Genomic DNA, 144,179 nt, shown 5'->3' with positions numbered 1-144,179 from the left:
CAATGTTGATGCCGTTGAAATTCTGCAGCAGAGTGAAGACATCTCAGATCATTATCTAGTCTTATGTAAACTACAGTTGCTCCTTTCCACTTAAATAAGATTAAAAGAAAATTGTCCAATGCCGTGGTACAGTGAGCACACTCAGGCCCTTAAGAGAGCAGCCAGAAAAATGGAACGCAACTGGAAGAAAATAAAACTAGAGGTATTTCGCATTGCATGGAAAGAGAGCACGATTGCATACAGAGAGGCATTAACAGTTGCTAGATCTGCTTATTTTTCAACCCTATTAGAAGAAAATGAACATAATCCTAGGTATTTATTTGAAACAGTGGCAAAACTAACGAAAAATAAAGCTTCAAGCCCAGACGTTTCCAAGCAACACAGCAGTAATGACTTTATGAACTTCTTTACTTACAAGATTGATAATATCAGGGAGAAAATTATAACTATGCAACCGTCTACTACAGTATCGCATCAGGCAGTGCATTGTAGTCTCCTTGAAGAAAAATTTGATTCATTGCTATAGGAGAGGAATAATTTTCTAAACTCGTTAAATCATCTAAATCAACAACATGTATGTTAGACTCTATATCGACTAAGCTACTGAAAGAGATGCTTCCAGAGGTCATAGATCCTCTTCTTAATATCATTAATTCATCTTTGTCATTAGGATACGTACCAAAAGCTTTTAAGCTTGCTATGATTAAACCGCTTGTTAAAAAAACACAACTTGATCCTAGAGAATTAATCAATTACAGGCCGATCTCGAATCTACTTTTTCTGTCAGAGATACTAGAAAAGACAGTATCTTCACAACTATCAACTTGATACTGAGACAGCTCTCATTAGAGTCACAAATGATTTGCTCTTATCATCCGATCATGGTTGTATCTCTCTTTTAGTGTTACTTGATCTTAGTGCTGCATTTGACACTATTGACCACAACATTCTTTTAAATAGACTTGAAAATTATGTTGGCATTAGTGGAATTGCATTAGCATGGTTTAAATCATACTTATCGGACCGTTATCAGTTTGTAGCAGTAAATATCGATCACAAGTTCAGTATGGTGCACCACAAGGCTCAGTACTAGGACCGTTGCTGTTCACTCTCTACATGCTACCCTTAGGAGATATCATTAGGAAGCATGGCATTAGTTTTCACTGTTATGCTGATGATACTCAGCTCTATATTTCTTCACGCCCTGATGAAACTTACCAATTCACAAAATTAACGGAATGCATAGCAGATATAAAAAACTGAATGACTAGCAATTTCCTACTACTTAAAGGTACAATATGAAAGAATTTTGTAATAAAATATCCAAAAATCACTTGCACAGTGTGATATATTTCCTGCAGTTGTGTACTTACAATATTCCAAAAGTCTCCAAAGATTTTTTATTTCAGAGAAATTCCAATTTTAAATAATAGGCCGTCCCGGAAAAAAATGTCGCCTGTCAATGACGCAATATCCGCGCTATCCTTGGTTTCCGCTTCTACTGCCATAGCCATGGCATAACCATGGCGACAGATGTGGACAACTGCATAGTGCGTAACATTTAGCGGCACGCTGTTCTTGTTTCGTTCAAACATTATAGACCATGGCAAGCAGACTTTGGGACAAAAAAGAGAACTAAAATGAGGATCAATATCAGCGTGGCGTTTTCGAGATGCCGAGAGCTCTACGTCCGCGACTAACTTGGACTTGACAGAGCTTCAGGAGTCACGACTTGACAGGGACGCAGATCTTGCATGTACTTTATTAGACAGGTGAGCAAATGTACATCATCATCATCATCACTTTATTTATAAAGCGCTTTCACATCAGCAGCAGCTGAACAAAGTGCTGTACATAAGGGCAACAAAACATCAACCAAGACATAAATAACAGTCACAATATCATAAAAATAATAAACTAGGGGTGAAAAATCTAACCCAATAAAACTATATCAAAATAAGACAGTTAAGAGCAAATACTAGCAGATAGGATCAAGTCTCAGTTTGGGTTGAAGGCCAAAGTGTAGAAGTGAGTTTTAAGAAGAGTTTTAAAAATCGGTAATGAGGAAGCCTGACGAATGGTTAAAGGTAAGGCATTCCATAACTTAGGAGCACAAACAGAGAAGGCCCTGTCCCCTCTGAGCTTCCGCTTGGATCCGGGGACGACCAGGAGCAACTGGTCAGCCGACCGGAGTGACTGGGAGGGAGTGTAGCGGTTGAGTAGCTGAGTTAAATAAAGCGGGGCAAGACCATTTAAAACTTTAAAAGTAAACAAGAGGATTTTAAAATGGACTCTAAAATGCACAGGCAGCCAGTGGAGTGAAGCCAGGACGGGAGTGATGTGTTCTCTCTTCCGGGTTCCGGTTAAAACCCGTGCAGCAGCGTTCTGAACCAGCTGCAGAAGTGCGAGTAGGGATTGACTGAGTCCAAAATAAAGGGAGTTACAGTAATCCAGCCGTAAGGAAATAAAGGCATGGATTACGGTTTCTAACTGCTGCCTGGAAAGGAAAGGTTTCACCTTTGCCAGTTTCCTTAGGTGATAAAAACTTGATTTGACTGTGGCATTGATTTGGCTGTCCAGTTTAAAATCACTGTCCAGTCTAAAACCAAGATTTAAAACTGTGGGTTTAAGATACGAGGCTAGAGGACCCAGCTCAACAGGGGGGGTCTCACATGAGCCACCAGGTCCAAACATTATCACCTCTGTTTTCTTTTCGTTAAAATTTAAAAAGTTTAAGGCCATCCATGCTTTAATATCCTCCAGACATGCTAAAAGAGGTGTAATTGAACAGGTGTCATGTCGCTTTAAGGGTACATAAATCTGGCAGTCGTCTGCATAACAATGGAAAGAGATACCATGTTTTCTAAGAATAGACCCAAAAGGAAGCAGATACAATGAAAAAAGCAAGGGACCTAAAATTGAACCCTGGGGAACGCCACATGACAGCGGAGCAGCACGGGATTCAAACTCAGCCATTTTAACATGAAATGTTCTGTCAGACAGGTAGGATCTAAACCACTCCAGGACAGTGCCACAGAGGCCTACTTGGCGCTGTAACCGTGAGATTAAAATGCTGTGGTCTACAGTATCAAAGGCAGCGGTAAGGTCCAACAGGACCAGGATTACGTTGTTACTGGAGTCGCATGCCAAGAGGATGTCATTGCAAACCTTCAGCAGTGCTGACTCCGTGCTGTGTAGGGATTTAAATCCAGATTGAAAGATCTCTAATAAACCCTGCTCATCAAGAAAAGACTTTAGTTGTAAATACACAATTTTCTCCAAGATTTTAGATACAAATGGGAGCTTGGATATTGGCCTAAAATTATTCAGCACAGTAGGATCTAAACCAGGTTTCTTTATCAGGGGTGTCACTACAGCATGCTTAAAATCTGCAGGAACCACACCGGATGACAGGCTACCATTCACAATAGCAAGTACCCAGTACCAAATAGTGAGAAAAACTTCTCTGAACAACCGTGGTGGGAGAGCATCACAGGGAGAGCCAGAAGGCTTAATATGAGTAACCACATCCTTCAAGTGTGATAGCGTCACAGGCTCAAATTGATTAATAGCAACAGGGCAAGCAACACAAACAGAGGGATCAGAAACAGGATGAGAGGTGAGAGCCCTCGCAGAGGCGACCTTATCAATAAAAAACTGCATAAAATTGTTACACAGTTCAGTAGAGGATTCCAAACCAGCAGTTTGTGGAGCGTTAAAAAGAGAGTCAATGGTACTAAAAAGCATTCGTGGATTCTGGGCGTGAGATGAAATAATATTAGAGAAATACTCTTTTTTAGCCTCTTTAACAGCATTCTGGTAGTTTCGCCAGCAATCTTTAAAAATCTGAAAGGACACTTGCAGTTTATCTGTTTTCCACTTACGCTCAGCTCTGCGACATTCCTGTCTGACAGCTCGAGTCCTGGCATTAAACCAGAGTTCAGGTTTAGTTCTGGTTTGCATGACCTTTAATGGAGCCACAGAGTCCAGGACAGCTTTACAGGAAGAGTGGAGCCAGGTACTGAGCTCCTGGACATCAATCATGTCAGGAGGGCAGAGCTGGTCAAAAGCCATGGAGAACTGAGTGGCAGTGGAGGGGTTAATAATCCGATAGCTCCGTGCAGGCACAGGAGTTTTGATCACAGCACGGGCAAATACAGTCTCAAATGTCACAGGCATATGATCAGAAAATACAGCGTCGTGTGTCTCTAGGTTTAACACAGGCAAACCGTAAGACAGAACTAGATCTAAAGTGTGTCCTTTTTCATGTGTAATTGTACGTAGGGACTGTGTCAGATTAAAAGCATCAATCAAAGATAAAAACTCAGTTACCAATGGTTTACCAGGGCAACATACGTGTTGATCAAACATTGATCAAACACGTGTTGATAACATTGATCAAACAAATCAATGTTATATAGCTCAACATGATGAAATGTTAGAATATGATCAGTATGTTATTCTAATGTTGATCTAGCTTACTGCTAGTTTCATATAGCAAACAAACTAACACATAGAATAACATTATAATTTTCAACCCACTCAAATGCAGTTTAGTATGATAGTGTAACGTTAGACCAAGTGAAACAGCGCTGCTTTACCTCAGTTTAATTTGTCAAATAAACTGACCTGTGTGAGCACTAATTCAGCACTTGTGTGTAGTTTGGTAGAATTATATCCGCGGGACTCGCGTGTGGCGCGGATATCTGTGTCTCTTATTAGCAATCGCGACCTGCTTTATACCACAGTAATGTTAAAAACATGAATGTTTTCACTCATCCATAAACATTATTAGATCTATCAGCTTGACAGCAAGTCCCATCATTCAGCTTATCATTTGGACTCCATCATCAACCTACACCTTTGTTATTGTAAGAGGTTAGCGACCCCTAGCCGCGAAAAAAAAAAACATAATGTAACTTTAATTCTGAAAAAACAGAGATTCTAATTATTGGACAAAAAACTTCCTTACGTAATAACCTAGAATACTGTCTAACACTTGCTGGCTGCTCTGTCAAGTCCTCGTCGTCGGTTAGGAACCTGGGTGTGCTCTTTGCTACCAGTCTTTCATTTGAAAGTCACGTGTCTAGTATCTGTAAAACCGTATTTTTTCATTAAAAAAATATATTATATTATTATATGCTTTTCCTCCCTTTCCTCTGATTTTCCAGGTCCTCCAGAGGATCAGAGAGGGTCATTGCACAGTTCTACTAGTTGCTCCACGCTGGCCAGGAAGACCATGGTTCCTGGACCTAGTTCAGCTGATTCAGGGTCCTCCATGGCAACTTCCATCACGGGTGGATCTCCTATCCCAAATAGACAGGCAGATTTGGCATCCAAACCCGATGGCACTGCGATTGTCCCTCAACAGCTAGATGAAACGGTACGTGAGACACTGAATAACGCCAGAGCTCCATCTACTTGGGCTAATTACTCCATAAAGTGGAGAATTTTTTCAGAGTGGTGTTTAGGCTTGAATGTTGATCCAATAACCTGCTCTGTGCCACTTGTCCTTAGATTCCTGCAGGCTCAACTGGATCAGGGCAAAGCAGCCAGTACAATCAGGGTTTATGCTTCATCTATTTCAATATCTCATAGGGGAGTGGATGGCCAGCCATTAGGCCGACATCCCTTGGTAGGTCAGTTCCTGAAGGGAGCTCGTCGCTTATGTCCAAATCGCACTTTGCGGGTACCCAATTGGGATTTGCCTTTTGTACTAGACTCTTTCACTAAGCCCCTGTACGAGCCTATGACGGATGCAGATTTAAAAGCTTTGTGTCTCAAGACAGATTTTCTCTTGGCTTTATGCTCTGCTAAAAGGGTAGGAGAATTGTGTGCGCTATCTATTAGTGAGGATTGTTTACATTGGAGGCCGGATGGCACAGGGGTGACACTCTGGCCCAACCCTGCCTTTTTACCAAAAGTACTTAATCCTCAGTTCAGAAATCAAGTTCTGGAGGTAGTTCAATTTCAACCCCCTTCTTCACAGGCAGATCAGCAGAATTTGCTCACCCTTTGTCCAGTAAGGGCATTATTATGCACCTATGTAAACTTTACTCAGACCTTGAGGAAGTCTCATTCTCAGCTTTGCGTTTGCTATGGAAAGGCCAGACTAGGGTTGCCACTTTCTAAGTAATGTTTGTCACATTGGTTGTTTGAGGTTATTTCCCAGGCTTATACGGAAAGAGAGTTTCCAGTTCCTATGGGAATACGGGCCCACTCAACCAGAGGTGTAGCTACTTCATGGGCCGCACTAAAAGGAGTTCCGGTGGGGGAGATTTGTGCTGGCAGCATCATGGTCTACACCATGTACATTTGCTAATTTGGTAACACTTTATTTTGATGGTCCCTTTTGAACGTGCTGTTGACTATAAGTAATTTTGCAACTACATGTCAACTTAATCGAACCCTAACCCTACCAGTCTACTAATACTTAACTAACACTCTAATAAGAGTTAGTAGACATGTAGGTGCAGCGTTACTTATAGTCAACAGAACGTGTTAAAGGGACCATCAAAATAAAGTGAAACCGCTAATTTTTATAGAGTTGACGTAACTAGCACAATGCCTGTCAGCATGGCAGTTTTGATGTCTGTTGCCCAGCGAGGTTTGAATAGTTCGGAGTCTGTAGTTCCTCGCGACCCTGTTGACATGAGTCATCCTATTAGACCGTATTGACGGTCAGAGTGAGGTCGAAATTTTTAATGAATTTCTTTCGATAAAAAGCCGTTCTTTAAAGAAAAAAGAGCCTCAAAACGATGGTGAATTACATTAAAGTATCAGTTCAGGCACCAGGATCACGGTTCAGGGTGCTTCATCTGCTTCCCTGTTGTCTTTCTTCTTCTTCTTCTTCTTTAAATTTATTGGCGGTTGGCATACCAATTTGGTGCATTACCACCACCAACTGTTTGGGGTGTGGAGCTTCAATGCGGATTTATATGCTAACATATATATATATATATATATATATAAATAAATTGTGTATTCTTGGTTGTTCTTAAATTCGATCAAATAAACCTGTTTCTTTTAAGTATCTCATGAGAGCTGGCCATGCTGATGGTTTGGCTTCCCTGTTGTCTGTGTTGTCCTGTCATTTTCTGCAGCTCGTGACCTGGGCAATCAGCGCTGTTAAAGATTGCTGATTGCCCTCACCTGTCGCTTGTTCCCTTCCTCCCTTATGTTCTCTGCTGTGTCAGCCCCTTGTTATCAGTAGATTTCATGCTGTTGTTCATGTACGGTTGTATCTGTGCGTCTTTGTGTTTTACCTTCTTCCGCTGCTGTGCTTAGGACACCTAGACGAGGAGTCTTTCAGCTGGCCGTGTGCCCGCTATCCTCAGTCCCGTTTGGGCATTGCACCTGAGGTGGTCTCCATAGCCTGTGTCCGCAGGTGTCTGTACGGACGGCTCTGGAGTTGTTACACCAGCTTTCTGTTTGTGTGTGTGTCACTACACACGATGGATGTTTATTGGATTTTCTGTTGTGCCTAATAAACTGTTGCACGAATCCTCTGCCTTTGCGTTCTCACTTCACGTTCCTGACAACCAGTACTGTTTTAAAAGTATCGATTTGGCAACGGTATTAAAAAAAATAAAAAAACGATACCCAACCCTAATGTGGCGTCACTCAACAAAATGAGTGCTACTATTACACCACCATTTATATATAATTTTTTTTTTTTAAAAGCATCCCTGAATAATTGCTAGGAAACTTTTTGTTTTTGGAATCTTGTTTTTCAGGTCTTCTAAGTGCCCAAGATCCAGAAACACCTAATGATGATTATTTCTATTAATTATCTGAAAATAGTTGGTTTATTCTTTTTAATGATAATCACTCTGAACTATTAAAGGTTTCTGAAACCCCCTTTTTCTAAAATTATTAAATTAATTTTCAATAAAAGACACCTTTGAAATGTCAACAAACATTTATTATGTGAGAAATTAGTAAAAATGCAATGGTGTGTTCATGTATATTTTTGATGTTGAGTACAAATGCAAACATATGACTTATTTGAGCATTAAAATAAACAGATTTGATCTGTGTGTACTGTGTGATGTATTATGATTTTGTAAGTGTATAATATATTGATTCAACTTGTATTTCTCATTTTCAGCTGATGTGGCTGTAGATGTTCCTGCATCAGCCAGGGAAATCAATTGTCATGAACTGCTCCGAGAGTCGAAGGTGAGATCCAAATGCAGCTTTTATTACGGGCAATCCAAAGGCGTAATCCAAAGTACAGGCAATGGGTCAAAACACAGGTAGGCAGTCCAAACAAACAAACAAACAAACAAACAAACAAACAAACAAAACAAACAAATAAAACAAACAAATAAAACAAACAAATAAAACAAACAAATAAAACAAACAAATAAAACAAACAAATAAAACAAAACAGGCAGGGGTCAGAGGCAAGAGAGTAATCCACGGAACAGGCAAGAAATCCAGAAACCAGGAAAAATGCTCAGAGATGCAGTGTGACACAAACAAAACTTTGCAGAGAGTAAATGAGAGAACATGGAATAAATAGGCTGAAACTAACAAGATAATGAGACACAGGTGAATGTGATAATGAGTGCTGAGGAGTTCAGGCAGAGAATGATGGGAGATGTAGTTTGTGAGTGAAATATGATAGTCTGGTGTGGAGTGCCCTCTGGTGGCTCTCAAGGGCACTCCAGCTGGTGAGTACAAGTTTTTTTTCTTTCATTGAAAAGTTTGGTGGAAGAAATCTCTTCTGCTCACAAAGGTGGCATTTATTTGATAAAAAATACAGTGATATTGAAATAATATTACAACTTAAAATGTAAAAACTTAAAAAGTCTTTTCAATTTTAATATTTCAAATTGAATTTATTCCTGTGATCAAAGCAGAATTTTAATAATAATGTACTGTTATATGTTATATATTAAGTCATATTAAATTGTACAATGTACAAAAGAACTGTCATACTGTACAGTTTTATTCAATGTATAACAAAGGTCCCGCTGTTGTTTATCGCATTCTGTATCTGTGTGGTATATAAAAGGAACTCTATTTAAAGCTGCAGTCTGTAACTCAATATTTACAAAATTTGGTCCTACTTTATATTAAGTGGCGTTAAGTACTATGTACTTACAGCAAAAAATAAGTACAATGTACTTATTGTGTTCATGTTGTATTGTAAAACACTTATGCTGCTATTGAGGTGTGATACGGGTAAGGTTCGGGACAGGTGTGGTGGATTGGGTAGGTTTAAGGTGTAAGGGAAGGGTCAACTGTGTAATTACAAATGTAATTACATAAATTAATTACAGCTGTAATTACATGCAGGAATTTTTAAAATGTAAGTACAATGTAAAAACATGTAGTTACACAATAAGTACATTGTATCAAATTATTAATTTCAATGTAAGTACATAGTACTTAAAGCCACTTAATATAAAGTGGGACCCAAAATTGATATAATGAGCGAGTACACCATGAATGCATTTTCCATCTGTGTTTTGGTCTTATCCTGAATAACTACACTTAATACTACCTGTAATAAGTGTTTATATGGGGACTACTTTAGACTGGTCGGGTCGCTCAGCTGTGGAGTAGCCCAGTACCTGTGTGACTCGCCATAGACATAAACACAGACAAAGGAGCTCTGGCTATAATGTTCTTTTGCAAGACGCATTATTCTGTTAATAAACACGTTTATTAACCACTAGAGTGCCAAAAATTATGGACTGCAGCTTTAAATATAGAAATTATTTTACATCAATTGAATGTAGATACAGTTATTTCACCTTGCTTTCTTTTTGCATGTTAACATGTGAACTGCACATTTCAGACAACACAGAGTTGAAGAAACTTGAACGAGCCATGTTTATTCGACTTGACAAAATTGACCAAAAGCTGTCAGCCACTGAAAGTCATTTAAGAAGTATTGGCCAGCCAACAATTGACATCTCTGAGTATCTGCTCAATCCTTGCCGTAGCACACAAGAACGACAGACAGTGAATACAGGAAAAAAAAACTGTAAGTACATTTAACAGCAGACTATAATTGTGGGGGTTTTATGACCTGAAATGTGCTTTGACATATATAATGTAATTTACCTTGAAATCATGCAAAACTTTTGCAAAGTGTACATACATGTTGGGGCACGAGTTAATTTGAAGCCCCATTTACATACGGTAAATAATAGTTTAAAAACTAAATGTTGCAGCACAAAATTAATAGTTTAGAAACTAAAAGTTGCAGCACAAAGTTAAAAACAACTGGATTCATGCTGAAGGAGAGAGGTTTCCGGTTTCAGTTTTGCTTTAAATAAATATATTTACATTTGCCTTTTATAATAAATGTTGTTTATAAAAGAATGCCACAGTTTGCTTATTTTGTCTTGTTCTGTTCTGAATACCAATAGGAGGAATTAAAATACACATTTACAAACATTTATTTTTATGTTCTGGTATTTTGCATTATTTCTGACTATTATATATTTTAAATAATAAAAATACGATATAATTAAATTATACAATATTATATAATATAATAATAAAATGCAACTTATACACCATGGTGACCTTCTGCAAAACCCCTGGAGACGCCATCCGGAGGCTATTAAGAGCAATTGGGCTCAACTGTGTTTGGCTTCAGTACAGTATGAAGGGACGGCAGGGGAAATTAAGTTTCCAGGACCTTAATATTTGCAGTGTGATCATTCGTAAGTATTACATTTTGTAAGCCTCACTGCATTTACACCTGGTATTAAGATGAGTTTTCAGTGATCAGATCGGCCAAGACACAATACCATTTACACTTAGTATTAACATTAACGTATAACGTATGAGTGAGTTAGGAAGCAAATGAAAAGGATAAGTTGGGCAGCTACAATTTTCACTTTAATCCATGTGTTTTGGTACAACACAAAACCATTTAATGCACAGGTAGTTCCAAGTCAGCTGAATCACCGTTTTATATTAATGTGCTCTTTTAATTTAAAGGTGCTAGGGTGTAACAATATATCATGTCACAATATCTTGCAATACAAAAATGCAACAATATAATAAAATAGCTTTGCTACTGATTCGCTACATTATGTTTCTCAGCAACCAGGGGGTTACATCACTTTTTTTAAGTAATTAAACGCATAGCTTCATCGTTAATAGAGAGAGACACTAAACAGACACTGGTACAAATCTCTCTTTCTCTTTTGAAAATTTAAATAAATGCTATTCATTCGTTCATTCAAATAAATGTAATCTTATGCACTACTTTATCTCTGTGTCTGATTAAAAGCAGACAGAACATGCTAAACCTAACGAGCCGTAACTTGACAAAAATAACCATCAGTTTTAGTCTCCCAGTCAAATATTGTGCTGCAAACTTCAATAACAGCTTTAAACAGTCAATGCTTGCAAATGACCCTGATATAAGTGGGTTAATTCACAATTTGAATGCACAACACTAAGGCAAAGAACCACCCGATGTGAATCGGTATTCAGTAGTAGCAGTATTCATATCAGCAAGGATTATGTGACGATACAGCTTCATAGTGATATTTTGAACACAGCCCTACAATGCAATTTGCTCACATGCATTTCTGACTACTTTCATATGGTTTCAGTGAACTGATCACAAAAATGATACTAATGTTCGTTAAAGATGTCATGACATGAATATATATATTTCTGAGGTCCATGTTTTCCCAACATTTTTACTGAAGTTTTACTAAACCATGATGTAAACTTCTTTTTAGAGGCTTGCCGAAAGATGCATCCAAAGGTGCCCGTCAAGGTACTAGAAGAGTATATTTCAGACACCTTGAAGTACGCTCCTCATTGGGATTCAAGGGTGAGTAACATTTCCTGCATGTTTTCTTTTCATTTTCAGGTGTAATCCTTTACAGTGTGTAATTGAACCTTTCCATTGTATAACATTTGTAAATCTTTTTTGAATCTTGTGTGATTTAATATTTATAGTACACAAAGCACAGCCTAAATAACTTAATGTAGTGTTCCTGTAGAGTATGTTGGTCATTCTCAGGAAATGCATGAACGGATAAGACAATTACTTTGAATGCAATATAAGTGGCTTTAGACCATCTTTCACATGTACTAATGTAATGAACGATCTGATGTAAAGTGTTGTGCAAAACAATGTGAAACTATAAGGTTCTGTTTAGAAAGTCTTTAATGCTGATATTTGGCAACCGTTTCAGCAGAAGTTCAGGAGTCTTCAGAAGAATCACTAACCTACAAGAAAGAATAAAATAATTTCAACTCCAATAATAGGCGGGATGCAAATGTCCTGATCGTCCAATTAGGCTTTATTTTGTGATAATGACCGGCTGACTTTACAGAATTACATCGCAAATCTGTTGTATGACATGGTTTATGTTAGTTTATCATAGTATGATGATCAATATTTACAATATATTTGATCTTCTTGCTGTTCTTGTTGTCATCCTCTTAAACCTGAAAGAAAAATCAGATTTAGTAGATCTGCAGTCACTATTAGTAAGATCTGAGTTCACAGCTTAATCACCTTAATCACAGCAGAACATGCGCACGTCATTGAGAGCGGTGTCGTCTCCTATTCCCTGTGGCGCTTGTATCCGGGTCTGTAAGCCGCAGATTCCTTTTCCATGACACTTTGGACTCCAGTCGCCCCACTCGCCCCAGTTTGTGATGCTGTCACCCTCCAGCCCCTCACCTTCACTGCAGGCGAACCTGGAAAAAATTCAGATGTGACAATATTATGATAAAATATGATATTGTGCTGTTGGATTGAATGTCAGTCACATGATCACCTGCAGCCGACAGCTTTATCACTGCAATCTTGAACAGCAGCACGACTGCGAGTGTGATATTAACTAAACTATTGATGGGGGGAAACTGAGTCCTTAAATAGCTAAATAAACCCAGGATGGGTAAGAGATGGTGTAAGAGGTATACACTGGATAAGAGATGTTATATCTTATAGCACCACACACTCACCTAATGTTGTCTGCGGCCGTATCATCTCCAAATCCTTGGGGAGATTCAACTCTCAGCTGGAAAGCTGTCAAGTATCCAGAATAACACCATTTGATATCTGTCCACTGACCCCATCTGAAGAAAACACACACAGAGGTTGCCTGATCAAATAAATTATTATTGTCAAGAAAATCCTCAATTTACTTATCTAGTTTAAACACTTAATGCAAGAATTTTTGAATTATCTGAGTCCATTACTTTCCTACGCTGGACTCAATTGAGGTGTAGTCATGTGAGCCTGATGATTTTTTGGACCGATCGACACAGTGAAGGCGAATCCCATTGAGCGCTGTATCATCACCACCTGGTCTTTCCACCTTAAAACAACAACAACAACAACAACAACAACAACAACAACAACAACAACAACAACAACAACAACAACAACAACATTGAGACAATCTTCCATTTAAAAAAGAGAGTTAACTCTAACCCATCCCATAGTAACATTTATCTTCATACTCTTTAGTATTACACAGACACTTTAAAAATCTTAAGCAAGTGCAGTTCCCTGGAGAAACCTGGAACCTTAAATGACAAACAGCAACTCCACAGTTTTGAACCTTTGAAGCACTCTTCCACCCCCATATTAGCAAAATAGAGTCAATGCCAAACTTACCTTCAAACTAAACCCTGCGGCGTACGTTCCAATTGGACACATGCTCTTAAACCTCCACGTTCCCCACGTAAATCCATTCGTCACCTTCAGCTCAGATCTGTAATATCGGTGGACGGTCCGCTCAGAACGACTTTCTGTGACCTGACCACTCACATGCCCAATAATGGCTAGCAGTGAAAATATGGAAAGTAAGTAATGCATTTCTACAGCTCTGGCCTGCTTGATAAAAAATACTGATTGTTAGATTAATTTTCAGGTAGACTATCTGCAGCCTCAGCTATCAGTGATCCGGTGGAAACAGACGCCTCAACCCTTGTGATGTGAGAATGATCAAGCAGACACAGAGACTGTGTAGTACCATAACATTCTCAAGTTTATTAAGGAAAAAGGCTCATATTTATACACAAGATTAAGCAAAATCATCCACGATGTCCATTCCATCCAATCACAGTACTCAAAGATCAACCCCACCATATTTGGCATATTAAGAAATATAATACCAAGGAAGAGAGGTCACATGTTTAAATGTATGTGCGTGTCTTGAGTTCACGTTTGGGTGTGAGTGTATAAGTGTGTTCAACCCTAGTTCTTGTTTTGTCTAGGTGTGTCCATGATGTGCAGATAACAACGAAAAGAAGTTACACAAGGGCAGTCTTACACAAGAACAGTCAAAAGTGGAGCCTAAGAAATAAGAAAATAATAACAGTGGCCACTTTAAATGAATTCTGGTTGGTTTCTAAACTAAAACTGAGCCCGGGGTCAGTAAAACTGCTCTCAGGATTAGTTTTTGAGCTGATCAGAACTTCTTCAGACTGGTTAATCAATTTTGTGATGTCCTGGTTCTACCCAATGAGCAGCTAGGAGCACAGAGCGCACACCAATGACCTGTACGTCACGTGAATACACAAAAATACAAACATTGATCCAATTAAAATATACGTTTAACTGTCAAAAGTGTTTAAAAGTGTCCTTGAAAACTTTTTTTCTATGTAAAATGTCGATAAAATATTTTGTGACCCCATCTTGCAAGAGATGAGAACTCAAGACTGCAAACAACACAGTGGGCCCTATCTTGCACCCAGCGCAAATGACTTTGTACACCGACGCATGTTTCATTCCTATTTTGCACCCGCGCAAAGCGCGCTTTTCCCTCCACAGAAGCACGTTGCTAAACTAGGGAATGAACTTGCGCTCCCTGGGCGGTTCAGCACAAAAAAGGAGGCGTGTTCCGGCGCAAACAATCCCTGGTGCTATTTTACTGTTCCATAAAACAATTGCGCCACTGGCCAGAAAAAACCTAGTCTAAAGTCAGTGGCGCGTTGCGCGTTGTTCATTATGCTATTTTAAGGGCGCATGCTTGACCCTAATGTATAGCGTGCACAACGCGCATACACTTTGATTCTCTAATCTACACAAAAGCAGCAGTTTTCATTTTTGCAAATCATATTATTACAAACGATAGATAGATAGATAGATAGATAGATAGATAGATAGATAGATAGATAGACAATTTATTATAAAAGCATACATCTAGTTTACACATTTACCCACATTATTATATACCTGTTTAACCGAAGCTAATTTGGGTGTGTTTCTCCATCCCCAATGTCACTTCTCTCTCTTTTACGGCCGTGACGAGAGCGTTGCTCTCCTCGGCTGTGAACCGCTCCTGGCGCGCGCCTGGCAAATCCGCCGTTATAATAGCAATACGCCAAGGAAAAAGCGCGTCTGCTCTTAAAGGGAATGTGAGATGTCGCTCTGATTGGTTTATTTCACGTTACGCCCAAACCACACCTATGCAAAATGAAGCTACTTCAGACCAACCCATTTTAGATTTGCGCCTGGCGCAAGAGTCATTTATCCCGCCGGTATAATAGCAACAGCGCCGAGACCCGCCCACAAAGTTACTTGCGCTTTGCGCTTTGACACTTGCGTTTCAGATCGTTAAAATAGGGCCCAGTGTGTTTCTTTGCAAATATAACAAATTTATTAGACAACATTCAAAAAGTAGTAATCAGAAATGGCAAAGAAAAAAAAAGAAAAAACAAAAACAATTGTAACTTGTCAACAGGGTTTCCCAATCATATACAATGGCAATTGCTTTGCAAATAAATCAAACAAAATTTCACTCCAAACTCCAAAACAAAAGTAATCACCAAATAAAACCACTAGAAATTGTCAGATGCTGGCGTGCCAGTAGACCGGCATATTTTGTATTTTGGATGCTAGTATGATCCCAGCAAGACCACAAAAAAAAAACTTGCTTATGTTACATATTGCAACGGTCACCAGCGGGAGTGCCCTTGAGAGCCACCAGAGGGCACTCCACATCAGAATACCCTCACAAACTACATCTCCCATAACTCTCTGCCTGGACTCATCATCCCTGATTGCATCCACCTGTGTCTCATTATCCTGTTTAGCTCACAGTGGGTGCTTCTCGATATCCCTCCTCGCTCCTCCGTCCTCCATCCTATGACCCGGAAACTGATCGATCTCAGCCATCTTGAAGGATATCTCAATTCTCTAATTGCACCGTGAGGAGTCGAGGAACGAGGAGCGAGGAGGCTTCCAGAGGAGTTATGAGCGAGGATACACAGGTGTATCCTATGCGGAAGAGTTTTATCGACTAAACGTGACACACGTATAAAATCTCCTCCCCCTTCACATCGGTCACAATAATTTTAATTTATACTTTCTTTTTTTTTTTTTTTTATCCTTTATTTAACCAGGTGAAACTCATTGAGATTAAAATCTCTTTTACAAGAGAGACCTGGCCAAGATGCATCATAAAAAACATAAAAAACAATTTCCAACATATATAAAAAAACATCAAATACACATATATCACAAGACCCTGTGCTGAAAAATGCTTAATACAACTTTATGAACAGTTACACTGACCAATGTTTACCTGCTCTACATTCTTCAGAGTTGAAACAAACTGTCTATAAGAAATAAAGGTAGTCATTTTCAACGATTTCTGAAGAATGTTCCAGGCAGAAGGTGCTGCAAACATAAAGGCTTTTTTGCCTAATTCTGTTTTGACACGGGGGACCAACAAGTGTACATCATTTGAACGTAATCCATAATGGCCGTGATTTCTTGTTAAAAGGACACTCAAATAGGTAGGAGCTAGTCCAAGAAGTGCCTTGTAAATGAAACATAGCCAGTGAGTGTACCTTCTTGCATAAAGAGAGGGCCATTTAGCTGTATAATAAAGGATACAATGATGTGTCCTATAACCACAACCAGCGAAAAAACGTAATGCACAATGATACACAACATCCAGTTTCTTCAAACATTGGGCAGAAACATTCATATATATCAGATCACCATAATCTAATATGGGAAGAAAAGTGGCCATCACCAGGTATTTTCTAGTGCGAATGGATAAGCATGATTTTGATCTGTAAAGATAGCCAAGCTTTATCTTAAGCTTAGAAACCAGATTGCTAACATGAGTTCTAAAACAGTTTAGAATCAATGATTATACCCAAATATTTATGACTGTTAAGTAACTCAATGTCATTACCTTCAGAAGTTGAGATGCTTGAAGAAGAAACTGGAAGTTGTCTTGAGTTTGTGAATACCATTATTTTTTACTTTTGTACATTTAAGACCAGCTTAAGCTGTTTTAAACGGTTCTGAACAGTATTGAATGCAGACTGCAAAAGTTCAAGGGCTTGTGCAGTAGATGATGCAGTACAGTAAATAACAGTGTCATCAGCATAAAAGTGATACATAGTGTGGCAACCACAGGGACAAAGGACACTAGATATGTTATATGTTTTAATTTAGACTACGCCACCCTGGAAATTTCACCCAGAGAATATTATCCGCGCACAGGTTCCCCACTAAAGACAGAAAAGCATGGAGACACGGGTATTTATACAAAATTACAAAAAAGAAGTTTATTATAATTTATAATAAAAACCCATACACAGAAAAAAGGGACAAGCCTCAAACAGTCATACAATGTTCACAAAAAGGAAGCTGCGGCCTTGCAAGGGATATGCATGTTCCCCTCACACACACTACACACTCGCTCTCACAGCACAAAGAGCCCCAGTGAAATGATCAGTCACGGCACACGTTGTAGACACCACCACCAAAGATAGGAGGAAAACGATCAATCTCCTAGGCCAAAAGGCCGCAGCTCCTGAAAAAGAACTCTCCACACCACACACATACCACACAGAGAAGGAAAGATTAATACAAAGGTTTATACAAGCTAACAGGTGGATGGCAAATACTCATCCACCTACAGGCCTTAACGTTCAACCTTCATAGGCCCAATCAAATAAAGAAAACAATTAAAATAAACAAATTCAACAGTCTTTTTACCAAAATCAACAAACAAGAAGAAAGTATTTATGTTTTACACATAAATCAACACACTTCAAATGAATAAACAATATACAAAATAAATCAATTCACAAATATTACATTTACCAAGAAAGACAATTTAAGACATGGAAAATTATACAAAAGAAAGAAAACCCACAAAATGAAAACCACAAATTACTCCTTCTGCAAAACAAGATATCAAAACGAAAAAAAAAAACGATAATTTGAGATCTTAATATGGGCAAAATAGCCACTGAGGAAGGGTGTGTAAGCAGAAAATATAGAGATGTAATCAAGCACAGCAGTATCAAAATGGCCTATGACAAAACAGCGGTGACACTGCACGAACTGTAGTTCTCCTGAAATTCACACAAATAATTAAGACAATCTATATATGCACATATAAATTGTAAAAGGAGAAATTAGATGGTGACCTACCGTAGCTGCGAGGCCTCCGAAAGGACATCCCCTCAATAGTTTAATACAATCGTCATTCACACACCAAATCACGAACTAACAAAACAAATGCAGGAGAGTTGCCACTTAACCAGTTGCTACACTTTAATAAGGCAAAAACAATAAATTAAAACCTGTCATACCCGCACCTGAAATCCACAGACGCCCGCACAACAGCCATCCGAATGAAGCCAAAACCACGTTTGTAATAAAACGCAAATGGGAAATTGTCCGCCCGAAACGGTCACAGCCGCGTGCAGCAAGAAGCAAACAGGTCAGAGTTCACAAAAGACACGCTAAGAGCGGTCACAGCAGTGTACACCATGCAGCATTAAGCAAGCAGGCGAGAGTTCCCAAAATAACGCGCTGGGAGCGATCACAGCAGCGTACAGCATGAAGCAAACAGGCGAGCGTTCACAGAAGACGCGCAAGGAGCCTAAATACACACGCAGGTTAATGACGTCACCTAACTTAGAATGCGGACAAATGGGCTTTCAGCCCATTATGCCACAATAGCATTCGATAAATTTTCACAAAGTTTGTTTATATAAATTGAAAATAATATGGGCCCTAATACTGAGCCTTGAGGAACCCCCTTGGAAATAGGCAAAAATGAAGACACAGAACCAGCCACCCGAACACTTTGGGTTCTACCTGACAAATAATTTGCAAACCAATCTACCGAATGCTTAGACAAGCCAATGCTCACTAGACTATTCACAAGAATGCAGTGATCAACCGTATCAAACGCCTTCGAAAGATCTATAAACAGCGCAGCACATATTTTCCTATTATCCAAAGCCCCAGCAATATCATTTATCACCTTTACTGCTGCAGATATGGTGCTATGTTGTTTCCTAAACCCTGATTGAAAAGGTGATAAGATATCATTTATGTTTAAAAATTCCTTTAGCTGCTCACCAATCAGGCGCTCAAGGAGTTTAGCTAAAATACACAGCTTCAAAATAGGCCTTTAGTTATTTAATAGATGGATCACCCCCTTTTAGTAATGGTGTAACATGGGCTGACTTCCATACTTTAAGGATGTCGTTTTCGACAATTGTTAAGTTAAAAATATATGATAAAGGCTCCGCAATAAAGTCAGCTGCTAACTTTAGAAAGAAAGGATCTAAATTGTCAGGACCAGCAGACTTTTTTGTGTCTAATTCCTGAAGGGCTTTATGGACTTTGTTAATTGATAAAGGAGAAATATAAAATAGTTTTTCGGAAGTTAAACATGGGTCAGATGGGTTCTCCTGTATGCAGGAACCAGAAGAAGCAGGACATAAGGATTCAAATAGGGATCCTGAAGAAATAAAATGCTCATTAAAGCAAGCTAACATTTTTTGTTTATCAGTCACCTTGCCTGAATCAATCATAACATGAGGAGGTAGTTCACTACTGCTAATATTTCCAAAAGAGGCTTTAATAATTTTCCAGAACTTGCTTGGATTATTTAGATTTTTTGCAGTTTCATTAACGAAATACTCTGATTTTGACTTTTTAATGAGAGATGTAAGCCTATTTCTCAGTTGCCGAAAATAAACCCAGTCCGTATCACTCTTTGATTTCCTGGCCCTTGACCAGGCAGCATTCCTATCCTTGAGAAGGCATGAAATCTCAGGAGAAAACCAGGGATTATTTCGGCCTTTGACTCTGAATTTACGTACTATGATCCTAAGAAAACCATCATAAAAATAGTTCCAGGCCAATTCTACTTTATCTATAAGATAGATTTTGTTCCAATCAAAATGAAACAGATCATGTAGAAAGGCTTGTTCACAGAAATGCTTCATATCCCTTTTAAAAATAATCCGTGGCCTCTGTTTCGGGATTTTAGCATTCCTAACTGCCACAATTATACAATGATCACTCAGGTCATTTGCAAACACACCTATATCTGAGAATTTGTGTGGAGCATTAGTTAAAAACAAGTCAAGTTTTCAGGGCACTTGAGGTTTGGACGAGTTGGACTATCAATCAACTGAGTAAGATTAAAAGAGTCACAGACAGATTTAAAACTATCTGAAATAGAGGTCAACCAATCCAAGTTAAAATCCCCGGCTAAAAGTACCTCTCCAAATTCAAAACTCGATAGATGATGATTTAAAGAGCAAAGAGCCTCAGTACTTGCTGAGGGTGGTCTATAGCAACCTATGACCGTCAATGTTTGCCCCAATGTATACTCCATCTTTATGGCTAAAAGCTCTAGCTGCTTACTAGTGGATACTGAATACACAATGTTACAAAGAAAACGTCTCGGGTTACGACTGTAACCCTTGTTCCCCGAGAAGGGAATGAGACACTGCGTCGTCGTCGTGACGACACTTTGGGGAACGCCCTTAGCGTAGCGCGTCTGAAGCATGAATGAAATCTGTCCAATCCTGATTGGTGCTGCATCATGACGTAGTAGATGACGGCATAACCGGAAGATACAAAGGGACGCTGGCACAAACACACGTTAGCTCCTTTGCGATGAAGCAAGCGTTCTGCCCGTGATAGGTGTGGCGACGAGACGCAGTGTCTCGTTCCCTTCTCGGGGAACAAGGGTTACAGTCGTAACTCGCACTGCGTCGTCGTCGTGACGACACTTTGGGGAACGTAATGCCCACTATGCCACACCGTAATCACGCCCGCCCTAGTGTGAAGCTGGAAGACCAGGCACACTTAGGACGCGAGCACTCTGGCGCCAGGCATCACAGGGAGTTGCAGACTGTAGAAACATATGAAGGTGTGCGGGGTGGCCCACCCAGCCGCCTCGCAGATCTCCTGAAGCGAGACGCCAGAAAGGAGGGCCACCGAGGAGGCCATGCCCCTGGTGGAATGTGCCCTCACGGCCATAGGTGAAGGCAAATTGCGCACCTGATAAGCCGTGGCTATAGCCTGGACAATCCAATTACTGATTGTCTGTTTAGATGCAGGCAGCCCTTTCTTGGGTGAACCAAAGCACACCAACAACTGGTCTGACTTCCTCCACTGAGAAGACTTCTCCAAGTACACTCTTAGGGCTCTGACTGGGCAGAGCAGGTGAAGTCTCCCCTCTTCCGCCGTCACGTGAGGTGGAGGATAGAAGGCCTGAAGAACCACTGACCGTGCCACATTAGACGGCACCTTGGGCACATTGCCCGGTCTAGGATGTAAGATGGCCTTAACTCCGCCGGGGGCAAACTCCAGGCAAGTTGGCGTTATAGCCAAGGCCTGGAGATCCCCCACTCTCCTCAGAGAGGTGATAGCAAGGAGAAAGGCCACCTTGAAGGTCAGGTTCTTTGCATCAGCCGACTCCAGTGGCTCGAAGGGGGCCTCAGCCAACCCTTCAAGTACCACCGCCAGGTCCCAAGTTGGGACTCTGGAGTGAGCCGCAGGCCTCATCCTCCGAGCCCCACGGAGGAAACGTACAACCAGATGGTGCTTTCCCAAGGGCCCATCACCTACAGGCGAGTGGAAAGCCCCAATGGCAGCCACATACACCTTAAGTGTGGACGGGGTAAGACCGGTGGAGAAACGATCTTGGAGGAACTCCAGCACTGAAGCCACTGGGCTTTTAACTGGGTCCACCTCACGCTCTCTACACCAAGTGGAAAACACATTCCACTTCAGGCTGTACAGTCTCCTGGTTGAAGGAGCCCTGGAGCTGAGTAGGGTCTCGACAACACCTGCTGACAGGCCAGCCTCTAGGTACCGAGCCCCCTCAGGGGCCAGACCCAGAGGTTCCACAGCTCTGGCCGGGGGTGAAATATTGTGTCCCCTGCCTGCGACAGCAGATCCCTCCTCAGAGGGACCTGCCACGGGAGGCCGTCCAGCAGTGCTACAATGTCCGAGAACCATACCCGGGTCGGCCAGCGGGGTGCTACTAAAAGTAGGCTGATCCCCTCCCAGCGGACCCGCTCCAAGACTCCCGGGAGCAGAACGATCGGGGGAAATGCGTACAGACGCAGCCTCGGCCACGTCTGCATCATGGCGTCCAGCCCCAGCGGAGCTGGATACCTGAGAGAGAACAGCAGTGGGCAGTGGGACGTCTCTTGAGACGCGAACAGATACACTTCCACTGGGCCGAATCTCACGCACATGGCCTCCAACACCTCGGGGTGGAGTCGCCACTCCCCGGGCCTCAACCCCTGCCTCGACAGGACGTCTGCTCTTTGATTTTGGTCCCCGGGGACATACATCGCTCTGAGACGACAGTTTCCCCTGGGACCACAGAAGGATCTGGTGTGCCAGTCTGTATAGAGGGCGCGACCTCAGACCCCCCTGACTATTCAGACACGCGACTACATATGTGTTGTCCAAGCGTATCAGGACATGGTGGCCGCGGAGGTCCGGGAAAAAGCTCCTCAGAACTTTGTAGACCGCCAGCATTTCCAGGCAGTTGATGTGCCAGGAAGAAAGGAATTTAGCTTGGGCCAGAGCTAGAAAAACTGGCCAACAAAAGGACTGGGTGGCTTTTAGACCCCTGAGAAATAGATGCACAGCCCTGGTTCGCAGGGCAAAATCTGAGTTTTATCTTAATGAAACAACAATAAATCTAAATTATCTCTAAATTATCAGTGATAGCTAATCTATCGTCAGTGAATAATTAAAACAGTTCCTGGTTAGTAATAGTATTCTGTCTGTTGTTCAGTCTGGCTTTAGAAAAAATCATAGAACTACCACCGCTACTATGAAAGTACTTAATGACATAATCAGTGCTTTAGATGATCGTAAATCATGTGCTGTGTTATTTATTGATTTAACAAAAGTCTTTGAGACAGTAAATCATCTTATTATCACGGTTGGCTTACAGTGGCCTCTCTGATGTTGCTATAGGTTGGGTCAGTAGCTACTTAAATAACAGATGTCAACATGTACTTCTAAATGACTACATGTCTGAGAAACTTACTGTTAATTCTGGAGTACCACAGGGCTCTATATTGGGGCCCTTGCTGTTTTCAGTATATATTAATAACCTCAATGAAAATGTATTTAATGCAAAAATACACCTGTATGCTGATGATACCATTATCTATTGTTCTGCAAAATCACCTGCTGAGACAATTTTAAACATCTGACCTCTCTTCCTTGTTATTGTATTTCTTAATATGCCAAATATGGTAGGGGTTGATCTTTGACTATGATTTGATGGAATGGACATCATGGATGATTTTGCTTGTGTATAAATATGAGCCTTTTTCCTTAATAAACTTGAGAATGTTATGGTACTACACAGTCTCTGTGTCTGCTTGATCATTCTCACATCACAAGGGTTGAGGCGTCTGTTTCCACCTGATCACTGATAGCTGAGGCTGCAGATAGTCTACCTGAAAATTAATCTAACAGTCAGTATTTTTTATCAATCAGGCCAGAGCTGTAGAAATGCATCACTTCTTTTCCATATTTTCACTGCTGGCCATTATTGGGCATGTGAGCGTTCAGTCCACAGAAGGTCGTTCTGAGCGGAGCATCAACCGAGATTACGGATCTGAGCTGACGGTGTCGAACGGATCGTGGGGGCTTAAGAGCATGTGTCCAAGTGATACTGTATGTACGCCGCAGGGTTTAGTCTGAAGGTAAGTTTGGCCTTGACATCGGCTATATGGGTTTGTCTTATTGCTTCAAAGGTTCAAACCCCAGAGAGAAAATTGGTGTTTGTCATTTAATTCCAGGTTTCTCCAGGGAACTGCACCTGCTTAAGATTTTTAAAGTGTCTGTGTAATACTAAAGAGCATGAAGATAAATGTTACTATGGGCTGGGTTAGAGTTAACTCTCTTTTTTAAATGGAAGATTGTCTCAATGTTGTTGTTGTTGTTGTTGTTGTTTTAAGGTGGAAAGACCAGTTGGTGCTGGTGATGATACAGCGCTCAATGGGATTCGTCTTCACTGTGTCGATCGGTCCAAAGGATCATCAGGCTCACATGACTACACCTCAATTGAGTCCGACGTAGGACAGTAATGGACTCAGATTATTACGAATTCTTACATTAAGTGTTTCAGCTAGATATGTGAATTGAGGATGTTCTTGAAAATGATAATTGATTTGATCAGAAAACCTTTTTGTGTCTTCTTTAGCTGGGGTCAGTGGACAGATATCAAATGGTATCATTCTGGATTCTTGAAAGCTTTCCAGCTGAGAGTCGAATCTTCCCAAGGATTTGCATTTGATGATACGGCCGCAAACAACATCAGGCGAGTGTGTGATGCTATAAGTCATCCTGGTTTTGTTTTGCTATTAAAGGACTCCGTTTTCCCTCATCAAGCAGTTCAATTAATATCACACTCGCAGTCGTGCTGCTGTTCATATTAGGCCGTCAGCTGCAGGTGATCATGTGACTGACATTCAATCCAACAGCACAAATTAATAAAATATTTTATCATAATATTGTCACATTCAATTTTCTCCAGGTTCACCTGCAGTGATGTTTTTTTGCTGCAGGGTGATGGCACAGACTGGGGCGATTGGGGAAACTGGAGTCCAAAATGTAAAGGAACAGGAATCTGTGGCATCAAGACCCGGATAGAAGGGTCACAGGGAAGCGGAGACGACACCGCTCTCAATGACGTGCGCATGTACTGCTGTGATTAAGGTGATGTGATCACAATCAAAAACTCAGACTGACACACTGCAGATCAACTAAATCTGTTTATTCTTTCAGGTGTAAGAGGATGACAACAAGAACAGCAAGAAGATCGAATGGATGATCATCATACTATGATAAACTAACATGAACCTGTCAGGATTCAGATAGGGGAGTCCCAGACGCAGAATGAGCAGGGGAGTGATAGTTATTAACAGAAGACAGTACAAGACAGGGTGAGGCAGGAACAGTCCAAACAGAAGGGTCAACCGGAAACAGCTACAGGACAGATGAGGGTGACTGCTGGATCCAACTCCAGAGGACAACAGGTCGAAGAACTGCTGAGGACATGGCCAGGCTGGACAGATGGTTAAAGACAGGGCAAGGAAGCATGAAGCAGAGATCTGACACTTGTTGCACACAGACCTCAAACCAGTCTAACTGCCAGACAGAAGGAACCAGCAGGCAGGGAACCTCGGGGAGCAGACAGGAACCAACACAAGAGAACACACACACAAAACAACAAAAACAAGAGCAAAAATAAAAACTGGCGATAACTAGAACACCAGAAAACAATAAGAAACTAAATATAACTGGAGCTATAGCAAAGGAAAAATAAAATAATTTCTATGAATGAATAACTGGAACTAGTAAACAAAGAAATAAAACAAGACTGCCACCTTGAGGACAAGCTAAAGAGAAAATAAATAAAAGATCAGTTAACAAAAGGAAAAACAAGAGATGAACCAAAAATAAAGCTTGGGAGAACTAGAGCAAAATAAAGACTAGGACTTCACTAAAAATCAGGAACAAAAAAAAGACTGAAAAAAAGAAAGTAAATAAATACAAAGCTAGAACTGACAGAACCACTAACTCTAGCACTGACTGACAAGCTGAGAGATGTGAACACACACACACACACACACACACACACACACACACACACACACACACACACACACACACACACACGCCAACACAAACTAAGACAGAGCCATGTGTCTGGTCAGACACAAGACAAACAAAGAAACATTAAACAAGACGAGACAGACAAGGGACCCTGACAGAACCATGTCATACAACAGTTTTGTAAAGAATACTGCAAAGTCGTCTGGTCATTATGACAAAATAAAGCTTAACCGGATGATCGGGACATTTTCATCCCGCCTATTATTGGAGTTTATTTTATTTTAAATTATGTTATTCTTTCTTGTATGTTAGTGATTCTTCTGAAGACTCCTGAACTTCTGCTGTCAGTCAAATGGTTGTCAAATATCAGCAATAAAAACTTTCTAAACAGAACCTTATAGTTTCACATTCTTTTGCACTACACTTATTTGTTCATGCTTTCCCTAAAAAATGACTAACATTCTCTACAAGAACAATACATTAAATTAAAGTGTAATAATGTTTATCCTTTCACCCTAAACTTTTTTAGGAGGGCCGAAAGCCGGGCGCTAAAGGTCAGTAACCGGAATCAGTCCAGGAAACATCAACAAATCCAGAGGCACTAAATGAATGACACAACAAACAAATGACACTAAATAGCAGACAAATCAAAAGGAAAAAATAAACAGGTGTGAGAGCGGTTAAGAAAAAAAAAATTATCTGTGCATTTCCAAAAAACGAAAAAAAAAAAAAAACATTAACGTGCAACAAGTAGCTGTCTGTTCAAAGAGTGCAGAAATGTCAATTACTCATCATTAAAGTAATTTTGGATAGGCCTACTATGATATTAGAATTACATAAAAAAGTCCAGTAATTGCAACTGATAAGGTGAACATATTGTATTCTGTATGCACTGCGAATATATAATATTTTACTGAATATTGAATAGTAGGCCTATTGAATGTCTGTATATTCAGCACTTGTCACAAATCTCTTAGCATTTTTAAATCTTACCTTAAAACTCATTTTTAGGGTAGCTTTTAATTGAATATTTGCATAAATCTTTCATTGTGCATTATTTTATATGGTGTATTTTGTTGCTTTAATTTTAATTTATATTGTGGATTATTTTATATGGTGTATATTTGTTGTTTTATTTGTTTCTGTAAAGCGCTTTGAGATGTACAGTTGAAGGCACTATAGAAAATAAAGGTTATTATTATTATTACTTGCATACTGTAAAAATACTGCAGTTCAACTGCAAAAGTCAAAAAGGTCGAATAAAACTCTAAATGAAAAGCAATACTGTAAGTTGTGCAACTGCAAAATCAAGGACAATGAGAGATTATTCTGCTTCAACATCATGTCTTCTTGCTGGCTCTGGCCTGAGGACTTTGTCCACATCACAGACGAAGAGAAAAACCTTCGTCTGTCTGACACATCCAGCCTTGACAACACTGTCCCCTTGCTCTTTCTTGTCCTCTTACACATCCTCTTCCTCCTCTCCCTCTTAGATTATTTCCATATATTGTTCATATCATCAGTGCACTTGTGTCACCTGTAGGCCTACACTCTGAACTGGCTCATATTATACAGTTGGTTTGATCACATCATTAGAAATCAGTGTGAACAATTTTGAATCGTTGTGTGTGAAGTTTTGCCTCTTGTGTTTAGTGTTTTGCGACACAAATGTGTGTTTTAATAAGTGAGAATGTGTTTAGACTTTAGAGTTTTGAAAAAGGAGTGCAGGAGATTTGCAAACCGTGTCTAATTGCCTGAACTTGTTTAAAGTTTTGCAGAAATAGTGATTTATTCGACAAATTGGTTTAGGCTATTGATAATTTGGTTAAGAGAATGGAGTTTAGTGTTTTAGCAATTCAGAAAAACTGTAAAAGGCTTATTCAAGTAGGCTAGGCTACAGTAGGATGCAGTTAATATTTTAGTGTTGTTTTAGGTGTACAATATCTCTATGTATTGCCTTTAATGTCCATGTATAGTCTTTACACATCAGCTTGGATACTTGCATGGTTAAAAAACTGCTAATTTCAAGACGCTGACGTCACGTCAGGTCGTCACATGGGTCACGCGTTCAGAAGTAGCTTACAAGACGTTTGAATAGACATCGAATAGACGTTCGATCGGTCAGTCGTTCGGATATTTAATTTTGGCACGGGTCGCGTGCCATAATTGTGTAATACAAGCAATGCAGCCCGACTACGCCACCCAATTAAAGAGCTGGGACTCTATCAAAGTAACCTTATCTTTTACTTGCAAGTTCTTTTAGTTTGGTGGGAGCAACACAACAGAATTACCCAAACAACAGTTTCAATACAAAAATATATTTATTAGAATCTCTGATTACAATGATAAAGGGAAAAGAGCGCGCCGTGCACTCACGCACTCTCTCGCTCAAATTTAAAAGCTGGACATCGGAAAAAACACATTCAAAAATCCACTGGAAGTCCGTAGTTATAGGCACCCACAGTCCATAAGCGTTTCCTCTAACGCAAGTCCGTCTCGCACCAGGTAGCGGCGTCTACACAGCAGGCCACCTGTCAATCACTCGTGCGCATCAACACAACACTCACACAAACAGAAAAGAAAGAGCCGCCAGTATCTCCACAATAGATAAACAGCATAAACACAACACCACACTAGAAAAGCTATCAATCGTGCAATACTCAGTTAAATCACTGCAATTCGTGAATAGATAGTTATGAGAGTGGTATGACTACAGTAGACAGACTGGAACTCTTCAATTTAGGTGAGACAGATCTTAACTTCAGACGAGGCAAGGCACACAACTTAACACAAGGCGTCACTCACCAATAAACTGGGAACAGACGAATCTAATTCCCAGTATTGTTAGACAGTGCTCCACAACACCACCGGCCAGGACAGACGAAGCAAAGCTCCGGGCAGCACAGCGGAGAACAACAGCGATCTGTATCGCAGCAGAGGCGGCAGCAGTCCAGCACAGATGAGGACGGCAGCAATCCCAGCGCAGCAGAGAACGGCAGCAATCACGGCGCAGCAGAGGAAAGACGAAGATACCAGCAGCCAACGGATTATCAGCAGGACCATCAGTCAACAGAACTTCGGCTTCAACACGAGCAGACAATAATCCATGCAACAGTCGGGGCTGGGAAATAAAAACAATCACGGCTACCGTCCAACAATAAAAATGTGGAGAACAGAGCTGCACAACAGAGTTCACGGGATCACAGACACCCGTTTTCAGTTCCTTCGCCTTTTTGAACCGTCTGTGATTTGACATGGCAATTACCAACAGCTGTCCATCTGCTAATCAGCTGTGATCCGGACTTCCCGGGAAATACGGGGGCGTTACCCCACATTCTAAATCATGGTCAACAGTCACAAAATAATAATGTGAATAATAAAATGACACCACAACAAAAACACCAAATCAAATAAGAAAAGAAAAACAAACAGTGCCAAATCCACACGAAACACATAAAATGAAATGGACCATAATCTCTCCATATGACATCCCCCCACTCTTTAACGTTGGCAGTCCCTGACAACCCCAAATATGCTACACCCCCTCCCCTCAGTAGTCCTTGACAACATAGGTATCAAAGTGTCTAAGTGTCTCTATATCTCGCTGGGGGCTGTCCCATATTGAATCGGACAGACCTCCTAGGGGCCACATCATTACCTGGGTCATCTGGAACAGGAAGATCTACCCATGGTACATACATCAGAGGTTGGGGTTCACAAACAGGAGGTACTGGCAGCTCAGGATGCAGTGCGAGGGCACCTTGGGGTGGATTAATACAAGGTTTAAGAGAATTTCTATGCAGAACCCTCTCTTTCCCTGTGCGCTCAGATTTAACACGATAGGTTAAACCCTCTTCATTCAGCTGTCCTACCACTACATAAGGCTCTGGATCCCACTTGCCACAAAGCTTACCCTTTCCCCCATCTCGCCTATTCCTTCGCCACACCCGTTCCCCACAAGCTAGAGGAAGTGACTTGGCCTTGCGGTCATATTGTCTTTTATACTGCTCTGCAGCCTGGCCCATAGACTTAGCTGCTAAAGAGTATGCATACAACAGGTGTTGGTGGTGTTCCCCCACCCAACTGTCCCAGCTATATCGGGCATGCTGGTTCTCTACGCCCAGGGCTACATCCACGGGCAATCGGACATGGCGTCCAAACATCAGGTACGAAGGGGCGTACCCTGTTTAGCTATGTAAGGTGGCATTGTAAGCTTGGACAAGGGCAGGGAGATGTTCAGGCCAGCGCCCTTGCTTCTCATCCTCCAAGGTCCGCAGCATGCTCAGGAGGGTCTGGTTAAGTCGCTCACACATGCCATTTCCCTGGGGGTGGCACGGGGTTGTCCTGCTCTTAGAGATGCCATAAAGGCTGCATAGTTCGGCCACCAGCTGGGATTCAAAATTTGGGCCTTGGTCCGAATGGAATCTCATCGGGCACCCAAAGGTCTGTATAACCGCTTGCCACAGGACCCTAGCGGTAGTCCTCGCCGTCTGATCTCTTGTGGGGATAGCCCAGGCATAGCGGCTGAACATATCTGTCATTACTAAAATGTTTTGATATTGGTCATGGGGCCTCCCTAAAGAAAGGAAGTCTAGCTCAATGACCTCAAGGGGGAAGGACACAGTAATGGGCTTTAGGGGTGCTTTAGGCACAGCATCAATTTTTTTCACCTGGCAACGGGGACACAGGGAGTGGTATTGTTGGACCTGAGTCTGCATACCTGGCCAAAAGAAATGTCGACGTAGGCAGCCTATGGTTCTCTCCACGCCCAAATGTCCAACAGCATTATGATGTTTCTCCCACACCTCTTTGCGTTGTTGAGTAGGGCAGACAATCTGGAGGCGAACTTCATGAGTATTATAGTCAGTGACTCGACGACACAAAACCCCATCCCACATCACCAGCCTTACCCTCTGTTGCAGCAGCTGTTTCACCCCAAGCGGAGCAGCTCGCCACTCGTGCCCCATTGGAAACTTCCCACTTTCCACATACCTCCGCACTTGGTCCAAGTCCTTGTCCTCAAACTGTTTGGCTCGCCAGTCATTCATCGACAGCCCTTCTATTGATTGTACATCTGCCATAGCTGCCACGTTGGTCACATCAGTACCTAGAGGGGCTTCAACAGGTACTCTGGAAGGGCATCTGCATTAGCATTCTCCCTACCCGAACGATACTTCACATGGTAGTCAAAGGCAGCTAGTTGGGCTACCCACCTTTGTTCCGTGGCCCCCAGGCGGGCAGTCTGCAAGTGGGCTACAGGATTATTATCGGTGTAAACAATCACTTTGGCCCCCATCAGGTAGTCTTTAAATTTTTCTACTATGGCCCACTTTAAAGCTAGCAATTCCAATTTGAAGGAGCTGTAGTTGGCATCGTTCTTCTCACTAGGATGCAGGCTCCTGCTGGCATAGGCCACAACTCGCTCGCGCCCATCCTGTAACTGGGCTAAGACAGCCCCCAGACCAGCATGGCTCGCGTCAGTGTATAATACAAAAGGTTCTGCATAGTTAGCATAGGCTAAGATAGGGGCCTCGGTTAAAGTAGTTTTTAGACGGTCAAAGGCTTGTTGACACTCACCGGACCAAGAGATCTGACGAGATCCTGTTCTCTTATCTGCAGGGGCTCCAATTAAGAGGGCATTCAAGGGGCGTGCTATCTTTGCAAAGTTGGCAATAAAACGGCGATAATAGCCTGCTAGGCCCAAGAAAGCACGTACCTCTCTGATTGTCGTTGGAGCCGGCCATTCAGTCACAGCAGTAACCTTGGTAGGGTCTGGTTTCACTCCCTCTCCAGTGACCACATGGCCCAGGAATCTTACTTCCCTCCGTAGCAACTGGCACTTCTCTACCTTCAGCTTGAGCCCATGGTGTTGCAGTCGCTCAAAGACAGCTTCCAGGTGGCGTAAATGGGAGGAGAAATCTGGGGAGTAGACAATGATATCATCCAAGTAAACGAGTACAGAGTCAGTGATTTGGCCACTCAAGCATTGCTGCATAAGCCGCTGGAACGTCGCTGGAGCATTACAGAGGCCAAATGGCATCCTCTGAAACTCGTATAGACCTAGTGGGGTGGTGAAGGCAGTCTTGGGTCTGTCTTGTGGGTCGACTCCGACCTGCCAATAACCACTAGCTAAGTCAAGTGTGGTGAACCAGGAGGCTTGAGTCAGGGAGGTTAAGGTCTCCTCTATACGGGGGAGCGGAAAGGCATCTTTATGAGTCAGGGCGTTCAATTTACGATAGTCAACGCAAAAGCGCCAACTGCCGTCTTTCTTGCGGACCATCACGATGGGTGCAGCCCAAGGGCTGGAGCTTGGCTGAATAACCTTCTTCTCTAACATATCGGCTAACAGGGCACGCATTTCTTGGTACATCATAGGTGGTAGAGGGCGATATTTTTCTCTTACTGGGGGCGCATCACTAGTGTGGATTTGGTGCTGCACTGCATCAGTATGCCCAAAGTCCTCCTCATGGAGGGCAAACACCCCGACCCACCTTTGTAGGAGCGCTTTAAAATCTTGCTTCTGTTGTTCAGTCAAGTCATCTCTGCCTTGTAAATCTCCTAATACCTCGACAGGTGGTTCCACTGATCCTCCATCTCCAGCCTCCACAATATCCACTGCGACAGTTCCATCATCTTGCACAGTCAGGCTTAGATCTGTCTGGCCATGAACATCAGCACGGTCAACATGAAACACTTTCGCCAGCTTCTGGTAGCGGCCTATAAAGACAGGATAAGAGGTCACATTCTGGATACGAATAGGAAGTCGGCCATGTTTGACGAATGCAACAGTCTTTGCCACAGAAAAAGCCCCTAGCTCAGGCAGTGCTTCAATCAGGCCACAGTAGTCCTGCCCCCTCTGGCCCATCCGCGCACGCCCCCAGACCACCACCTCACTTCTGGCTGGAACAGTTAGACCCCTGCGGCTTGCTGGACGTACAAACCCCATGTATCCATCTTCCCCCTCAACGACAGCTGTCCGTTGGCACACAGCAAATGCACCCGTCCAGGCTTTCCTTGTCCCTTGATCCTGAAACATAGTCTTTAGGCCATCTGGTCGATTAAGTAAGTCATGCCAGCAGGTTGTAATAACATTCATACCAATCAGCAATGGGGCAGTTAGGCAATGATCGGCTACAATAACAACCCCCCTCCCTGAAATATTAGCACCTCCTATTTCAAAATCCATCACCACATAGCCTTGATAAGGGATGGATAACCCATTAGCCGCTCTGAGTGTCAATTTGTTGGGAGCCGCACCATATGATAGGGCATCTGCTGGGTAGTGTTGGTCGAATACACTCTGTCGCATTAACGTCACTTGTGAACCGGTGTCAATTAGTCCAATTAGGGGCGCACCATTTACTTTAACCTCAACCTTGGGGCAGTCACCTACAAATACAGCCCTTTGTCCTGCTTCCCCCAAATTCCCTGCTACTTGGGCCTCAGTAGCAGGACAAACTAGTTTAAATCAGCATTAGACTCGGATGGGGGTCTACAGAACCTGGCAATATGTCCAGTGCGGCCACACTGGCGACAAATAGGCTTACCGTCTGCAGCCCAGGTGTTAGATGTGTAAGACTGGAACCTCCTCCTGAGTGGCGGCTGATTAGGGTATTGTGAGTATCGTATAGACTCACCTGCAGCGGGTTGTAACTGCCGGGTCATTTCTTGTCTTAATACATTCATCTGCCCCCTCACCTCCTGGAGGAGCTCCCGCCGAAAAGTCTCAGCCCAGTCATCCTTCCCTGTTACTGATTTAACAACAGAGGACTCACCCACAGCTTGCGCTACAATTTCATGCCCAGCCCCAGGCCGCTGTTCACTTTCCAGCAACAAGATCTCTTCCAATACAGTGTTGAAAGTGGCATCTGGATTACGGCGTACATAGGTTCTGATGGTACTCCTCAGTTCTGCATTACGGAGTCCCATCAAAAGCTGGTCTAGCAGGTGACTTTCGTCAAGAGGGCCATCTGGGTCTCGTTTCCTTAATCTACAGAACAATTCCCTCAGCCTGAGAACATAAGCTCTTAAACTCTCACTGGCAGTTTGTGTGCAGCTAAAAAATTGTAATCTCAAATTTGCCACAGGGACCTGATCTCCATACAGAGTGTCTAAATATCTCAAAATTTTTGCTACAGTATCACGGTCTGTATCCCCCAAAACACAAACCTCCCGTTTAGCTTCATCTGTTAATGCCCCCAACACTATACTGACTTTTTGTTGTTCATTAAACTCCCGTGCTTGCAATAAACTCTGAATTTGTTCTTTCCATTCACTGAATTTTAAATCACCCCCCGCTCCTTTAAATTTAGGGATCCAAGGTGCACCCGCATAAATCGGCATCATCATCATGTTCAAAAAATAATAATAATAAAAAAAAATTATAAACAACTATGTAATTCAGATAACCTGTATGTGAAGCTCCAAACCAAACCCTGCCGACTACTGCCAAATGTAATACAAGCAATGCAGCCCGACTACGCCACCCAATTAAAGAGCTGGGACTCTATCAAAGTAACCTTATCTTTTACTTGCAAGTTCTTTTAGTTTGGTGGGAGCAACACAACAGAATTACCCAAACAACAGTTTCAATACAAAAATATATTTATTACAATCTCTGATTACAATGATAAAGGGAAAAGAGCGCGCCGTGCACTCACGCACTCGCTCGCTCAAATTTAAAAGCTGGACATCGGAAAAAACACATTCAAAAATCCACTGGAAGTCCGTAGTTATAGGCACCCACAGTCCATAAGCGTTTCCTCTAACGCAAGTCCGTCTCGCACCAGGTAGCGGCGTCTACACAGCAGGCCACCTGTCAATCACTCGTGCGCATCAACACAACACTCACACAAACAGAAAAGAAAGAGCCGCCAGTATCTCCACAATAGATAAACAGCATAAACACAACACCACACTAGAAAAGCTATCAATCGTGCAATACTCAGTTAAATCACTGCAATTCGTGAATAGATAGTTATGAGAGTGGTATGACTACAGTAGACAGACTGGAACTCTTCAATTTAGGTGAGACAGATCTTAACTTCAGACGAGGCAAGGCACACAACTTAACACAAGGCGTCACTCACCAATAAACTGGGAACAGACGAATCTAATTCCCAGTATTGTTAGACAGTGCTCCACAACACCACCGGCCAGGACAGACGAAGCAAAGCTCCGGGCAGCACAGCGGAGAACAACAGCGATCTGTATCGCAGCAGAGGCGGCAGCAGTCCAGCACAGATGAGGACGGCAGCAATCCCAGCGCAGCAGAGAACGGCAGCAATCACGGCGCAGCAGAGGAAAGACGAAGATACCAGCAGCCAACGGATTATCAGCAGGACCATCAGTCAACAGAACTTCGGCTTCAACACGAGCAGACAATAATCCATGCAACAGTCGGGGCTGGGAAATAAAAACAATCACGGCTACCGTCCAACAATAAAAATGTGGAGAACAGAGCTGCACAACAGAGTTCACGGGATCACAGACACCCGTTTTCAGTTCCTTCGCCTTTTTGAACCGTCTGTGATTTGACATGGCAATTACCAACAGCTGTCCATCTGCTAATCAGCTGTGATCCGGACTTCCCGGGAAATACGGGGGCGTTACCCCACATTCTAAATCATGGTCAACAGTCACAAAATAATAATGTGAATAATAAAATGACACCACAACAAAAACACCAAATCAAATAAGAAAAGAAAAACAAACAGTGCCAAATCCACACGAAACACATAAAATGAAATGGACCATAATCTCTCCATATGACAATTGCATCATGAAGCACTTGTAAAATCAGTCCATTGGCGTATAGGCGGTTGACGTCATGGCAGGAAGCTATAAAGCGCACCCAGACCAAACATTGTCAACTTTTGTGTCTTCAGCAAGCGCTCTCTGTGAAATCTGTATCTGTCTATTTATTGTTGTTTGTCCACAAGCATATTATATATCTAGACAGGAATAGAATGGCGAGCAAACAGCATTTTGGATCGTGTCTTCCTCCCCGCTCTCGCTTAGACATTACGAGTTTACACGCGATTTATGTGTTGTTTCATTTGGGAGTAGAGCATGCATGGTCAGATCTAGTAAAATGGGGCTGACAGTGTTCATTCATAAATTCCCGACGTGTAACATATGCACTATCGAGAGTTTTAGCTCTGCTCCTGTTGGCTTTCTTCTCGAGGGAAGAAAGTCAATAAAGATTCTTTATTTGGCTCGGATCTCGCGTTTGCCGAGGCTGTCAGAATGAGAGTCGTAGATCCAAATGCAAGCAAGCAGTTTATTGAAGACAGGTTGAAACAGGGATAATACTCAAAACACCACGTATAGCAGACGGGCGACCAGGATACAAATTCACAGGAGAGGATGAGTGATATGAATAAACCCAGCGGGGATGCCAAACTGGAACTGGATGAAGAGAACTCCAAACGATCTCCAGAAGTCTGGAAACACAGATGAGATCGAGGAAATAACTCAGGAAACTCAGGCACCGGAACTGGGTAAGAGAGCACAAACAAGAGTGACGAACAGACACCAAGCAATAATCACTCCCGCTAGATATAGGAAGCTAACAACAGAAGTAACTAGCTGCAGCTGCGGGCTGATTAAGTGATCAGCTGGTTACTAAGCAACAAACAAGCACTACACACTCAGACCCCACACCCACAACAACCAACAGATACACAAAATGAACACCCGGATCGATGAACTGTGACAGTACCCCCTCCCCTAACAGTGCCTCCTGGCACTCCCAGGAGAGCCTACCTGGCGATTGTAATCATCGATAAGGGAGTGATCCAGTATGTCCCTAGCAGGAACCCAACTTCTCTCCTCCGGACCGTAACCCTCCCAGTCCACCAAGTACTGAAATCCTGAAATCCCCTCCTTCTCGAGTCCAGAATACGATTGACCGAATAGGTGGGCTCCCCATCTACTAGTCGCGGCGGAGGGGGAACCGGGGCTGGCGGATTAATGTGTGAATGAAACACGGGCTTTAATTTGGAGACTGTACGCGGGAGGGAGTTTGAGGCGGACTGCCACCGGACTAAGAATCTTGGCGACAGTGAACGGGCCAATGAATTTGGGAGCTAATTTGTTACAAACGGAGCGGAGAGGAATATTCTTGGAAGAAAGCCACACTTTTTGATCCACGACGTAAACGGGAGGCTTCGACCGGTGGCGATCGGCCTGAGCCTTCGTGCGTGCTCCCACTTGGAGGAGAGTCTCGCGGGCTCTACTCCAAGTGTGGCGGCACCTCTGGATGAATGCGAAAAATAGGTGGCTAGTACCCTACACTACACTCAAAAGGAGATAGGCCCGTGGATGACACTGGTAAGGAGTTATGTGCGTACTCAACCCATGAGAGTTTCTGGCTCCAGGAGGAAGGATTCTGAGAAACCAAACATCGCAACACTCTCTCTATGTCTTGGTTGGCACGCTCGGTCTGGCCGTTGCTCTGAGGATGAAAACCAGAAGAAAGACTGACACTATTTCTGTGAGACGAGACTCATTATCATAAGAACCAATAACAACCATTCAACGGCTCTGGAACCAATCAGGACTAGCCACGTGTGTTATGCTATTGTTTGAAACTTTTTTAAACATCTTTGGAAAATGTATCTATGATGCAAATAATATGATGTTGAAATCCTTGTGGGAATTTCAGTAGTACAAACGTATCATGTAATGGACAACAGCCTTTTAAGAAGCCTTTTACAAGCAGCCTACAAATAAGTAAAAGTGAACAACATTAATTTTAGTTATACTTATTGCAATGCTAAATACTCGTTGACAAATGTTTCTAATACATTATAAGTTGGTACATTGTAAATGTATTTTTTTCCCACAATATTAAAATGATAAATATAAATATTTAAAATATATCATAGTAAGCATAAGTGTTTATAAAGTACATATATTTTAAACACGCTACAAGCTTAATCATTTTGCTATGTTATTATTTTAATTAAGAGCTACAAAAGTATGTTTTCTTTAAATACACCAAAACTTCACTAAAAGTATGCTTGTGTTTAGAATATTTCTTAAAAGTGTATCTGTGACACATTCTACGCCTGCTGTTTCCATTCTATCACCACTAGAGGTCACCTGTTCACTATTAAGACTTTTTCACTGCACACACAGTTACAGGTTACTTTGGACTACATTTCCCATACTCCATTGCTTTGATTTATTTCCACACCTGTAGTCAATATCGGGGACTATAAATCACTGATACATGAGCTCACTGATTGCGGAGTATTGGTTAACTATTGTGAACTTTATTGAGTGTTCATTTCTGTGTCTGCCTGCTCGTTTTGTGATCTTTTTGTTTTGGATATCTCCCTGTCTGCTGCCTGCCTCTGAGACCTCTGCTTTGTCCCCCGACTCCGTCTGTTTCTGCTGGTTCTGACCTCTGCCTGTTTGTTCATGATTAAGTCTCGGCCTGTTTTGAATGCATCTCGTTGATTAAAAGCTTTGCACATGGATCTGCACGCCTATTGCATCTGTCCCACCGTAACAGAATACTCCGCCAACCAAGGATCCAGCGGCTTTTCTGAGGAACACTGGTCAGGTTTGAACCTTGCAAAACAATTACTAGCCCTAAAACAGGGCATGAGACTGTTAGAGGAATATATTCAGGAGTTTTTGGATTTGGCATATTTTTCTGATCTGCCTGATTGTGTTCTCATTGACTTTTTTTGTGATGGCATAAATCAACCCTTAAGATCTCAATTAATCCATGAGGGTCCTCGAACATCGCTTTGTCATTTTTTAGATTATGCTCTACTGTTAACTGGCTCGTCGTTCACTGTGGGGGTCGCAGAGGAATGCACCGGTACTTCCGTGCCTATAATGGCAGCCGCACCAGGGCCCTGTTACATCTCAACAGATCTTCCAGAGCCAGCCGTCTGCCCAGTCGAGCAAGAGCTCGACTGGGCAGACGGTCATCTGCCCAGTTGAGCCAGAGTCTGTGAGTGTCGTTTCCCTCGAGCCTGAGTTCTCAAAGCCCTCTTCGCCGCTGGTCCTGCCCAGCTCAAGGCCCTCTTCGCCGCTGGTCCTGCCCAGCTCAAGGCCCTCTTCGCCGCTGGTCCTGCCCAGCTCAAGGCCCTCTTCGCCGCTGGTCCTGCCCAGCTCAAGGCCCTCATCGCCGATACAGTTCCCAGCACAGCCATGGCCGCCCGATGGACTGTCGTCTCCTCCCTGGCCGCCTGAAGGGCCGTCTCCTCCCTGGCCGCCTGAAGGGCCGTCTCCTCCCTGGCCGCCCGGGGAGTCGTCTCCGCCGTGGCCGCCCGAAGGGCCGTCTTCTCCCTGGCCGCCCGAAGGGCCGTCTTCTCCCTGGCCGCCCGAAGGGCCGTCTCCTCCCTGGCCGCCCGAAGGGCCGTCTCCTCCCTGGCCGCCCGAAGGGCCGTCTCCTCCCTGGCCGCCCGAAGGGCCGTCTCCTCCCTGGCCGCCCGAAGGGCCGTCTCCTCCCTGGCCGCCCGGGGAGTCGTCTCCGCCGTGGCCGCCCGAAGGGTCTTCGCCCTGGTCGCCTCCACAGCCTGCTCCGCCCTGGTCGCCTGCGCTGCCTGATCCGCCCTGGCCTCCGGTCCTGCTGCGGTCTCCGGGCCCTCTGCTGCTCCGCGGGCCTGGCCCTCCATCCCGCCCCCGAGACCGCCTCCGCTTCACCACCCTCCTGAACTTTTTGTTGTTGTTTTTATGGGCGTCAGGAGCCGCCCATAGGGGGGGGGCTATGTCACGATGTGGTTTTGTGTCCTGTCATGTTTAGTGGTTCCCTGTCTGTCTATTAGTCATCCCAGGTGTTTCCCATTAACCACGCCCCCTTGTTATCCTGTCTAGCTCGTTTACCCCTGTATTTAAGCCCTGTGTTTCAGCCCTGTCTTTGTGAGTTCTTGTTTGACTGTTTTGTGTCCACCGTTACGCTGTCGTTCGGTTGTTCTGTTCCTGAGTCCTGTGTTCTTGTCCTAGTCTGTCTGAGTTTATTATCTTTTGAGTTTGTTTAATAAAACCTGCTGCAATTGGATCCTGCTTCTGCATCTGCTTCAGCCGTCAGCGTAACAGTAATTAAGCATATATTTATTACCAATGTACTTATAGTGCACATTTTAGAAATATGTTAAAAGTATGCTTATTTTTAAATATATTTTTAGAAAATATACTAAGTACAATTATTTTACAGTGTGTTAAAAGTTGTATTGTAAAAATAGGTAAAAGCATGATGCTATATACTTTTAATATTTAAAGAGAGTACAATTTTTGTTAGTATATTTGCAATGTACTATTAAAAAGGGGAATATATTTCAAATACAATAGTGTACTTTTTTTCCACTAGGGAAATCTCCTACTTACAGTAACATTAATCTTGCACAAAAACAGAGCATTTTAGCATTTAGCTTTTAAGCAATTTAGCATTTACTCTCTCTTTCGAGTGCCATCGGCAAAGCATGCTGGGAAATAGACATCCCAGCTGTTTCAGTTCAAATTAAGTTTGTCTAAATTAAAAGAAATAATTTTAATTAAAAAAAACCCCACAAAACTTTGAAACAGTTCAGTTTACTTAAAATATATCAGTTCTGTGAACTTGAAAGAAATAGAAAGTGCTAAATGCTCAAAGTTAATTTGACTAAACTAATTAATTTAATTTAAGTTTGTCCTACTCAAACCAATTGATTATTTTGAGCGTTAGGGTTTACAGTGTTGTGATGTGAGAATGATCAAGCAGACACAGAGACTGTATAGTACCATAACATTTTCAAGTTTATTAAGGAAAAAGGCTCATTGTTATACACAAGATTAAGCAAAATCATCCAGCTCCTTCTTTGATTGGTCAGTTTGGTTTATGTTAGTTTATCATAATATGAGGATCAATAATTTCAATACATTTGATCTTCTTGCTGTTCTTGTTGTCATCCTCGAACACCTGAAAGAAAAATCAGATTTAGTAGACCTGCAGTCACTATTAGTAAGATCTGAGTTTTTGATTGTGATCACATCACCTTAATCACAGCAGAACATGCGCACGTTATTGAGAGCGGTGTCGTCTCCTCTTCCCTGTGGCGGTTCTACCTGGGTCTTGATGCCGCAGATTCCTTTTCCCATACAGGTTGGGCTCCAGTCGCCCCAGTTGCCCCAGTTTGTGCCGTCACCTTCCAGCACAAAACCTCCAGTGCAGGTGAACCTGGAAAAAATTCAGATGTGACAATATTATGATAAAATATGTTATTGCGCAGTCGGATTGAATGTCAGTCACATGATCACCTGCAGCCAATCACAATCACGAACAGCAGCACGACTGCGAGTGTGATATTAACTAAACTATTGATGGGGGAAAACGAAGTCCTTAAATAGCAAAATAAAACCAGGATGTGTAAGAGATGGTGTAAGAGGTTTACACTGGGTAAGAGATGTTATAACTTATAGCACCACACACTCACTTGATGTTGTTTGCGGCCGTATCATCTCCATCTCCTTGGCGAGATTCAACTCTCAGCTGGAAAGCTGTCAAGAATCCAGAATGACACCATTTGACATCTGTCCACTCACCCCAGCTGAAGAAAACACACACAGAGGTTGCCTGATCAAATCGATTATTATTTTCAAGAAAATCCTCAATTTACTTAAATAGCTTAAACACTTAATGCAAGAATTGTTAATAATCTGAGTCCATTACCTTCCGACGTTGGACTCAATTGAGTTGTAGTCACGTGAGCCTGGCCGATCAACACAGTAAAGACGAATCCCATTGAGCGCTGTATCATCACCACCACCAACTGATCCTTCCACCTTAAAACAACAACATTGAGACAATCTTCCACTTGAAAGAGTAAACTCTAACCCAACACTTAATAACATTTATCTTCATGCTATTTAGTATTAAAAACACTTTAAAAATCTTAAGCAGGTGCAGTTCCCTGGAGAATCCTGGAATTAAATGACAAACAGCAACTCCACAGTTTTGAGCCTTTGAAACACTCATTCACCCCCATATTAGCAAAATAGAGTCAACTTACCCTCAGACTAAACCCTGCGGCGTACCTTCCACTTGGACACATGCTCTTATATCCCCATGATCCCCAATTCATTCCGTTGGACACCGTCAGCTCAGATCTGTAAGGTCGGTCGACGCTCCGCTCATAACGGCGTTCTGCGGGCCGACCACTCACATGCCCAATAATGGCCAGCAGTGAAAACATCATGGAAAAGAAGTGATGCATTGCTACAGCACTGGCCTGATTGATAAATACTGATTGTTAGATTAATTTTCAGGTAGACTATCTGCAGTCTGTAGGAAACTCAGAAGCGAAGACCAGGAGACTTGGTTGTAATTTCAGCAGAATTCTTTACTGAGAACACAAGCTGTCGGTAGCTGAGGTCATCAAGTCTGACTAAAGGAATTTTACATGGTATCTTATAGGCATTCAGTGGGCAGTCCTTAAAGGTGTTGACCTTACCTACAGCTTTAGAGATGACTTGCCCCCCTCCCCCCTCTCTGTAGGAAGATCAAAGACTGACCAAACCCCTTCAATGGAAACTATATTCAATTCAATCAGTACATTGATGCCATCATGTTCACCTTGAATGCCCAATACAGTGTAGTTCACCTTAGTTTTTCATGTGATGTAATGTCAGGATGTAGGATCAGCAGATCTTAAACATATTCTTAAATTTGTAATATTTTAAGCCTCAGCTATCAGTGATCAGGTGGAAACAGAAACCTCAACCCTTGTTATGAGAGAATGATCAAGCACACACAGAGAATGTGTATAGTACCATAACATTTTCAAGTTTATTCAGGAAAACCCCTAGTGAAAAAAAGTATACTTTATTGTGTTTTAAATATATTCCCTTTTTCAATAGTAAATTGCAAATATACTAAGATTTTACTATCTTTAAATATATTAAGAGTATATTAGCATCATGCTTTTACCTATTTTAACAAAAAAACTTTTAACACACTTCAAAATAATTTTATTGTAGTATATTTTCTCAAAAAAAAATTTTTTTTATATAATATATATATATATATATACTTGAAGTGAAAATTCAATTTATTTTTTAAAAGTGTATCTATTTGCACTTTATTAAAAACATATTTTAGGTATATTTTAACTGTGTGCTGGAGATGATCATTGTAACAATGCATTGAAAGTATACTTTCAAAATACATTATAGTATACAATAGTATTTTGTGCAAAGTACACTGAAAAAAACAATAAGAAAAAATGTATACATTTTTCTTTGGCAAGTTTTTGCACAAATATTTTTTAAATAAATTTCATATATGGAGTTAAGTAAACTCTACCTAACCAAGTTAAGTTCAAATTAACAAATAAAATAAGTCATTTTAACTTAGCCAGTAATCACTAAAAGTTGTGTAATATCTATTTAGTTGAAGTAGCCGTTGCAATACATTTCATTCAAACAATATAACATTGAATTAAACCACACATTTAAAGTATATGCTTTACTTAGAAACATCTAAGTAATTAATAGATATAGTGTGAGACACCATATCTACATGTCGAAAGAGTGTTGTGAACGCAGAGACCTCAATATTTGGTAGGCAATACACAATGACCCGTTTTTGTGTTTGAATGTGTCATTTTTGGTAGAAAATGAACTCCAAATGTCATAAAATGGCAAGTTACTAATCAACATCAAAAGCAATGATAAAACAGTGTAAATACAGCTGGAAAACAGTGAAATTATTATTTGAGGCCCAGTGCATGATGGGAACACCAGTATCAGAAAAGGTGAGTAATTTGACTTAATTTTATAACATTGATATTTACGCTTTCATTTCGACACACTTGAATTGAGTACTAATATAGAATTTACTTAAGTTTTTTAAATTCTTGCCTGAACTAACTTTTTCAAGGAAATTACATTGTTTATTTCTGTAGTATTTACTTAACCACAAAATATTTGTATATCAGTGTATAGCTAAGTTTTGTTTATCTAATAATGAACATTTGCTATTAAAGACAAAGTATGCAATTTGTAGTATTTGCAATAAGCCAAAGGTATTAATCAGCCTATAGTTTTTAGTCAAATGTATCACACGATAGCATCATGGGCAAGTACACCGACATGTGATACGGAGACCCGTGTTCGAGTCCCGGCTCTTGTAAATAAACTCACAAAAATACAAACTTCTGTTTGTTTAACTGAGTGTCCTTGGAAAGTGTTTTACACACGGAAATGCCTATCAAATGCTGGGTTGATTTTGTAATTTTATTTCCTGTTGTAAATATCAAGGCTTGCAGCAGGAAAAGATCAGCTAAAAATGATCATTCTGTCATCATTTACTCACTCTCACGTCGTTCCAAACCTGTATGGCTTTCTTTATTTCAAGCAGAATTTAAGTGTCATGTATTTTCACACAACTTGACTTCTAAAGTCTTATGATAATTTGCATGAAGAAATGAAAACACATAAAAATCAGTGTTTATCCATATTGTTCCAGTCGGTGAAACTAAATGATTGTTGCAAGTCACGTAAACACACTTTAGACAAACACTGATCCGGTTGAATTGCCAGTAAAAGCATTAGCACCTTTATTTATACAGCGCTTTTAACAGTATAGATTGTTTCAAAGCAGCTTTACAGTGGCAATAGGAAATTACAGTAACAGAGATTGTTTTGGCTTTACAGCAGATCTAGAATAAAGTTATGGTCCAGCTAAAGTTAGTTTTGATTTATTCACTTCCGTCGCAATGATCATTAGTTATTAACTTAGGGGCCGCTGACATGACACCGTTCTAACAGAAAGCCCTTAAGTTCTCCCTGTGCAAACTTTTAAAACGCGAACCTGTGAGAACGTTGATGGCGTGCACATGCGTATTACATGTTTAGTGTATAGGTGTGTGCGTGTTTGAATATATATGTGTGCAGGCGTGTAGTCCTTCTTTACAAACCAACCCTCAACCAACTACTTGTCCGGCATTAAAATTTATAATACAGAATTTTAGTCATCCAATTTTTTAAATCAGCTTTGCATTTCGTTAATTTTCTGAATTTGTAAGTTTTGTTAGGGCGTGAAGAAATATAAAGCTGAGTATCATCAGCATAACAGTGAAAACTAATGCCATGCAATAAATGATATAATGATATCTCCCAAGGGTGGCATGTACAGGGTGAACAGCAACAGTCCTAGTACTGAGCCTTGTGGTACGCCATACTGAACTTATGATGGAACTGGGGCGACTGGAGCCCAACCTGTATGGGAAGAGGAATCTGCGGCATCAAGACCCGGATAGAAGCGCCACAGGGAAGAGGAGACGACACCGCTCCCAATAACGTGCGCATGTTCTGAGAGTAAAAAACATATGTGGAACTGATGTCGGCTACTTCATTCTTGGTGATTCTGCTTACCCATTGCAGAAATGGTTGCTAAAACCATATCCTGATACTGGCAGGCTTACAGAGGGCCAAGAACTTTACAACATGCGAACAAGTCGAGCCCGTTGTGTGGTTGAGCATGCGTTTGGGAGGTTGAAAGGAAGGTGGAACACTGTAAACCCTAACGCTCAAAATAATTAATTGGTTTGAGTAGGACAAACTTAAATTAAACTAATTAGTTCAGTCAAATTAACTTTTATGAGTATTTAGCACTTTCTTTTTCTTTCAAGTTCACAGAACTGATATATTTTAAGTAAACTGAACTGTTTCATTGTTTTGAGTTTTATGAAATTATTTATTTTAAATTTAGACAAACTTAAGTTTAACTGAAACGGCTGGGATGTCTATTTCCCAGCATGCTTTGCCGATGGCACTCGAAAGGGAGAGTAAATGCTAAAATTAAGTGTAATATAATGTTTTTTTTTTTTTTGTGTAAGATTAATGTTAAGTGTGAGATTTAGTAGTGATTAATGTTTTGTTATGCTAATTTAGACGAATTTCTGTTAATATTGGCTTTATAGTTACCATCATGGTGACAAGTGGTGCATGCAGCTTGATTTGAGAGCAAATAATCTCTTTATATTTTTGCGCTCATACAGAAAGTGCTTCTGTATAACATACTATTGTATAATTATGTTAGCAAATTATATAACATACTATTGTATAATATGTTAGCAAATTAGTATGTTAGCAGATTAGCTTTTAAAACCTAACTAAGTTTATACTAATAAAAGTGTTCACATTGAGGTTACATGAAAGTTTTAAGTTAATTGTATGAATTAATACTCATACATTTGAATTGTTCTTAACTTGAAATGTTTAAATACAAAATAAAAATCTGCTAGTACTGCTTACTTAAACTTTGAATTTCAGAACTTAAAAAAATTGAGGCAATTGATTGCCTTAAATGTTTTGAGTTCTGCCAACTTATTCGGGTTTACAGTGTACTTCATAGATTTGAGTTATATTAATTGAATGGACTTAGTACTATTAACTTTATTTACCCAAGTTATCTTAACAATAAGTTGTTGAGTTACTTGGACACAAATCAAAAAAAATGTTATGCTTAAATTGTTTGAGTTAATAAACTTAAATGATTTAAGGCAATCAGTTTCCTCAAACGGTTTGAGTTGAACTAACTCATCAGGTTTTACAGTGAAGTGTCTCAGTAAGCGAAATGACTGCAATGTAAATGTTGAAGAAATGTAAAAGACTTTGTGACTCAGATAAGCCATTAAGGCAGGTATTGGTATAGACAACTATGCATACTGATGGGCACATTATTTAAACGGCTGTCTGATGGGCACCTTTTGTATTCTGTAATGCAAATACGATCCTAGTCAGTAGAATGATAATTAGGCTATAAGACATTTATTGGTATAGACTACTATGCTTATTGATGGGCACATTATTTAAACGGCTGTCTGATGGGCACCTTTTGTATTCTGTAATACTGTAAACAGTGTAAGCAGTTTCACATTTAAAAGTACCATTAACAGAAGTGACCATATCTAAAAACATTTTAACAGACATATACTTATAACTGCAATAAATAAATAAAAATATACCTGTAGAGCTGAGTATTTTTGATTTTATTTAAAAATAGTGAGAACATTGTTTAATTGTATGTTATTTAAAAAAAATATTGCAGTATTCACTCTGTATGCTTAAATGGCCTATTGCTTATTGATCAAATAATGTCTGATGTAACCATGTACCGTTTAGGATAAAGAATTGTATTCAAGTCACAAAACAGGGTTACGCCAAATGTTTATTTCAAATATTTGATTTGTAACAAACACAATATAACAACAACTTACAATTATTGCTGCTGCATGAACAACTGTTGCAGAGCACTTCTTGCATCTGAACGCATCACGCCCTAAAACTTACAAATTCAGAAAATTAATGAAATGCAAAGCTGATTTAAAAAATTGGATGACTAAAATTCTGTATTATAAATTTTAATGCCGGACAAGTATTTGGTTGAGGGTTGGCTACACGCCTGCACACATATATATTCAAACACACACACACCTATAGACTAAACATGTAATACGCATGTGCACGCCATCAGCGTTCTCACAGGTTCGCGTTTTAAAAGTTTGCACAAGGAGAACTTAAGGGCTTTCTGTTAGAACGGTGTCATGTCAGCGGCCCCTAAGTTAATAACTAATGATCGTTGCGACGGAAGTGAATAAATCAAAACTAACTTTAGCTGGACCATAACTTTATTCTAGATCTGCTGTAAAGCCAAAACAATCTCTGTTACTGTAATTTCCTATTGCCACTGTAAAGCTGCTTTGAAACAATCTATATTGTTAAAAGCGCTGTATAAATAAAGGTGCTAATGCTTTTACTGGCAATTCAACCGGATCAGTGTTTGTCTAAAGTGTGTTTACGTGACTTGCAACAATCATTTAGTTTCACCGACTGGAACAATATGGATAAACACTGATTTTTATGTGTTTTCATTTCTTCATGCAAATTATCATAAGACTTTAGAAGTCAAGTTGTGTGAAAATACATGACACTTAAATTCTGCTTGAAATAAAGAAAGCCATACAGGTTTGGAACGACGTGAGAGTGAGTAAATGATGACAGAATGATAATTTTTAGCTGATCTTTTCCTGTTGCTTTACAAGCCTTGATATTTACAACAGGAAATAAAATTACAAAATCAACCCAGCATTTGATAGGCATTTCCGTGTGTAAAACATTTCCCAAGAACACTCAGTTAAACAAACAGAAGTTTGTATTTTTGTGAGTTTATTTACAAGAGCCGGGACTCGAACACGGGTCTCTGTAGCACATGTCGGTGTACTTGCCCATGATGCTATCGTGTGATATATTTGACTAAAAACTATAGGCTGATTAATATCTTTGGCTTATTCCAAATACTACAAATGGCATACTTTGTCTTCAATAAAAAAAAAATCATTATTAGATAAATAAAACTTGGCTATACACTGATATCAAACAAATATTTAGTGGTTAAGTAAATACTACAGAAATAAACAATGTAATTTACTTGAAAAAGTTAGTTCAGGCAAGAATTTTAAAAACTTAAGTAAATTCTATATTAGTACTCAATTCAAGTGTGTCGAAATGAAAGCGTAAATATCAATGTTATAAAATTAAGTCAAATTACTCAACTTTTCTGATACTGGTGTTCCCATCATGCACTGAGCCTCAAATAATACTTTCACTGTTTTCCAGCTGTATTTACACTGTTTTATCATTGCTTTTGATGTTGATTAGTAACTTGCCATTTTATGACATTTTGGAGTTCATTTTCTACCAAAAATGACACATTCAAACACAAAAACGGGTCATTGTGTATTGCCTACCAAATATTGAGGTCTCTGCGTTCACAACACTCTTTCGACATGTAGATATGGTGTCTCACACTATATCTATTAATTACTTAGATGTTTCTAAGTAAAGCATATACTTTAAATGTGTGGTTTAATTCAATGTTATATTGTTTGAATGAAATGTATTGCAACGGCTACTTCAACTAAATAGATATTACACAACTTTTAGTGATTACTGGCTAAGTTAAAATTACTTATTTTATTTGTTAATTTGAACTTAACTTGGTTAGGTACAGTTTACTTAATTCCATATGTGAAATTTACTTAAAAAATATTTGTGCAAAAACTTGCCAAAGAAAAATTGATACTTTTTTTTCTTATTGTTTTTTTCAGTGTACTTTGCACAAAATACTATTGTATACTATAATGTATTTTGAAAGTATACTTTCAATGAATTATTACAATGATCATTCCAGCACACAGTTAAAATATACCTAAAATATATTTTTAATAAAGTGCAAATAGATACACTTTTAAAAAATAAATTGAATTTTCACTTCAAGTATATATATATATATATTATATAAAAAATATATATTTTGAGAAAATATACTACAATAAAATTATTTTGAAGTGTGTTAAAAGTTTTTTGTTAAAATAGGTAAAAGCATGATGCTCATATACTCTTATTTAAAGATAGTGAAATCTTTGTTAGTATATTTGCAATTTACTATTGAAAAAGGGAATATATTTCAAATACAATAAAGTATACTTTTTTCACTAGGGGTTTTCCTTAATAAACATGAAAATGTTATGGTACTATACACATTCTCTGTGTCTGCTTGATCATTCTCTCATAACAAGGGTTGAGGTTTCTGTTTCCACCTGATCACTGATCACTGGGGGGCAAGTCATCTCTAAAGCTGTAGGTAAGGTCAACACCTTTAAGGACTGCCCACTGAATGCCTATAAGATACCATGTAAAGCTCCTTTAGTCAGACTTGATGACCTCAGCTACCGACAGCTCGTGTTCTCAGTAAAGAATTCTGCTGAAATTACAACCAAGTCTCCTGGTCTTCGCTTCTGAGTTTCCTACAGGCTGCAGATAGTCTACCTGAAAATTAATCTAACAATCAGTATTTATCAATCAGGCCAGTGCTGTAGAAATGCATCACTTCTTTTCCATGATGTTTTCACTGCTGGCCATTATTGGGCATGTGAGCGGTCGGCCCGCAGAACGTCGTTATGAGCGGAGCGTCGACCGACCTTACAGATCTGAGCTGACGGTGTCCAACGGAATGAATTGGGGATCATGGGGATATAAGAGCATGTGTCCAAGTGGAAGGTACGCCGCAGGGTTTAGTCTGAGGGTAAGTTGACTCTGTTTTGCTAATATGGGGGTGAATGAGTGTTTCAAAGGATCAAAACTGTGGAGTTGCTGTTTGTCATTTAATTCCAGGATTCTCCAGGGAACTGCACCTGCTTAAGATTTTTACAGTGTTTTTAATACTAAAGAGCATGAAGATAAATGTTACTAAGTTACTAAGATAGTAGATTGGGTTAGAGTTTACTCTTTCAAGTGGAAGATTGTCTCAATGATGTTGTTTTAAGGTGGAAGGATCAGTTGGTGGTGGTGATGATACAGCGCTCAATGGGATTCGTCTTTACTGTGTCGATCGGCCAGGCTCACGTGACTACAACTCAATTGAGTCCGACGTAGGAAGGTAATGGACTCAGATTATTAACAATTCTTTAATTAAGTGTTAATGTAAATTGAGGATTTTCTTGAAAATAATAATCGATTTGATCAGGCAACCTCTTTGTGTGTTTTCTTCAGCTGGGGTGGGTGGACAGATGTCAAATGGTGTCATTCTGGATACTTGACAGCTTTCCAGCTGAGAGTTGAATCTTCCCAAGGAGACGGAGATGATACGGCCGCAAACAACATCAAGTGAGTGTGTGGTGCTATAAGTTATAACATCTCTTACCCAGTGTAAACCTCTTACACCATCTCTTACCCATCCTGGTTTTATTTAGCTATTTAAGGACTTCGTTTTCCCCCATCAATAGTTTAGTTAATATCACACTTGCAGTCGTGCTGCTGTTCGTGATTGTGATTGGCTGCAGGTGATCATGTGACTGACATTCAATCCGACTGCGCAATAACATATTTTATCATAATATTGTCACATCTGAATTTTTTCCAGGTTCACCTGCACTGGAGGTTTTGTGCTGGAGGGTGACAGCACAAACTGGGGCAACTGGGGCAACTGGAGCCCAACCTGTATGGGAAAAGGAATCTGCGGCATCAAGACCCGGGTAGAAGCGCCACAGGGAAGAGGAGACGACACCGCTCTCAATAACGTGCGCATGTTCTGCTGTGATTAAGGTGATGTGATCACAATCAAAAACTCAGATCTTACTAATAGTGACTGCAGATTTAGAACTAAATCTGATTTTTCTTTCAGGTGTTCGAGGATGACAACAAGAACAGCAAGAAGATCAAATGTATTGTAATTACTGATCATCATTTTTTGAGAAACTAACATAAACCAGGTCATACAACAGTTTTGTAATTTAAGTCTGTAAAGTAAAAAAATACAAAAAGTACAAAAAATATAATATGATTGGCTGAATTTAAATACATATAAATGTAATGTTCTGATTGGCTCAAAAAAGAAGCAGGCATGTTCTACTGACCAACCAAAGTAGGAGCTGTTTGATTTTGCTTAATCTTGTGTATAATAATGAGATTTTTTCCTTAATAAACTTGAAAATGTTATGGTACTATACACATTCTCTGTGTCTGCTTGATCATTCTCACATAACAAGGGTTGAGGTTTCTGTTTCCACCTGATCACTGATAGCTGAGGCTTGCAATATAACAAATTTACTAATATCTTTAAGATCTGCTGATATATTCTGCATATTCAGAAAATGATTTGATGCAAATCAAATTCAAACCTTATTTTAATATTTGAGAAGATTGTAAACCCATCTCCAGCGATTATCACAAACGGTGCCAGAATCAAGAAGCAGTTCTGAATCAGAAAGATTGTTATTTTCCTAAACACACACAGACGCTTCATGGATCATATTTGCTTAAATGTGTGATTTCTGCTTCCCAGTGTCTAAAACCTCATGAAAGATAAACTTTTTTAACCCTCACTCAGAGCTTACATTTATCAGATATATGCTGTGCGTGTGTTACTTGAATGTGATTAGATTTTGAAATGTAAATTTAAACTGTTAAAAACATATAGAGCGATCGTGTCTCTTTAGAGGTCTAGGAGGAAACCACGCCAGTTTGAGTTGTGAGTTTAGCAATCTCCGGAAACTTTGAAAAGTAATCTACACACACCAAATATTCACCTCTGTCGAAGTGGAACAAGTCTACTCTTACTTTCGCCCATGCTCTGTCTGGAATGTCATGGCAGATGAGTGGCTCTTTGGTGTTACTCCGTCTGAAAGTATTACAGATAGCACACTTTAAATGTTGTCTAATACAGCGGTCCCCAACCTTTTTTGCACCACGGACCGGTTTAATATTAAATCAAATCAAATCAAGTATATTTGTATAGCGCTTTTCACAATACAGATTGTATCAAAGCAGCTTCACAGTATTAAAATAAAATAATACAACAAAGTTTGTTTCTAGTGGAATTTATTGATTGATAGAATAAAATTAAATATCCCCAAAATATCCCCAACTGAGCAAGCCAAAGGCAACAGTGGCAAGGAACCGAAAAAACTCCATCAAGCGGCCTAATGGTGTCCTAAAACTCCATCAGGTGACCTAATGGAGAAAAAAAAACCTTGGGAGAACCCAGGCTCAGTCGGGGGCCAGTTCTCCTCTGGCATTTATGAACTAGAGGCCGGATTGTAGTTTGAAACTGTGAGATTAACAATATTATATCAATGCCTGGCTGAAAAGATGCGTCTTTAATCTAGTTTTAAACTGGGAGAGTGAGTCCAAGCAACGAACAGTATCAGGAAGGCTATTCCAGAGTTTTGGAGCCAAATGTGAAAATGCTCTCCCTCCTTTGGTTGATCTGGATATCCTAGGTATGACCAAAAGCCTTGAATTTATTGATCTTAAAGAGCGCGATGGATTATAGGGTGATAGAAGATCCGCTAAATAGACTGGAGCTAAGCCGTTTAGGGCTTTATAAGTCAGTAGCAATACCTTGTAATTAATACGGAACTTTATAGGTAGCCAATGTAGTGATGATAAAATCGGTGTTATATGATCATATTTTCTTGATCTAGTAAGAACTCTAGCGGCTGCATTTTGGACTAACTGTAGCTTGTTTATTGAGGATGCAGGACAACCGGCTAATAAAGCATTACAGTAATCTAGTCTTGAGGTCATGAATGCATGAACTAACTTTTCTGCATCAGAAACTGATAGCATATTACGTAGCTTAGCAATGTTTCTAAGGTGGAAAAAGGCTGTTTTTGTAACATACGAAATGTGATTTTCAAAAGACAGGTTGCAGTCTAATATAACACCCAGGTCTTTTACTGTAGAGGATAAAGTAACAGGACATCCTACGATGTCAAAGTTGTATTGTGAGAGGTTCTGTGGGCGGTTTTTTGAACCGATGATTAGTACCTCTGTCTTGTCTGGATTTAATAATAGAAAATTACGCGTCATCCAATCTTTTATATCTTTAACACACTCTGTCAATTTGGATAATTTAGCGTTTTCATCCGGCCGTGATGAAATATATATTTGAGTGTCATCAGCATAACAATGGAAACTAATTCCATGTTTCCTTATAATATTTCCAAGTGGCAGCATATATATTGAGAATAACAGAGGGCCTAACACAGATCCCTGCGGCACTCCATAGTTTACTGGAGTTATGATCGATTTTTCTCCATTTAAATAGACAAAATGGTAGCGGTCAGATAAATATGATCTAAACCAGCTTAATGCTTGTCCTTGAACACCAGTATAATTTTGTAGTCGATCTAAGAGTATTGTGTGATCTATAGTATCGAACGCAGCACTTAGATCCAGTAAAACTAGTATTGAGATACAGCCTTGGTCAGAAGCTAAGAGTAAATCATTTGTGATTTTAACGAGCGCAGTTTCAGTGCTGTGATGCGGCCTGAAACCAGACTGAAACTTTTCATAGATATCATTTTCTTGCAAGAAAGAGCCCAGTTGAGTGGACACAACTTTTTCTAGTATTTTAGACATAAAAGGTAGATTTGAAATGGGTCTATAATTTGCTAGATTATGCGGGTCTAATTGTGGTTTCTTAATGAGAGGTTTTATCACTGCCAGTTTAAATGTTCTTGGAACATGACCTAAAGATAAAGATGAGCTAATAATATTGAGGAGAGGCTCTTCCACTACAGGTAACACTTTCAGTAGTTTAGTTGGTATAGGATCTAATAAACATGCTGTTGTTTTAGATGAAGTGATAAGTTTATTTAACTCTTTTTGTTCTATAGTTGTAAAGCACTGTAATTGTTCTTGCGGGGGGACAAATTGAGGCTGAATTATAAGGTGCGATTGAGGATTGAACGTTTACAATTGTGGTTCTGATGTTTTCTATTTTCTCAGTGAAGAAGTTGATGAAATCATTACTACTAAACTGTAACGGGATATTTTGTTCGGGTGACGTCTGTTTATTTGTTAGTCTAGCCACGGTGTTAAATAAAAACCTAGGATTGTTTTGGTTGTTTTCTATTAGTTTGCGGAGGTGCTCAGCCCTGGCCGCTTTTAGGGCCTTTTTATAACGTGACATACTGTCTTTCCACGCGATTCTAAAGACCTCTAAATTAGTTTGTTTCCATTTACGCTCTAAATTACGGGTTTCTCTCTTTAGAACATGCGTAGTATTATTGTACCATGGTGCTTTAATTTTCTCTGTGACCTTTTTTAATCTAACGGGTGCAACAACATCCAATGTTCTAGAGAGAATGGTGCTCATAGTGCTAGTTAGTTCTTCTAGTTCATCTGTTTGTTTGGGTTCAGGCAGCAGCTGAGACAGATCAGACAAGCAACTCGAGAAATTATCTATGGTGGATGGAAGGATTGTTCTGCCTGGTCGAAAACGCGGCGCCGCATGACATATTACAGCAGTACGTAATATGCAAGTTACCAAGTAATGGTCAGTGACATCATCACTTTGTGGAATGATATCTATATCGGTTGGATCGGTTCCATATGATATAATTAAATCGAGTGTGTGATTAAGACGATGAGTTGGTCCGGTGACGTTTTGTTTGACCCCAAATGAATTTAATAAATCTATAAACGCAGTCCCTAACGCATCATTTGGATTATCTACGTGTATGTTAAAATCTCCAACAATTAATGCTTTATCTACATTGACCAATAGATCTGAGAGAAAATCTGCAAACTCTTTTAGGAAATCAGCGTAAGGCCCAGGCGGTCTATATACGGTAGCCAAGGCTAGAGATAATATGGATTTTTTTCTAACATCTAAGAGCGTAACATTTAGTACAAGTATTTCAAACGAAATAAACTTATAACCCGTTTTCTGAGTAACATTGAGAATATCTCTATAGATTGCTGCAACACCGCCGCCACGACCAATCAGACGGGGTTCGTGCTTATAGGAGTATCCAGATGGAGTAGACTCATTTAGACCGAAATAATCATTAGGTTTAAGCCAAGTTTCAGTAAGGCAAAGCACATCGAAGCTATTATCCGTGACTATTTCATTTACAATAACTGCCTTAGGTGTGAGTGATCTAATGTTTAGAAGACCTAGCTTTAGAAATTGTTTTTGGTTACTAATAGCAACATTTTCTGGTTTAATAACAATTAGATTTTTTCTAGATCCTGCAGTAGAATTATTATTTGATCTCACTAAACGAGGAATAGACACAGTTTCTATGCAATGTTCTACACTATTTATATCAGTTAATTTGGTGCAGCAGAGACTATGATTTGAACTTTTGGTTACTAGCCAAAAGGTATTTAACATTTTGGAGATGTTATCTGACAGAAGATCCGATCCGAATCTGCTTGGGTGTAAGCCATCAGCACGGTAAAGCCTAGGACGCTCCCAAAACAGATTCCAATTATTTACAAAGAGCAGTTTCTGCTCATTGCACCATGACATTAACCATTCATTTAGCGCGAATAATCTACTAAACTTTTCATGACCTAGTCGGTAATATCAGACAATATTTTCACAGACCGGCCTTTAAGGTGTGGTGGATAAATACAACAAAATAAAATGATACGACCAGCATAAAAACTGGGGTATTTTTTAAATATTATAATAAACGTGAATCCAATGTGTAGGCCTACTCGCAACTTTATTAGCACCGTCCTCGTAACATCGCGCCAACAACATAACATGAGTAACATCCTCTCTGCCCCCTAACGCTCTCTGGTCGCTATGGTAACGTAAAACATGCCTTCAAAATAAGATACACCACAAAAACAAATATAAAGGGCATGAAAAATGTTTGGACATACAACCTCTAGTCCTGGATTTCCACAGGCAAATGGACAAAGTGAAAGAGCAATCCAGACAGTCAAGAACCTGTTAAAGAAAGCACAAGAGAGCCAAAGAGATCCTTATACTGCACTATCGGAGTACAGAAATGCTCCTATGGATGGCATCTCCTGTACAGATGCTTATGGTTTGAAGACTGAAAACAAAATTGCCTACATCAACACGGCTGTTGAGACCACAACTGTACAGAAATGTACATAAAGACATCAAGGACAGACAGCTGAAACAGAAAAGTTACTTTGTGGAGCAAAACAGGCACCATCTATAGCAGATGGAGAGAACGTGAGAGTGAAAGTCAAAAACAACAGGCAACCAGCAATTGTGTTGAGGAGTCATGAAAAACCGAGATCATGTGTGATTCAAAAGCCTACGGTGGCCGAGAGAGCTCAACGCGCTGCAAATGAAGAAAACGCATGCAAACAGAAAAAAACTCATGCAAATAGAAAAAAACACATGCAAATGGAAAAAAACCCACCAACGAATAAGAAAACATCTTCATCAGTTTTACAACTCACGTGCGTCCCAATGCTCACAACACAACCAAATACGGAAACGTGCTGCAAAAGTTCACAACACAACCAAATACAGAAACGCGCTGCAAATAGGACAGAACACAACGGAAATGTTTCCGGGGAACCCAATAAGTGACGGACGGACGGCTCGCGAGCTTTACCAGAGAGGCCCTGTCCCAAATGGCGCACTTCATGCGGACTTTCGGTCTCGTGGACTTGAATTGCGCGTGCTCGCTGAGTCTACGAGTCCGTAGGCCGTCCCATTCAGCATTTTACCGCTCTGAAGTGTGCTCAGCAGCGCCCCCTTTGTACCCTTGAAGCGGTCTTCCGCGAAGCCCGCATAGAAGCAGGCTCCACGCACTTTAACTACCCAGGAATCCTTGCGAAAGGCCAATCAGACAACAGATGCGAGGAGATTTCACTGACGGATAATTGTTGACATGGCTGAGAAGAAAATATTACGGTTTTTATGACCTAAATGTACCTTTTACCAGTTGTTACCTACAGTTTATACAAACATTATGGTCATCGACCAGTGGTTGATGTCTCAAACATAATAATAGCGTGTTTAATAATACGATCGTGTTATGATTCATTAAATAAATAGTACCGAATGTCAGGGCTTTACTGAGTCATATGTAAACATAGTATGAATATTGACACCTGTAAATTGAAAAAATTATGTTTAAATTATGTTTTAAAATTGTAATCTTAGTTCAAATGGAACATTATGTAGCCTATTATTATGTACAACTGTATACATCATTTAAATAAGCATGATATATCTATTGTTTAATGCCCAGTGATATGCACAATATCAAAATATAGAACTGTAAAATTAGGATGTGTAGTTGACATGGAGATAAGACATCGGAGCGCAAAAATGTGATTTCTCCTGTCCAACAACAACCAGGCCGTTATTTCCGGCGTGCCGATCGAGTCTGTCCCAAAAATACCTCTCAATGCGCCCTCGTGGACTCGCGCCAAGGGCCCTATAGGTCTGCACTACATGACGTCACCAAAGTGCGGACTCTGAGGAAGTCCACAAGTCCGGAGTGTGCCATTTGGGACAGGGCCAGAGACGCGGGCTCTGGCTTTACCTATGCCCTACTCTCTTAAAAGGGCAGACGGCAGAGCCCTTGAATTGGGCACTTTGGAGGGAGCGGGGCACTTGTGTGCCATTATGTTGATGAAGGGAGCAACGAAAGACAACGTAATTTCCTCATTATTTTCACCTGGGATGTTCCCATGACAACGCAGCGCGTGTCCATCAGCTGAATACCAGAGCCATAGAGAGAGAGAGTTGCGACAACTCCATTGACTACAATGGAACGCTTTTTTTACAGCAATGGCGGCTCGTGGAGCCTTTCAATAGTTCCCGGAAGTAGCAGCAGCGCGGTAGAACAGACCGTTAGTGATGGACTTTTATAAAAGGTAAGACGTTTAAAGAATACGATTGTATATTATCAGTGCATCTGAATCAAATGAACTTGTATTAAAGCATGCTAGTTGATTATTGCTCTCTAAATTAGTAGTTTTAGGGGACGTTATCAGATAAAGATAGGTCATTGGATAAAGTTAGTAGCGCATAAACCACGAACAGCCTATTAATGGTTAAAACCGTTCTTTTAATGCAGTTTTATCCTTTGTTGTGTAATAAGACTAAGAGGGAAAGGCTTCTAAACAGGGGTTAAATATAACATTGGGGAGTGTGATATGTGGAAGTGATAAAATGAGAATATCCGTTTCATTCCTCATTAAATGCGCAATAACAACAACAAAAAATCCTTATTTTAGATTGCATTTTTGAGTAACAAAAACGTATGGGCGGAGTTTTTTAGACATTGTGTTTCTGTTGACTATTAGGCTGTCTATATTATGTTTCAGCTCAGCTGATTTTTGGATTGAAAGGGAAATGGAAGTTTATTTGTGAGATTAAAAACAATGCTTAAAAGCAGCAAGCCATTTTAAAAAAACAAATCACACTAGATAAAATGGGGAATAATACTAAATACCACAACATGTAATATATACTACTGTATATAATTTGTCCCGTTTTTGTCTCCTTTATCTCTTTCAACACAAGAAGCTCAAAGGGATTCAGTGGATCATGAAGACTCCCTACACTGACGCTGTACCCTCACCAGTTTCAGCATATTTTCTCCTCTTTGTGTCAGACACCACAAGAACAACATAGAGGAAATGACAGACAACATGCTTGACGTGCAGTTTATTAGACATTTATAAATCCCATTGTGCTAAATCAATGCAAAAGTATATATATATATATATATATATATATATATATATATATATATATATATATATATATATTAAAACTGATGTAATGTATATTAAACATTTCTAGTGTTTAAATTCACCTGACATGGAAAGTGTACCAACTTACCCATACTCGAAAGCAGTTTTTACCAGTATTTGAGAGAGATCTACAACCCTTTTCACTCATCATTAAGGCTCCTCTGGACGATGCATTATTTATCATGTATAATGTAATTACTATAATAAAATAACCAAATAAATTAGATTTTATAGATTAAAGAAATGTAGGTCATGAATTTATCAAATTATGTTAAAAGTAAATAATGCACATGGACACTAATGAAATAATGTGTGTGTGTGTGTATAATCATGTTTTGTTTGAAAATGTAATATTATACATGAATATATTATGTATTAATTTATACAGAAATAAGTGCATGGGGTGCATAAGCATTGTAAACATTAAGATTAATGAAATTTAATTGAATAAATTCTACATTTTACTTGTTTGCAATGGATTTAAGACAATCACCTGTTACCTGCAAGTCTCTGTCCTTGTGAAACCATAGTGAACATTACGTGATACCTTTAAATAACATTCAAGTTTAAGAACAAAAAATAGTCAAGTCAAGTCATCTTCATTTTTATAGGCTACGTTAGCGCTTTTAACAATGTAGATTGTTTCAAAGCAGCTTAGAGATACACTGTATAATTTATGGTAACAGATATTGTTTTGGCTTTATAGCGGTTCTTTAATAAAGTTATTTTCCAGCTAAAGTTAATGTTCATTGATTCGCTTCCGTCGGAATGATCATTTGTTATTAAATTAGGGGCCGCTAAGACGACACCATTCTCTCTACACAGACTTTAAACCTATTTTTTACAGTCTATGCTTTAAACGCGAACCTAAATGAAATACTTGAAATACTTCAAAACAACTGCAACACGGTCTTTAACCAAGGTAACGTTAGCCAGAAATATGTTAACACACGGCAGGCAACGCTGGTTGACCACAATAAACATTAAATACTAGCAGATTTTTATCTTTTAAAAATAACATTACTATAACTACAAACACATACTACATTCACATGTCAGTGTATTATATACATATTGTAAATCAGTTAATTTATTGACTACAAACTACCAAAAATCAAAGTTCTGCTCTCTAACTCCATCGATTTGAATTGGCGCTGAAGCACTTCCTGGAACTATCTGAGATCTACGCGAATCACGTGACAAGTAAGCATTTCGAACTTCCGTTGTCGCAACTCTCTCTCTCTACGGCTCTGCTGAATACATACAACCGGCGTAGCGTCATAGAACGTCTCTGAAAAGGCTCACGCCCACTTTTAGGGGAAAACAATCCGGCGAGCGCCATACACAGTAACGGATTGAGGACTAACCCTTACAAACATGTAATTTGTATTTAAACTTTTTTTTTTTCACACAGTAGGCTACCCCTATTATGTATTTGTATTTAATTATTTTTTTCCGCACAGTATTTTGTATTTTTTATTTTATTTTAAATACATTTCCATGTATTTATGCCCATCTCTGCCTGCCATCATCATCAATATCTTGCTGTTATGGAAATATCATGAATTACGGATGATGCTATCGAAAGCTAAATCAGGCTAGTTGTATAGCTGGACAGAAAAGTGCACTCAGTAGCTACTCTAAATATAAAGACACAATATTATACATTTAAAGATGTTTACTTCTTAAAACCGAAGTAAAATCATTCACTGGCTACCTGGTGACTCGATGAGGTACGAGTAAATGTCCGGGTAAACCACTGGGTGGGGTTGTTAGACCAATTTGACGCTGGTAGAATGAAACGGGATATGTTTTTAAGTTGCCCAAATTAAGTTTATAAATGTATCGTTTACGCTCTATGGAAGGCAGGGTGGACATATAATTACTCGACATATTTCATCTAAGTGATTTCTGAAGTTATACACGTCTGCCGGCTGTGTACGGACGTTGTTTTGTGCCGCTATTTTGTATTGAAGTCTATGGGAAGTCTGGCTTGTTTTCCCCTAAAAAGGGGCGGTTACGAAATTGACAGTTAAGTTCCCGGATGTGCCGGTTGTATGTATAGCTGTTCTTACCAGAAATATAGTATTAATGCTGTTAACATAACTGTTGCAAATAAATATACATTTTATACAACAAAGTTTTTAAAATATGTGTTATATCTTTGTGTGAGTGTCTCAACTTTAAAACTTGCCATCTCATATTTGGACCTATAGCTACATTCTAACATTTCTTACGAAACTTATTTTAACATAACATGACAAAATGTGTTCAATGTAACTGATGTATAGATTAATGTCTTTTCCTCGTTCTTTTTCTCTATCTTTTTATTTATTTATTTATTTTAGTCTTCAGCTCATTGTTCTTTTTAGTATTCTTATGACATTGAACATATCGCAAATACATTTTGTATATTGTATACAAAGTTGTATGTCATAAACGTGTCATCTTTGTATGTTTTGCAAAAAAAAAAAAAAAAAAAATAATAATAATAAAAGTAGACAGCTGTAAGCACGTCCTAGCCGTCCGTCCGTCACTTATTGGGTTCCCCGGAAACATTTCCGTTGTGTTCTGTTCTATTTGCAGCGTGTTTCTGTATCTGGTTGTGTTGTGAACTTTTGCAGCGCGTTTCTGTAATTGCAGCGCGTTTCCGTATTTGGTTGTGTTGTGAGTATTGGGACGCACGTGAGTTGTAAAACTGATGAAGATGTTTTCTTATTCGCTGGTGGTTTTTTTTCTATTTGCATGTGTTTTTTTCTATTTGCATGTGTTTTTTTCTGTTTGCATGCGTTTTTTTCTGTTTGCATGTGTTTTCTTCATTTGCAGCGCGTTGAGCTCTCTCGGCCACCGTAAAAGCCTGACAGAAACACCTTCAGAAGAAATCGACGACACCTACTGAAAGCCAGATAAATGACTTTTCCACAACCAAGCTCTATAGAGTTGGAGGAATGTTCTTCAGCAAACAGAGAGTTTGCAGAGAGTAATACTCCAGTGCATTTACCTGCACTGTCACCAGTGAAAAAACCTATAACACCAATTAGGGACAAGGAAGAACAGGTCAAAAGGTCAAGATGGGGTAGACTGATTAGACCACCAAAACTCTATTCTACATGAAAGCATTAAAGAGGAGTTAAAGAGTAAAGAGATGTTTATAGTTAATGGGTTATGGCAACAACACTGATTTAAGTTATACTGCTTTGAAACAATCTACAGTGTTAAAACCGCTGTCTGTATGCCGCAGATTCCTCTTCCTTCACAGGTTGGGCTCCATCTGCCCCAGTTGCCCCAGGGTGTGCTGTCACCCTCCAGCACATCACCTCCACTGCAGGTGAACCTGAAAAAAAAAAAAAAATCAGATGTGACAATATGATAAAATATGATATTGTGCTCTTGGATTGAATGTCAGTCACATGATCCCCTGCAGCCGACAGCCTAATCACTGCAATCTTGAACAGCAGCACGACTGCGAGTGTGAGATTAACTAAACTATTGGTTTAGTTAACGGACGGTGAGTTAATACATGCTATCTTCCTAAATACTAAGTTTTCTAACTTCCTAAGAAAAGAAATAAAACATTGCATAAGTGGCTCATATGCGTGTTTATGTTTTGTGTGCTAGAATCGTCATCCCAGAGTGCTATATTTGACTCAGAAGTGGAGCAGGTCGCATATTGCTAACGTCGACACCCGGTATGCAAAACAATATACAAAATACACCACAGAAGTATTAAACATTTTGTTAGTTTCTTGTCAGTATGTAATTATTCTAAATATATGTTTATTACAGAGAGACATGACGGCCCTGAAGATCTAACCATAATAAGAGGAGGATCACATCACATTCCACAAAGGACTAGACCAGGTATTTTTCTGTTTAATGTACCTGCTAAATATATGTAACAAACTTTACAGTTTGGTATACTGTATGTGCTATACCACAATCTATAATCTATCAGAAGACATCCCAAATATCCTGCTTATTTTTGTGTCTGCTTTTTTACAGAGAGTCGCAAACGCAAAGCTGCAGATTTGGCATCAAGGGAGTTTTTGCAGTGTATGCGGGACATAACACAGCAACAGATGGAAGAAGAGCGGGAGCTGAGAAGAGAAGAAATGAAGAGAGAAATGATGATGAGACGAGAGGAACTGGACTATGATGCACAACTCAGACGGGAGGAGATGTCACAAAGACAGAAAGAATCTGAGTCTTTTGCATCAGTCTTCAGTAATTTGACCGCAGCCCTTCTCCAGCGGAAGTAGATGGACAAAACATCTATCTTTCTGTTTGCCTTAATGCCTTAAAAGTTTTTTGTGTAAATAGTAGGCGGCTACTTAAAATCACCTGCCGTTTCGTTTGTGTGCACATTTGTAATAGTACTTCTCAAAAGCACCTGTTTTGTTTCATTTGTATGTGTATGTATGCACATTTGTATGCACATTTTATAAGCACCTTTGTATTTTTGCACTCTGATGTGAACTTACTATATAAATAAAGTAATAGCTGTGCTATTATAACTGAGGCAAATGGAAATCATGCTTATTAAGGGGCACATTATCAAAAGCAAAATACACATTATTATAGTCAAATATTATACACATATTATAAGTCATATATGTAAAATGAATGTTACTTAAATACATTCTTTATTAGTAATTCATTGTTGGTTCATGTTAGTTCACACTGCATATATGTGTCACATGTCTGTCCTGTCTTGTGCTGCACATGGGTGTTTGTTGTGAGAACATTGTTTAATTGTATGTTATTTAAAAAAAATATTGCAGTATTCACTCTGTATGCTTAAATGGCCTATTGCTTATTGATCAAATAATGTCTGATGTAACCATGTACCGTTTAGGATAAAGAATTGTATTCAAGTCACAAAACAGGTTACGCCAAATGTTCATTTCAAATATTTGATTTGTAACAAACACAATATAACAACAACTTACAATTATTGCTGCTGCATGAACAACTGTTGCAGAGCACTTCTTGCATCTGAACGCTCATCACCAACATTGCAAGATGAACGTTCAGCATCTTTATCACGATCACACCACTCTGGTATAAATCTGTCCATGTACAATTCACACAAGTTGTGCAGTGTACAGCATGTCTCCACCATATCAACAACAACTTATATTGCAGTCATTTCGCTTACTGAGACACTTCCACCTTCCTTTCAACCTCCCAAACGCATGCTCAACCACACATCGGGCTCGACTTGTTTGCATGTTGTAAAGTTCTTGGCCCTCTGTAAGCCTGCCAGTATCAGGATATGGTTTTAGCAACCATTTCTGCAATGGGTAAGCAGAATCACCAAGAATGAAGTAGGCAACATCAGTTCCACATATGTTTTTTACTCTCAGAACATGCGCACGTTATTGGGAGCGGTGTCGTCTCCTCTTCCCTGTGGCGCTTCTGTCCGGGTCTTGATGCCGCAGATTCCTCTTCCCATACAGGTTGGGCTCCAGTCGCCCCAGTTCCATGATCCATCATAAGTTCAGTATGGCGTACCACAAGGCTCAGTACTAGGACTGTTGCTGTTCACCCTGTACATGCCACCCTTGGGAGATATCATTATATCATTTATTGCATGGCATTAGTTTTCACTGTTATGTTGATGATACTCAGCTTTATATTTCTTCACGCCCTAACGAAACTTACAAATTCAGAAAATTAACGAAATGCAAAGCTGATTTAAAAAATTGGATGACTAAAATTCTGTATTATAAATTTTAATGCCGGACAAGTAGTTGGTTGAGGGTTGGCTACACGCCTGCACACATATATATTCAAACACACACACACCTATAGACTAAACATGTAATACGCATGTGCACACCATCAGCGTTCTCACAGGTTCGCGTTTTAAAAGTTTGCACAAGGAGAACTTAAGGGCTTTCTGTTAGAACGGTGTCATGTCAGCGGCCCCTAAGTTAATAACTAATGATCGTTGCGACGGAAGTGAATAAATCAAAACTAACTTTAGCTGGACCATAACTTTATTCTAGATCTGCTGTAAAGCCAAAAAGCGCTGTATAAATAAAGGTGCTAATGCTTTTACTGGCAATTCAACCGGATCAGTGTTTGTCTAAAGTGTGTTTACGTGACTTGCAACAATTATTTAGTTTCACCGACTGGAAGAATATGGATAAACACTGATTTTTATGTGTTTTCATTTCTTCATGCAAATTATCATAAGACTTTAGAAGTCAAGTTGTGTGAAAATACATGACACTTAAATTCTGCTTGAAATAAAGAAAGCCATACAGGTTTGGAACGACGAGAGAGTGAGTAAATGATGACAGAATGATCATTTTTAGCTGATCTTTTCCTGTTGCTTTGCAAGCCTTGATATTTACAACAGGAAATAAAATTACAAAATCAACCCAGCATTTGATAGGCATTTCCGTGAGTAAAACACTTTCCAAGAACACTCAGTTAAACAAACAGATGTTTGTATTTTTGTGAGTTTATTTACAAGAGCCGGGACTCGAACACGGGTCTCCGTATCACATGTCGGTGTACTTGCCCATGATGCTATCGTGTGATATATTTGATTAAAAACTATAGGCTGATTAATACCTTTGGCTTATTCCAAATACTACAAATTGCATACTTTGTCTTCAATAAAAAAAAAATCATTATTAGATAAATAAAACTTAGCTATACACTGATATCAAACAAATATTTAGTGGTTAAGTAAATACTACAGAAATAAACAATGTAATTTACTTGAAAAAGTTAGTTCAGGCAAGAATTTAAAAAACTTAAGTAAATTCTATATTAGTATTCAATTCAAGTGTGTCGAAATGAAAGCGTAAATATCAATGTTATAAAATTAAGTCAAATTACTCAACTTTTCTGATACTGGTGTTCCCATCATGCACTGAGCCTCAAATAATAATTTCACTGTTTTCCAGCTGTATTTACACTGTTTTATCATTGCTTTTGATGTTGATTAGTAACTTGCCATTTTATGACATTTTGGAGTTCATTTTCTACCAAAAATGACACATTCAAACACAAAAACGGGTCATTGTGTATTGCCTACCAAATATTGAGGTCTCTGCGTTCACAACACTCTTTCGACATGTAGATATGGTGTCTCACACTATATCTATTAATTACTTAGATGTTTCTAAGTAAAGCATATACTTTAAATGTGTGGTTTAATTCAATGTTATATTGTTTGAATGAAATGTATTGCAACGGCTACTTCAACTAAATAGATATTACACAACTTTTAGTGATTACTGGCTAAGGTAAAATCTCTAAAGTTTAGTCATCTCTAAAGCTGTAGGTAAGGTCAACACCTTTAAGGACTGCCCACTGAATGCCTATAAGATACCATGTAAAGTTCCTTTAGTCAGACTTGATGACCTCAGCTACCGACAGCTTGTGTTCTCAGTAAAGAATTCTGCTGAAATTACAACCAAGTCTCCTGGTCTTCGCTTCTGAGTTTCCTACAGGCTGCAGATAGTCTACCTGAAAGGCCAGTGCTGTAGAAATGCATCACTTCTTTTCCATGATGTTTTCACTGCTGGCCATTATTGGGCATGTGAGTGGTCGGCCCGCAGAACGCCGTTATGAGCGGAGCGTCGACCGACCTTACAGATCTGAGCTGACGGTGTCCAACGGAATGAATTGGGGATCATGGGGATATAAGAGCATGTGTCCAAGTGGAAGGTACGCCGCAGGGTTTAGTCTGAGGGTAAGTTTTTTTGCTAATATGGGGGTGAATGAGTGTTTCAAAAGTTCAAAACTGTGGAGTTGCTGTTTGTCATTTAATTCCAGGATTCTCCAGGGAACTGCAGCTGCTTACTAAGTGTTGGGTTAGAGTTTACTCTTTCAAGTGGAAGATTGTCTCAATGATGTTGTTTTAAGGTGGAAGGATCAGTTGGTGGTGGTGATGATACAGCGCTCAATGGGATTCGTCTTTACTGTGTCGATCGGCCAGGCTCACGTGACTACAACTCAATTGAGTCCAACGTCGGAAGGTAATGGACTCAGATTAATAACAATTCTTTAATTAAGTGTTTAAGCTATTTAAGTAAATTGAGGATTTTCTTGAACATAATAATTGATTTGATCAGGCAACCTCTGTGTGTGTTTTCTTCAGCTGGGGTGAGTGGACAGATGTCAAATGGTGTCCTTCTGGATACTTGACAGCTTTCCAGCTGAGAGTTGAATCTTCCCAAGGAGACGGAGATGATACGGCCGCAAACAACATCAAGTGAGTGTGTGGTGCTATAAGTTATAACATCTCTTACCCAGTGTAAACCTCTTACACCATCTCTTACCCATCCTGGTTTTATTTAGCTATTTAAGGACTCAGTTTTCCCCATCAATAGTTTAGTTAATATCACACTTGCAGTCGTGCTGCTGTTCGTGATTGTGATTGCTGCAGGTGATCATGTGACTGACATTCAATCCGACTGCGCAATAACATATTTTATCATAATATTGTCACATCTGAATTTTTTCCAGGTTCACCTGCACTGGAGGTTTTGTGCTGGAGGGTGACGGCACAAACTGGGGCAACTGGAGCCCAACCTGTATGGGGAAAGGAATCTGCGGCATCAAGACCCGGATAGAACCGCCACAGGGAAGAGGAGACGACACCGCTCTCAATAACGTGCGCATGTTCTGCTGTGATTAAGGTGATGTGATCACAATCAAAAACTCAGATCTTACTAATAGTGACTGAAGATTTAGAACTAAATCTGATTTTTCTTTCAGGTGTTCGAGGATGACAACAAGAACAGCAAGAAGATCAAATGTATTGTAATTACTGATCATCATTTTTTGAGAAACTAACATAAACCATGTCATACAACAGTTTTGTAATTTAAGTCTGTAAAGTAAAAAAATACAAAAAATATAATATGATTGGCTGAATTTAAATACATATAAATGTAATGTTCTGATTGGCTCAAAAAAGAAGCAGGCATGTTCTACTGACCAACCAAAGAAGGAGCTGGATGATTTTGCTTAATCTTGTATATAATAATGAGATTTTTTCCTTATTAAACTTGAAAATGTTATGGTACTATACACATTCTCTGTGTCTGCTTGATCATTCTCACATAACAAGGGTTGAGGTTTCTGTTTCCACCTGATCACTGATAGCTGAGGCTTACAATATAACAAATTTAAGAATATGTTTAAGATCTGCTGATCCTACATCCTTACATTACATCACATAAAAAATTGTGTTGAGGAGTCATGAAAAACCGAGATCATGTGTGATTCAAAGGCCTGACAGAAACACCTTCAGAAGAAATCGACGACACCTACTGAAAACCAGATAAATGACTTTTCCACAACAATGCATTGTAACAATGTGTGGCAGCTTTGACTAGAGGTACGCTAAAGATTTAAGAAAGTTACCGACTACGCCACCCGGGGGCCTCTTTCCGGGGAAATGCCCTTTAATTAAATAAGGCTCAGAGGTTCGTTGATCAGAGTCAGATATCAGACATGGAGTAGAAAATAGTACAAAACTTTCTCAATAAAAACACCTCAAATTGTATTTAAGACAACACCAATAAATCGAAAATAATCTGAACACAACATGACACGGACGCTCACTTCAGAATGGGGAGCTGGCTCTCTTTAGCAGAACGGATATAGCGATCATACGTGCACACTCACTGCACACTCACTTCACACCTCACTGTGAACACAGCATTCAGGCAAAAGAACCCACCACCACAATCGGGAAGAGACGCTTATTTCCTGCTACTGGCTGCCCCAATTCTGAAGAGAGAACAAAAAAAAAATAGTAACACAAAACACACACAATATCAAAACATTAAACAGAGCAGCTGGCAATTTAAGACACAATGTTAAAAGAGTTCACCACATCAGTTTGGCTCATCGAATCGAGGTGCCGCATCCGGTCACCCCTACAATGCTGGGTGGACAGATATGGGCACAACAGCCAACAATGTTAAAATAGAGAAACACCTCTTTTGGGCTGCCCTCAAGGTATCCACACAAGAAACATACACATACACATACATAAACTTGGTCGCACACCAAATAGGTCACACAGAATATATACATATATATCTATGGATAATATATCCAGCAACTCAAATCAATGAAAAAGAAAATATATATAAAATTAATCCATAAAACAAGAAACTCAGGAAAATGATATGATATTTAAAGAAAACAAAATATAGAAGAGCTAGTGACAATGAAGTGGTTGATCTGATACCTGGGCGCCACTGGAGGTTTATGACTCAATGTATTTGCTCACAGCACAGTTGATGAGGTACCATGCCAACGACCCACAGTCCTCGGACCAGCTGATGGAGCACGCGCTGGACGTAAACAATGGATGTGGCGAGGGATCGAGCAGCAGCGCGTTAACACGCGAACTGAAAGAGTCAATGAGTCTTGTTAACCAGTTCAATAGAACAGACACACTCGGGACAGCCCGTCTCACTTTGAGCTAGAGTTGTAGTCACGGTAACGAGTCGGATAAAGTCGGAAAAGACAGCAAACAATGCAGACAGCAAAAGGGAACATCCACACAGCGGTTTAGCTGCTATAACGTTATGAACCCAGAGAAAGCCCACTGTAACGTCTTGCGCACGTTGGCCCGCACCTTAAACATAAAATACAAAATATTAATTTACCCGGCTACTAGCAATCATGTGTTTGTCAGCTGTTAAAACATACCTGTAGTGCGATTCACACGGTACCCAAACAGCTTTATATTAAGCACTCATTAAAATCACGACATCCCACAGAGTTCCTCTGTCCAACTGTTACGTCCCTGAAATGGCCCAGGGCATGATAAGGGAACACAACATAAAATAATTTAATTCCCGGATTAGTCGGCCGGATAATGTTTCTACAGTGCTGGAGCAAAAGGACACAAAGACAAAAAAATAAGATTCAAATCATGAAAATACATATTTATTCATAGCACCCACGTGCACAAATGAGAGCGAGACAAATACCGTACCCAGGGAGTAGGAACTTGAGCGGGGCTAAATTAAAGAAATAAACAAAACAAAACCCACAATAACTACTTTCCCCGTCCCCACTAAACTACTACCACAAGAAAATAAAACAAAACAAAACAAAATCAACGGCGCTCAGCACGCCCTACTTAATCTACACTACGTAAAACAAAAACATACAATATAGCACCCGCTCCTTACCTGATGTACTAACACGGATTTCCCCTAGGTGTAACATGAATGGAAGTCACGTGACATGCTTTCCTATTCACTACTCCCTGGCCGGTTACAAAGCAATATACAAAAAAAACGTAAGGACTCAAGTCCAACGTAAACCAAAAATAACAATACTGCGGAAAAAATAAACGGTTAATCCAAAAATATAAACAGTGAGTAACAAACAAAAGAAAACAAGGCACGCCACGCGTGAACCCAAAACGAAAACCAAGCAAAGCTTCTCTCTCTCCCGCTTCCGGTCTACGTCACTCTTTTATAGTAAGGACGCCCATTCAAATGTATCCTACGTCGTAATGATGATGGACAGCCAGCAGCACCGCCCTGAGAGGTGATAGCGGAGAGAGAAAAACAGCAAAACAGGAAACACAACAAAACAACAAAAACAACAAAAACACCATATCCTCTGAGTCCGTAACATCCCCACCCTAAAAAGAACAAACATACAACATGTTTGTCACAATTTCCACAAGAGGGGGGGGGGAAAGAGAGAGAGGAAAAAAAAAAAAAAAAAACACAAACCATTCACAATAAACACATTGACTTATACTCAAACCCTGGAAAGCGCATCGGCTACTACGTTCTCAGAGCCTCGTTTATGCCGAATTTCGATGTTATAATTTTGGACAATCAAAGCCCACCTCATTAACCTCTGGTTCTGGTTATACATTCGGCACAAAAAGGTTAGGGGATTATGGTCAGTGTAAACGATTACTGGACATGCCGTAGATCCCACGTAAACTTCAAAATTCTGGAGTGCCAATAGCAAGGCTAATGCCTCCTTTTTAATGGTTGAGTAGTTGACTTGGTGCTTATTAAATTTCTTGGAAAAGTAGCAAATTGGATGGTCAACTCCGTCTGCATTCTCCTGGAGAAGCACTGCACCCGTAACAGACGCACTCGCGTCAACTTCAAGCTTAAACGGCACCGCGAAATTGGGCGCAGATAACACCGGAGTACTACATAATAGTGCCTTAATATTCTCAAACGCTTGCTGACTTTCTGAAGACCAGTCAAAAGATTTTGAGGGACTAAGCAGATCCGTTAAAGGACGAGCCACGGTGGAGAAATTTCTACAGAAATTTCTGTAATATCCTGCCATCCCAATAAAACGCCGCAATTCACGCCTGGTTAACGGCGCTGGGAACTCAAGGATGGCTGCAATTTTAGCTTCCACTGGTCGAACTTGACCCTGGCCTACCCGCTTCCCCAAGTAGGTGACCGTAGCTTTGCCAATTTCGCATTTGGCTAGATTCAATGTTAACGAAGCTGCTTCAAGGCGTTGAAATACTGTTCCCAACAAGGATAGATGTTCAGACCAGCTCGTTGAATACACCACCACATCGTCTAAATAAGCATTGCAGTTCGAAACTCCAGCGAGTACAGTATTTACTAGTCTTTGGAAGGTGGCCGGTGCATTGCGTAGTCCGAATGCCATAACCCGGTATTGCATGAATGAGTCAGGTGTAACGAAGGCAGAGATCTCTGAAGCGCGAGGGGTTAAGGGCACCTGCCAATATCCCTTCAGCAGATCTAATTTACTAACGAACTGGGCTGAGCCTAAATTGTCAATGCAATCCTCCATGCGAGGCAAAGGGAAACAGTCTGGCACTGTGACAGCATTGATCTTACGATAATCCGTGCAAAATCGGTAGTTTCCCTCAGACTTCGGCACAAGTAGACATGGTGAGCTCCACGGGCTACTACTAGGTCCAGCAAAACCTTCTCTTACTAAATAATCAACTTCTTCTCTCATGAAGGATCTTTTAGTAGCATTTACTCTGTATGGACGCTGCTTAATAGGTTGCGCATCCTTTACGTTAATGTCATGGTACAGCACCCGAGTTTGTGTAGGAACGTCACCACAAATTGCAGGAAAACCACGAATAAGTGCAATCACGTCCTGTTTTTGTGACTCAGTCAACCCGACAAGAAAATTTGAAAGATCGCTCAATACCTCGGAGTTTGACAAGCGCGCACACGACAATGGGTCGCTGCGTAACGTCAAACCATCCTCATCGATCAATACACCAGCAGATGACGCTCCTACGTGACAATTCACAGCCACCGGAGAGATAGCGGGCCCTGCAATCTCATCCGTAGGAGATTTTACCCGCACGTCATCTCTGGAATGATACGTTTTCAGCATGTTAACATGACAGACTCTTTGTTGTCGCTTCCTGTCAGGCGTTCTAATCACATAGTCGGTTTCACTCTTTTTACCCACGATCTCATACGGTCCTGCAAAGCGTGCTGACAATGCAGACCCAGGTATAGGCAACAACACTAATACTCGGTCTCCAACGGAAAATGAACGAAGAACTGTTTTCTTATCAAATCGTTTCTTCATATTACTCTGAGCCTGAGATAAAAAATCTTTAGCCAAGTCACAGGCGCTCTGCACCCGTTCACGGAGTCTACAGACATAATCCAGCACGTTAACCTTTGGACTCAAATCACAACCGATGCCTAGTATTTGTTCCTTAAGCACTTTTAACGGTCCTCTAACAGAATGTCCGAAGACTAGATCAGCTGGGCTAAACCGTAATGACTCCTGCACAGTTTCCCGAATAGCGAATAAAACAAAGGGAATTCCCTCGTCCCATTCGTTACCCGTCTCCACACAATACTTCTTCAGCATTGATTTCAGAGTTTGGTGGAATCTCTCCAGGGCTCCCTGGCTCTCAGGATGATATGGACTTGACACCCGATGTTTTATATTGAGCGAACTCAATACTTGCTTAAACAAGTTCGAAAGGAAATTCGTGCCCTGGTCAGTTTGGACGAATCTCGGCAATCCAAAAGTAGAAAAAAATTTAATAAGGGACTTAATTACAGCCTTCGCAGTGATCGTACGTAAAGGTATGGCCTCTGGATAACGAGTAGCAGAACACATAATAGTAAGAACGAATTGGTTACCCGATTTTGTTTTAGGGAGCGGACCCACACAATCCACAATTACACTCTCAAACGGCTCACCCAAGGCGGGGATGGGCACAAGCGGAGCCGGGGGAATGACTTGATTCGGTTTTCCCATATATTGGCAAGTGTGACATGTGCGACAAAAAATTACTACATCCTTCTTAAGTCCAGGCCAGAAAAAGTGTCGCAAAATACGGCCATATGTCTTAGTAACCCCCAAATGTCCGGATAAAACGTGATCATGAGCCAGGGAAAGTACGTGAGGGCGGTAGACAGAGGGAATCACCACCTGGTATACTGACGCACCCTCGTCACTCGCAGAGGTGGTCGGCTGCCATTTACGCACTAGCAGACCATCATCTATAATATATGAAGCACCTTTATCTTTACCTTCTCTTGCTGCAATGAAACACTTAGACAAAGTTTCATCCGTCTTCTGAGCCTCCACAACTTCCTCACGCGTAACTGACAAGGGCAAAAGAACATTGACCTTAGCAACTTCTGAGTCTTTACTAACAAGATCATTCGGAGCAGTAACTTCACCAGACTCATCAGCTACACACAAAAAGGTATCATTCAATACAACCTCATCACCTTTTTTCTTAACCTGCGCACGAGTGAGGACGCATGCGGAAAACAGCTCAGGGTACGTCTGGGCTAACTCGTCTGATTCCGGAGTCAACATAGGCTTATCAACTACTTCCAGTGCAGGCAAAACTCTCCCTCCAGCCAGGTCGTTTCCTAAGATAAATGACACCCCTGGAACTGGAAGCGCAGAACGCACCCCCACATTGACAAATCCAGTGACCAAATCAGACTTCACATGTATACGATGTAAAGGCACCTTCACCACTTCCATACAAAATCCCTGAACTAAAATGCTAGATCCCAAATGTGACTGATCAGAAAAGGGCAGCGCATCAGCACATATAAATGAGTAAGCAGCTCCGGTATCACGCAAAATCTGTATTTCCACCTGCTCCTCAAGCTTACCACTAAATGATACAAATCCTTTCAGTAAGAAAGGTTTGTATATACCATCAGGTAACCCTTCTGTCAGACCTTCAGAAACCGCGGTGTTCACAAAAGCAACAGGCTTCTGCTGTGGCGAACTCTGCTGTTTGCGTTTCAGCACTAAGCAATCTGCAATCACGTGACCGGCTTTATGACAATAATAGCACTCACGTCTCTCTTTCGATTGTTCATTCGCCATCCTCGCCTGTTCATTAGCAGGTTTCCCCTGAAATAACTGAGGCTGAGCAACAACAGTCGTGTTTCTCTCTGTGCGCGCACTAAAAAACACATTCTTATGTGTGAGCGCAAACTCATCAGCGCGCACAGCTGCCGTGGCAAGATCAGCGACTTTTTGCTCATTCAAATACAGAACAATGCGTTCCGGCAAGCCTTTCTTAAAATCCTCAAGTAACATCAATTCTCGGAGAGAGGAAAAATCTGTTACCTTACTTGATACACACCATTTATCGAATAACACCCCTTTCTCGCGAGCGAATTCAACAAATGTTTGATGCACACCTTTCCTGTGGTTTCTAAATTTTTGCCGGTAAGCCTCTGGTACCAATTCAAACGAACGAAGGATAGCTGTCTTAACGGTCTCATACTGTAAACTATCCGCTAACGAAAGTGCAGAAAAAACTTCCAAAGCCTTTCCTGACAGCCGGCACTGCAACAATAATGCCCATACATCTTTAGGCCATCCTAACGAGACCGCTATCCGTTCGAAAGCTCCAAAATAGCTATCCACCTCCGACTCTCTGAACAAAGGCACCAAGGGAAGATTTTTACTTACATCGAATGCAGCCGAGCCTATAGAAGCTCGAAATGGACTATCTTTACTCACCAAGTTAGAAGTGACCGGACCAGCAGTGACAGGTGCGAGCTGCCTCCCCTCCATCTCTAACCGGCGCAAGTTCACTTCTTTCTCAGCTTCTATTTCCAACCTACGGATTTTGAGCCGCAGATCAATTTCGCCCTGGCGTACTTGCGCTCTCTCCTCCGCTTCCATACGGAGTCGGGCGAGACGAACTTTCAGTTTCGACTCCCCTATTGATCCCGGCGTGGCCGGGGAAAACGGCTCAAAGGGTGGCAAACCTGCTCGGGCTTCGACCTCGGTCTCCGTCCCAGCGAGTTTCACAACTTCCTCCCCAGCCTTTGCACTTTGCGCATCATCGGCGATTTGAACTGCTTCTCCCTCCGTCTCCGATAAAACTAAAACATCCATTTCCACTAATCGATGCAATAAAAAATCTTTAATCTCCCTTTTTAACAATTGTTGCCTAACAGAAATTCGGAAGTGGTCAGCTATAGCAATCAATTCATCTTTCCGACATCTCTCAAATACCTCAAACGAAGGGTTCTCAATGAAATTTTGTGCGTACGATGTCATAATGAAACTTACAAACGAACCATAGGCCAGTAACTAATTCCACAAGAAAACATGCACACAATCCCTAACTCATTCTCTAATGCACTCGACAAATGTACTAAATCCTTCCCTAAAGTACAACTCAACAACTTGAACCAGCACCTCAACAACGTCCAGGCTTTAAGGAACGGACGAGCCCCCACATTTATGTTACGTCCCTGAAATGGCCCAGGGCATGATAAGGGAACACAACATAAAATAATTTAATTCCCGGATTAGTCGGCCGGATAATGTTTCTACAGTGCTGGAGCAAAAGGACACAAAGACAAAAAAATAAGATTCAAATCATGAAAATACATATTTATTCATAGCACCCACGTGCACAAATGAGAGCGAGACAAATACCGTACCCAGGGAGTAGGAACTTGAGCGGGGCTAAATTAAAGAAATAAACAAAACAAAACCCACAATAACTACTTTCCCCGTCCCCACTAAACTACTACCACAAGAAAATAAAACAAAACAAAACAAAATCAACGGCGCTCAGCACGCCCTACTTAATCTACACTACGTAAAACAAAAACATACAATATAGCACCCGCTCCTTACCTGATGTACTAACACGGATTTCCCCTAGGTGTAACATGAATGGAAGTCACGTGACATGCTTTCCTATTCACTACTCCCTGGCCGGTTACAAAGCAATATACAAAAAAAACGTAAGGACTCAAGTCCAACGTAAACCAAAAATAACAATACTGCGGAAAAAATAAACGGTTAATCCAAAAATATAAACAGTGAGTAACAAACAAAAGAAAACAAGGCACGCCACGCGTGAACCCAAAACGAAAACCAAGCAAAGCTTCTCTCTCTCCCGCTTCCGGTCTACGTCACTCTTTTATAGTAAGGACGCCCATTCAAATGTATCCTACGTCGTAATGATGATGGACAGCCAGCAGCACCGCCCTGAGAGGTGATAGCGGAGAGAGAAAAACAGCAAAACAGGAAACACAACAAAACAACAAAAACAACAAAAACACCATATCCTCTGAGTCCGTAACACCAACCTTTAACAGATAAAAATCAGGTAATCCCTGTGAGACAACCCCACAAACAAGCCATACTAGTATAGTCAATGCCACCAGCTCTTACCGTACAAACATTCACGCGTCCCGCCGGAAACCCGGTGTCTCGCTCAAATGACGCAGAGAGAGAACGCACTCCCATAGCGACACCCCTTTATACGGAAGGAACGCAATTAAAGGGCACTCCCCCTTGATATTAAATAACCTGACAGAAATAAACAGTACTGCTACAAATGCATTGAAAGTATACTTTCAAAATACATTATAGTATACAATAGTATTTTGTGCAAAGTACACTGAAAAAAACAATGAGAAAAAATGTATACATTTTTCTTTGGCAAGTTTTTGCACAAATATTTTTTAAGTAAATTTCACATATGGAATTAAGTAAACTCTACCTAACCAAGTTAAGTTCAAATTAACAAACAAAATAAGTCATTTTAACTTAGCCAGTAATCACTAAAAGTTGTGTAATATCTATTTAGTTGAAGTAGCCGTTGCAATACATTTCATTCAAACAATATAACATTGAATTAAACCACACATTTAAAGTATATGCTTTACTTTACCAATAAATGTCTTATAGCCTAATTATCATTCTACTGACTAGGATCGTATTTGCATTACAGAATACAAAAGGTGCCCATCAGACAGCCGTTTAAATAATGTGCCCATCAGTATGCATAGTTGTCTATACCAATACCTGCCTTAATGGCTTATCTGAGACACAAAGTCTTTATATTTTAGTTTATTATCATGTAGGTAACTTTTACAATAGGTTTTCATAAGAAAAACATTTTTTTGTATGCAGTGTGAACTAACATGAACCAACAATGAATTACTAATAAAGAATGTATTTAAGTAACATTCATTTTACATATATGCCTTATAATATGTGTATAATATTTTACTATAATAATGTGTATTTTGCTTTTGATAATGTGCCCCTTAATAAGCATGATTTCCACTTGCCTCAGTTATAATAGCACAGCTATTACTTTATTTATATATTAAGTTCACATCAGAGTGCAAAAATACAAAGGTGCTTATAAAATGTGCATACAAATGTGCATACATACACATACAAATGAAACAAAACAGGTGCTTTTGAGAAGTACTATTACAAATGTGCACACAAACGAAACGGCAGGTGATTTTAAGTAGCCGCCTACTATTTACACAAAAAACTTTTAAGGCATTAAGGCAAACAGAAAGATAGATGTTTTGTCCATCTACTTCCGCTGGAGAAGGGCTGCGGTCAAATTACTGAAGACTGATGCAAAAGACTCAGATTCTTTCTGTCTTTGTGACATCTCCTCCCGTCTGAGTTGTGCATCATAGTCCAGTTCCTCTCGTCTCATCATCATTTCTTTCTTCATTTCTTCTCTTCTCAGCTCCCGCTCTTCTTCCATCTATTGCTGTGTTATGTCCCGCATACACTGCAAAAACTCCCTTGATGCCAAATCTGCAGCTTTGCGTTTGCGACTCTCTGTAAAAAAGCAGACACAAAAATAAGCAGGATATTTGGGATGTCTTCTGATAGATTATAGATTGTGGCATAGCACATACAGTATACCAAACTGTAAAGTTTGTTACATATATTTAGCAGGTACATTAAACGCAAAAATACCTGGTCTAGTCCTTTGTGGAATGTGATGTGATCCTCCTCTTATTATGGTTAGATCTTCAGGGCCGTCATGTCTCTCTGTAATAAACATATATTTAGAATAATTACATACTGACAAGAAACTAACAAAATGTTTAATACTTCTGGTGTATTTTGTATATTGTTTTGCATACCGGGTGTCGACGTTAGCAATATGCGACCTGCTCCACTTCTGAGTCAAATAAAGCACTCTGGGATGACGATTCTAGCACACAAAACATAAACACGCATATGAGCCACTTATGCAATGTTTTATTTCTTTTCTTAGGAAGTTAGAAAACTTAGAATTTAGGAAGATAGCATGTATTAACTCACCGTCCGTTAACTAAACCAATAGTTTAGTTAATCTCACACTCGCAGTCGTGCTGCTGTTCAAGATTGCAGTGATTAGGCTGTCGGCTGCAGGGGATCATGTGACTGACATTCAATCCAAGAGCACAATATCATATTTTATCATAATATTGTCACATCTGATTTGTTTTATTTTTTTTCAGGTTCACCTGCAGTGGAGGTGATGTGCTGGAGGGTGACAGCACACCCTGGGGCAACTGGGGCAGATGGAGCCCAACCTGTGAAGGAAGAGGAATCTGCGGCATACAGACAGCGGTTTTAACACTGTAGATTGTTTCAAAGCAGTATAACTTAAATCAGTGTTGTTGCCATAACCCATTAACTATAAACATCTCTTTACTCTTTAACTCCTCTTTAATGCTTTCATGTAGAATAGAGTTTTGGTGGTCTAATCAGTCTACCCCATCTTGACCTTTTGACCTGTTCTTCCTTGTCCCTAATTGGTGTTACAGGTTTTTTCACTGGTGACAGTGCAGGTAAATGCACTGGAGTATTACTCTCTGCAAACTCTCTGTTTGCTGAAGAACATTCCTCCAACTCTATAGAGCTTGGTTGTGGAAAAGTCATTTATCTGGCTTTCAGTAGGTGTCGTCGATTTCTTCTGAAGGTGTTTCTGTCAGGCTTTTGAATCACACATGATCTCGGTTTTTCATGACTCCTCAACACAATTGCTGGTTGCCTGCTGTTTTTGACTTTCACTCTCACGTTCTCTCCATCTGCTATAGATGGTGCCTGTTTTGCTCCACAAAGTAACTTTTCTGTTTCAGCTGTCTGTCCTTGATGTCTTTATGTACATTTCTGTACAGTTGTGGTCTCAACAGCCGTGTTGATGTAGGCAATTTTGTTTTCAGTCTTCAAACCATAAGCATCTGTACAGGAGATGCCATCCATAGGAGCATTTCTGTACTCCGATAGTGCAGTATAAGGATCTCTTTGGCTCTCTTGTGCTTTCTTTAACAGGTTCTTGACTGTCTGGATTGCTCTTTCACTTTGTCCATTTGCCTGTGGAAATCCAGGACTAGAGGTTGTATGTCCAAACATTTTTCATGCCCTTTATATTTGTTTTTGTGGTGTATCTTATTTTGAAGGTGTAATGGAATATTTTGATTTTCATTGATTTGCAGTATTGATTTTCATTTACTTTCAGTAAAACATTGAAATGACCCTTGCTGGACAGTACGTGGTCTGGCAACTGCTGACTAATGTGTGCGTTTCTCTTAACACTGTAACAGGTGAAACGTCAGGAGGAGGCAGATTGAAAAGGTCGTCCAGTTTAGAACTTGTGAGTTTGTAAGAATAAACTCAGAAGGATTAGGTCACTAGCAGAGAAACCTCTCCTTGTTTAGATAAGGGCCTGTAAGCAGAAGACCTTGAAAGCAGTATAAAGGCTCCTCTGCCCTCCCTCCCGTCGTCGCACTTGTTTCACAGACTGTACTGGTGACTTCTGTGTGGCAACTGGGCCTTCTTGCAAGAATAAACTACTTTTTAATGATCATTTGAATTTCAGAGTGTCTCTTACACAGTTGATGATTGTTTAATGAATTTTTGCCACAACAATTGGTGTCAGAACAGTGGGATTCCTTGGATGTGCCCTTCGGACCCGAGAGCGGACGGTGAATTGGCCTCCTGGACTCAGAGTCACAGCCCTACCCCGAACAGTTTTGAGGGACGAGGGGCCGTTCCGCCGGGGTCCGGAGGAAGCAACCACTGGAATTAAGAAAACGAATCCGAGTGGCAACAGAATATCTCTGGTAAGAGACAGTAAAATATTTTCTTTTGGGGATTTTAAGAAAATGTATGGGTGAACCATGATGGCTGTATTTGGGAACTGAAACTAGAGCTGTGGTACGGGGAAGAGCGGCTTTTAAAAAGGGCACGGAAATTGAGACCTCAGGGGTCAAGAAATTGTCCGGACCGAAGCTGAGTACTCGTTGTGATACGAGGAAGAGGGGCTTTTAAAAAGGGCATGGAAATTGAGATCTCAGGGGTCAAGAAATTGTCCGGACCGAAGCCGAGTACTCGTTGTTAGGAAATTAATTCAAGGAGCTGAAATAATTGATCACTGGAACAAAGTTTTTAAAAAGGGCAGGAAATAAAGAGATTTCCAGGCCGAAACAGAGTAACATCCAGAGAAAGACATTGTGAGTAAGCGGAAATTAATTTTCAACCTTCTGAGCTTGGGTGAACAGTCAGTTAGTGCACGCTAATAAAAGATTAAAATCCACGGGCAATAGTGACAGGAAAAAGGCAGCCATTATGGGAACATCCAACAGTAAATATTGCACACCAGTGTACTGTGCAATGAAGAAAACTATGGGGAAAAGGGCATGTTAGACATAGGAAAGTTGTGCCTGTGCAAAACATGTGTGTAAAAAACTGTGAAGCAACGGTTGAATGTTGGTTTGAATGAAAAGCAAGAAATGAGTGTGAATGAAAAGCAGAGTGAAGTATGTGAAAAGTCTGTGCCCACGGCACCTGAAAGTGTGTGCGTGAAGTAAATGTGGGAATGAGGGAAAAAAGAAATCATGTGAAACAGCAGAGATAAGTGGGACTGAGAAAATAATGATAATATTAAGTTGAATCTGCAGACTAACCATTTGATAGAGGAATACTGTTTCAAACCAGTTTTTTTTTTTTTTTTAATGAAATTGATGGCATAAAGTACAAATTTTTATACTTTATGAAGAGTCCTGAAACAAACAGTGAGACAGAAGAGAGCAAACACTGTAAGCAGCTGTGCTCTGAAGCTTTGACTTCAAAGAAATGTGAAGTTAAAAAAGAAAATGTTTAGTGAAAACCCCTTAGAATATGTTGAGTGATTTTCTTTGCAATTTATGGAAATTAATGTGCTGCCAATAATAATGATGAAGATTATGATTTGGCTGTTGTGATTGAATCCGCCACTGGTGGACTGTAAAAGAATACAGAGAACTGCTTATCATTGGCTCTGTTTACATTCCTGATGGGGACACACTGCTTCAAGGGTGTGCAGTAAGTTGGAGCCGTTTGCAAGCTCAATGATCAAACTATAGGCAAAGAGAGTGTTTTAATTGTGGTCAGCAGGGCTGAATTGATCAAATAAGCAGAAGCAGTATTACTGGATTAACAGTTGCTAAATGTAAAATGTAGAAAGGCATCTGATTAAACAAACGTAATTAGTTACGTTAGTGTCTTGAACGTGGAAGAACAGTGTTGGCCATGAAAGAACTAGGAGCTGATGTTTTGCTTTCAAAAGATAAGCTTGTGATCGGCTGAAACAGTTTGCTTATCTGAATCTGGTGTGTGCTGTGGCTGAAACGGCCAGTCAGAGACACGATCTGAGTGGAAATTTGTAATGTCTAAATTCCCTGATGTGGGCAAAAGACAAATATAAAAATTGTGTTTATTTGAAAACGCATGTCATTTCTGGCAAAGATGCCTTAAGCTGGGCTAGAGTTAAAAGATGGTAGATAAAGTTTGTGAAAGTTTTAGAAGTTTATGAGAGTACAGTGTACCAGTCCTGAATGCCTCAGAGTCTCTCTCATTCAATGTCAGCTAAAAGCTGTTATCTGAGCCTGTGTCATAAGTGATAATAAGCTATTTATAGTGCAGCACAGTGTTTCAGTTGAAAAACAATAGACATGGAGATGTTAAAAGAAATAATGTTACAGGATTTTATATTTAGAGGTTATATGTTTTAAAAGTAAAACTGAATGACTTTTTTAAAAATAGTTAAAAATAATAATGACCTTAAACGATAGAAGGTTACGTTTTGACTATTTTAATTTAGGCCCAGTAACTTCTTTGTCTGATCTTAGCCTCCACCATGAAACAGGGCTGATGGCTCCGGCTACAGATGTAGATGTACACTGAATGGACGGTTGATCTAAATTCACCGAGTATAAGCTCAGTACTGCGATTTTGCTGATTTGAAGATGTTTTAAAAGATTTAAGTGATTAAATACTGTTATTAACCTGTCTCCCTGCGTTAACACTATTAGGCAGTCCAGAGTGCTCTGGTGACTCTTGAATGTGCCTTTCCTAAGCTCCAGAAAACAACTGAGTCTGTTGGGGAAAACTGATTTCGTGGTGGGAAAGAGCGGCTACCAGTGTGCGCGAAGTGGCTACTCAAGGACGGGTAAGAACCTTTGGCCAGAGGTCAACCTAAGGCAGGGGGTCACGCCGACACTGGCCATCTCCTGAAGGGAGGTGTTTTTATGTGAGAAAGGTATTAGAGTTGAGCGGTGACTGTGAGGCCAGCAGCATCAGCAGAACATTGAGAGGGGAGATGAGCTGTGAGGAGTTATGGCAGTCTGCCCCAGAAAATGTGAGTTCCTCTATATACCACTTGCAAGAAACCGCATTCATTGTATGGCTTGTTTTTCATTATGACAAGTGTTTGCAACCATGCCAGGGGACAACACCCTGATGAAGATTATAGATAAAGAGCTGATGGGAATGGGCTTTCAAGAGCCAGCTGAGACCGTGAGGTGATTGTCATTATTTGTTGTGGAGACAGTAACAAAACTTAATTTATGTCAGGAACATGATGCTGGTTGTCTTATGGGCAAGGAAAAAAGGAAAATTATAGAAATGTTGATATTGAAATAATATGTCTGTAAGATAGTTTTAACTCCTGAAGGTCATTAGACGTGGTGGTGGCTAAAAGATGAAGGCAGCTTTTGTTGATTCAAGAAAAGTCAAAGGTTATTGTAATGAATTTATTATTATGTTTTGTCTAAATTACAGTCTTAGGAGGCTGTTGAAAAGATTATTTGTGTATAGTGAGAGAGACTGCTGAGTGAAGGAAGGGATGATAGACTGTCCGTCTTTCTGTTATCGGCATGGTAAAGCAAGCTGAAGCAAAATAATGATAATGAACCAAAACAACCCAGCTGACTTTTCTAAGAGAAAATGAATAATGAACAGACGTGCTTTGAAACTGGTTAAGAGACCATGTAAAATTAGATAAAAGCTACAGGAAAATGAGAAGTTTAAATCTTATTTAAAATTTAAATATGTTTAGAGTAAACAACAAAAGATATGAATATGAGAATATGAGCGTTTGATGGTGACAGCATTGTATGTTTTATGAGTGTTGATTCATGTTTGGTATGTGTTAGTTTAGGGGAGCTATTCTATCCCCATAGTGTGTATATTGTGTCAGTGACCTCTGGAATGAGTTTTATCATTACAGATGGGTTAAGGCAAATGACAAATTTGAAAGAAGCAAAAATCTGATGAAAAGACAATAAAGTTTTAAGTTGATTAGTAATCAAGCTCTGTAGATTATTGTGAGCAAAGGGAGGAGAATGTTGTTTGACTGATACTGACCAAGTCTGTACACCACGACCTGACCTGATAGAAACAATTGATGACTTTGACATTGGAAAATGTTTGTAGATGACTGACTTAAGAGACCAAATAACAGGCCTAAAAAGCAGTGAGACTCAGGGCCGGTGCCCTTCAAATTATTAGATAAGAAGATGAGATTGTGGCTTACGTAATGTTTTGTTTCAGAGGCAGAGAAAGATGTCTGGGGGAAATTTGGCTGAAGGACAACGTTTGGGTTAGTGTTGAAAACTTTGTTTACCCAAACACCATTATGTTAAATTGATGCATGAGTTGGATCATGCAATCAAAAGGGGGATGGTAACAATTGCCATACCAAGGGGTTCAGATTTGATGAATGCAATCGCACAGGTGGGACAATAAAGAAACTATGAGGACACGGGGTTTAATTGGGAAAAAAAAGCCCTGCAAGAAGCCATTCTTATGCCTAACAAAATTGCTGTCTGTAAGTGTCAGTCAAAAAGGACTGTTTCAACAGGAAACGCCAGGGCAGATTCGGCAGCGAAGGCTGCGGCAGCACAGCAGACAAAAGAAACTATGTGTACTTTACTATCTGACAATAACCTTGACGGTTGTTTTTCTTTACAGAGCATGCAGACTTTTGATGTAGGTCAAAGTGTGCCAGTAAAATAATGGCTATGGATGAATTTGGCTGACTATCCTGGCTTGAGTTATTATTGTGGCAGAAAGGCCACACCATGCACAGCGCATAACTTAAAACGTTCCTTTTGCAGAATGTCAGGATGGATTGTGTCGAACAGAACTGATTCTGTTCCAAATGTATAAATATTGTTTTGTTAACATGAGCAAAGTGGGTTGAGTGTTTTTTAAGGGAAAAAAAAAGGACCCTGAGTGCTGTTCAGTGAGCAAAATTATCTGGTGACAATATGTTTCAGACAGATTGATTCAACAGGTCACACCAGAAGGGACGACCAGCTAGATAAGCGGTCAATAACAAAATAGCTAGGGTCTGCATTCACAGGTGACAGCGGGCAGGAAATGGTTCATTCCAGTGGAGGTGCGGTCGGGATCGAAGGAAAGATCTTGTAATGATCAGAAAATGGTTGTAGAGGGTGACACCTGGGTCCACGCCTATCACCTTAGACTACACCAACCAACCTCAGCAACCCCACGCGCCGACGCGAAGGACAGTGAGGGGTCAAGGACGTGCTAGTAATGTACCCTCCCTTGCCGACGGGGGATGTCCTCTCTACGGCACGCAAAGTGTCATATTGGTGAAGACGGAACGTCCATGGGGCAACGAGATGGTCAACACACCTGGAGGAGGATGTGGATCAACTAATGGTTTAAGTTTAGCAGAATAATTTGTTTTGTGATTATGTTGATGATTTTATTTGATTAAATCAAACTAGGGCTTAGTATTGATATAGATCTAATGATTTGATTGGTGCAAATGTTTTCAGGAAAAGTATAAAATCTATTCAATGATGTGAAGTACGGTCATAAACAAAAAAGACAGTTGGTCTGTAATGGAAAAGTCAGAGTTAATTTTTAACAAACACATTGGATAGAATGGATAAAATCATAAAACTCTTCTGGTTAGATTTTATTAAATATTGTATTAAATAGAGCTTACTAAGTAAAACCATTGCCCGATTGAATTAAAAGTTAACAAAATACGGTTAGGAAATATGTAGATGGGCGTGGATTAATGGAAAGGGCTGAATGTAGGCTATAGGAGTTATGATTGTGTTATTCTGATAATTTTGTTATTCATGGGTAAATACGAGTACTGGAATGTCTGTTCAATTGGCGAAAATGACAGCCTATCCCAAGGATGAACAAAATTAGGCAGATGGTGGAAGTAGTGGAAGCTACAGTAACGTGGTAAATTTGGAGGGTGTTTTTCATTTTCTTATTTTCTTACTTTCTAAATTCTTTCTTTCTTAGGACGATGATAATGTGTAAAGAGGGTTAAAAACAGTAGCCATCCGTGTTACGAGGTGGCATACAAGGACAGGGTTTGAATTGAGGGATATTTTTTATCTACTTTTTTCTTTTCTTTGTGTAATAGTTTGCTGAAATCAACAAGTGGTGTTGAATTGAAATGTGTTGAACTGATGTGTTGTTTTCCTACTATATATAACCTAGACTATTTCTTGTTTATACTGAGGTGACCGAGGGTCCGACCTATAGTGTTGGGAACGCAATAGCAGTGCCTGTTCGTTTAGCCCGGCTTCAGAATAAACCTTTACTTGCTTGCTATAAAATTAAGGGTATATCCTTACAAAAACAGCCTAAGCTTATTTTATTTTAATCTTTTTTCCTACAAGTTTAAAGAAGAGTGATCAGTTATATGAAAATCAGAAATGAGAAGTATAAGTGTGATGTAAGACTTAAACTTGGTGCATTTTTAGGGCCCAAGCCCTGAAAGGGCGGAGGCCCTATTGTTTTCGTAAGGATTATTAGGGCCCAAGCCCTGAAAGGGCGAAGGCCCTATTGTTTCCGGTAGGATTATTAGGGCCCAAGCCCTGAAAGGGCGAAGGCCCTATTGTTTTCGGTAGGATTATTAGGGCCCGAGCACCGATGGTGTGAGGACCCTCTTGGAATTGCTCTGTTTATTATTATTATTATTAGGGCCCGAGCACCGATGGTGTGAGGACCCTCTTGGAATTGCTCTGTTTATTATTATTATTATTATTATTAGGGCCCGAGCACCGATGGTGTGAGGACCCTCTTGGAATTGCTCTGTTTATTAGGGCCCGAGCACCGATGGTGTGAGGACCCTCTTGGAATTGCTCCGTTTATTATTATTAGGGCCCGAGCACCGATGGTGTGAGGACCCTCTTGGAATTGCTCTGTTTATTATTATTATTATTATTAGGGGCCAAGCCCCGAAGGGGCTATGGCACCTATTGTATCTGTTAGTTTTCTTATTATTATTATTATTATTATTCTTCTTCCTCCTCTTGAAGTCTATGGCAGCCCTATGAACCATACATAGGAAAATGATGAAATTTGGCACACTTGTAGTGATGGTAATGAAAAGTAATTGTAGCAATTTTTGAGTCTCTAGGTCCAACTCTATAGCGCCACCAGCAGTTCAAAAATTCAACATTGAAATGGTTATAACTTTTGAACCCTTTGATCTAGAAAAATGAAACTTAGTACACCTGATTCATCTCATCATGCTGATTAGAACCAATATCTTACATTAAGACTCCGCCCATTACAGTAGTGGCCATTTTGAAAAGTACAGTATGCAGTTTTTTTGCTACTCCTCCTTCAAAATTGGTCTAATTTTGTCCAAACATGTACTCAAATGATCTTCGGACTGAGCCGCATAAAAGTACTGTCCCCGATTTTTTTTATTCTTCTCTGATCAAAAGTTATGACGTCGCAAACTTAACGAGGTCGACCCAAAATTGGTTCAGAAGCTATAGCTCGGCCAAACTTTGATCAATCGAAACGAAAATTGGTACACTTCATCGGAAGCATGATCTGAGGTTCCATGCCAAAGTTGGGAACAGCGCCACCTACGGGTCATGAGATATGGAAAATGCATATTTTGGCCAATAACTTATGAACAGTTTGTCAGAAAATTATAAACTTGGTGTCTATCGATTCCTTGGGTCATGACAAATCCGTGGATATCGATTTTGCCATGATGGGATGTACCACGTGTCCGCCATTTTGAATGATGTCATAATTTGCAATATCTTTTAAACTATTTGAAATTTCTTCACCAAATTTGGTATGGATCATCATTAGCATGGCCCGAAGGTACCTGAGAAATTTGATCACAGCGCCACCTAGTGTTCCAGAGATATCATTGTTTTTTGAAAAAACGCTTATAACTTTTGCTAACATTGCTTGAAATTTGATTTCTTTATGTCAATATATTCCTTGGCTTATGCCGATTTCAACGATATCTCATATGTTATTTATCAACAATGTGACTGGCCGCCATATTGGAGTGAATGTAAAACAGTTTTTTCGCTACTCCTCCTTCAAAATTGGTCTAATTTTGTCCAAACATGTACTCAAATGATCTTCGGACTGAGCCGCATAAAAGTACTGTCCCCGATTTTTTTGCTATACTGGAAAAAAAAAGTTATGATGTCGCAAACTTAATGAGGTCAACCCATAATTGGTTCAGAGGCTGTAACTTGTGAACAGTTTGTCACAAAATCATAAAATTGGTGTCTATCGATTCCTTGCGTCATGTCGAATCTGAGGATATCTATTTTGCCAGCATTGGATGTACCACATCATAAGCTATATTAGCATTAAGTTAGCTTAGCATGCTAATCTCGTTAACATGATTTTGTGTGCTCATTCACACACTGAAGCCTCTCCTCTGCAGCTTTGTAAAACATGTCCTCTGGGTGGCGCAAGTGGTTCAACCATGCGTCATGAATCCCGAACCATTGTGGTCGTGGGTTCGAGACCAGTGTGGGGCGACTTTGAAATTGTGTATAAAATAATAATTTAAATTCCTTCCGGCTCTGCACTGCTGTTGGTGCTTAAATGCTAGCTGTGCTGCTGTAATTGATGTGCTTACTGTGCTTGATGTACATTAAATTTCTGATGTTTTGCTCTTCTGGCTCCGCATTGCGCTACAGCGGCTGTTGCTTGCTCTGCCTTGCAGGGCTTGGCCCCGTATTGCTGCTTGCAGCTATTCTTATTATTATTAGGGGCCAAGCCCCGAAGGGGCTATGGCACCTATTGTATCTGTTAGTTTTCTTATTAGGGGCCAAGCCCCGAAGGGGCTATGGCACCTATTGTATCTGTTAGTTTTCTTATTATTATTATTAGGGGCCAAGCCCCGAAGGGGCTATGGCACCTATTGTATCTGTTAGTTTTCTTATTATTATTATTATTATTATTCTTCTTCCTCCTCTTGAAGTCTATGGCAGCCCTATGAACCATACATAGGAAAATGATGAAATTTGGCACACTTGTAGTGATGGTAATGAAAAGTAATTGTAGCAATTTTTGAGTCTCTAGGTCCAACTCTATAGCGCCACCAGCAGTTCAAAAATTCAACATTGAAATGGTTATAACTTTTGAACCCTTTGATCTAGAAAAATGAAACTTAGTACACCTGATTCATCTCATCATGCTGATTAGAACCAATATCTTACATTAAGACTCCGCCCATTACAGTAGTGGCCATTTTGAAAAGTACAGTATGCAGTTTTTTTGCTACTCCTCCTTCAAAATTGGTCTAATTTTGTCCAAACATGTACTCAAATGATCTTCGGACTGAGCCGCATAAAAGTACTGTCCCCGATTTTTTTTATTCTTCTCTGATCAAAAGTTATGACGTCGCAAACTTAACGAGGTCGACCCAAAATTGGTTCAGAAGCTATAGCTCGGCCAAACTTTGATCAATCGAAACGAAAATTGGTACACTTCATCGGAAGCATGATCTGAGGTTCCATGCCAAAGTTGGGAACAGCGCCACCTACGGGTCATGAGATATGGAAAATGCATATTTTGGCCAATAACTTATGAACAGTTTGTCAGAAAATTATAAACTTGGTGTCTATCGATTCCTTGGGTCATGACAAATCCGTGGATATCGATTTTGCCATAATGGGATGTACCACGTGTCCGCCATTTTGAATGATGTCATAATTTGCAATATCTTTTAAACTATTTGAAATTTCTTCACCAAATTTGGTATGGATCATCATTAGCATGGCCCGAAGGTACATGAGAAGTTTGATCACAGCGCCACCTAGTGTTCCAGAGATATCATTGTTTTTTGAAAAAACACTTATAACTTTTGCCAACATTGCTTGAAATTTGATTTCTTTATGTCAATATATTCCTTGGCTTATGCCGATTTCAACGATATCTCATATGTTATTTTTCAACAATGTGACTGGCCGCCATATTGGAGCGAATGTAAAACAGTTTTTTCGCTACTCCTCCTTCAAAATTGGTCTAATTTTGTCCAAATATGTACTCAAATGATCTTCGGACTGAGCCGCATAAAAGTACTGTCCCCGATTTTTTTGCTCTACTGGAAAAAAAAAGTTATGATGTCGCAAACTTAATGAGGTCAACCCATAATTGGTTCAGAGGCTGTAACTTGTGAACAGTTTGTCACAAAATCATAAAATTGGTGTCTATCGATTCCTTGCGTCATGTCGAATCTGAGGATATCTATTTTGCCAGCATTGGATGTACCACATCATAAGCTATATTAGCATTAAGTTAGCTTAGCATGCTAATCTCGTTAACATGATTTTGTGTGCTCATTCACACACTGAAGCCTCTCCTCTGCAGCTTTGTAAAACATGTCCTCTGGGTGGCGCAAGTGGTTCAACCATGCGTCATGAATCCCGAACCATTGTGGTCGTGGGTTCGAGACCAGTGTGGGGCGACTTTGAAATTGTGTATAAAATAATAATTTAAATTCCTTCCGGCTCTGCACTGCTGTTGGTGCTTAAATGCTAGCTGTGCTGCTGTAATTGATGTGCTTACTGTGCTTGATGTACATTAAATTTCTGATGTTTTGCTCTTCTGGCTCCGCATTGCGCTACAGCGGCTGTTGCTTGCTCTGCCTTGCAGGGCTTGGCCCCGTATTGCTGCTTGCAGCTATTTAGGGGCCAAGCCCCGAAGGGGCTATGGCACCTATTGTATCTGTTAGTTTTCTTATTAGGGGCCAAGCCCCGAAGGGGCTATGGCACCTATTGTATCTGTTAGTTTTCTTATTATTATTATTAGGGGCCAAGCCCCGAAGGGGCTATGGCACCTATTGTATCTGTTAGTTTTCTTATTATTATTATTAGGGGCCAAGCCCCGAAGGGGCTATGGCACCTATTGTATCTGTTAGTTTTCTTATTATTAGGGGCCAAGCCCCGAAGGGGCTATGGCACCTATTGTATCTGTTAGTTTTCTTATTATTATTAGGGGCCAAGCCCCGAAGGGGCTATGGCACCTATTGTATCTGTTAGTTTTCTTATTATTATTAGGGGCCAAGCCCCGAAGGGGCTATGGCACCTATTGTATCTGTTAGTTTTCTTATTAGGGGCCAAGCCCCGAAGGGGCTATGGCACCTATTGTATCTGTTAGTTTTCTTATTATTATTATTATTATTCTTCTTCTTCCTCCTCTTGAAGTCTATGGCAGCCCTATGAACCATACATAGGAAAATGATGAAATTTGGCACACTTGTAGTGATGGTAATGAAAAGTAATTGTAGCAATTTTTGAGTCTCTAGGTCCAACTCTATAGCGCCACCAGCAGTTCAAAAATTCAACATTGAAATGGTTATAACTTTTGAACCCTTTGATCTAGAAAAATGAAACTTAGTACACCTGATTCATCTCATCATGCTGATTAGAACCAATATCTTACATTAAGACTCCGCCCATTACAGTAGTGGCCATTTTGAAAAGTACAGTATGCAGTTTTTTTGCTACTCCTCCTTCAAAATTGGTCTAATTTTGTCCAAACATGTACTCAAATGATCTTCGGACTGAGCCGCATAAAAGTACTGTCCCCGATTTTTTTTATTCTTCTCTGATCAAAAGTTATGACGTCGCAAACTTAACGAGGTCGACCCAAAATTGGTTCAGAAGCTATAGCTCGGCCAAACTTTGATCAATCGAAACGAAAATTGGTACACTTCATCGGAAGCATGATCTGAGGTTCCATGCCAAAGTTGGGAACAGCGCCACCTACGGGTCATGAGATATGGAAAATGCATATTTTGGCCAATAACTTATGAACAGTTTGTCAGAAAATTATAAACTTGGTGTCTATCGATTCCTTGGGTCATGACAAATCCGTGGATATCGATTTTGCCATTATGGGATGTACCACGTGTCCGCCATTTTGAATGATGTCATAATTTGCAATATCTTTTAAACTATTTGAAATTTCTTCACCAAATTTGGTATGGATCATCATTAGCATGGCCCGAAGGTACCTGAGAAATTTGATCACAGCGCCACCTAGTGTTCCAGAGATATCATTGTTTTTTGAAAAAACGCTTATAACTTTTGCTAACATTGCTTGAAATTTGATTTCTTTATGTCAATATATTCCTTGGCTTATGCCGATTTCAACGATATCTCATATGTTATTTATCAACAATGTGACTGGCCGCCATATTGGAGTGAATGTAAAACAGTTTTTTCGCTACTCCTCCTTCAAAATTGGTCTAATTTTGTCCAAACATGTACTCAAATGATCTTCGGACTGAGCCGCATAAAAGTACTGTCCCCGATTTTTTTGCTATACTGGAAAAAAAAAGTTATGATGTCGCAAACTTAATGAGGTCAACCCATAATTGGTTCAGAGGCTGTAACTTGTGAACAGTTTGTCACAAAATCATAAAATTGGTGTCTATCGATTCCTTGCGTCATGTCGAATCTGAGGATATCTATTTTGCCAGCATTGGATGTACCACATCATAAGCTATATTAGCATTAAGTTAGCTTAGCATGCTAATCTCGTTAACATGATTTTGTGTGCTCATTCACACACTGAAGCCTCTCCTCTGCAGCTTTGTAAAACATGTCCTCTGGGTGGCGCAAGTGGTTCAACCATGCGTCATGAATCCCGAACCATTGTGGTCGTGGGTTCGAGACCAGTGTGGGGCGACTTTGAAATTGTGTATAAAATAATAATTTAAATTCCTTCCGGCTCTGCACTGCTGTTGGTGCTTAAATGCTAGCTGTGCTGCTGTAATTGATGTGCTTACTGTGCTTGATGTACATTAAATTTCTGATGTTTTGCTCTTCTGGCTCCGCATTGCGCTACAGCGGCTGTTGCTTGCTCTGCCTTGCAGGGCTTGGCCCCGTATTGCTGCTTGCAGCTATATTTATTATTATTATTATTATTCTTCTCCGCATTAAATTGCATTTTTGAGGGCCTAAACATGCTCGAAAACTCACGAAACTTTGCACACGCGTCAGAACTGGCGAAAATTTACATCTGATATAGGTTTCAGAATTGGACAGGGCAAAATGGCTCGATAGCGCCACCTATAAAAGTTCAACGGAGTGCGCCTCCCGCAACGTTCCACGTATGTGCACGAAATTCGGTACATACATGTAATGACCTAATACCTACCAAAAAGTCTCTTGGAGCGTAGCCCTAAACACAACAGGAAGTCAGCCATTTTGAACTTCCTCTCAGATTTTTGTGCAGTTTTTGCCATTTTCAGGCCTCATACTTTAACGAACTCCTCCTACAGTTTTAATCTGATCATCTTCAAATTTGGTGAGTGTAATCTTAAGGCCTTTGCGACGTTAAATTGCGAAGATCTTGAGTTTTCGTCGAAGGGCGGGTCCTCGGCGGCCTGACAAATTTCGATGTTTCGCCATGAAAGAGGAAGTTGCTGTAACTCAGGCATGGAATGTCCAATCTGCCCCAAACTTCACACGTTTGATAAGAGTTCTGTCCTGAACACATGACCATGCTCATATTCAGTTATAGTCATAGCGCCACCTGCTGGCAACAGGAAGTGACATGTTTAACACTGTTATGGACTCCTAATAACATATAAAAAAGTGCCAGCAAGTGCTAAACATGCTAACAACATACTAGAAGCATGCTAAAACATGCTAGCAAACTCTTAGCTAAGTGCTAAAGCATGCTATTATTGCAATTAAATAGGAATTTGCTGTAACTCAGGCATGGAATGTCCAATCTGCCCCAAACTTCACACTTTTGATAAGCGTTCTGTCCTGAACACATCTACATGAGAATATTCAGTTATAGTAATAGCGCCACCTACTGGTAACAGGAAGTGTCATGTTTAACACGTTGATGCCATTCTAGCAACATGTTAAAAATGCCATTGACTTCTAAACATGCTAGAAACATGTTAAAACATGCTAGCAATACTTAGCTAAGTGCTAAAGCATGCTAATTCAATGAAACAGGATGTTGTTGTTACTCAAGAAGGCAATGTCCAATCTGCGCCAAACTTCACACTTTTAATAAACATTCTGTCCTGAACACATGACCATGCTCATATTCAGTTACAGTCATAGTGCCACCTGCTGGCAACAGGAAGTGACATGTTAAACACTGTTGTGGACATATAAAAACATATAAAAAAGTGCCAGCAAGTGCTAAACATGCTAACAACATACTAGAAACATGCTAAAACATGCTAGCAAACACTTAGCTAAGTGCTAAAGCATGCTATTGCTGCAATTTAATAGGAATTTGCTGTAACACAGGCATGGAATGTCCAATCTGCCCCAAACTTCACACGTTTGATAAGAGTCATGGCCTGAACACATCTACATGAGAATATTCAGTTATAGTAATAGCGCCACCTGCTGTCAACAGGAAGTGACATGTTTAACAGTGTTGTGGTCTCCTAATAACATATAAAAAAGAGCCAGCAAGTGCTAAACAGGTTATCAACATACTAGAAACATGCTAGCAAACATTTAGCTAAGTGCTAAAGCATGCTATTACTGCAATTAAATAGGAATTTGCTGTAACTCAGGCACGGAATGTCCAATCTGCCCCAAACTTCACACGTTTGATAAGAATCATGGCCTGAACACATGTCTATGCTCAAATTCAGTTACAGTAATAGCGCCACCTACTGGCAACAGGAAGTGACATGTTTAACACGTTGATGCCGTTCTAGCAACATGTTAAAAATGCCATTGAGTTCTAAACATGCTAGAAACATGTTAAAACATGCTAGCAATACTTAGCTAAGTGCTAAAGCATGCTAATTCAATGAAACAGGACTTTGTTGTTACTCAAGAAGGCAATGTCCAATCTACCCCAAACTTCACACGTTTGATAAGAGTTATCTCTTGAACACATGTCCATGCTCATATTTAGTTATAGTCATAGCGCCACCTGCTGGCAACAGGAAGTGACGTTTAACACTGTTCTTGACTCCTAATAACATATAAAAAAATGCCAGTAGGTGCTAAACATCCTACCAACATACTAGAGACATGCTAAAACATACTAGCAAACACTTAGCTAAGTGCTAAAGAATGATATTACTGCAATTAAATATGAATTTGCTGTAACTCAGGCATGGAATGTCCAATCTGCCCCAAACTTCACACTTTTGATAAGAATCATGGCCTGAACACATCTACATGAGAATGTTCAGTTATAGTAATAGCGCCACCTACTGGCAACAGGAAGTGACATGTTTAACACGTTGATGCCGTTCTAGCAACATGTTAAAAATGCCATTGAGTTCTAAACATGCTAGAAACATGTTAAAACATGCTAACAATGCTTAGCTAAGTGCTAAAGAATGCTAATTCAATGAAACATGACTTTGTTGTTACTCAAGAAGGCAATGTCCAATTTGCACCAAACTTCACACGTTTGATAAGAGTTCTGTCCTGAACACACATCCATGCTCATATTCAGTTATAGTCATAACGCCACCTACTGGCAACAGAAACTGACATGGTTAACACAGTAATGCAGTACTAACCACATAATTATTGTGTACTAAGCATGCTAGAAACAGACTAAACATGCTAGCAACACTTAGCTGAGTCATGAAGCATGCTATTATCACCATTATACAAAACATTTTGTAACTGACTTTGACATACTCTTACTATATATACCTCCTTAAATGTACATTTCCCAACCATGCTCTGTCTTCCTAAAGCCACCGAGTGTTGATGGCACGGGTGCGAGGGCCCTTTCATCGCTGCTTGCAGCTTTAATTATTATTATTATTCTTCTCCGCATTTAATTGCATTTTTGAGGGCCTAAACATGCTCGAAAACTCACAAAACTTTGCACACGCGTCAGAACTGGCGAAAATTTACATCTGATAAAGGTTTCAGAATTGGACGGGGCAAAATGGCTCGATAGCGCCACCTATAAAAGTTCAACGGAGTGCGCCTCCCGCAACGTTCCACGTACGTGCACGAAATTCGGTACATACATGTAATGACCTAATACCTACAAAAAAGTCTCTTGGAGCATAGCCCTAAACACAACAGGAAGTCAGCCATTTTGAACTTCCTCTCAGATTTTTGTGCAGTTTTTGCCATTTTCAGGCCTCGTACTTTAACGAACTCCTCCTACAGTTTTAATCTGATCATCTTCAAATTTGGTGAGTATAATCTTAAGGCCTTTGCGACGTTAAATTGCGAAGATCTTGAGTTTTCGTCGAAGGGCGGGTCCTCGGCGGCCTGACAAATTTCGATGTTTCGCCATGAAACAGGAAGTTGCTGTAACTCAGGCATGGAATGTCCAATCTGCCCCAAACTTCACACGTTTGATAAGCATTCTGTCCTGAACACATGACCATGCTCATATTCATTTATAGTCATAGCGCCACCTGCTGGCAACAGGAAGTGACATGTTTAACACTGTTGTGGACTCCTAATAACATATAAAAAAGTGCCAGCAAGTGCTAAACATGCTAACAACATACTAGAAACATGCTAAAACATGCTAGCAAACACTTAGCTAAGTGTTAAAGCATGCTATTACTGCAATTGAATAGGAATTTGCTGTAACTCAGGCATGGAATGTCCAATCTGCCCCAAACTTCACACGTTTGATAAGAATCATGGCCTGAACACATGTCCATGCTCAAATTCAGTTATTGTAATAGCGCCACCTACTGGCAACAGGAAGTGACATGTTTAACACGTTGATGCTGTTCTAGCAACATGTTAAAAATGCCATTGAGTTCTAAAAATGCTAGAAACATGTTAAAACATGCTAGCAATACTTAGCTAAGTGCTAAAGCATGCTAATTCAATGAAACAGGATGTTGTTGTTACTCAAGAAGGCAATGTCCAATCTGCGCCAAACTTCACACTTTTGATAAGCGTTCTGTCCTGAACACATGACCATGCTCATATTCAGTTACATTTATAGCGCCACCTGCTGGCAACAGGAAGTGACATGTTAAACACTGTTGTGGACTCCTGATAACATATAAAAAAGTGCCAGCAAGTGCTAAACATGCTAACAACATACTAGAAGCTAAAACATGCTAGCAAACACTTAACTAAGTGCTAAAGCATGCTATTACTGCAATTAAATAGGAATTTGCTGTAACTCAGGCACGGAATGTCCAATCTGCCCCAAACTTCACACGTTTGATAAGAGTCAAGGCCTGAACACATCTACATGATAATATTCAGTTATAGTAATAGCGCCACCTAGTGTTTAACACGTTAATGCCGTTCTAGCAACATGTTAAAAATGCCATTGACTTCTAAACATGCTAGAAACATGTTAAAACATGCTAGCAATACTTAGCTAAGTGCTAAAGCATGCTAATTCAATGAAACAGGATGTTGTTGTTACTCAAGAAGGCAATGTCCAATCTGCGCCAAACTTCACATTTTTGATAAGCGTTCTGTCCTAAACACATGACCATGCTCATATTCAGTTACAGTCATAGCGCCACCTGCTGGCAACAGGAAGTGGCATGTTTAACACTGTTGTGAACTCCTGATAACATATAAAAAAGTGCCAGCAAGTGCTAAACATGCTAACAACATACTAGAAACATGCTAAAACATGCTAGCAAACACTTAGCTAAGTGCTAAAGCTCGCTATTACTGCAATTAAATAGGAATTGGCTGTAACTCAGGCACGGAATGTCCAATCTGCCCGAAACTTCACACGTTTGATAAGAGTCATGGCCTGAACACATCTACATGAGAATATTCAGTTATAGTAATAGCGCCACCTACTGGTAACAGGAAGTGTCATGTTTAACACGTTGATGCCGTTCTAGCAACATGTTAAAAATGCCATTGTCTTATAAACATGCTAGAAACATGTTAAAACATGCTAGCAATACTTAGCTAAGTGCTAAAGCATGCTAATTCAATGAAACAGGATGTTGTTGTTACTCAAGAAGGCAATGTCCAATCTGCGCCAAACTTCACACTTTTGATAAGCGTTTTGTCCTGAACTCATGACCATGCACATATTCAGTTACAGTCATAGCGCCACCTGCTGGCAACAGGAAGTGGCATGTTTAACCCTGTTGTGAACTCCTGATAACATATAAAAAAGTGCCAGCAAGTGCTAAACATGCTAACAACATACTAGAAACATGCTAAAACATGCTAGCAAACACTTAGCTAAGTGCTAAAGCTCGCTATAACTGCAATTAAATAGGAATTGGCTGTAACTCAGGCACGGAATGTCCAATCTGCCCGAAACTTCACACGTTTGATAAGAGTCATGGCCTGAACACATCTACATGAGAATATTCAGTTATAGTAATAGCGCCACCTACTGGTAACAGGAAGTGTCATGTTTAACACGTTGATGCCGTTCTAGCAACATGTTAAAAATGCCATTGTCTTATAAACATGCTAGAAACATGTTAAAACATGCTAGCAATACTTAGCTAAGTGCTAAAGCATGCTAATTCAATGAAACAGGATGTTGTTGTTACTCAAGAAGGCAATGTCCAATCTGCGCCAAACTTCACACTTTTGATAAGCGTTTTGTCCTGAACTCATGACCATGCACATATTCAGTTACAGTCATAGCGCCACCTGCTGGCAACAGGAAGTGGCATGTTTAACACTGTTGTGAACTCCTGATAACATATAAAAAAGTGCCAGCAAGTGCTAAACATGCTAACAACATACTAGAAACATGCTAAAACATGCTAGCAAACACTTAGCTAAGTGCTAAAGCATGCTATTACTGCAATTAAATAGGAATTTGCTGTAACTCAAGCATACAATGTCCAATCTGCCCCAAACTTCACACGTTTAATAAAAGTCCTGCACTGAACACATCTACATAGCGATATTCAGATATAGACATAGCCCCACCTACTGGCAACAAAAACTGACATGGTTAAAACAGTAATGCAGAACTAACCACATAACTATTGTGTACTAAGCATGCTAGAAACATACTAAACATGCTAGCAACTACTATACCTCCTTAAATGCACATTGCCCAACCATGCTCTGTCTTCCTAAAGCCACCGAGTGACGATGGCACGGGTGCGAGGGCCCTTTCATCGCTGCTTGCAGCTTTAATTATTATTATTATTATTATTATTATTATTATTATTTTGTCAACCTTTCGGGCACTTTTGGGGCCCTTAACATGCTCGAAAACTCTTGAAACTTTGCACACAGGTCAGAACCCGCGGCCATCAGGGCCGGGCTGAGGCTGGTACTCGGGCGTGGCAGGGGGGCTCGACAGCGCCCCCTGGAACGGGATCCGAACACGTGTCCATAAATCAAACACGCTTGCATGTAATAATATGAAACTCGGTACACATATAGATCTCATCGGGCCGAACAACTTTCGTGCTCTAAGTTTTACGCCAGCCCAACAGGAAGTCGGCTATTTAGGGTTGTTTGGAAACGCATGCTGTGGAATTTAATGTACTCCTCCTAGAGAATTCATCCAATCTCCTCCAAACTCGGTCAGCATGAAGTCAAGACATTGAGGATGCTAAATTGCGGACGGATTTTTGATATCTCGAACGGTTTGGCCGTGGCGAGGAAACGAATTTATGGCGAAAAAATGAAACAGGAAGTGTGTTATAACTTCTGCATACATTAACTGATCTTGATGAAACTTCAGCAGTGTGTTCGTTGTAAGAGGCCGATCGCACAGATGTGACTATTGTGAGTCAAAGTTATAGCGCCACCAACAGGCAGCAGGAAGTACATCACTGTTAAAATGCTTTGAAATCACTGTCTTATTTTTACCAGATTTGCTTCAAACTTTATGTGTACAATGTAGACACACGGCAGATGTAAACCTGTGAAAGGATTATTGATATCTTAGATACTGTTGCCGTGGCAACGCATCAAACTTTAATATTATTTTTTTATGCTTTTGAGACTCTTAACATACTTGAAATTGCATGAAACTCGACAGACACATCACATTTATTAGCCCGTAGACATGTGCAAAGTTTCAGAAACGGGCGTGGTGAGGGGCTCAGTAGCACCACCTTTAGTCATAAGTGGGGGGGTTAGTTTTATCAACAGCAACAAAACTTGGTATGTGTATTGTTCTCATCAAGACGGACAACTTTCTAATTTACATGATCTATCTCCGACCAACAGGAAGAGAGATATTTTGGTTTGAATGTGGATTTTCTGAAGAATTTTCTCTCCCTCTCTCTGTGTCTCTGTGTGTGTGAGGGGAGGGGGGATTTGACTATTGCTTTTATATTGTTAATCAAGGTTTCAGGGGCTTTTGGGGTCCTTAACATGCTCAAAAACTCTTGAAACTTTGCACACAAGTCAGAACCCCCTGCCATCAGGGACGGGCTGAAGCTGGTACCCGGGCGTGGCAGGGGGGCTCAACAGCGCCCCCTTGAAAGGGGTCCCAAAACTTGGTCCATAGATCAAACACGCTTGCATGAATTAATATGAAACTCGGTACACATATAGATCTCATCGGGCCGAACAACTTTCCCCCCGTCAAGTTTTACGCCAGCCCAACAGGAAGTCGGCTATTATGGGTTGTTTGGAAAACGCTTGCTGTGGAATGCGAAGTACTCCTCCTAGAGAATTCATCCAATCCCCACCAAACTCGGTGTGCATGAAGTCAAGACATTGAGGATTCTAAATTGCCGACGGATTTTTGATATCTCGAACGGTTTGGCCGTGGCGAGGAAACGAAATTATGGCGAGAAAAGAGAAACACGAAGTGGTATAACTTCTGCATACATTAACTGATCTTCATGAAACTTCACCAGTGTGTTCGTGGTAAGAGGCCGATCAGATGGATGTAACTATTGTGAGCCAAAGTTATAGCGCCACCAACTGGCAGCAGGAAGTGTGTCACTTTCAACATGCTTTTGACAAAAGTGGGGGGGTTAGTTTTACCAACAGTTCCAAAAATCAGTATATATATTGGTCTCATCGAGTCAGACAACTTTCTAATTTACAGTTATTAGCTCAGAGCAAAAGGAAGTCAGATATTTTGGTTTGAATGTGGATTTTTTGGATATTTCAGACTCTGAGTTTTTAGCTACTCTTCCTAACTGGTTTATTTTATTCACACCAAACTTTTTCAAAATGATGAAAATACATTAAACATCTCAAACGGTTTTGCTATAGTGAGGGACTAAAGTAATGTACAAAAAGGAAACTAAAAGCCTCATCTTCTAAAAATGTAATTAAAAAACATTTATTTATATATAAAAGTATACAAATATCACAACTAAACCCATTTTATTCTTTTTTTTTTTTTCAATTTAATAATTATTTAAAAGTTTAAAATTAGTAATTGTACTATTTAGTCCCATAAAAGTCAAGTCATACATAGGGCTATACTGTCCTCTTGTGTTCAAAATCAGGTAGGCCTATTGTATCTACATAAAAATATACTAGGTTTGTGACGTTAAGAATATTTTACCACTGGTTAATCTATGTGTGACACCGCTGGGGGCTTTTGAATCGCCAACTTAAAAACGAAAGTAAAATATGCTCGTCCGCACTGACATTGATAATGGTTGAGCGAGCTTTTCAAATGAATTCCTATGGAAGTAGGAATTAACTGAAAAACGTTCACTCTGTTCTGCTCGTTCCTCGCCGTGGATGCGCACCGTTATGAATGCCCGTGCAGCCATGAGCATTTTAGTTTAATTTTAAAATGAGCGCCTTTCGGGGGGTGGATTGCTTGAAATTATTTTACAAAAGCACAATGTTGTGTTTTATTGCGACTGTACACAAATATAAGTTAACACTTTGCAGTTTGAATGTCGTCCTGTATAATGACGGAGTATGTTTTTATGTGTCCACTGTTCAATCGCGCCCACGCCACACACACACACACACACGGTTTACTATCTTTGTGGGGACACTCCATAGACTTAATGGTTTTATACTGTACAAACTGTATATTCTATCTCCTCACACTAACCCTACCCCTAAACCTACCTATCCCAGAAAACTTTCTGCATTTTTACATTTCCAAAAAAACTCATTCTGTATGATTTATAAGCTTGTTTACCCATGGGGACCTCTATTTAGGTCCCCACTGTGACATGAGTCCCCATGAGTCTGAGTGCATTCAGGTTGAAGTCCCCACCGGGATAGAAAAACATGAACACACATATACACACACACACACACACACACACACACACACACACACACACACACACACACACACACACACACACACACACACACACACACACACACAACACACATTCCAGCATTGCAATCTTGACATCGCAGCCTGTTCATTATAGCCTTAATAAAATATAATAATAAAATAGTTAACCTAACATATAAAAATTACACTGCTCTAAATAGTCAGTAGTACAATTCGTACATTCACAGTAAGCACCGCTCCACTGTGATGTTTCAAGCACATTTTTGCGCGTGTGAAGAGGATGATTTTTTCCGTCGATATTGGAACACGAGTGAAGAACAAAGGCTATAATAAAGAATAGTTTAGCATCCAAATACATCGCAAATGCTGAAACATTTTGATTCTAATGAGAGGGTTACGTGAGCCCAACAGTGCTTACTTTCGTTTTTATTTTTACATTAAATTTAAAAGATTTGTTGTGGAATATTTTGAGTGTATCATAAAATCAGAATAAGGTAATAAGGTTTCTGTCTTTTATATATATATATATATATATATATATATATATATATATATATATATATAAATATAGCTGCGAGCAGCGATGAAGGGCCAAAGCCGGTGGCACCGCCACCCCGGTGCCTTTAGGTAACTAAAGGCAACAGGGTTGCGGTGCCACCGGCTTGGGCCCGTAATCGCTGCTCGCAGCTATATTTTATTATTATTATTATTATTTTGTCAACCTTTCGGGCACTTTTGGGGTCCTTAACATGCTCAAAAACTCTTGAAATTTTGCACACACGTCAGAACCTGCGGCCATCAGGGCCGGACTGAAGCTGGTACCCGGGCGTGGCATGGGGGCTCGACAGCGCCCCCTGGAATGGTGTCTGAAAACTTGGCCCATAAATCAAACACGCTTGCATGTAATAATATGAAACTCAGTACACATATAGATCTCATCGGGCCGAACAACTTTCATGCTCTAAGTTTTACACCAGCCCAACAGGAAGTCGGTTATTATACGTTGTTTGGAAAACGCATACAATGGAATGTGAAATACTCCTCCTAGGGAATTCATCCGATCGCCACCAAACTCGGTGTGAATGAAGTCAAGACATTGAGGATGCTAAATTGCGAACAGATTTTGGATATCTCGAACGGTTTGGCCGTGGCGAGGAAACGAATTTATGGCGAATAATGGGACACAGGAAGTGTGTTATAACTTCTGCATACATTAAATGATCTTGATGAAACTTCAGCAGTGTGTTCGAGGTAAAAGGCCGATCAGATGGATGTAACTATTGTGAGTCAAAGTTATAGCGCCACCAACTGGCAGCAGGAAGTTTGTCACTTTCAAAATGCTTTGAAATCACCCTCTTAGTTTTACCCGATTTGCTTCAAACTTTATGTGTGTAATGTAGACACACGGCAGATGTAGACCTGTGAAAGGATTATTGATATCTTAGATACTGTTGCCGTGGCAACGTATCAAACTTTAATATTTTTTTCGGATGCTTTTAAACCTCTTAGCATGCTTGAAATTGGATGAAACTCGACAGACACATCACACTTATTAGCCAGTAGACATGTGCAAAGTTTCAGAAACGGGCGTGGCAGGGGGGCTCAACAGCGCCCCCTTGAACGGGGTCTGAAAACTTGGTCCATTAATCAAACAAGCTTGCATGAATTAATATGAAACTCGGTACACATATAGATCTCATCGGGCCAAACAACTTTGTCCTGGTCAAGTTTTACGCCAGCCCAACAGGAAGTCGGCTATTATGGGTTGTTTGGAAAATGCTTGTTGTGGAATGTGAAATACTCCTCCTAGAAAAATTCACTGTGTCCCCTCCAAAAACTGGGTGTGCATGTAGTCAAGACTTTGAGGATGCTAAATTGCGGACGGATTTTTCATATCTCGAACGGTTTGGCCGTGGCGAGGAATCGAATTTATGGCGAGAAAAGAGAAACACGAAGTGGAATAACTTCTGCATACATTAACTGATCTTGATGAAACTTCAGCAGTGTGTTCGTGGTAAGAGGCCGATCAGATGGATGTAACTATTGTGAGTCAAAGTTATAGTGCCACCAACTGGCAGCAGGAAGTGTGTCACTTTCAACATGCTTTTGACAAAAGTGGGGGGGTAAGTTTTAACTACAGTAAAAAAAAAAATGTTTGTATATTGTTCTTATAAAGCTGAACAACTTTCTAATTTACATTCATTAGCTCCAGCCATCAGGAAGTCAGATATTTTGGTCTGAATGTGGATTTTTTTGCAAAATCAGCCTCTGAATTTTTAGCCACTCCTCTTAAACTATTTATTTTATTCCCACCAAACTTTTTCAACATGATGAAAATACATTATATATGCTAAATTGTAAACGGATAATAAATATCTCAAACGGTTTTGCTATGGCAAGGGATTAAAGTAATGTCCAAAAAGGAAACATTAAAGCCTCAAATCGTATAAAAATGTAATTATATACCATTTATTTCTATATAAAAGTATACAAATATCACAACTAAACCCATTTTATTCTGTTTTTGCAATTCAAGAAGAATGAAAAAGTTAAAAACAGGCTATTTAGTGCTATTTGGTTAAACAAAAAGCAAACATAGGGCTATACTGCCCTCTTGTGTCCAAAAGGACATCAAAATAGTATATAAAACTTTTTACCAGGTAGGCCAATATTGTATTTAAATATACATTTATTAGGTATGTGTCTGAGGATATTTTCCCACCGGTTAATCGACGTGTGACACGAGCGGGTGCTTTTAAATCGCTAATATAAAAGTGAAAGAAAAATAATGTTGCACACACACGTTGGAAAGAATGATGCTTTTAAACAACACTAAACCGCCATTAGGTGTCGCCAGGCATCCATCTTAATAAGCGAGTCATTGATTCATTCGTTCAAACGATTCGTTCGAATGAGTCGATCATGATTAAGACAGATGTTTATTGATCATTCAATCTTTGAGTCAACCGATTCGTTAAAAATGCTGAATCGTTCAGTTATGAGAAAACACGTGATGCGCGATGGTTCTGCTGTGATCTTTGTTTAACTATTTTCGCTGCTGAAACAGAACAAAAACAGTCAATATTGCATCTAAAATGTAAGTGACTTAACTGGAACTGTTTATTAACCTGTTGTATGAAATCAATGTCACAGTTTCAACTGTGATTGTATTCAGGAAATGACACTCGTCAAGTGAGGTTGCTTCACTGTATCATATGTTATAAAATATATAAAACCTCCATATTTGTCATTTTTATAGTCAGCAGGCCTATGTTGTTAACTGATTATTTTTAAAAATAAAATCTCAAACGGTTTTGCTATAGTGAGGGATTAAAGTAATGTCAAAAAAGGACAGACTAAAAGTCTCATATCTTCTAAAAATGCAATTATACACCATTTATTTCTATATAAAATTATACAAATATCAGAACTATACCCATTTTATTCTTTTTTTTGTTTGTTTGTTTGTTTTCAATTTAAGAATTATGTTTGAGTTTAAAAACAACCAGAATGTTTCAGTCCAAAAACTAGATAAATAATGTCATGTCATGGATTGCTTAAATGTATTTTTATTTTTTTATTTCGTTTTGGCTTGTAGTTATTTTTTTTATTCTTGTTCCGTTCTGAATATCGTTACATTTAAAGGATTTGTTGTGGAATATTTTGAGTGTATCATAAAATCAGAATAATTCTCTCGATTTAGTGATTCCCTAGTTATCTTTTTATTAGATTTTTTTTTTTTCGTTATTCTAATCAGGTCAGGCAAGTAAAATTCTCTGTGTCTTGTCCCTAAAATGTATATATATATATATATATATATATATATATATATATATATATATATACACACACACAGTATATAATGTGTATATATACGATGAAGGGCCAAAGCCGGCGGGACCGCCACCCTGGTGCCTTTAGGTAACTAAAGGCACCGGGGTTGCGGTGCCACCGGCTTGGGCCCGTAATCGCTGCTCGCAGCTATATTTATTATTATTTTTTTTTCTTCATTATTTTTTTTTTTGCCTTTTTGCCACTTTTGGGGCCCTTAACATGCTCAAAAACTCTTGAAACTTTGCACACAGGTCAGAACCCGCGGCCATCAGGGCCGGACTGAAGCTGGTACCCGGGCGTGGCAGGGGGGCTCGACAGCGCCCCCTGGAATGAGGTCCGAAATCTTGGTCCATATATCAAACACGCTTGCATGTAATAATATGAAACTCAGTACACATATAGATCTCATCGGGCCGAACAACTTTTGTGCTCTAAGTTTTACAAAAGCCCAACAGGAAGTCGGTTATTATACGTTGTTTGGAAAACGCATACAATGGAATGTGAAATACTCCTCCTAGGGAATTCATCCGATCGCCGCCAAACTCGGTGTGAATGAAGTCAAGACATTGAGGATGAATTCTTGCGAACAGATTTTTGATATCTCGAACGGTTTGGCCGTGGCGAGGAAACGAATTTATGGCGAATAATGGGACACAGGAAGTGTGTTATAACTTCTGCATACATTATCTGATCTTGCTGAAACTTCAGCAGTGTGTTCGTTGTAAGAGGCCGATCACATGGATGTGACCTTTGTGAGTCAAAGTTATAGCGCCACCAACTGGCAACAGGAAGTGTGTCACTTTCAAAATGCTTTGAAATCACTTTCTTATTTTTACCCGATTTGCTTAAAACTTTATGTGTATAATGTAGACACACGGCAGATGTAGACCTGTGAAAGGATTATTGATATCTTAGATACTGTTGCCGTGGCAACGCATCAAACTTTAATATTCTTTTCGGATGCTTTTGAGACTCTTCACATGCTTGAAAATGCATGAAACTCGACAGACACATCACATTTATTATACAGTAGACATGTGCAAAGTTTCAGAAATGGGCGTGGTGGAATGGCTCAGTAGCGCCACCTTTAGTCAAAAATGGGGGCTTAGTTTTTCCTAGAATCACAAAACTTGGTAGGTGTATTGTTCTCATCAAGCAGGACACCTTTCTAATTTACAGTCATTACCTCAGACCCACAGGAAGTCAGATATTTTGGTTTGAATGTGGATTTTCTGGAGAATTTTCTCTCTCTCTCTGTGTGTCTGTGTGTGTGTGTGTGGGGGGGGGGGAGATTTGTCTATTCCATTTAATCTTTGTTCTTCAAGGTTTCAGGGGCTTTTGGGGCCCTTAACGTGCTCAAAAACTCTTGAAACTTTCCACACAGGTCAGAACCCACAGTCATCAGAGCCGGGCTGAAGCTGGTACCCGGGCGTGGCAGGGGGGCTCAACAGCGCCCCCTTGGACACGGTCTAAAAACTTGGTCCATATATCAAACACGCTTGCATGAATTAATATGAAACTCGGTACACATATAGATCTCATCGGGCCGAACAACTTCCGCACTCTAAATTATTAGCTCCGCCCAACAGGAAGTCGGCTATTATGTTATGGGTTGTTTGAAAAACGCATGCTGTGGAATTTGATGTACTCATCCTAGAGAATTCATCCAATCGCCTCCAAACTCGGTCAGCATGAAGTCAAGACATTGAGGATGATAAATTCCGGACGGATTTTTGATATCTCGAACGCGGACGGATTTTTGATATCTCGAACGGTTTGGCCGTGGCGAGGAAACAATGGCGAGAAAAGAGAAACACGAAGTAATAAAACTTCTGCATACGTTAACTGATCTTGATGAAACTTCAGCAGTGTGTTCGTGCTAAGAGGCCGATCAGATGGATGTAACTATTGTGAGTCAAAGTTATAGCGCCACCAACTGGCAGCAGGAAGTGTGTCACTTTCAAAATGCTTTTGACAAAAGTGGGGGGTTAGTTTTACCCACAGTTACAAAAATCAGTACGTATATTGGTCTTATCTAGCCGGACAACTTTCTAATTTACAGTCATTAGCTCCGAACAACAGGAAGTCAGATATTTTGGTTTGAATGTGGATTTCTTTGCAAAATCAGCCTCTGAATTTTTACCCACTCCTCTTAAGTGGTTTATTTTATTCCCACCAAACCTTTTCAATATGATGAAAATACATGAAAGATGCTAAATTGTGAACGGATAATACATATCTCAAACGGTTTTGCTATGGTGAGGGATTAAAGTAATGTCAAAAATGGAAACACTTTTTTTTCAATTTAATAAATGTTTAAGTTTAAAAACAGCCAGAATGTTTTTTTAGTCCAAAAAATAAATAAATCATGTCATTCATAGTGCTATACTGCCCTCTTGTGTAAAAAATCAGGTAGGCCTATTGTATCTATATAAAAATATACTAGGTATGTGACGGTGAAAATATTTTACCACCGGTTAATCAACGGGTTAACAGGTAACGTTAAAAGGTAAAACAAGTAATTTTTTCTGTCTTTTATATATATATATATATATATATATATATATAAAAATATAGCTGCGAGCAGCGATGAAGGGCCAAAGCTGGCGGCACCGCCACCCCGGTGCCTTTAGGTAACTAAAGGCACCGGGGTTGCGGTGCCACCGGCTTGGGCCCGTAATCGCTGCTCGCAGCTATATTATTATTATTATTATTATTATTGTTTGGTTTGGTTTGTTTTGTTTTGATTGATCAATTATCAATGAATGATAAAAAGGGGGAATTGTAATGGAATATTTTGATTTTCATTGATTTGCAGTATTGATTTTCATTTACTTTCAGTAAAACATTGAAATGACCCTTGCTGGACAGTACGTGGTCTGGCAACTGCTGACTAATGTGTGTGTTTCTCTTAACACTGTAACAGGTGAAACGTCAGGAGGAGGCAGATTGAAAAGGTCGTCCAGTTTAGAACTTGTGAGTTTGTAAGAATAAACTCAGAAGGATTAGGTCACTAGCAGAGAAACCTCTCCTTGTTTAGATAAGGGCCTGTAAGCAGAAGACCTTGAAAGCAGTATAAAGGCTCCTCTGCCCTCCCTCCCGTCGTCGCACTTGTTTCACAGACTGTACTGGTGACTTCTGTGTGGCAACTGGGCCTTCTTGCAAGAATAAACTACTTTTTAATGATCATTTGAATTTCAGAGTGTCTCTTACGCAGTTGATGATTGTTTAATGAATTTTTGCCACAACAAAGGCATGTTTTACGTTACCATATAGCGACCAGAGAGCGTTAGGGGGCAGAGAGGATGTTACTCATGTTATGTTGTTGGCGCGATGTTACGAGGACGGTGCTAATAAAGTTGCGAGTAGGCCTACACATTGGATTCACGTTTATTATAATATTTAAAAAATACCCCAGTTTTTATGCTGGTCGTATCATTTTATTTTGTTGTATTTATCCACCACACCTTAAAGGCCGGTCCGTGAAAATATTGTCTGATATTAAACCGGTCCGTGGTGCAAAAAAGGTTGGGGACCGCTGTATTAGACAACATTTAAAGTGTGCTATCTGTAATACTTTCAGACGGAGTAACACCAAAGAGCCACTCATCTGCCATGACATTCCAGACAGAGCATGGGCGAAAGTAGGAGTAGACTTGTTCCACTTCCGACAGAGGTGAATATTTGGTGTGTGTAGATTACTTTTCAAAGTTTCCGGAGATTGCTAAACTCACAACTCAAACTGGCGTGGTTTCCTCCTAGACCTCTAAAGAGACACGATCACTCTATATGTTTTTAACAGTTTAAATTTACAATTCAAAATCTAATCACATTCAAGTAACACACGCACAGCATATATCTGATAAATGTAAGCTCTGAGTGAGGGTTAAAAAAGTTTTTCTTTCATGAGGTTTTAGACACTGGGAAGCAGAAATCACACATTTAAGCAAATATGATCCATGAAGCGTCTGTGTGTGTTTAGGAAAATAACAATCTTTCTGATTCAGAACTGCTTCTTGATTCTGGCACCGTTTGTGATAATCGCTGGAGATGGGTTTACAATCTTCTCAAATATTAAAATAAGGTTTGAATTTGATTTGTATCAAATCATTTTCTGAATATGCAGAATATATCAGCAGATCTTAAATATACTAGTAAATTTGTTATATTGTAAGCCTCAGCTATCAGTGATCAGGTGGAAACAGAAACCTCAACCCTTGTTATGTGAGAATGATCAAGCAGACACAAAGAACGTGTATAGTACCATAACATTTCAAATTTATTAAGGAAAAAATCTCATTATTATACACAAGTTTAAGCAAAATCATCCAGCTCCTTCTTGGTTGGTCAGTAGAACATGCCTGCTTCTTTTTTGAGCCAATCAGAACATTACATTTATATGTATTTAAATTCAGCCAATCATATTATATTTTTTGTACTTTTTGTATTTTTTTACTTTACAGACTTAAATTACAAAACTGTTGTATGACCTGGTTTATGTTAGTTTCTCAAAAAATGATGATCAGTAATTACAATACATTTGATCTTCTTGCTGTTCTTGTTGTCATCCTCTTACACCTGAAAGCAAAATCAGATTTAGTTCTAAATCTTCAGTCACTATTAGTAAGATCTGAGTTTTTGATTGTGAGGAGGAATTAAAATATACATTTACAAACATTTATTTTTATGTTCTGGTATTTTGCATTATTTCTGACTATTATATATTTTAAATAATAAAAATACGATATAATTAAATTATACAATATTATATAATATAATAATAAAATGCAACTTATACACCATGGTGACCTTCTGCAAAACCCCTGGAGACGCCATCCGGAGGCTATTAAGAGCAATTGGGCTCAACTGTGTTTGGCTTCAGTACAGTATGAAGGGACGGCAGGGGAAATTAAGTTTCCAGGACCTTAATATTTGCAGTGTGATCATTCGTAAGTATTACATTTTGTAAGCCTCACTGCATTTACACCTGGTATTAAGATGAGTTTTCAGTGATCAGATCGGCCAAGACACAATACCATTTACGCTTAGTATTAACATTAACGTATAACGTATGAGTGAGTTAGGAAGCAAATGAAAAGGATAAGTTGGGCAGCTACAATTTTCACTTTAATCCATGTGTTTTGGTACAACACAAAACCATTTAATGCACAGGTAGTTCCAAGTCAGCTGAATCACCGTTTTATATTAATGTGCTCTTTTAATTTAAAGGTGCTAGGGGTGTAACAATATATCATGTCACAATATCTCGCAATACAAAAATGCAACAATATAATAAAATAGCTTTGCTACTGATTCGCTACATTATGTTTCTCAGCAACCAGGGGGTTACATCACTTTTTTGAAGTAATTAAACGCATAGCTTCATCGTTAATAGAGAGAGACACTAAACAGACACTGGTACAAATCTCTCTTTCTCTTTTGAAAATTTAAATAAATGCTATTCATTCGTTCATTCAAATAAATGTAATCTTATGCACTACTTTATCTCTGTGTCTGATTAAAAGCAGACAGAACATGCTAAACCTAACAAGCCGTAACTTGACAAAAATAGCCATCAGTTTTAGTCTCCCAGTCAAATATTGTGCTGCAAACTTCAATAACAGCTTTAAACAGTCAATGCTTGCAAATGACCCTGATATAAGTGGGTTAATTCACAATTTGAATGCACAACACTAAGGCAAAGAACCACCCGATGTGAATCGGTATTCAGTAGTAGCAGTATTCATATCAGCAAGGATTATGTGACGATACAGCTTCATAGTGATATTTTGAACACAGCCCTACAATGCAATTTGCTCACATGCATTTCTGACTACTTTCATATGGTTTCAGTGAACTGATCACAAAAATGATACTAATGTTCGTTAAAGATGTCATGACATGAATATATATATTTTTGAGGTCCATGTTTTCCCAACATTTTTACTGAAGTTTTACTAAACCATGATGTAAACTTCTTTTTAGAGGCTTGCCGAAAGATGCATCCAAAGGTGCCCGTCAAGGTACTAGAAGAGTATATTTCAGACACCTTGAAGTACGCTCCTCATTGGGATTCAAGGGTGAGTAACATTTCCTGCATGTTTTCTTTTCATTTTCAGGTGTAATCCTTTACAGTGTGTAATTGAACCTTTCCATTGTATAACATTTGTAAATCTTTTTTGAATCTTGTGTGATTTAATATTTATAGTACACAAAGCACAGCCTAAATAACTTAATGTAGTGTTCCTGTAGAGTATGTTGGTCATTCTCAGGAAATGCATGAACGGATAAGACAATTACTTTGAATGCAATATAAGTGGCTTTAGACCATCCTTCACATGTACTAATGTAATGAACGATCTGATGTAAAGTGTTGTGCAAAACAATGTGAAACTACAAGGTTCTGTTTAGAAAGTCTTTAATGCTGATATTTGGCAACCGTTTCAGCAGAAGTTCAGGAGTCTTCAGAAGAATCACTAACCTACAAGAAAGAATAAAATAATTTCAACTCCAATAATAGGCGGGATGCAAATGTCCTGATCGTCCAATTAGGCTTTATTTTGTGATAATGACCGGCTGACTTTACAGAATTACATCACAAAACTGTTGTATGACATGGTTTATGTTAGTTTATCATAGTATGATGATCAATAATTACAATATATTTGATCTTCTTGCTGTTCTTGTTGTCATCCTCTTAAACCTGAAAGAAAAATCAGATTTAGTAGATCTGCAGTCACTATTAGTAAGATCTGAGTTTTTGATTGTGATCACATCACCTTAATCACAGCAGAACATGCGCACGTCATTGAGAGCGGTGTCGTCTCCTTTTCCCTGTGGCGCTTGTATCCGGGTCTGTAAGCCGCAGATTCCTTTTCCATGACACTTTGCACTCCAGTTGCCCCACTCGCCCCAGTTTGTGATGCTGTCACCCTCCAGCCCCTCACCTTCACTGCAGGCGAACCTGGAAAAAATTCAGATGTGACAATATTATGATAAAATATGATATTGTGCTGTTGGATTGAATGTCAGTCACATGATCACCTGCAGCCGACAGCTTTATCACTGCAATCTTGAACAGCAGCACGACTGCGAGTGTGATATTAACTAAACTATTGATGGGGGAAAACTGAGTCCTTAAATAGCTAAATAAACCCAGGATGGGTAAGAGATGGTGTAAGAGGTTTACACTGGATAAGAGATGTTATATCTTATAGCAGCACACACTCACCTAATGTTGTCTGCGGCCGTATCATCTCCAAATCCTTGGGGAGATTCAACTCTCAGCTGGAAAGCTGTCAAGTATCCAGAAGGACACCATTTGACATCTGTCCACTGACCCCAGCTGAAGAAAACACACAAAGAGGTTGCCTGATCAAATAAATTATTATTGTCAAGAAAATCCTCAATTTACTTATCTAGTTTAAACACTTAATGCAAGAATTTTTTAATTATCTGAGTCCATTACTTTCCTACGCTGGACTCAATTGAGGTGTAGTCATGTGAGCCTGATGATTTTTTGGACCGATCGACACAGTGAAGGCGAATCCCATTGAGTGCTGTATCATCACCACCTGGTCTTTCCACCTTAAAACAACAACAACAACAACAACAACAACAACATTGAGACAATCTTCCATTTAAAAAAGAGAGTTAACTCTAACCCATCCCATAGTAACATTTATCTTCATACTCTTTAGTATTACACAGACACTTTAAAAATCTTAAGCAGGTGCAGTTCCCTGGAGAAACCTGGAACCTTAAATGACAAACAGCAACTCCACAGTTTTGAACCTTTGAAGCCCTCTTCCACCCCCATATTAGCAAAATAGAGTCAATGCCAAACTTACCTTCAAACTAAACCCTGCGGCGTACGTTCCAATTGGACACATGCTCTTAAACCTCCACGTTCCCCACGTAAATCCATTCGTCACCTTCAGCTCAGATCTGTAATATCGGTGGACGGTCCGCTCAGAACGACTTTCTGTGACCTGACCGCTCACATGCCCAATAATGGCCAGCAGTGAAAATATGGAAAGTAAGTAATGCATTTCTACAGCTCTGGCCTGCTTGATAAAAAATACTGATTGTTAGATTAATTTTCAGGTAGAATATCTGCAGCCTCAGCTATCAGTGATCCGGTGGAAACAGACGCCTCAACCCTTGTGATGTGAGAATGATCAAGCAGACACAGAGACTGTGTAGTACCATAACATTCTCAAGTTTATTAAGGAAAAAGGCTCATATTTATACACAAGATTAAGCAAAATCATCCACGATGTCCATTCCATCCAATCACAGTACTCAAAGATCAACCCCACCATATTTGGCATATTAAGAAATATAATACCAAGGAAGAGAGGTCAGATGTTTAAATGTATGTGCGTGTCTTGCGTTCACGTTTGGGTGCGAGTGTATAAGTGTGTTCAACCCTAGTTCTTGTTTTGTCTAGACGTGTCCATGATGTGCAGATAACAACGAAAAGAAGTTACACAAGGGCAGTCTTACACAAGAACAGTCAAATGTGGAGCCTAAGAAATAAGAAAATAATAACAATGGCCACTTTAAATGAATTCTGGTTGGTTTCTAAACTAAAACTGAGCCCGGGGTCAGTAAAACTGCTCTCAGGATTAGTTTTTGAGCTGATCAGAACTTCTTCAGACTGGTTAATCAATTTTGTGATGTCCTGGTTCTACCCAATGAGCAGCTAGGAGCACCGAGCGCACGCCAATGACCTGTACGTTACGTGAATACACAAAAATACAAACATTGATCCAATTAAAATATACGTTTAACTGTCAAAAGTGTTTAAAAGTGTCCTTGAAAACTTTTTTTCGATGTAAAATGTCGATAAAATATTTTGTGACCCCATCATCTTGCAAGAGATGAGGAGAACTCAAGACTGCAAACAACACAGTGTGTTTCTTTGCAAATATAACAAATTTATTAGACAACATTCAAAAAGTAGTAATCAGAAATGGCAAAGAAAAAAAAACAAAAAACAAAAACAATTGTAACTTGTCAACAGGGTTTCCCAATCATATCCAATGGCAATTGCTTTGCAAATAAATCAAACAAAATTTCACTCCAAACTCCAAAACAAAAGTAATCACCAAATAAAACCACTAGAAATTGTCAGATGCTGGCGTGCCAGTAGACCGGCATATTTTGTATTTTGGATGCTAGTATGATCCCAGCAAGACCACAAAAAAAAAACTTGCTTATGTTACATATTGTAACGGTCACCAGCGGGAGTGCCCTTGAGAGCCACCAGAGGGCACTCCACATCAGAATACCCTCACAAACTACATCTCCCATAACTCTCTGCCTGGACTCATCATCCCTGATTGCATCCACCTGTGTCTCATTATCCTGTTTAGCTCACAGTGGGTGCTTCTCGATATCCCTCCTCGCTCCTCCGTCCTCCATCCTATGACCCGGAAACTAAACGATCTCAGCCATCTTGAAGGATATCTCAATTCTCTAATTGCACCGTGAGGAGTCGAGGAACGAGGAGCGAGGAGGCTTCCAGAGAAGTTATGAGCGAGGATACACAGGTGTATCCTATGCGGAAGAGTTTTATCGACTAAACGTGACACACGTATAAATTCTCCTCCCCCTTCACATCGGTCACAATAATTTTAATTTATATATATATATTTTTTTTTATCCTTTATTTAACCAGGTGAAACTCATTGAGATTAGAATCTCTTTTACAAGAGAGACCTGGCCAAGATGCATCATAAAAAACATAAAAAACAATTTCCAACATATATAAAAAAACATCAAATACACATACATATATATCACAAGACCCTGTGCTGAAAAATGCTTAATGCAACTTTATGAACAGTTACACTGACCAATGTTTACCTGCTCTACATTCTTCAGAGTTGAAACAAACTGTCTATAAGAAATAAAGGTAGTCATTTTCAACGATTTCTGAAGAATGTTCCAGGCAGAAGGTGCTGCAAACATAAAGGCTTTTTTGCCTAATTCTGTTTTGACACGGGGGACCAACAAGTGTAGTACATCATTTGAACGTAATCCATAATGGCCGTGACTTCTTGTTAAAAGGACACTCAAATAGGTAGGAGCTAGTCCAAGAAGTGCCTTGTAAATGAAACATAGCCAGTGAGTGTACCTTCTTGCATAAAGAGAGGGCCATTTAGCTGTATAATAAAGGATACAATGATGTGTCCTATAACCACAACCAGCGAAAAAACGTAATGCACAATGATACACAACATCCAGTTTCTTCAAACATTGGGCAGAAACATTCATATATATCAGATCACCATAATCTAATATGGGAAGAAAAGCGGCCATCACCAGGTATTTTCTAGCGCGAATGGATAAGCATGATTTTGATCTGTAAAGATAGCCAAGCTTTATCTTAAGCTTAGAAACCAGATTGCTAACATGAGTTCTAAAACAGTTTAGAATCAATGATTATACCCAAATATTTATGACTGTTAACTAACTCAATGTCATTACCTTCAGAAGTTGAGATGCTTGAAGAAGAAACTGGAAGTTGTCTTGAGTTTGTGAATACCATTATTTTTTACTTTTGTACATTTAAGACCAGCTTAAGCTGTTTTAAACGGTTCTGAACAGTATTGAATGCAGACTGCAAAAGTTCAAGGGCTTGTGCAGTAGATGATGCAGTACAGTAAATAACTGTGTCATCAGCATAAAAGTGATACATAGTGTGGCAACCACAGGGACAAAGGACACTAGATATGTTATATGTTTTAATTTAGACTACGCCACCCTGGAAATTTCACCCAGAGAATATTATCCGCGCACAGGTTCCCCACTAAAGACAGAAAAGCATGGAGACACGGGTATTTATACAAAATTACAAAAAAGTTTATTTAAAGTTTTATAATTTATAATAAAAACCCATACACAGAAAAAAGGGACAAGCCTCAAGCAGTCATACAATGTTCACAAAAAGGAAGCTGCGGCCTTGCAAGGGATATGCATGTTCCCCTCACACACACTACACACTCGCTCTCACAGCACAAAGAGCCCCAGTGAAATGATCAGTCACGGCACACGTTGTAGACACCACCACCAAAGATAGGAGGAAAACGATCAATCTCCTAGGCCAAAAGGCCGCAGCTCCTGAAAAAGAACTCTCTCCACACCACACACATACCACACAGAAAAGGAAAGATTAATACAAAGGTTTATACAAGCTAACAGGTGGATGGCAAATACTCATCCACCTACAGGCCTTAACGTTCAACCTTCATAGGCCCAATCAAATAAAGAAAACAATTAAAATAAACAAATTCAACAGTCTTTTTACCAAAATCAACAAACAAGAAGAAAGTATTTATGTTTTACACATAAATCAACACACTTCAAATGAATAAACAATATACAAAATAAATCAATTCACAAATATTACATTTACCAAGAAAGACAATTTAAGACATGGAAAATTATACAAAAGAAAGAAAACCCACAAAATGAAAACCACAAATTACTCCTTCTGCAAAACAAGATATCAAAACGAAAAAAAAAACGATAATTTGAGATCTTAATATGGGCAAAATAGCCACTGAGGAAGGGTGTGTAAGCAGAAAATATAGAGATGTAATCAAGCACAGCAGTATCAAAATGGCCAATGACAAAACAGCGGTGACACTGCACAAACTGTAGTTCTCCATTCACACAAATAATTAAGACAATCTATATATGCACATATAAATTGTAAAAGGAGAAATTAGATGGTGACCTACCGTAGCTGCGAGGCCTCCGAAAGGACATCCCCTCAATAGTTTAATACAATCGTCATTCACACACCAAATCACGAACTAACAAAACAAATGCAGGAGAGTTGCCACTTAACCAGTTGCTACACTTTAATAAGGCAAAAACAATAAATTAAAACCTGTCATGCCCGCACAACAGCCACCCGAATGAAGCCAAAACCACGTTTGTAATGAAACGCAAATGGGAAATTGTCCGCCCGAAACGGTCACAGCCGCGTGCAGCAAGAAGCAAACAGGTCAGAGTTCACAAAAGACACGCTAGTAGCGGTCACAGCAGCGTACAGCATGCAGCATTAAGCAAGCAGGCGAGAGTTCCCAAAATAACACGCTGGGAGCGATCACAGCAGCGTACAGCATGAAGCAAACAGGCGAGCGTTCACAGAAGACGCGCAAGGAGCCTAAATACACGCGCAGGTTAATTACGTCACCTAACTTAGAATGCGGACAAATGGGCTTTCAGCCCATTATGCCACAATAGCATTCGATAAATTTTCACAAAGTTTGTTTATATAAATTGAAAATAATATGGGCCCTAATACTGAGCCTTGAGGAACCCCCTTGGAAATAGGCAAAAATGAAGACACAGAACCAGCCACCCGAACACTTTGGGTTCTACCTGACAAATAATTTGCAAACCAATCTACCGAATGCTTAGACAAGCCAATGCTCACTAGACTATTCACAAGAATGCAGTGATCAACCGTATCAAACGCCTTCGAAAGATCTATAAACAGCGCAGCACATATTTTCCTATTATCCAAAGCCCCAGCATGAAAACCACTAACTCTAGCACTGACTGACAAGCTGAGAGATAACACACACACGCCAACACAAACTAAGACAGAGCTATCTGGTCAGACACAAGACAAACAAAGAAACATCAAACAAGACAAGACCGACAAGGGACCCTGACAGAACCATGTCATACAACAGTTTTGTAAAGAATATTGCAAAGTTGGCTGGTCATTATGACAAAATAAAGCTTAACCGGATGATCGGGACATTTTCATCCCGCCTATTATTGGAGTTTATTTTATTTTAAATTATTTTATTCTTTTTTGTAGGTTAGTGATTCTTCTGAAGACTCCTGAACTTCTGCTGTGAGTCAAATGGTTGTCAAATATCAGCAATAAAGACTTTCTAAACAGAACCTTGTAGTTTCACATTCTTTTGCACTACACTTATCTGTTCATGCTTTCCCTGAGAATGACTAACATTCTCTACAGGAACAATACATTAAATTAAAGTGTAATAATGTTTATCCTTTCACCCTAAACTTTTTTAGGAGGGCCGAAAGCCGGGCGCTAAAGGTCGGTAACCGGAATCAGTCCAGGAAACATCAACAAATCCAGAGGCACTAAATGAATGACACAACAAACAAATGACACTAAATAGCAGACAAATCAAAAGTAAAAACTAAACAGGTGTGAGAGCGGTTAAGAAAAAAAAATGATCTGTGCATTTCCAAAAAAGGGAAGAAAAAAAACACATTAACGTGCAACAAGTAGCTGTGCGCTGAAGTCGCTGTCTGTTCAAAGAGTGCAGAAATGTCAATTACTCATCATTAAAGTAATTTTGGATAGGCCTACTATGATATTAGAATTACATAAAAAAGTCCAGTAATTGCAACTGATAAGGTGAACATATTGTATTCTGTATGCACTGCGAATATATAATATTTTACTGAATATTGAATAGTAGGCCTATTGAATGTCTGTATATTCAGCACTTGTCACAAATCTCTTAGCATTTTTAAATCTTACCTTAAAACTCATTTTTTAGGGTAGCTTTTAATTGAATATTTGCATAAATCTTTCATTGTGCATTATTTTATATGGTGTATTTTGTTGCTTTAATTTTAATTTTATATTGTGGATTATTTTATATGGTGTATATTTGTTGTTTTATTTGTTTCTGTAAAGCGCTTTGAGATGTACAGTTGAAGGCACTATAGAAAATAAAGGTTATTATTATTATTACTTGCATACTGTAAAAATACTGCAGTTCAACTGCAAAAGTCAAAAAGGTCGAATAAAACTCTAAATGAAAAGCAATACTGTAAGTTGTGCAACTGCAAAATCAAGGACAATGAGAGATTATTCTGCTTCAACATCATGTCTTCTTGCTGGCTCTGGCCTGAGGACTTTGTCCACATCACAGACAATGTTGTCTCCAGCCAGAGGAAGAGAAAAACCTTAGTCTGTCTGACACATCCAGCCTTGACAACACGGTCCACACCTTGCTCTTCCTCCTCTCCCTCTCAGATTATTTCCATATATTGTTCATATCATCAGGGCACTTGCCTACACTCTGAACTGGCTCATATTATACAGTTGGTTTGATCACATCATTAGAAATCAGTGTAAACAATTTTGAATCGTTGTGTGTGAAGTTTTGCCTCTTGTGTTTAGTGTTTTGCGACACAAATGTGTGTTTTAATAAGTGAGAATGTGTTTAGACTTTAGAGTTTTGAAAAAGGAGTGCAGGAGATTTGCAAACCGTGTCTAATTGCCTGAACTTGTTTAAAGTTTTGCAGAAATAGTGATTTATTCGACAAATTGGTTTAGGCTATTGATAATTTGGTTAAGAGAATGGAGTTTAGTGTTTTAGCAATTCAGAAAAACTGTAAAAGACTTATTCAAGTAGGCTAGGCTACAGTAGGCTACAGCGGGATGCAGTTAATATTTTAGTGTTGTTTTAGGTGTACAATATCTCTATGTATTGCCTTTAATGTCCATGTATAGTCTTTACACATCAGCTTGGATACTTGCATGGTTAAAAAACTGTTAATTTCAAGACGCTGACCTCACGTCAGGTCGTCACATGGGTCACGCGTTCAGAAGTAGCTTACAAGACATTCGGATAGACGTTCGGATTGACGTTCGATCGGTCGGTCGTTCGGATATTTAATTTTGGCTCGGGGCGCGTGCCATAATTGCATCATGAAGCACTTGTAAAATCAGTCCAATGGCGTATAGGCGGTTGACGTCATGGCAGGAAGCTATAAAGCGCACCCAGACCAAACATTGTCAACTTTTGTGTCTTCAGCAAGCGCTCTCTGTGAAATCTGTCTCTGTCTATTTATTGTTGTTTGTCCACAAGCATATTATATATCTAGACAGGAATAGAATGGCGAGCAAACAGCATTTTGGATCGTGTGTTCCCCGCTCTCGCTTAGACATTACGAGTTCACACGAGATTTATGTTTTGTTTCGTTTGGGAGTAGAGCATGCATGGTCAGATCTAGTAAAATGGGGCTGACAGTGTTCATTCATAAATTCCCGACGTGTAACATATGCACTGTCGAGAGTTTTAGCTCTGCTCCTGTTGGCTTTCTTCTCGAGGGAAGAAAGTCGATAAAGATTCTTTATTTGGCTCGGATCTCACGTTTGCCGAGGCTGTCAGAATGAGAGTCGTAGATCCAAATGCAAGCAAGCAGTTTATTGAAGACAGGTCGAAACAGGGATAATACTCAAAACACCACGTATAGCAGGCGGGCGACCAGGATACAAATTCACAGGAGAGGATGAGTGATATGAATAAACTCAGCGGGGATGCCAAACTGGAACTGGATGAAGAGAACTCCAAACGATCTCCAGAAGTCTGGAAACACAGACGAGATCGAGGAAATATCTCAGGAAACTCAGGCACCGGAACTGGGTAAGAGAGCACAAACAAGAGTGACGAACCGACACCCAGCAATAATCACTCCCGCTAGATATAAGCAGCTAACAACAGAAGTAACTAGCTGCAGCTGCGGGCTGATTAAGTGATCAGCTGGTTACTAAGCAACAAACAAGCACTACACGCTCAGATCCCACACCCACAACAACCAACAGATACACAAAATGAACACACGGATCGATGAACTGTGACAGTACCCCCTCCCAGGAGAGCCTACCTGGCGATTGTAATCATCGATAAGGGAGTGATCCAGTATGTCCCTAGCAGGAACCCAACTTCTCTCCTCCGGACCGTAACCCTCCCAGTCCACCAAGTACTGAAATCCTGAAATCCCCTCCTTCTCGAGTCCAGTATACGATTGACCGAATAGGTGGGTTCCCCATCTACTAGTCGCGGCGGAGGGGGAACCGGGGCTGGCGGATTAATGTGTGAATGAAACACGGGCTTTAATTTGGAGACTGTACGCGGGAGGGAGTTTGAGGCGGACTGCCACCGGACTAAGAATCTTTGCGACAGTGAACGGGCCAATGAATTTGGGAGCTAATTTGTTACAAACGGAGCGGAGAGGAATATTCTTGGAAGAAAGCCACACTTTTTGATCCACGACGTAAACGGGAGGCTTCGACCGGTGGCGATCGGCCTGAGCCTTCGTGCATGCTCCCACTTGGAGGAGAGTCTCGCGGGCTCTACTCCAAGTGCGGCAGCACCTCTGGATGAACGCGTGAGCGGAGGGGACCGCAACTTCGGATTCCAGACTGGGAAAAATAGGTGGCTGGTACCCTACGCTACACTCAAAAGGAGATAGGCCTGTGGATGACACTGGTAAGGAGTTATGTGCGTACTCAACCCATGAGAGTTTCTGGCTCCAGGAGGAAGGATTCTGAGAAACCAAAAATCGCAACACTCTCTCTAAGTCTTGGTTGGCACGCTCGGTCTGGCCGTTGCTCTGAGGATGAAAACCAGAAGAAAGACTGACACTATTTCTGTGAGACGAGACTCATTATCATAAGAACCAATAACAACCATTCAACGGCTCTGGAACCAATCAGGACTAGCCACGTGTGTTATGCTATTGTTTGAAACTTTTTTAAACATCTTTGGAAAATGTATCTATGATGCAAATAATATGATGTTGAAATCCTTGTGGGAATTTCAGTAGTACAAACGTATCATGTAATGGACAACAGCCTTTTAAGAAGCCTTTTACAAGCAGCCTACAAATAAGTAAAAGTGAACAACACTAATTTTAGTTATACTTATTGCAATGCTAAATACTCGTTGACAAATGTTTCTAATACATTATAAGTTGGTACATTGTAAATGTATTTTTTTTCACAATATTAAAATGATAAATATAAATATTTAAAATATATCGTAGTAAGCATAAGTGTTTATAAAGTACATATATTTTAAACACGCTACAAGCTTAATCATTTTGCTATGTTCTTACACAAAGTACTCATAAAATGTATTTATTATTATTTATTATTTTAATTAAGAGCTACAAAAGTATGTTTTCTTTAAATACACCAAAACTTCACTAAAAGTATGCTTGTGTTTAGAATATTTCTTATATCTGTGACACATTCTACGCCTGCTGTTTCCATTCTATCACCACTAGAGGTCACCTGTTCACTATTAAGACTTTTTCACTGCACACACAGTTACAGGTTACTTTGGACTACATTTCCCATACTCCATTGCTTTGATTTATTTCCACACCTGTAGTCAATATCGGGGACTATAAATCACTGATACATGAGCTCACTGATTGCGGAGTATTGGTTAACTATTGTGAACTTTATTGAGTGTTCATTTCTGTGTCTGCCTGCTCGTTTTGTGATCTTTTTGTTTTGGATATCTCCCTGTCTGCTGCCTGCCTCTGAGACCTCTGCTTTGTCCCCCGACTCCGTCTGTTTCTGCTGGTTCTGACCTCTGCCTGTTTGTTCATGATTAAGCTATGTCACGATGTGGTTTTGTGTCATGTTTAGTGGTTCCCTGTCTGTCTATTAGTCATCCCAGGTGTTTCCCATTAACCACGCCCCCTTGTTATCCTGTCTAGCTCGTCTAGCTCGTTTACCCCTGTATTTAAGCCCTGTGTTTCAGCCCTGTCTTTGTGAGTTCTTGTTTGACTGTTTTGTGTCCACTGTTACGCTGTCGTTCGGTTGTTCTGTTCCTGAGTCCTGTGTTCTTGTCCTAGTCTGTCTGAGTTTATTATCTTTTGAGTTTGTTTAATAAAACCTGCTGCAATTGGATCCTGCTTCTGCATCTGCTTCAGCCGTCAGCGTAACAGTAATTAAGCATATATTTATTACCAATGTACTTATAGTGCACATTTTAGAAATATGTTAAAAGTATGCTTATTTTTAAATATATTTTTAGAAAATATACTAAAGTACAATTATTTTACAGTGTGTTAAAAGTTGTATTGTAAAAATAGGTAAAAGCATGATGCTATATACTTTTAATATATTTAAAGAGAGTACAATTTTTGTTAGTATATTTGCAATGTACTATTAAAAAGGGGAATATATTTCAAATACAATAAAGTGTACTTTTTTTCCACTAGGGAAATCTCCTACATACAGTAACATTAATCTTGCACAAAAACAGAGCATTTTAGCATTTAGCTTTTAAGCAATTTAGCATTTACTCTCTCTTTCGAGTGCCATCGGCAAAGCATGCTGGGAAATAGACATCCCAGCTGTTTCAGTTCAAATTAAGTTTGTCTAAATTAAAAGAAATAATTTTAATTAAAAAAAAACAAAAAAAACTTTGAAACAGTTCAGTTTACTTAAAATATATCAGTTCTGTGAACTTGAAAGAAAAAGAAAGTGCTAAATACTCATAAAAGTTAATTCGACTAAACTAATTAATTTAATTTAAGTTTGTCCTACTCAAACCAATTCATTATTTTGAGCGTTAGGGTTTACAGTGTTGTGATGTGAGAATGATCAAGCAGACACAGAGACTGTATAGTACCATAACATTTTCAAGTTTATTAAGGAAAAAGGCTCATATTTATACACAAGATTAAGCAAAATCATCCAGCTCCTTCTTTGATTGGTCAGTTTGGTTTATGTTAGTTTATCATAATATGAGGATCAATAATTTCAATACATTTGATTTTCTTGCTGTTCTTGTTGTCATCCTCGAACACCTGAAAGAAAAATCCAATTTAGTAGATCTGCAGTCACTATTAGTAAGATCTGAGTTTTTGATTGTGATCACATCACCTTAATCACAGCAGAACATGCGCACGTTATTGAGAGCGGTGTCGTCTCCTCTTCCCTGTGACGGTTCTACCTGGGTCTTGATGCCGCAGATTCCTTTTCCCATACATGTTGGGCTCCAGTCGCCCCAGTTGCCCCAGTTTGTGCCGTCACCTTCCAGCACAAAACCTCCAGTGCAGGTGAACCTGGAAAAAATTCAGATGTGACAATATTATGATAAAATATGTAATTGTGCTGTCGGATTGAATGTCAGTCACGTGATCACCGGCAGCCGACAGCTTTATCACTGCGATCTTGAACAGCAGCACGACTGCGAGTGTGATATTAACTAAACTATTGATGGGGGAAAACTGAGTCCTTAAATAGCAAAATAAAACCAGGATGTGTAAGAGATGGTGTAAGAGGTTTACACTGGGTAAGAGATGTTATAACTTATAGCACCACACACTCACTTGATGTTGTTTGCGGCCGTATCATCTCCGTCTCCTTGGCGAGATTCAACTCTAAGCTGGAAAGCTGTCAAGAATCCAGAATGACACCATTTGACATCTGTCCACTCACCCCAACTGAAGAAAACACACAGAGGTTGCCTGATCAAATCAATTATTATTTTCAAGAAAATCCTGAAATTACTTATCTAGCTTAAACACTTAATGCAAGAATTGTTAATAATCTGAGTCCATTACCTTCCTACATCGGACTCAATTGAGTTGTAGTCACGTGAGCCTGGCCGATCGACACAGTAAAGACGAATCCCATTGAGCGCTGTATCATCACCATCAATTGGTCTTTCCACCTTAAAACAACAACAACATCAAGACAATCTTCCATTTGAAAGAGTTAACTCTAACCCAACCCATAGTAACATTTATCTTCATGCTCTTTAGTATTACACAGACACTTAGATCTTAACAGGTGCAGTTCCCTGTAGAATCCTGGAATTAAATGACAAACAGCAACTCCACAGTTTTGAACCTTTGAAGCACTCATTCACCCCATATTAGCAAAATAGAGTCAATGCACAACTTACCCTCAGACTAAACCCTGCGGCGTACCTTCCACTTGGACACATGCTCTTATATCCCCATGATCCCCAATTCATTCCGTTGGACACCGTCAGCTCAGATCTGTAAGGTCGGTCGACGCTCCGCTCAGAACGACTTTCTGCGGGCCGACAGCTCACATGCCCAATAATGGCCAGCAGTGAAAACATCATGGAAAAGAAGTGATGCATTTCTACAGCACTGGCCTTTCAGGTAGACTATCTGCAGCCTGTAGGAAACTCAGAAGCAAAGACCAGGAGACTTGGTTGTATCTTCAGCAGGATTCTTTACTGAGAACACAAGCTGTCAGTAGCTGCAGTAATAAAGTCTGACTAAAGGAGCTTTACATGGTATCTTATAGGCATTCAATGGGCAGTCATTAAAGGTGCTGACAGTCCTTAAAAGTGTTGACCTTACACACAGCCTTAGAGATGACCACGTAATCGAATCATCTAAAGACAATAGAGACTATTACCCCCGACTGAAGATAATGCCCCCCCCCCCCCCCCCCCCCCCCCCAATTGGATAAACATCACATGATGGTCACAAGAACTAAGATTTTGTAATCATTCACTGAAGATCAAAGACCAAACCCCTTCAATGGAAACTATATTGAATCTAATCAGTAAATTGATGCCATCATGTTCACCTTGAATGCCCAATACAGTGTAGTTCACCTTAGTTTTTCATGTGATGTAATGTAAGGATGAAGGATCAGCAGATCTTAAACATATTCTTAAATTTGTAATATTGCAAGCCTCAGCTATCAGTGATCAGGTGGAAACAGAAACCTCAACCCTTGTTATGTGAGAATGATCAAGCACACACAGAGAATGTGTATAGTACCATAACATTTTCAAGTTAATTAAGGAAAAACCCTAGTGAAAAAAATATACTTTTTTGTATTTGAAATATATTCAGTTTTTCAATAGTAAATTGCAAATATACTAACAAAGATTTTACTATCTTTGCTTTTACCTATTTTAACAAAAAACTTTTAACACACTTCAAAATAATTGTATTGTAGGCTAGTATATTTTTTCAAAATATTTTTAAATATATATATATATATATATATATATATATATATATATATATATAGTTACGCTCATCTTTTCTTCCTCTTTTGTGCCGTATATATCCGAGTGAAATGCTTCTGGAACAAGAACAAATGTGGGCGATTTTGAAATGTGAAAAAAAAAAAAATAATAATTTGATTTTGTGGTGAATTTAAGTGTCATATAAAACTTATACGGCTACCACAATAAAAGATCAGTTTATTTTGTTACGAACTGGACAATAAATCTGTAGTTGCCTTTATTGGAAATGCATTGGCTGAATGTTTCATTTTGCGTTTAGTGAACGAACAAATTAAAATTGATAAAACAAAATCAAAATCTGAATAGCATGTTGTCATCAATATAAAAAAATTACAATGTGGGAAAAATCTAGTTTTGTCACGTTGTGACGTTCCAGTCTCTTCCATTGCAGACATGGTATAAAAGCCAATCATTTTATTTCCAATCAATTTATTTTTCCTTCTGTGAAACACAAAATTAGATGTTATGCAGAATGTTCACGCTACTCTTTTCAACATAAGTGTGTTTTATACCGCTACGCTTAAAAAAAGTGCCATAAAACTAATTAAAGTATGTCATGCAATCTATTCCTCTTAAGTCTTACAATAATGTCCTCACACAAAGCTGACCTTTGGTGTTGTTGACGACCATTGGTTCTCGTAAGTCATGTGACCAGCCAATCATGACATGTGAAGTTTATATATATATGCAACCTTAGAATTTTCCTGCATTATTCCTTCACAGTCTCCTACTCCTTTTTTTTATTTCTTTTTGTTTTGTGATTGTATTTTTCATAAGGATCCTCAGGAGGAAACAGAAGAAACGGCCATGGGAAGCGACGAGTCGTTACAGAGGTCAGGAGAGTCATGTGATCTCAGTGAAGCAGCGTTGCTCTCGTCTGTTGCTGTTCATTGTTGTTCTTTTGTCTGTTTTCTCAGAGCTCTTCATCACCTGGACAGACTGAAAACACTCGTGGATGACATGAACGAGAGGAAGGCCGGAGCAGAGGATGATGGGACAGATTGTAAACACACTCCTGCAGCGAATATCAAGAAGCAGTTCTGAATCAGAAATCAAAGACTGTCATTGTGCTACACACACAGACGCTTCATGAATCATATTCACTCAAAGGTTAAATTTCTGCCTCATAGTATATAAACTTTAAAAAGTTTAAAAGTAATTGAACTATCAAGCAAAGCTGTTTGCAATCATTTAGTTGTGTCTTGATCACTGGCTGGAACAATAATAAACACTAATTCTTAAAACACTGATTCTTTTGCTAACCGAGGATGTTCTGTGTGTATTTATTTCTTCCTAACCCTATGACTTCAGGAGTTGAATTGTGTGAAAATACATTTATGACATTTAAATTCTGCCTGTGTTCTCTGGAAGAAAAAGACATGGGTTTGGAGCGACATGACAGTGAGTGAATGATGACAGAATGATCTTCTAACTGATCGTTTCTGCCTGACGTGTTTTAAAGTTGGTCTAATATTCTCTGTGTTGCAATGCATTCTTAATACACACACATATAAATATATATATATAGGCCTTTTTATGCTTTTGTAGACAGGATTGTAGAGACTGACAGGATGTCAAAATATAAAGCTGAGTATCATCAGCATAACAGTGAAAACTAATGCCATGCTTCCTAATGATATCTCCTAAGGGTAGCATGTACAGAGTGAACAGCAACGGTCCTAGTACTGAGCCTTGTGGTACGCCATACTGAACTTGTGATCGATAAGACATCTCTTCATTTACTGCTACAAACTGATAACGGTCAGATAAGTATAATTTAAACCATGCTAATGCAATTCCACTAATGCCAGCATCATTTTCGAGTCTGTTTAAAAAAAAATTGTGGTCAATAGTATCAAACGCAGCACTAAGATTGAGTAACACCAATAGCGAGAGGCAACCATGATCGGATGATAAGAGCAAGTCATTTGTAACTCTAATGAGAGCAGTCTCAGTACTATGGTATGGTCTAAATCCTGACTGAAAATCCTTGCAGATATCATTTCTTTCTGAGAAGTAACATAGTTGTGTATATTTAGCTGTGTATATTTATTTCTTCTTAACCATATGACTTCAGAAATCTGGTTATAGGCCATACAGTGCTGGATAGTGTTGGTATAGTGCTGGTCCAGGCTGGTTTATGTTGGTTAGTGTTGGTATAGTGCTGGTCCAGGCTGGTTTATGTTGGTTAGTGTTGGTATAGTGCTGGACCAGGCTGGTTTATGTTGGTTAGTGTTGGTATAGTGCTGGACCAGGCTGGTTTATGTTGGTTAGTGTTGGTATAGTGCTGGACCAGGCTGGTTTATGTTGGTTAGTGTTGGTATAGTGCTGGTCCAGGCTGGTTTATGTTGGTTAGTGTTGGTATAGTGCTGGACCAGGCTGGTTTATGTTGGTATAGTGCTGGACCAGGCTGGTTTATGTTGGTTAGTGTTGGTATAGTGCTGGTCCAGGCTGGTTTATGTTGGTTAGTGTTGGTATAGTGCTGGTCCAGGCTGGTTTATGTTGGTTAGTGTTGGTATAGTGCTGGACCAGGCTGGTTTATGTTGGTTAGTGTTGGTATATTGCTGGTCCAGGCTGGTTTATGTTGGTTAGTGTTGGTATAGTGCTGGACCAGGCTGGTTTATGTTGGTTAGTGTTGGTATAGTGCTGGTCCAGGCTGGTTTATGTTGGTTAGTGTTGGTATAGTGCTGGTCCAGGCTGGTTTATGTTGGTTAGTGTTGGTATAGTGCTGGTCCAGGCTGGTTTATGTTGGTTAGTGTTGCTTGCTATAGTGCTACAAAACAATCAATTACTGGATGAAATTCACAGTTATAATTCAGTCTAGATGTAAAGACTTAATTAAAATTGTATGCATTACTTTTGTGAGGCAGAATCAGATAGATGCAGATTTGACTTTGTGTGAAGATGATGTGGCTGCATTTAGCTGTGGCTGTGTGTAAATTCATCATTCCCCCAACCAAAAAGTGAGGAGGTTTTACAGTTGTGATGCAAATTTGGTCCTGTTGTTGTAACGGAGCCAGCCTGAGAATGTGAGTATGAGGTGTGATCTGGCTCAAAATCTCCCAACACCAATGTTTCAGTTAAGAAGCATGAGAAAAGTGCAAAGTTCAGAGGTACTGAATCCTGTTGTGAGGAAAACTTTTCAGGGTTAATGCAAATTGTGATTAACATTGTAGCCTCATGGTAAATCTAGAACACAATGGCCCTCATTTATCATTCTTGCGTAGAAACGGGCGTATATATTGGCGTAAGATTATGCTTACACTCCTCTCATCGCCTGATTTATGAAGCTGTGCGTACCTTTGAAATCCAGGTGTACGCAATACCTGCCCTTGATAAATGCCGCGGCTGAAAACGATCGTCATTAGAATAACACGCCCCTATATATTCAAGTCTCCGCTTCCCCCACACCCTCATTTTACGCCATGGACACACGGAAGACGGCAAAGAAGAGAAACTTCTTTGAGAAAGAGAAAGCGAAACCAGGGAAGTGGAAAGAAACAAAATTGATTTCTAGATTTTTATTATTAATGACGCTTATTGTTATTTAGAAGAAGAATGTCGTTATTCAGGTCCGTAGCCAGCCTATTGAAAGGGGGGGTTCTTTTTTTCAAAAAGTGGACCTTTTTGCAGTTTTTCTCCTCCTTTTGTATTTAATTATGAGGTTCAAATACTTCATTTTGGTGACCTTTTATGCACTAATTTGTGCTGGATTAGCTTGTCTGCTGGTATCTTAACGAGCACGCTTTTTGATGCACCTAAAATATTTACTGCATTGTTGTCAAATTGCTTCCTCATGTAACACCTTTGTCAGTCCATACACAGTTCATAAGTTTAAAGAATATAGAATAAAATATAGAAATCCTTTTAATAAAAAAAAAAAAAAAAAAATATATATATATATATATATATATATAATATATATAACCCCAGGGGCGGAGCCAGACGATGTAAACATTCGGGGCTCAGCCCAAACCTAGGGGGGTCCGGGGGCATACTCCCCCGGGGAGATTTTTTCCCATTTACGTCAGCTAAATGCACTATTTTTCAGGCTGTTTTAGATAATAGAATGCCTAAAAATCTATACACTATCTGGGAAAATGATGATAGTTACTCAGTAAAAAATAAATAAAAATCACCCAGTAGAGCCTACAACCTATTTTGTATTTAATTGTTCTCCAGCTGTAATGAATCCAAAACACCAAAAATGTTAAGGATGACTCATTTTCACCCCTGGCAACTAAAAAGAGGCAACCATTATCTGACTATTTTTAAGTTAGCCTACATAGGTAAAATTGGAATTTAATGTAAACATCATTACATCATATCGTTAACGTTACATTGTCCGCGGTTCGTCTGACGCTGCTTCTGAATCTCTCTCCGGCCGGTGAGGTTTACTGTTAGTGTTCCGTATAAAAAAACTTTGATATGTCCATATTAACTTCAGCCGGTTAGCCAGTAAGCTCGCTACGACGCCGGTGAAACATACAACAGCCCGCCAGCCCTTGATGACAACGACGTTCGTTAGTTTTTATGGCAGTTGGCAAACAAGCTGAGTGATGTCCGCCACCACGCACGGTAATGGAGCTTGTGTTTCATTTTTTGCCGCTCCAGTCAGAAAGACTGAGAGGAAATGAAACAAAGTTGAAGTTATTTTAAAAAACCTAAAAGATTCGGGGCTTTTGACAAAACATTCGGGGCTTAAGCCCAATTAGCGAGAATTACCCTCCTCATTCAGAGGCGATGCTTCTTCACCGTTTGAAAAGTGCATTGCGAGAACTCTCTCTGAACTGCACACGCGGCACACACACACGTCCAGCTACAATAATCATATTAATTTGAAATAGCAACCCAGAATATTTGTCACAAGCATTGATTAAAACAATGATGAAAATAATCACATGAAAAAAAAAATGACTTAAATTCTGGACCTTTGGCAGTGAGGGGGGGTTCGTTCGAACCACCCGAACCCCCCCTGCCTACGGGCTTGTTATTATTATTATTATTTGTATTATTATTATTATTATTATTATTTAAAAGAAGAAGAATTTTTATTATTTTGTCAGTCTGAATTATTTTTTTGGTCATTGAAAGCCTTTCATTACTAAACCCAGTCCGTGCACACCTGCCGGGCCTAACCCTGGCCTAACCATCGTTTCAAAGAATAGTACAACAGCGTCGCCAGGCGAAAGTATAAACAAGGCTTGAAACGTCAGGTAAAGCGCACAGGCTCGCAACTTAAGGAATACATATGCCTACAAATCAAATGCTTTGGTAAAGTCCATGTTGCACAAAAATAAACACTTAAGTTTATAATTACTATGTTGTTGTTTTTTTACAGTGGGTCATAATATATCATATCTTTTAGTTTGTGAGTGTTTTTTCTGGTGTTAGGAATTGTTTTTCTGCGCATTCCCGCACTAACTCAAAACGTGCGTACACCACCTCCTGAGCTGACGTAGGATTTGAGCGTGCCGTACGCCAACGTCCATATTGATAAATCTCACCGTGGTTTTGGGTGTACGCCAGGTGTACGCTGGAAATTTGGTGTACGCACTTTTGATAAATGAGGGCCAATGTGTTTTGCACAACTGAGAGAAATTTGAAAATACAACTTTTAAAAATACAAACATTGCAATTTGGATGTTTAACTATTAGACTTGCTGCTATGTGGCTGCTAACACACTAGAAAGTGAAGTTAATAGCTGAAGGCCTTGCATGAACAAAGCAGTTAGAAAGTGGTTTTGTATTTTTCAGAATATAAGGAGGAGGTCCCTTCCCAGAGACCAGCATTTTCCCTCTTCATGGCCTATTTTCTGACAGGAACTGCAAAACCTGCTTTCTTTACCATAGGGATGTTTGCCATGTTCTCCTGGAGTTTGAGGATTTTCACGACTCTCTAATGCTTGACCACCGTGCGTTCTGGTACATGACTCTGCGCAATTACTCTGTTACATCATCTTAAGAACTGAAATAGGCACACTTTCTTGGACAGTTGCACATGCATTTTCTGAACTAAACGTTTCAGATTGATTAGAGCAAGTCACTCCTCTAAGATGTGAATGCTTTTTAGTCCCATCGCTGTTAAGCATTCTGGGAGACATGGACTTTTTAGCATTTAGCTTAGCCTTGAGATCTGCAATGGTCTCTTAGGCCTCGTTTACACTGTCAGTGAAATGTGACCGAATTCAGATTTTTTGCTCATATGTGACACAGATCGGATGTGTTCTATGACAGCATAAACAGGAAAAAAATGCATGCATTCGGATATTTCGAGATCGGTTTCAGGCCTCATTCATATGTGGAAATAAATCAGATATAAATCGGATATGTGCAATGCGACTGTCATGTAAACAGGCAGATCGGATTTTCTGAGGCATATTAGGCAATGTCTCCGCATTTTAATGATGAGAGAAACCCCGACGCACTTCTGCAAAGGGACGGATGGCCCGACGAAATGTTGTCGTAGGAGAGGAATGTGGACAAACGTTGACACAACATATCAAAGGTTGGCTTGCTCATCCTAAAATTTCGGCTCCTCGTTAAAGCCCGCCACAATTTGCTCCCACCAGTCCTGAGATCTCTCTCGCACACAATAACTGTTGAATATGCACAGGCTGCAATGATAGCACTTTTCGTCCTCCTCCGCCTCATAATCATGGTGATGTTTGGCGAACTTCGCATATCGCAGAGCTAGCATCAATCATATTTTGCGTTCGTCCAACGGTGCAATATAATTTAACCCTTTAAGCATGCGCGATGTTTCAGATAGTATGGCAAGTGTAAACACTTGAATCGGATCGGAATATGGGTCCCAATTGAAAGAACGTGTAAACGGACGAAAAAAAGAAAAAAAAAATCGATAAAAGCAACAAATCAGAATTGGGCATCAAGAGCTGCAGTGTAGTGATTTTAACACTTCAGTCAGGGCTAACTGCTCGTGTAGTAATTTATCTAGCTGTGTTTGAAGATCTTGAATCTTTTGTACCTCTGCATTTTTAGATTGCACTTCTTCACATTTAACATCCATAAGCGAAGATAGAAATTTTGTTAACTCATGTAGCCGTTTATAACGCATGTAGTCATACCTGGTGTGCAGCAGAACCAGGATCAGGAAACGCCCGTTGCAGCACAGTCGAGAAAAAGATGCCAAACAAGGTGGGAGCGAGGACACACCCCTGCTTTACTCCACAGCAGACATCAAACTCATTTGAGCAGGCACCGTTGAACTTTACGGTTGCCCGCATCCCATCATGGAAGCCTTGGAGTATTGCCAAAAGAGTTGCCGGACACCCGAGTCGCTGCAGAACTTGGAAGAGACCAGAGCGACTCACATGATCGAAAGCCTTAGTCAGATCGACAAATACCATGTACAATGGGCGTTGCTGTTCCACACACTTTTCCTGAAGCTGGCGTACCGATAAACTCATGTCCAAGGTCGAGCGACCAGCACGGATGCCGCACTGACTCTCCGGCAGCACCTGGTCAGCAACGCGCTGCAGTCGTGGGAGGATTACACGAACAAGGCATTTTCCCGGAAGGCTAAGGAGCGAGATACCTCGGTAGTTGTTGCATTCCTGCCTGTCACCCTTATTTTTATAAAGAGTGACGATGTTGGCATTCTTGAGTTCGCTAGGGATGCATTTGTTCTGCCAACAGCATTGTAAGAACTGATTTTCCTGCTAAAACAAAACGCACCCTGCAATAAAGCCATAAAATGCACCCTGGACAGCAGATAGCAAAGACAGAGCACAGAACCTTGTTCTGCCCAAACTTATCTCCTTGTCCCCTTGTTTGACTTCAGCTCATCCCCCCTCTCCCTCCTCAAGTCACTGAAAGTTCATTAAGAATGTCTATATAACACATATGGTGTATCTTGTGAATATGTTGTTTTTCCTTTTCATGTTTGGTAGCATTTGAAGTGTCTCAGTGTGATTGGTAAAATGGTCTTAATTTCATTGCAGTCATTGGTTTAATGAGAAAGATTGAGAACTTAGGAGAATCCTGTTTTCTCCTCTCTGGGTGATATCTCTTTAAGATATCTCCTGAAACCAGGTAAATGGATTGGCCCAAACAGCTCTAAACAACATTTGTATAACCCTTTTTGTTCTGGTCTGGTACTTAAGGCGAGGGGACAGAGCAGTCTTTGGGACCCTGTAACCAGGATCAACCCCATACAGAGCTGTTTCAGGGTTTTTCTGTTGGAAGGCCCTGACACACCACTGTATGTCTCTGTCAGGAATACAGTACATTGCTTACTTTTAGAGTCATCTTTGAGTGAATGATGTCATGTATTTATTATTTCTGAATTGGCTTTTAATCATTTACTTCTGTAATTGGCACGATACATTTTTACCTGACAAATAAATGTTACATCTTGATTTATTCTGCATTTTTCAGAAATCATTATTTTTAGTAGACTAAAGTGCAGTCTGGTGTTTCCGCAAATCTTTGTCCAGGATAGATCAAACTGAAAGCATTTTGAATGGAGCTGTGATGCAGAGTCAGAGACGTTCGGAACTATTTGCAGTATTTATTAAAGGTTAGTCACAACAGGCAGTGGTCAGAGTACAGCGTAGACAATAGCGGAGGGAATCCAAGAACATAAACAATACCAGGCAGAGGTCGAGGCAGGCGGCAGGAATCAGATTAAACGGTAACAGGCAGAAGGTCAGGACAGGCAGCAGGCAAGGAAACGGTAGTCGATGAACAGTCACAGGTCAATACACGGAGAATCAATAACAGAGAGTAAATGCTTGGAAATGTTAGCCGGGGCAGAACAAGACTTCGCAATGTGTGAGAGTCCAAAGGCAGTTTATATGGAGAGGAGAATTGGGAACACCTGTGCGGGTGATTAGCCCTAGGTACGGGGTTTATGGGAAATGAAGTTCAATACTCCGGTGAAGGTGTTCTTTGATGAATGGAGAGAGCCACAGAGGTGCGATCTATGACAGAGCCCCCCTCCTGCGAGCGGCTCCTGAAGCGAGGGCCAGTGCGACGCCGAGGTCTTCCACGGGGTCTGGGGGCAGGTCTCGTAGGGTGGTTCTGATGAAACTCGGTGGTAAGCGCGGGATCCAATATGTCCTGTGATCTCACCCAGGATCTTTCCTCTGGACCATACCCCTCCCAGTCGATCAGGTACTGTAACTCCCTGCCTCGGCGTCTGGAGTCGAGAATTTCCTTTACTCGGTAAGCCTCCTCGCCCTCGATGATGATTGGTGGGGAGCTCTCCTCCGCAACCTCATCCTGGTCCCTCTCTCCACTCGGAACACCGGCAGGTTTGAGCAGTGAAACATGAAAAGTGGGAGATATGCGATAAGTGGGAGGTAAGGCTAGACGGTATGACACTGGTGTTATTTGTCTAATAATCTTAAAGGGACCCACGTACCTAGGACTTAGTTTCTTGCTGGGAAGTCGAAGACGGAGGTCTCTGGATGACAGCCACACCCACTGTCCTGGAATGTATTCAGGTCCCCTTCTCCGGTGACGATCCGCCTGTTCTCGGACTCTGCGAACCGCTCGTTGCAGGTGTACGTGAGCATTATTCCAGGTCTCTTCACTTCTTTGAAGCCAAGTGTTAACAGCTGGGAGATCAGTGGGCTCCCCGGACCAGGGAAACAGAGGAGGTTGATACCCTAGCACACATTGGAAGGGAGTGAGGCCAGTAGATGATTTGCGCAAAGAATTCTGGGCGTACTCGGCCCACATAAGGAAACGGCTCCAGTCCTGCTGGTTCTGATGCAGTAAGTGCGTAGAAAGCGTGTGAGTTCTTGATTCAGCCTCTCTACCTGCCCGTTGGACTGTGGATGATAGCCAGATGTCAAACTGACGTTAATGTTAAGCTGACCACATAATGCCTGCCACACATGAGAAGTGAATTGAGGACCCCGATCAGAGACTATATCCTCAGGTAATCCGTACAATCTGAAAACTTGTTGCACCAAAGCCTCTGCTGTTTGTAATGCTGTGGGTAGTTTGGTCAGGGGAATGAATCTGCAAGCCTTCGAGAAGCGATCAACCACGGTCAGAATGGTTGTGTAGGTCTGGGAAGGAGGTAGATCGGTTACAAAGTCAATTGCAATGTGAGACCAAGGACGTTGTGGTACAGGTAGTGGCTGGAGTAATCCGGCCGGTCTCTGATGGGATGATTTGACAATGTTGCAAGTCTTGCACTGATGCACGAAGGTGATCACATCGGCCTGAAGCGTCGGCCACCAGAAACGATTCGTCGTCAAATGGGTAGTGGCTGTGATCCCGGGATGTCCAGCACTGGGAGTATTGTGAATCCATTGTAACACTCGTGTACGGAGACAGGTAGGTACGTAGGTACGATCTGGAGGGCATTCAGGCGGTGATTGTTCCTCCCCTTGTGCTGAAGAGATCTCCGTCATTATGTCCCACTGGACAGGGGCGAGAATCAGTGTTGCTGGAAGTATGGGATCAGATGTGGAAGGACTAGAGGAGCTGTCAAACTGATGTGACAGCGCATCGGCCTTGACGTTCTTAGAGCCTGGGCGATATGTTACCTTGAAGTTGAATCTGGTGAAGAAGAGGGACCACCTTGCCTGTCTGGGGTTCAATCTCTTGGCTGCCTTAATGTACTCTAAGTTACGGTGGTCAGTAAGTACTGTAAAAGGCAGATGAGCTCCCTCCAACCAATGCCGCCATTCCTCGAATGCTGTCTTCATCGCCAAGAGTTCTCTGTCACCCACATCGTAGTTTCGCTCTGCTGGGGTAAGTTTGCGGGAATAGTAGGCACAGGGGAATAATTTCGCTGGATTGCCATGCCGTTGTGACAGTATAGCCCCGACTCCTGTATTGGACGCATCCACCTCCACAATAAACTCCCGCTCAGGATCTGGATGGTGTAAAATGGGAGCTGTGGTGAACCTCTCCTTGAGTCGTTGAAATGCTGCAATACACTCAGATGACCACTTTAACCGCTGGCCTCCGCCCTGAAGTAGAGAGGTGAGGGGTGCTGCCGTGATGCTGAAGTTTCTAATGAATCGACGATAGAAGTTGGCGAAGCCCAGGAAACGCTGTAATTCCTTCACAGTGGTAGGCTGAGGCCAATTGACAACTGCTCGTACCTTGCCGTTATCCATGGTCACCCCCTCAGCACTGATGATGTAACCCAAGAAAGCGACCTGTGTCTGATGAAACTCACATTTCTGTATTTTGGCATACAGTTGGTTTTCAATGAGACGTTGAAGAACTGCTCTGACATCTTTCATGTGATCCTTGAAAGTCTCTGAATAAATGAGGATATCATCAATGTAGACAATGACGTTCTGATTGAGCATGTCTCGGAAGACCTTGTTGACAAAGGACTGGAAGACAGAAGGACTGTTGGCTAGCCCGAACGGCATAACGTGATATTCATAGTGCCCGGTAGTGGTTGAGAAAGCTGTTTTCCACTCGTCTCCCTCTCTGATTCGAATGAGGTTGTAAGCGTTTCGTAAATCCAACTTGGTGAAGTACCTCGCGGTACGGAGCTGTTCGAGAGCTGCTGGAACTAAAGGTAGTGGATAGCGAAACTTCACCGTGATTTCGTTGAGGCTGCGGTAATCCATACAAGGACGCAGCCCTCCATCCTTCTTCTTCACAAAGAAGAATCCAGCTGAAGCAGGGGAAGTGGATGGCTTTATGAATCCCCTAGAGAGCTGTTCCTCAATGTAAGTTTTCATGGCTTCGGATTCAGGTTGGGAGAGAGGGAAAATTCTTCCTCGTGTGGGCATGGTTCCTGGGATAAGATCAATGGCACAGTCCCCGGACCGATGAGGAGGGAGTCGATTGGCGCGGTTCTCACTGAATGCCAGAGAGAGATCGTGATATTGGACCGGAATCTTCTGAAGATCGGGATTCTCAGAGTGGATGGTGATGGGAGTAAACTTAGTTAGTGAGTGCAAACAGTTCTCTTGACAGGCTGTGGACCATTGGGTTACCTGCTTATCAGTCCATGAAATCGTGGGATTATGCTTCTCCAGCCAGGGTAAACCGAGAATGATGGGATGTCGTGGGGAATCAATGGTGAACAGTTGAATGAGTTCAGAATGAAGAGTGCTAGTACATAAGGTGATTTCTTGAGAGATGTACTGAATCTTGCCGGTACCCAAAGGGCGTCCGTCTAATGCTGCCACTGCCATCCGAGATTCACATGGAAGAAGAGAAAGGCAATGAGTCTTAGCAAAAGTCAGATCAATGAAATTTCCAGCGGCTCCAGAGTCTATTAAAGCGGTGGTATTAACTATTTCATTGTCAAAACGCAGAGTAACCGCTAGTTCAAAGGATTGAGAAGAGCAGAGATGAGAACTCACCGCAGCAGAACCTCGGGAGACTGGTCGGTTAGGACAGGTCGCCCTCATGTGGCCGGATTGTCCACAGTACAAGCAAAGACGATTGCGCATTCTTCTCTCTTTCTCCTCTGGCGAAAGGCGAGTGTAGCCCACCTGCATGGGTTCAGATTCCTGGTTGGTGGATAAATGTTCGTTAAATCGGGGCATTTGTTGCACTCGCCGAGCTCGCATCAGGTTGTCAAGACGAATGGCCAGGTCCATGAGCTGACTAAGTGATTTCCCCTCATCCCGACATGCCAGTTCCCCCTGCAGGTTGGTATTGAGTCCCTTGCGATACAGTAACTTCAGCGGATCATCCTTCCACCCAGTTTGCGCGGCTAGGGTGCGGAACAAGAGAGTGTAATCGGCGGCCGATGATCCGCCCTGACGTAGAGACAGTAGGAGTTCGCCCGGTTCCTTTCCTCCAGCAGGATGCTCGAATACCTCTCTAAACTGCTGAAGAAAATTGTCATACGAAGGGAATGACAGTTGACCACCCTGCCAAAGCGCCGTCGCCCACTCCAGAGCCCTTCCGGTCAGCAATGAGCAGATGAACGAAACTCGACTGTCATCAGTCTGATAAAACTGTGGTTGCTGATTGATGAATAGAGAGCATTGCAACAGAAATCCTTTACACAGTGCAGAGGAACCATCAAACTTATCGGGAAGAGACAGTCAAGGATTACTGGATGGGATACTCACAGACTGGGGTGGTTGAACAGGAGCGGCCGCTGCCGAGGATGATGCGGCGGCTTGTGTGGTGAGTGTTTGCATGGATCTGACAAGCTCCTCTGTAAGTGCGGTTAGCTTGACAAGTTGTTGCTGGTGGGCAGCCAGCACAGATGCTTGGGATGTTACCTCTGTAGTCAAACGATATATGGCTGCTGGATCCTGTGTTGGCGAAGTCTTCTGTGATGCAGAGTCAGAGACGTTCGGATCCATTTGCAGTATTTATTAAAGGTTAGTCACAACAGGCAGTGGTCAGAGTACAGCGTAGACAATAGCGGAGGGAATCCAAGAACATAAACAATACCAGGCAGAGGTCGAGGCAGGCGGCAGGAATCAGATTAAACGGTAACAGGCAGAAGGTCAGGACAGGCAGCAGGCAAGGAAACGGTAGTCGATGAACAGTCACAGGTCAATACACGGAGAATCAATAACAGAGAGTAAATGCTTGGAAATGTTAGCCGGGGCAGAACAAGACTTCGCAATGTGTGAGAGTCCAAAGGCAGTTTATATGGAGAGGAGAATTGGGAACACCTGTGCGGGTGATTAGCCCTAGGTACGGGGTTTATGGGAAATGAAGTTCAATACTCCGGTGAAGGTGTTCTTTGATGAATGGAGAGAGCCACAGAGGTGCGATCTATGACAGGAGCATGGGGCACATCTTAGGAAGTCCTTCTGATTTCTGACTATTCCCTGACCTAGCATAATGTACGCTGCATCTATTATAAAAAATTACACCTATGGGTCTGCAGTGTGCGGCCGCATAGAGTAAAATATTTGCACTGCACTCTCTGACTATTTCAGGACTGGCTAGTTTGTGATCGTGAGCGCACATTCGCGACGTGACGTCTCAAAGTGACACTAGGTCCTTAGTGAACGAATATTTGAAATGATGAGATGCTCAGAATAATCAAAGATCTAAATTAATTAATAATCAATATTTATGACTATTTTCTAATAAGAAATACGATCTAAATTTGATTATCATTTGAAATTGGAGTCAGATTACACACAGAGCTAAAATAATACTTAAACTAAATTCCAATAATTTAAGTGAACTTCACTGGAGCGCTGAAAAGACATACACGCATTAAACATTCGCCAGGCCGTTGGATTCCGTCGTTGGAAATGTTGGGACTTGCAAGAAGTAAGATGTCCTTCTCTTTCTTCAGCCGTGTGGTAAGTCAATTCTTATTTGCCTTTTAGAAGTGTTGAGGGAAAATTCAGATGCACCTCATATAGACACATTTGTAGAATGGGTCGGCATACCCAGTTAGACCGGAGAACGCAAAATCCGGTGGGGCTTGAGAACTAGATAAAACCACATATCAGGGACATGATAGCGGCAGCGTAGATGAGAAATGACATCCCTTGCTTTAACTTTAAATACCTCCTTGTTTGCCCAAGCAACAAGTGATGAAACCTAAATAACGTCATCTAAATTTTATTCTGGTACTCAACAGAGGGTTGAAAACTAAAAACTTAAATTCTGAGGTAAATAATGTCGTTACATTTGATTATTTGCTTTGCTGCAACAACATTGCAACACTGGAAATAAGAAAATGGTCACGCTAACTTGTGAAGAAAAATCTTGTGATTTGTTGAGCTAAAAGATAACAAGTAGCCTAAAAATGTCTCACTTGAATCCTTTGTGTGCGAAATGTAAAGTTGGACAAAACAGTGCAATGCAATTAGAATATTTCAAAAGAAAGATCTGGGAAAACCATCTCTCAGTCCTATAGAACAGCTGCTATGCAGAAGTCCTAGAGGCTGAAATTTGGAAAAATATGCTAAATTTTAAAACTGATGCATATAATGACAATTATTGTGTCACTAAGAGGCTTGTAGGCCTGATAGTTTCAGAGGACATGCACAGCTTGCCCTTGTCTCATGAGAGAATTTAGACAAAGACCAATATGAATTACATCAGAGTAATCATTGTTCTTTGAAAATCTTTCAATAGTGTTAAAAAGTTCATGACTTGTGTCCCAAATATGGTTTAAACAACACCATTTAAGGCTCAGTCTTATAAAACATAGCTTTTAATTTGGTCTTATATCAGACTTTGCAATCACCGCATTCTTGTATGTTTTCGAGGTCTCAAAAGAGACTGACAAAAGTAACAAACCATAAAACAATCTTGGTGCCCCCCATCAGACCTGTTTGTCCAACCTTTCTCTCATATGCAAATAAGATTATTAAAAGAATGCAATTGATAACATCTCAGTCTAAAACAAGATAATTGTGTCCAATTCTAAATTGTAGTCACAAAAATCTTTAAATTGAGCAATGATTTTCCCATGTTTCTCAATGCCTGCAGTCCATTGAATGTTCACAGCATCAAAGCAGCTGTAACTGGTTTCCAGTTTGGTTGTTGCTGTGTACACAATGCTCATGCCAGCACAGCTGGAGCTGCAGGGCCAAACGCCTTCTAAAAGATCAGTGAGAAGATAACAAGTCAGTTTGGGCAAATTACTCAGAAACCCCCAAGACCAGTAAATACAATTATTTTTAATGTAGGGGAGAGTGGGGTAAAGTGAGACATTTTTTACATTTGTTCCCCTCTAAGCGAGCTAAAATGATATATCAGTCAAATTTACACATTTCCCATTAATTCAGGATGTTTCCTAGAAATGGAAATGATTAGAATGTATTCAGGATAAAGGGCAGTGAAAATATGATTGTTTTTTAAAAAGTGGTCTTGTGTCTCACTTTACCCCAGCTTAGGGGTAAACTGAGACAGACCAGAGAAATCAAGGGGGTAAAGTGAACCAGCTGGGGGTAAACTGATCCACTTACTTTTTCCACTCTGAAACTTCCATAACAACACATGTTGTAACAGTAAGAATCCTGACAGCTAGCTTGACAACCACACATTCCAGAACTAATGTCGGACTAGTAACAGAATCATGGGGATTGGTCAATTAAGCACATTTTTTTTGATGACCCATCGGTGCGCATCCAAGTGAAGGTGAATGGCACACTGGAGGATATTGAAACAAATAAAAGAACTATGTCCAAAATATTGTGATACGTTTGGAAGCTCAATGCAGTCAGACGTCCCCTGGCCAGCCCAAGGAGGGTGGCCCATCCTGGGCCAGATTCGGATTTGTCCGCCACTGCTGGAGCTCCGTCTGGAGCAAAGTCGGTTCTAAAACGGACCTTTGGGTCTTTGTGGAGGAGGGACAATGCTCCGCTTGGACAAGGAACACGGACCAGAGAACCGTGATGGTCAGACCTGGTGTGGAAACCGCCTGACCCAGCTCAGAGAAAGTGCACTTTGTGTGGGCGAGACTTCCAGTAAATAGGGTCTGGTTTGGACACCCAGTCCCTCGGTGCCAGGGCGTGCATACCGGTGAACGTGCACCGTCCTGGGTGAGCTAGGGGTGAAAGACACACTGGAGGATATTCCTCCTCGTAAAAATGTCCAAAAATATCTTGTATTTGAAGAAGAGCTCCATGCTCGCAGACCTCCTGGGCCAGCCCCAGGGAGGGTGGGTCATCTCCGGTCAAAGTCAGATCTGTACACCTGCTGGCGCTCCTGCTGAAGCAACGACGGTCCAAACACGGACGCTCGGGGTGTTGTAGAGGAGGGAGACGACACTTATCGGACAAGGTAATGGAAAACAGGCGCCTCAGGGTTGCCTGGGGCCCAGAGGAGCGCACCCTCTCCTTCGGGCCGTCAAGTCGGGGTGCCCGATCGATTGGTGCATCGGACGTGCCTGGGGACGGCCCCTGCCCGGTCGAGGGTCAGCTTGCTCCTCCCTGATTTGCACGTTGACACGAGACCTCGGGAGACTCAGATGGCCCGCCTGAAACGGATGTCCGCAAAGGTGGCGGTGACCGCGGGCGGGCGGGGAATGGGGGGGGCTAGCTGGGGCCCCCCTGGCACGCCTTAAGAGCCGAACTTCGCCCTGCGAGAGCCTCCCACGGCCTCGATCCAGATGCCTCCCGCCCCTGCCCCCAGTGGATGGTTCCTCACACACCCTATGAGTGGCCGTGTCGTCTCGATCCCAGGCCCGAGTGGAGCGAGACCCATGTGTAGGGAGCCTGCGCATCGCGGTTTACCGTCCGGAGCTTCTCGGTTGATCCCAAAGTAAAACATATGCTTGTTGAATGGTCGGTCTGGGTAAACGGCGAAGCGACTCCAGGGGCTTGAGACACCCCTACAGAAAAAGCGGTGGAGGAAGGTCCTCCTCCGAAAACAAAAATGGACAGTGTCCGTGTGGTTGCAAATGGACGAGATTCCCATGCTGACTTTACTCCCAAGCAGGCTCCCAGGGAGAGTGTCAGTGACCTCGGTCCTAAAACGGACCTTGGGGGTTTTGTCGAGGAGGGGACAAACGCTCCATTAGGACAAGGTGAGAGGGAGAAGGTGCTCCACCTCTTTGCCTCAGCTACTGCACACTAGGCTACTGATTTTACTTCCCCCTTCTCTTTTTGATGGCTTTTCTACAATGTTTATGACATTAAAAATAAAACATGTCATGTAATATTACGTTAAAATATGTT

General features: G+C 40.3%; 4 protein-coding genes and 1 long non-coding RNA gene across 7 annotated transcripts; 1 reads left to right on the top strand and 4 right to left on the bottom strand.

The window, feature by feature from the left end:
• Positions 1-12,139: 12,139 nt before the first annotated feature.
• Positions 12,140-13,998, bottom strand: LOC311097566 (vitelline membrane outer layer protein 1 homolog). 2 transcript variants are annotated; one of them, XM_084137367.1, is made up of 6 exons: positions 13,622-13,998; positions 13,201-13,319; positions 12,964-13,077; positions 12,512-12,696; positions 12,397-12,441; positions 12,140-12,219 (listed from the first exon to the last, which is right to left on the bottom strand). In XM_084137367.1, exons 1-4 carry the CDS (start codon positions 13,820-13,822, stop codon positions 12,513-12,515), a joined length of 618 nt encoding a protein of 205 aa, XP_083993493.1. In that variant the 5' UTR covers positions 13,823-13,998; the 3' UTR covers positions 12,140-12,219; positions 12,397-12,441; position 12,512. The 2 variants fall into 2 exon arrangements, with proteins under 2 accessions (XP_083993493.1, XP_083993492.1); XM_084137366.1 differs by lacking the exon at positions 12,140-12,219 and having other exon boundaries at positions 12,273-12,441.
• Positions 13,999-23,909: 9,911 nt separating this feature from the next.
• Positions 23,910-26,162, top strand: LOC311097580 (vitelline membrane outer layer protein 1 homolog). Its single transcript, XM_084137387.1, has 5 exons — positions 23,910-23,970; positions 24,226-24,350; positions 24,471-24,587; positions 24,804-24,985; positions 25,055-26,162. Exons 1-4 carry the CDS (start codon positions 23,944-23,946, stop codon positions 24,982-24,984), a joined length of 450 nt encoding a protein of 149 aa, XP_083993513.1. The 5' UTR covers positions 23,910-23,943; the 3' UTR covers position 24,985; positions 25,055-26,162.
• Positions 26,163-40,632: 14,470 nt separating this feature from the next.
• Positions 40,633-125,713, bottom strand: LOC311097574 (vitelline membrane outer layer protein 1-like). Its single transcript, XM_084137378.1, has 5 exons — positions 125,494-125,713; positions 125,150-125,259; positions 41,320-41,433; positions 40,882-41,063; positions 40,633-40,805 (listed from the first exon to the last, which is right to left on the bottom strand). The coding sequence occupies exons 1-4, from the start codon at positions 125,695-125,697 to the stop codon at positions 40,883-40,885; spliced, it is 609 nt and encodes a 202-aa protein (XP_083993504.1). The 5' UTR covers positions 125,698-125,713; the 3' UTR covers positions 40,633-40,805; position 40,882.
• LOC311097587 lies at positions 77,529-78,610 on the bottom strand. The gene is made up of 4 exons (XR_014609284.1): positions 78,533-78,610; positions 78,352-78,422; positions 78,182-78,256; positions 77,529-78,040 (listed from the first exon to the last, which is right to left on the bottom strand). It is a non-coding gene; the product is annotated as an uncharacterized lncRNA (long non-coding RNA).
• On the bottom strand, positions 112,162-113,994 carry LOC311097568 (vitelline membrane outer layer protein 1 homolog). Of its 2 annotated transcripts, XM_084137371.1 has the most exons (6): positions 113,611-113,994; positions 113,229-113,347; positions 112,992-113,105; positions 112,540-112,724; positions 112,419-112,463; positions 112,162-112,241 (listed from the first exon to the last, which is right to left on the bottom strand). In XM_084137371.1, the coding sequence occupies exons 1-4, from the start codon at positions 113,809-113,811 to the stop codon at positions 112,541-112,543; spliced, it is 618 nt and encodes a 205-aa protein (XP_083993497.1). In that variant the 5' UTR covers positions 113,812-113,994; the 3' UTR covers positions 112,162-112,241; positions 112,419-112,463; position 112,540. The 2 variants fall into 2 exon arrangements, with proteins under 2 accessions (XP_083993497.1, XP_083993496.1); XM_084137370.1 differs by having other exon boundaries at positions 112,162-112,463.
• Positions 125,714-144,179: the final 18,466 nt, after the last annotated feature.

This window comes from Abramis brama, assembly GCF_963993115.1.
Source record: "Abramis brama genome assembly, chromosome: 15".
NCBI lineage: Eukaryota > Metazoa > Chordata > Actinopteri > Cypriniformes > Leuciscidae > Abramis > Abramis brama.
This window is presented reverse-complemented; position numbering and strand designations above follow the sequence as displayed.

What these genes read in the sequence shown, in the direction of transcription:
- LOC311097566 (XM_084137367.1), bottom strand. Translation starts at nt 13,822, where the DNA reads ATGCATTACTTACTTTCCATATTTTCACTGCTAGCCATTATTGGGCAT. An exon ending in CCGCAGGGTTTAGTTTGAAG is followed by an intron (nt 13,320 to 13,621) that starts GTAAGTTTGGCA and finishes TGTTGTTTTAAG; the next exon opens with GTGGAAAGACCAGGTGGTGA. An exon ending in ACGGCCGCAGACAACATTAG is followed by an intron (nt 12,697 to 12,963) that starts GTGAGTGTGTGG and finishes AATTTTTTCCAG; the next exon opens with GTTCGCCTGCAGTGAAGGTG.
- LOC311097580 (XM_084137387.1), top strand. Translation starts at nt 23,944, where the DNA reads ATGTACGCCGCAGGGTTTAGTCTGAAG. An exon ending in ATTGAGTCCGACGTAGGACA is followed by an intron (nt 24,351 to 24,470) that starts GTAATGGACTCA and finishes TGTCTTCTTTAG; the next exon opens with CTGGGGTCAGTGGACAGATA. An exon ending in ACGGCCGCAAACAACATCAG is followed by an intron (nt 24,588 to 24,803) that starts GCGAGTGTGTGA and finishes AATTTTCTCCAG; the next exon opens with GTTCACCTGCAGTGATGTTT.
- LOC311097568 (XM_084137370.1), bottom strand. Translation starts at nt 113,811, where the DNA reads ATGCATTACTTACTTTCCATATTTTCACTGCTGGCCATTATTGGGCAT. An exon ending in CCGCAGGGTTTAGTTTGAAG is followed by an intron (nt 113,348 to 113,610) that starts GTAAGTTTGGCA and finishes TGTTGTTTTAAG; the next exon opens with GTGGAAAGACCAGGTGGTGA. An exon ending in ACGGCCGCAGACAACATTAG is followed by an intron (nt 112,725 to 112,991) that starts GTGAGTGTGTGC and finishes AATTTTTTCCAG; the next exon opens with GTTCGCCTGCAGTGAAGGTG.
- LOC311097574 (XM_084137378.1), bottom strand. Translation starts at nt 125,697, where the DNA reads ATGCATCACTTCTTTTCCATGATGTTTTCACTGCTGGCCATTATTGGG. An exon ending in CCGCAGGGTTTAGTCTGAGG is followed by an intron (nt 125,260 to 125,493) that starts GTAAGTTGTGCA and finishes TGTTGTTTTAAG; the next exon opens with GTGGAAAGACCAATTGATGG. An exon ending in ATTGAGTCCGATGTAGGAAG is followed by an intron (nt 41,434 to 125,149) that starts GTAATGGACTCA and finishes TGTTTTCTTCAG; the next exon opens with CTGGGGTGAGTGGACAGATG.